Genomic DNA, 133,062 nt, shown 5'->3' on the forward strand with positions numbered 1-133,062 from the left:
GGCTTTCATTCCATAGGTATTTACTGATCACCTAGTAAGTGTCAAGCATGTTGCAGGCACCCGGATACACTCGGTGGAGACCCCAGCTTAGTGTGGGGGGTGGGCCCCGATTAAATAAACCCAAACCACTGTAAAATGGGTAGGTATGTGCCACTCTCCTTGTATAGGGAGTTTATCACATCTCGGCAACTTCATATAATCTGTTCTCCTACAAAAAAGAGTCCCCAATTCCCTCCGTGTTCTCGAAAGACTTTCCAGGACAGCGCCAGCACGTCAGGGTAAGGGTCTGGGGCCTCTGGGGATTATTTAAGACTCTCAGCTCCAGTGCAGAGATCCAGGAGACAGCAGAGAAAACTGACAAGTGGAAAGAGGAATTAAGAGTCCCTGCCTCTTTTCCAAGCAGGAAGCCGCCGATGGGCGGGTTGGGAGTGGTGCTGGTGGTCTCCCTCTTCTTGGGTTTGGTAGCCTGCAGCAGGCAGGATTATAGGGGAAACCGCCCCGGCAATGGCGGACTTTGTTTCAAGATACTGAAAGGGCTATGCAGCTCCTGGGTGGCTCAGTCGGTAGAGCTTGTGACTGCTGGTTGCAGCTCAGGTCAGGATCTCAGGGCTTGCAGATCTAAGCCCCAAGTGAGGATGCTGCTCATGGTGGAGTCTTAAGATTCTCTTCCTCTCCCTCTGCCTCTCCCCTAGCTCGTGATTTTGGGCTCTCTCTCTCTCTCAAATAAATAAGTAAGAATTGTTTAAAGCTTATTTATTTATTTGAGAGAGAGAGAGAGGAAGACAGCCCCAGAGAAAGAACAAACGGGAGGGGAGGGACAGAGGGAGAGCAGACTCTCCACTGAGCAGGAAGTGCCATGCGGGTCTCGATCCCAGGAGCTTGGGATCATGACCTGAGCCGAAGGCAGACGCTTAACAGGCTGAGCCACCCAAGCGTCCCAATAAATATAATCTTAAAAAATAAAGACACACACAAGCCACCAAAAGGACTCTTCAGTAGGCAGGACTGCAACGGGAAAGGCTTCCGGCCGGCATTTCTGGGCGGGGCTTTAAAAGGGCCCCCCTCCTGGTTGGCAGGCTTGGGCTACGGCAGGCGGGGCTTCGGGGCTTTGAGGGGAAAGAGTCTCCACCAAAACAGGAGCTCTGCTTTAGGTGGTCTGATTAGAAGAAGGGGGCGGGACCTGAGGTAGACACCCCTTCTGGTTGGCTGAGGTGGGAGGCGGGCGAGGCTTTAGGGCGGGGCTCTGGGCAGAGTTAAAGCCTCCTGGTAGAGTGGGTTCTGCGCCTGCGCGGAAGGTGGTCTGTTAGCTTCTACGCTGTTCCCCGGTGTGGGGGCTTAACTGGGCGGAGAGGCGCGATGCGGAGGCTGCAGGTGGTGCTGGGCCACCTGACCGGCCACCCCCAGTGTCGGGGGGAGCCGGCACCGGAGGCCGCGCCGTGCTTGAGCGGCGCTTCGCAGGTGTCGGCCGAGGACGTGGTGGTGGTGCACGGGCGGCGCACGGCCATTGGCCGAGGGGGCCGCGGCGGCTTCAAGGTGAGGCCCCGGGGTCCGGGCGCCCAGTGGAAGACGGGGGGCCTGAGGGGCTGGGGTCTGGCCCCTCGGCGCCGGAGGGGGCTCCGCTCCCGAGCTGTGACCGCTTTGTGTCTCTCGGGTGGGGTGGAGGAGCGGGGGTCCCGGGAACCCCGTGCACTGGTGGCGGGGGATCACCGCGGCGGTGCCTCTCGCTGCAGGACACCACCCCCGATGAGCTTCTCTCGGCCGTCATGACCGCGGTTCTCCGGGACATGAAGCTGAGCCCGGCGCAGCTGGGGGATATCTGCGTGGGTGAGTACATTCTCCGAGCACTGTGGGTGAGTACACCTCCTCGCCCTCCATCCAGCCAAAGCCCTCCTCAAACACCTCTTCATCCTCCAGGCATCTTCTAGGTGCTTTCACTGAGGGGAATGTCAGGGGACCCCATGCAGTGAATTTAATCGTTTCTTCAGAGCCTACCCTACCCTCCCACCTCCAGGCACTCTCTGCCTCTCCACCCCTACCCAAGCACGTTCTGCCTGTTAAGTATGATGGAGAACAGCGATCTTCATGCCATTCTAACACCCAAACTGTTGGCACAGGAGTTTGCAGACACCGTAGGAGACAGGGTTCTCTAACCTATCCTGCCTGTGCCACCACAGAACAGAAGGACCATCAAAACCGTGTAGTTCAGCCCCTCACAGATGGAGACACTCAGTCCTGGGAAATTAGCAGCAGAAATTGGACCTGAAATCCAGAGCCTCTTGACATTCTCCAACCTTTTACCTCCAACCCTACTCCTCTGGCCTGGAAACTATAGAACATGGCTAGACTCCTATCAATGGGTGCCATCCTTGGGTGGTGCATCACTGTTCTGCCTCTGAAATGCCAGCAGGTTTGGCTGAGGACACTTCAGAGAGGTGTGCATTTTCAGAAATTAATTTTCCTGACAAGACCAGTTTGTTTGCGAGCTTTGCGTTGCAGTCTCCCTTCCATGTTTCCTTTAAAGGCAGGCACCCAGCCCTCCCACTGTGCATTGATTTGGAAAAGCACAGTCCAGGTCAAGGGAGTCTGTGACTCCTGCAGACTGGGTTTAATTGTATGACCAGGGCGAGCTGCTGTATGACCAGCTCCTTGAAATTCCAGAGCCCCAGTGGAGCCTGCTGGGGGCTTGTGTTGTGGAAGAAAGATCTGGAATGTCCTCTCTCTAGTATTCACAACTGTACCTGAGTGTCTGAACACTATCTGGCACTGAATAAAGGTTTGTTGTCCACAGGAAATGTGCTTCAGCCGGGGGCCGGAGCAATCATGGCCCGAATTGCTCAGTTTCTGAGGTAAACTTCTCTAGTTCTAGCTGTGGGTTGGCCATTTTGATTCTTGAGTAGGCTCAGTGAGGCCCCAGGGACCTCAGCCTATGAGTGGTTGGGTACCAGATCCAGATGCAGCCAGGGTCCTTGACACCCTGCTTTTGTGGACACTACCTTTCCCCTACTTTGGCATATCCTTGTGGTTTTTTTTTTGTTTTTTTTTTTTTTTGTAGTTTTTGTTTGTTTGTTTGTTTTGTTCTGTGTTTTTTTAAAGTAACCTCTGTGCCTAGTGTGGGGCTTGAACTCCTGACCTCGAAATTAAGAGTGTGGGCTCTACTGAATGAGCCAGCTGGGTGCCCCTCCTCTACTTTGAAGGAAGTTTGCATTATCGGTGCTGAGCCAAGACAAACAGGGCCTTTGGGACTAGAGCAAAAGACTCTGGGGCCTGATGATTTAGCCAAAGTCAGCTTGTTGCTTGCCTAATCGTGGACTCTGTCCTCTTTTGCCAGGCAACTAACCAGGAAGACACACTGAAGGGTGACTTTGAGCTTTTATTTTTTTAAGATTTTATTTATTTATTTAACAGAGAAAACAGAGATCACAATTACGCAGAAAGGCAGGCAGACAGAGAGGGGGAAGCAAGCTCCCCGCTGGGCAGACAGCCTGAATCCAGGACCCTGAGATCATGACCTGAGCCGAAGGCAAAGGCTTAACCCACTAAGCCACCCAGGTGCCCTGACTTTGAGCTTTTAAAACCTAGTTGAGCAAGCCGAGACCTTCAAGACATAGTTCATCAGCAGAGACCTGGGGATGCGGCAGAACCCTGGGGTGAGGGGTAGCCCTGGAGTGGCCCTGGGAAACTTGCCCTTCACCACTTGCTGTCCCAAGACAAGGGAGTAGTGCTTAAATTATCGTCATGTGTAGATTTTTTTTTTTAAAGATTTTATTTATTTATTAGAGAGAGAGAGGGAGAGAGAGCAAGCACAGGCAGACAGAATGGCAGGCAAAGGGAGAAGGAGAAGCAGGCTCCCTGCCAAGCAAGGAGCCCGATGTGGGACTCGATCCCAGGATGCTGGGATCATGACCTGAGCCGAAGGCAGCTGCTTAACCAACTGAGCCACCCAGGCGTCCCGTCATGTGTAGATTTAAGAACCACTTTGCACTTCTACTACCTGGAGAAGAAATAATAGGAACGTTAGCTAGTGAAGGAACAGGAAAACTGACAAACCTTTAGGGACTAGGATAGGTTCGGACTGCTTAGCATGGAGTTCAGGGATTCCCTTGATCTGGCATCCAGCCTTATCTCCCAGCTGTTTATTTGCCTTGACTTTTACTCTTTCAGCCCACCTGTCTGCCCACTGTCTTCCCTGTGCTGGTCACTCTGTCCCCTTGGAGTGCTGTCCCTCCCTCCTCTCTCTGCGCTGTTATTGCAGTCTCTGCCAGCTGATCCATTGTCTCTGTGCTGGTCAGCCTGCCTCTAGGGATGTCAGCATCTCTCACATGGTGCTTTGTATAGAGCAGGTTTTTGGTGAACTGCTGGTGGATTGGGTGAAGAAGTGGTAACTAAGTAGTAACTAGCTAGTAAGGAGTTAGGAGACCTGGGAGGGATTATACAGGCTGCATGAGCCTAGGAGGCTACCCACCTGAGAGGCTTTCAGCAGGGCCTGGCCTGGGCACTAGCTCACAGGTTGCCGACCCTGGCTACACACCAGATCATCTTCACCCCCTGAAGTTCTGAATCCAAGGGTCTGAGGAAGAGCTTGGGATTTTCCCAGGGGTTCATACCCTTGGACAGGGAGGGTTACATCAGGAGGGACAGCCCTACCAGCTTCTTGGACTGGTACCAGTGTGGAAACCCAGGGGAACACACCCAAACAAGGGATGTTAGAATACTTGGTACCCATCAAGGGTTTTTTGTCCAGCTGGGAACAGACCTTCCAGAGAGTGGGAACATAAAGGGTTAGCTAAAGGGGCGCCTGGGTGGCTCAGTGGGTTAAGCCTCTGCCTTCAGCTCAGGTCATGATCTCAGGGTCCTGGGATCAAGCCCCACATTGGGCTCTTTGCTCAGCAGGGAGTCTGCTTCCCCCCTTCTCTTTCTCTCTGCCTCTCTGCCTACTTGTGATCTCTATCAAATAAATAAAATCTTTAAAAAAAAAAAAAAAAAGGTTAGCTAAATAGTGGTAAGGCTGGTGGTTTCTGGCCTCATGCTTGAGACATTCATTCATTCATCCATTCATTCATTCATTCATTCATTTTTTTATTTTACTGTGATTTTTGCCCTGGTTTTCTGCCCCAGCAACAGATCCCGTTCTCTTATTATTATTATTATTTTTTTTTTTGAGGAAATGGGTGTATAGTTTTCCTTTTTTTAATCTTCAAAGGGAGAGAAAGAAGGATCCTTGTGATCCAACCAGTTTTCCTTGCCTTTGGGCTGTTCTTGACCTTGGTTAAGGAGACTCACAGGAGGAAAGAGCATGTGTTGTGGGGCCCTGGGGTACAGGTCCCTGCAGAGATGGGGTCTGCCCAGAAAGGATCTGGCCTAGAGTGGCGACAGGGCTGTTGGTTTGTTCCCTTGGTTTCTGTATCCCTTGCTGGGGCAGTCTTACTGACCAGGAGCATAGGCCTGCTTTCCATGAGAGCCTGGCAGAGGAGAGGGGGCTGACTGTGGTTTCGCTTTCTGTTTCAGTGACATCCCAGAGACCGTGCCTTTATCCACTGTCAATAGACAATGTTCATCTGGGCTCCAGGCAGTGGTCAACATAGCTGGTAAGTTATGACGGGGTGGGTACCCACTGCTCCAGCCTGGCCTTGGTCCTGGCTCCATGGGTTTAGGTCTTACCTAAGGTCTGCCTTACCTGGGTCTTACATCTCTGAGGCTGGGGCCGAGTCCCATTTAGAGACCAGGTGGGGAAGAGGCTCCTCTGTTTTAGAGCAGATGGACTCTGATAAAGAATGTTTATGAAATGCTTTTGTTGCAGGTGGCATCAGAAATGGGTCTTATGACATTGGCATGGCTTGTGGGTAAGAATTTCTTTCTGCCAGAGCTTACTAATCAACGTCTAACAATAACACTAATTTTCATGTCCTGAGTTCTCAGGGGCTGTAATGACAGGATTCTCCCTTAGCCCTTTTAGGCAGATGGCTGGGAATAGGTTCTTAGAAATTCAGCTTAGAAGTAGCCCCCAGCTCTGCATGCTCAGGAACTGCTCACACCTCTCAGCACTAGTGGGGAAAGGGAATTGGCTTTTAAAAGCTTGCTTTCTTGGGAATTTGTCAGGCTGGAAAACGCAAGTATTTTGAGAAAATACAGCCCTTGGATTTCCTTCTGTGGCCCTATGATGCTATTGAGACATTGCAGTTTGGGTTGCCTGAAGCCAGGGACAGTTGTCTGCTATGTAACTAGTCTGTTAATTTTATGAGGCTTTGGGTCCCCTTCACCCCTTCCTTGGTACCATGGTGGAAACTTGCGGTTGTCTGCTGGGCTCTGAGGGGCATGGTCAGATCTGGGGTGGTTTGGTCACTGTCAGCTGTGGCTCTGTCTTCAGCTGAAGCACCTGGAGTCATAGAAGGCATACAGGGCAGTGCCTCCAGGGAGGGGAAGGGCCCTGGGACCCCATCTGGGGTGGGCATCTGGTATCAGAAGGCAGGCAAAGCCAGGACTCTGGCAGGCTCTGGGAGGCAAGCAGCCCCAGGATTTTGACACGTTCTCTCTGCCTTTCATTTCCACTTTGGAGCATTTCTTGGAGTATTGTTGGGCTCCCTCAGGGCTGTGCTGCCTGGCACTGGTTGTCTGGGCTTGTAAACAAAGCCAGAGACCACACTGCAGAGCCTTGGGCCAGGCAAGGGCCACTGCCAGTCTGCCCTTGGATTTCTCTCATGGTCCTCTATCTTCCTAGGGGTGGGACAGGTATGGATAACTTGAAAAGGGTGGAGTCTTCATGAGTTCTTGAGAGGGCATCTGAGTCCCCAGGCAGATTAAAGACTATGTTTCTAGAGTATTGAAGGTCTGGGCCAAGACTGTCCCCCATAGGCTTTGATCATGAAGAGAAGCCCCAGGGCATCCTGGTTGGGAACGGGCTCTGGGGCCAGACATCTAAGTCTGGATCCCTGCTGAGTGATTATGGACAAGTTACTCAGCTCTTTGGGCCTCAGTGTCCTCATGTATAAAATGGGGGGGAAAGACCTCAGTCCTGTTGAAGTTGATAATGTTAAAGGGAGTAGTAACCGCAGCTACCACTCTGGGATGTATGGCATGTGACTGATGTTGAAAGCTTTCTAATATCTGAACAGTTCTCAAATAGCACAGGGCATGTGAAAAGCATTCAGAGTTACATGTTATTCCTCGAGGCCCTATGTTCCTTGAGGGCCTTGAGGGCCTTTTTTTTAACCTTTTTTTGAGAGAAAGCACATGCGCCTAAGCCAGGGGGAAGGGTGGGCAGAGGGAGGGAGAGAGAAAACAAAGCTGACTCTGCACTGAGCATGGTGCGGGACTTGGGGCTCAATCTCATGACCCTGAGATCAGACCTGAGCCAAATCCCAGAGTTGGACGCTTAACTGACTCTGTCCCCCAGGTGTCCGCTCACCCCCACCACAGCCCCTTGAAGGCCTGTTTGACAGCTCCAAACTGAGATCTTGCCTTCCAGGGCTCCTAGCACCTTGTGGTCGGTGCAGATCAGATGCCCTTTGATCTATGGCTTTTAAAATAATTTTCTTTTACCCTCTGAACCTTTGCTGCCTGAGGGCAGGGTCTAGGCTTCCTGGATGTGGCCCGCACTAGGCGGCTTTGCCAGGGAACCATGGACTGGCCAGCTGCAGGAGCATTTGCGCTAGAGAAGCACAGCCCTGCCTGGGAGTGTGGACTGTGCAACACTCCGTCCTTGCGTGGAGATGGAGGGGACCCAGCAGTCCTGCATGGCCAGCTCTGCCTTCCTGGCCAGTGCCCTGCCCAGGGTTCCGAGACAGCCTGCTCGATTTCCCAGGGCCTGCAGTCTTTTTCCTAGCACTCGCCAGAGGCATAGCTGTCCCTGGGGGAGTCCTGGGAGTGACCGCCCTCCTCCGCTGCCTCTTCAGGGTGGAGTCCATGTCCCTGGCTGACAGAGGAAACCCTGGAAATATTACTTCGCGCTTGGTGGAGAAAGAGAAGGCCAGAGACTGCCTGATTCCTATGGGGTGAGTTTGCCCCCTCAGCTCCCTTCCTGGCCTGGAGCAGGCACACAGAGTCTTGGGTCATCTTGTGACCTCCCGGGCTTGTTCTGCTTTGCTGGGACATGGGGATGGGACTTGCGGCCCCTGACTTCCCTTTCTTGAGGCCTCCAGGTCGTCTGTGCCTCTAGGTTTCTAGTCATGGCCCAGCCTGTCATTCCCATCCTGAGGGGCCAGTAGCACAAGGAACGATGGCAGCTGCATGCCAGAGGTTTGGAGGCCTACGAACTTGATGTGGAAGGGCTTTGATTTGGAACATGCTGGCGCGGAGGCTTGGGCCCTGTCAGAGGCAACATCACAGTGCCTTGCATTTCCTCAGCACCTAAGCTATGCAGCCAGCATCACTGAGCCTCTGGGCCATCCCCCAGGTTCATAAGCAGGGCATCATAGCTCCCCTGAATGTGAGATTTGAGGCTAAGAGAGGGGCAGTACCCTGGCTGCCCCCACATCCAGTGACCCTATCTCCCAGGGAAGCGTCTAAAGCCAGAAGGCCAGGTTGGAAGGCCTGGCTGTGGCTCTGGGCTTTGAGAGTGAGAGCTGGGTCTGGTCACAGTGAGCAGAAAGCCTGGGGGTGGCCTTCCCAGAGAGCCATGAGGGCCTTCCTCTCCCCACCTGAGAGCAGCTTTTCTCAAGGCATAGGGGAAGCTGGCTAAGAGTAACTGGTTAGTATTCCCACCCATTCCTCATCTGCCCCTCTACTGGGCTGGTCTTTCCAGTGTACAAGCTTCTCGGGGTCCGGCCAGCACTGCTGCCTCCCTCCACGTCTCCATGGCGTGGACCGGCCCTCCTGTCCTCCTCTGCCTACAGCCGCAGGGACTCCGAGTTGCAAGCAGAGCTCTGCAGCCTGGCCCAGGCCCCCAGGCTGCTGGACATGTCCCCACAGTGCGCGCTGCTTTTATTTCAGGATAACTTCAGAGAATGTAGCTGAGCGGTTTGGCATTTCACGGGAGAAGCAGGATACCTTTGCCCTGGCTTCTCAGCAAAAGTGAGTGCCTTTTGGGATGGGGTGTGTAAGGGGAGAGAGAGAGAGAGAGAGAGAGGTTTTGAGGCTGGAATAAGTGGCCTCAGGTGGAGCTGCCCTTAGGCTACAGCTGGTCAGTGAGTGCTTTCCAAGCCTAGTGCCTGTCAGGAGGGAGAGGTGGGCAGGGACCAGGGATGTGCTGGAAGTACACTGACAGCTCTTCCATGTCCTTTTACTGTCTGTTCACCCCGAGTCTCTCCCTAGCTGGGCTTCAGTTTCCCTGTCTATTCATCAATGTGATGAGGACCAGGACTCTTGATTGTCTGTGGTTTGGTGATTCGACATGGCAGCCACAGGCTTCTCTAGATAGCCTGGTTGTGGGGCCTGCACTGCTGGGGACCCTGGCATCCCAACTCCTGGACCACCCCTGTGTCTGGGGAGCATTAGAAGACCCCTGGGGTCTCAGGCCTCTGGTCAGGGGCAGGCTGAGGTTGACAAGCCCCAGATGCCCAGAGAGAACAGCAAAAGAAGGGAGGGGGCTTCTCTGAGGAAGTGGTTCTTAGGCACCTGGGGTCAAGGAAGCATTTGAAAACTAGAATCTTCTCCAGGGGAAACCCCGGGCACTGACATCTTGCCTATGATTGCAAGGATCACCCTAAAAACACTTTGTGCTTTTGTACTCTTTAAATAATAAGATTCGTTAAGTAATTTAGTGTATGTCATTTTAAATGTTTGGAAACTGGGGAATAGATGAAACTGAGCCATTGGGATGGAGCAGACAAGTTGGTAGAACCCAGCACAGATATTCCTGGGGCTCCGTCTTCAATTTGGCTCAGTCCCTCGTGGGTGAAGGGCTAAAAGGGGGAGGTATCACATCTAAACTCCCCCTTGCCCTTCAAGGTTGGGATTGGCCAAGATCTGAAGATGGGCGGCTGGAGGCCAAGAAGGCCCCATGAGGCTTCAGGTCTCCCACTCCCAGGCTGGGAAAGAGGGGCCCTCGGAGTCGCTTAGAACTCTCCTGAGGCAAGCGTGTCCCCATGTTTAGGAGTCTGAATTAGTGTGTCCGCCCCAGTGGGCAGGGGTGGTAGAGGCAGTGGGAGGGACCCCTGGAAGGAAGGGACCCCTGAGAGGAAGGCACCCCAAGGGAGCCTGAGCCTGGCTGTCCACGGTGCTGGCAGGGCAGCCAGAGCCCAGAGCAAGGGCTGTTTCCAAGCTGAGATTGTGCCTGTGACCACCACGGTCCATGATGACAAGGGTACCGAGAGGAGCATCACCGTGGCCCAGGATGAGGGTATCCGCCCCAACACCACCATGGAGGGCCTGGCCAAACTGAAGCCTGCCTTCAAGAAGGGCGGCTCTACCACGGCTGGTGAGACTGGGCTGGGGGAGGGCCAGGAGGGGCCGTGTCCCTGCGGGGTGTTCTCTGGGAGCCTGGAACCTCCAGGCAAGGGGTGCAGGTGGAGCTCTTCCGCCTGCCCTGACGTGTCCTAACCCCTATGATTTGCCTCTAGGAAACTCCAGTCAGGTGAGTGATGGGGCAGCTGCCCTCCTGCTGGCTCGGAGGTCCAAGGCAGAAGAGTTGGGCCTTCCCATCCTTGGGGTCCTAAGGTCCTATGCGGTGGTTGGGGTCCCGCCTGACATCATGGGCATTGGACCTGCCTATGCCATCCCCGTAGCTTTGCAGAAAGCAGGTAAGGCAGTTTCTTCGAGATCTCTATCTGTTTCCCGCTCCTATCTCTCATGCTGTTGCCGATGTGGGGGGAGGTCATGTGAGTGCTGCGGAGTGAAGGTGGGCCAGGCTAGCCTCCTGACCCCCAGCCCTTCCTGACCTCACAGCTGGGACCCACCTGCCCACGTGGATTAGGCACAGCAAGCAGTCTTTAGGCCATGGCTGAGATGGGGCCCTGGGGGACAGAGTCCTGCCACGGGGACGCTGGGTCAGCTCAGGTCTTCTCCCTGTGCCCGCAGGGCTGACGGTGGATGACGTGGACATCTTTGAGATCAATGAGGCCTTTGCAAGCCAGGTGAGCTTTCCTTTCTCCATGTTGCCTGGGCCCGGGATGGCCAAGGAGGAGCCCATGGGCATGGGATGCAGGGGTTGAGGAGGGAACTCTAACTGATGCTCTGCCCCCTCCCAGGCTGTCTACTGTGTGGAGAAGCTAGGACTCCCCCCTGAGAAGGTGAACCCTCTCGGGGGTGCAGTGGCTCTGGGCCACCCGCTGGGCTGCACTGGAGCTCGACAGGTCATCACGCTCCTTAATGAGCTGAAGCGTCGTGGGAAGAGGTAAGCTGGGGTCGCTGAGCGGGAGGCACATATGCATGTGTGCTCTGAACGGAGGACACAGGGCCGTGACCCCTGTTCTCCCTGGGGGCCAGCGAGTACTTGCCATCCTGGGTGTGGCCTTCAGCCGGCAGTCTAGGAGCCCCACAGGCCCAGAGGTCTGTTGAGAGCTCAGTGGGGAGGACCTTGCCCTTGGTGCCTTCACCCAGCCAACATAGTCTTGCTTCCCTAGGGCCTACGGGGTGGTGTCCATGTGCATCGGGACCGGGATGGGAGCCGCTGCTGTCTTTGAGTACCCCGGAAACTGAGCAGGGCCCCACTGAGTTCCGCTCCAGTGGTGGTGGCAGCACTGGGACGAACATGAGCACTGGTGACACAATACAGGTGTGGCTGAGGTTCAGGGCTGCCTTCTGCCAGGCCACCCAGGTCACCATGTGGGTCCTGGGGATGAGGAGTGCAGCGGACAATAAATACGTATTCTTATCTTGGTGGCTGTGATTTTTCCCAAAGGCCAGTTCTGGCTGTCTCAGGCCTTGCCTCTGGCCCAGCTGCATGCTGAGAGCAGATAAGGCAGGGCCTGGGCTGGGAGCATTGCCCTCCAAGGGAGTCCCTCCCCTCCCCAGAGCCTCGTGGAGGTCCTCCCGTGTGTACTCCAGCCCAGCAGACCTGTTCCTTAGCTCAAGGTCATGTTTTATTTCCGAAGCTGGGGGGCTGAGGACAGAACCTCAGAGCTGGTGGGGTGACATGTATTTCTCGTCGTAAGAGCCTTGGCCACGGAGCCGCAGAGTGCAGGCCTTCTCACCAAGCATGCCTTCCACCACCAGCGTGGATTCATACAGCATGCTGCTCCTGTGCGGGTGAGGGTCACTCGCTGAGGTTAGGAAGGGGGCCCTGGCCTGTGGGAAGGCTGGGAGAGGCTGGTACCTGGCAGTGAAGAAAACTTGGAGGGTGACGGTATTTGGGGGCCCGTTGACCAGTCGTGCCTCCAGTAGCCCGCTGTTTGGAGATACCCTGAATGCCGCAGCATCCTTGTCTGGCTCCTGCTGACCTGCCCCAAGGGAAGGGAGCACACAAGAACATAGGCAGCTCCATGTGCTGCCCCAGAGAAACCCCCCCCCCCCGCCCCGCAGCTCAGGTGTGCCCTTCTGGTCCAGCTCAGTGCCATGGGGTAAGGTTACCCTGGGATCACTTGGGATCTGGGAACCGGCCATGGCCATGGGGCACCCTGGGTGGTGCCAGCCTGCAGGGGACATGGAGGGCAGGTACAGCCTACCCATCAGCACAGCCCAGTAGCTCCGACAGCCACTCAGGTTCATGAGGTAGACCTCCCGGACCCGTCCCTGGTTCACAAAGCAGGTCCCGAAGTCCACCCAGCTGGTGGAAAGCTGCAGCTCAGGCACGGCCACTGTGGCCCTCAGGGGCACCACCTGGGGGACAGAGCCTGGAATGTAGGGCCCTCGTCCCCTCCGTCTGGGCTCCAGGCCAGGAACTCAGGGATGCCGGGCCCTGCTGACCCCAAGTCTTGAAGCTTTGGAGGAGCACATGGGCAGCGCCACAGCAAGTGGAAGGGGGCTGGCACTGGCATCTAAAACCAGGGCTGATGGGGGTCTGTGCCAATAAGGGGTCCCGAAGACACTATCTGCTCTCCCTCCACCTCCCGTCCCCTGCCTTGATCAAACCCTGTGGTTTCTGCTCCCTAGTTAGGCCGCCCTCCTCCTCTGCCCCCATCCCCTGGGGCCCAAGACCCAGCCCTCTGCTCCTCCTGGGCTCTGGGCCATCTAACCTCTTCCCTTGGCCTTGGGCCCCACCTGTGCACTCACCTGCCCAAGCTGCCGGGGGACCCCCCCACATCTGCCTCAGGCACTGCCATACACACCCCATCACCTCAGCCTTCCCCACTCCCAACCCCCGAGCCCCAGCAGCCACCCAAGGATCAGGCTGGAGGGCCTCCCTGGTCACAAACGGATTCTTCCTCCGCTCCGGATTCTTCCTCCGCTCTGTCCTCCCTAGAATCCACCCCTTAGGCTATTCCTTTCTGTTTCTCGCCTGGACCTTCCCGCTGGGAGGCTTCATAGGCCACATACCTCCTCCAGGAAGCCTTCCTTATTTCCCACCCTCCAGCACCTCACCTGGTTCTGTGCTGAGACAGGTAAGGAAGGATGACCCGCCTCTCTCCAGGGAAAGGCCTCTTCTGGGGCAGGCCCTCGAGGCGAGGGATGGGGCTCTTCCAGAGCAGACCAGGCCTTCGGGGCAAGGGCTGGGGCTCCTCACTTCTGAAGACCTGGAGGGGTCTGTCCCCCTCTGATCCAGGAGAGTGGAGTCGGGCTCATTTCTGTCCTCTCGGACATGAGGCGCCCGGGACTGACCTGAGTGGTCTGGTTGGCGTACTCCAGGAGCAGGTTCTGAGTGAACACCATCTCCTTCTCCCCGCTGGCGCGCTGCTGAATGTCCACCCCAGGCAGCATCTGGTCAGCCGGCAGCTTCTGATAGGAGAGCAGCTCCAGGGACAGCAAGAAGGACACGTTCACCTGAGCCACGTGAGCCAGCCGGTCACCCGAGGCTGCCGGAGGCAGGCGGCAGCTTCCCCTCCCCTGGGAGCTCCAGCCTCCTTCCCTCCATGGCCCCCACTGCAAGGCCCCAGTTCGGCACCTGCCCACACCCAGCCCACAGGGTCGGCCCAGACTGAGCCAGCCGTGCCCGGCCGGCAGCCCAGTGCCGCTGTCTGGGGCATTCCGTCCACAGACATGGTGCCTCACTCTGTGCCCAGCACCCGGTAGTCCTGGGAACAGGGCCCTGCCTGCCCTCAGGAGCAGGACATTTACCCCTTGGCAAAATACCCTTTACCTCTTGGCATGACCAGGGCTGTGGGTGTGGGATGAAGAGTGGGGAGAAATGGAAACTGAGGAGGGGCAGTAACAGGGTGTGGGGGGCTGGCTGGTCAGGGAGGGGCTGTGGAGCAGAATGCCAGGGCTCTGCTTGGGCACAGGGTCGGGCGCAGTGGTATTTGCTGAGATCAAATGCTCCTGCCAAGAGTAGTGGCTCAGGCATGGGCAGGACTGGGTGAGGAGGACAGTGGAGAAATGAATTTGGGCTAGAACTCTGATCAGGACCAGATGCCTGGGTCAGCACATGGAGGGTGAGAAGTCCTACCGTTACAAAATGTCCTCTCTCTGAGAGACAAGGGGCTCCCAGAGGCATTTTAGAGGGATCTTTACTAGGTGACAGCCTGTGGTTTCATGGGTGCCCTGTTGGGATAGGACCTCTGGCTGTGATTCGGGGCTGCCTCAGTTTACCTTTGAAGGAGGGAGCCAAGGTTAAGTGAGCCGAGGGTGCCCTTCCTCCTCTCTTCTGTAGCAGCTGCCACCTCTGTGATGAGGTCTGGGGCGGAGGGTTGGGGGGGTCTGTCACCTAGCACAGCACCTGGCACATGGCAGGCACTCAGCACACATGCACGGAAGTACATGGTTTGGAAGAGCGGATATGACTGCTCATGAAAGCTCTGGAGGCGGATGCCATGAGAATGTGCAGTGTCTGGACACTGATGTGGACAAGTGCGGGATGGCGGTGTGCACACGTTCGTCTACACATGTGCATGTGTGTGTGAGGAAGGTGACCTCCGGCCCAGGCCTGCAGAGCCCCCACTGACCAGCATGTTCTCCTGCGGGTAGAGCACCAGCTGCTTGCTGGCTGCGGCTTGCTCTTCCTCACCGCCCCTCGCCTGGCCAGGAGCTCTGCGGCTGTGGCTGGCCCCTTCCTGAGAAACGGAGAAGGGCCTGGAGACCAGGAGCCGGAAGTACTGCGGGATTTCAGTGGTATTACTCAGCTTCACATGGTGGGTGGTCACCAGCTCACTCAGCACCTGGGGAGCCACAGAGGTGGGGAGGCCAGGCTTCACTTCTACCCTCCAAGAGCCTGCAGCTCTGGGGTGGAAGCACTCCTGGGGGAGGAGGACCCGGACTGTCAGAGGGCTCACAGGGACCTCTGAGGCCCAAGTGGACTGGCAGGGCCAGGGAGGACAGCACACTCACCCCAGTACAGGGCTGCTCCGGGATGAGGTCACTGGCCTGGTGCCAGAACTCCACACCGCCCCCGTAGTCCAGCTCCATGCTTAGCCTGCCAACAAAGAGCACGTCTGGGCCCTGGGGGCCTCCTGGCTGTCCCACTGTGCTCACTGGGTCCCAGCCAGCCTTTGCCTGGGCTCTCCCACTAGCTTCTCCCTTCCATGCCTGTCCTCTTGTTCCCAGAGTGCAGGTGCTCCCCACAAGGGGACCACGGGAGGCCGTGGCCACTCACTGTGCGGGCCTCACGTAGCTACACAGGTCCAGCTTCAGTGGTCCTGCCGCAAAGTCCTGCAGGCGACACCTCCTCCCCGGAAGCTCTCTTTCCACCTGTGAGGCCAAGACTGATTATGGGCTGTCCCTGAGCTGAGGGGCAGCATGCCAGCTGGAAGAGGGGGTGGCCGTGGCCCCATCCTGGGCATGGAGGGCTCACCTCATCGTCCAAGCTCATGAAGCCCAGGGCGTAGCCAACACATTCCACCTTGTGCAGGACATCAGGGCCCAGGACCATGGGTGTGAAGGAGATGGAGATGGTGCTGCTGCCCCCTGCAGGGACCACCTGACATGGACAGTAGCCTCAGCGCTGCTCCTGCCCACTTTGCTGGTGCTGCTGCCCCCAGTGTGGCAGCCCGCCCCCCTCCCCGACTCACCACCTGCTTGGGGCTGATGCAGTACAGGTGGTCAGCGGGCACCCCATCATGCTCCCGCAGAATGACTGAGATGAGCTTCTGTGAGACCCTGTTGCTGACACAGGAGCTGTCCTCGGCCTGTCATCAGGGAGTTGTTGGGGCTCACACAGGCTAGAGGCTCACTGGTCCCAGCTCAGCTGCCATCCCATCCCACCCCTCCACCCCTGCTCACAGTGTGGACGGCTTCGTGGCTGGAGTCCGAAGTGTTGGAGGGGCTTGGGGACAAGAAGGAGCTGCTGCTCTCAGGGGTCTCTGGGCACAAGAGGTCATTCCCAGCTTGGTCCCGCAGTGGAAAAGGGGGCCCATAAAACACCAGCAGCTCCACCAGCCGGTCCTCCCTGTCTTCCGGCATGTAGGTCTCCCAGTCTAGGCGGATGTCTGCAGGAGGGAGGGGGAGGGCTGAGGAAGGGGCAGGCGAATCTTCCCTGGACCCCTGCCCCGCTACCCCTACTGGTGCCTATTCTCCCATACGCAGGGTGGAGAGGGGCCTCGCCTTCTCCCTAATGCCACTTCAGGCAATTCTTGTTTTGCGAATAGACCACAGGCTGCATCAGCTGGCTCTGTCGGCCCTACCCTAAGGATCGCAGTAAGCAGGCCCTCGCATCCAAATGTGCTGCTCCAGGTCCTTGGGGCTCTCCCCACAGCCTCCCCAGGCGCTCCAGCCCTTCTCCCTGCTTTCTCGCCTCCATCAGCTCCCACTGCACTCACTTCCTTCCCCAGCTGGGCTCGTCTAGACGCCACCATGTCAACCTCCATCTTGCCAGGATTCTTACCCCTCCCTACCCCCAGCCTTCTACCCACCTGGCAAAGCCTAACCCTGGAGAACTGAACTGACCCTTGGCCCCACTGTCACGCCTTCCCTGTTCTCTGACACCTGAGCTGCCTCCTGGGCACAGGGCTTCTGGGCACTGGGCTGCTGCCTGCAGCTCCCCTCCCCAAAGCCCCCACATCAAGAAGGCCCCGAAGTCCCATCGCAACACCCCCATTGCTCGGCAGGTATCTCAGCTATCCCCCTTTCCCTCCCACCTCCGTCCGCCTCCACCCCCTCGGGCCAGGCATGCCCAGTCTCCCCACCTTGAACAGTTTCCCTCCGCCAGACGACCTTTCCAAACCACCTCTGTCCCTCCACAGCACGCTTGTAGGACCCTGTCCACCATCGCCTCCCCCACTCTGCTCTCAGCCACTCCCCAGCTAACATCTGAATCATGGCTAGCCCTGCGGGAGACCTGGCAAACAGGCTTACGCTCCTGAGCTCGTATTTCTTCAAGTTATTACCTTGGCACCTGCCTCTTATGCCCACCAAATCCCCCTCACCAAGGCCACCAGTGACCTCCACCCTCCCACCGAAGTTCAGTAAAGACAGAGAAATGGAGTGTGATGATGAGTCCCACGGACAAGAAGGGAACCACCAAAACAAAGGAAAGTAGAAGAGAAATTCCAAATTAGACAAAAGGAAAATGGCACAAAGTCACAACAAACAAAAGAAAGTAGAAAATGTAAAATCATAAAATAAGTATGTAGACTATTCCTATTAAAAGCTAATGTCAGGTTGGGCTTTTTAAAAGCTCAGCTCTCCATTGTTTACAAAGAAACATATCAAAATGATAAAGGGTAAAAATGGCAAAAGCAAAGATGTGATTCAGTTCTCAAATGCATCTAACAGCCAAGAAGTAAAACTGCTGCAAACACCAGATGTTTCTTTTTAAGCAACTTCTACACCCAGTATGGGCCTCGAACTTACAACCCCAAGATCAAGAGGCACAGGCTCTACCGACTGAGCCAACCAGGTACCCCTGGAAATGCCAGGGGATCTTGAAAAAGCCAATTTGAGCAGCGAATTCAGTGCCCCTTTCCTAACTGGCCAGACCCCATGGACAGACGAAGCAGGGACACCATGGACAGACAGAGCAGGAGGGCTGGCATTGCCCTGCTGCACATTCTTTACAGGCACCAAGGAGCTTAAAGTCAGAGCTGCTCGGGCCCTGTCCCTGAAGACTGGCTCAGCCCCTCGTGGCCCAGCCTCGGGATGCCTGGAACCCTGGTCCACCTCCAGATGGCCAAAGCTTTTCCTGCAGCCCGGATACCCTCCATTCCCATACGCTTCCCCAGGCCCAGCTGGTTCGTCCTGCCTCCTGGACGCAGCCTGGACGCCCTCGTGCGATCCTCCAGCAGTCCCCCTCAATGCACTCAACCTGACTACGGCACCCAACCAGCACAGTGCTGTCCTGTTCCCTCTGGGTCCCTAGCAACTTGTACAGCACCTGGCTATGGCTCAGGTAGTGCGGGCTGAAGGGATGAGAAAGGTGTCCCCCACCAGTGTCTGTCCTTGTGCAAAGCGAACCTGATGACAGCAGGGCACCTGCGCCCCACAGACACTGGGTGGGGGGGGCCAGGGGTGAGCAAGGGCACGTCCTGTCCTAGCGCATGGAAGCGGCTATCTCTGACAACCCCTAACCAGCAGGTCACTCCCCACCTTGGCCCTCAGGGGCCTCCCTCAGTAACCACAGGCCACCTGGACTCCTGGGTTAGAGGGTCATCAGCCTCCCCCCAGTGCCATTGTCCTCCAGCCTGACCCACCACATGGCATGACATGTCACGAGAGCCCCAGTTTTCTCCCGAAAGCCTCTCACCACAGGGGCTAGAGTTATTCAAGCGAAGGATCCGGGTGACTGTGTCCCCTCCAGAGACCTGGGTGCCGAACCTGGAGGCAAGAGACCAGGCTCAGCGCCACCAGAGCAGGCACACACAGCGCAGGCAGGGCTGGAACTGGGGCCCAGGCACAGAGGAGGCCAGCAGCGGTGGTGGATCCTGAAGTCATGGAGACCTAGGGCTGGAGGCCTTCCCGTGCAGCACCCAGCGAGCGCGACCCAGGGCTGCTCAGTTCCTTGGTAGCACCCCCTCCATGCCCCACACCTCCCGACAGATCCCCACTCGTGGTGTGTGGGGCCCAGGGTCTGGCACGGCCCTCAGGCCACCCTGACTACTGGCTACTCCTCTCCTCAACTCCCCCAAGCCCTGTGCAGACAGAAGCCTTGGCCTCAGAGGCCTCTCCCTTCCCAGGCAGCCCTGTCCTGGGGCTTTCTTGCTGGGTGGTGCCACAAAGCCTTGGGCCCCTTGGAGAGCAACAAGGTCAGCATGTGCAGCCAGGGTGATGGCCAGAGGGTCTCAAGGGTTGGGGGGATGAGGCCGGTGGGGTCACCTGATGACTGGTTCCTTCTGCAGCTGGTCAGTGGTATAGTAGGTGGTCCTCTGGGAGCTGATGGGGCAGCCCACCACTGCCATGTGCACTGGGATGACTGCTGGTGGCAAGTCCCCCACCTGCAAACGCACACCAGTTCTGGGTCCCTCTTGTCCCCTTGCCCTGGCAGTCCATAGCTCCCCATTCCCCCCAGTTCAAAGCCATCCCTCCAACTGAACAACAGACAGAGTTTGCCCCTCCGCACTGAGCTAGGAACTCCTTGTTGGATCATCTGTTCTTATTTGTCCTTGTCCAGAAGGACCCCACAGGAACCCATGCACAGCAGGCGCCCCCTTCAGGCTGAATGAGTGAGAGACGGGCCAATGGGAGAATGAGTGACTGCACCAAGGGCTAGGTGACATGTGGCTCTGGGAGGCTGTTACTGCTTCGCCACACTCACGCTCCTTCAGGTCTCGAGTCCTGGCCCAAGTAGGCAGCCTATCAGATTCCTCTGCCCTCCTCAGTGTGCCCAGCCTCAGGGGACCCCGTGGGAAAAGTTATGAAATGGTCTGCTCCCGAGAACCATTCCTTCCTGAATCCCTGTGGTTGCTAGGGATGCGAATGCCCATCCCAAGCTCATGGGCATTGTCCTCCAACCAGGAGAGATCCAAGAGGCTAAGGGGCTGGAGCTGGGGGAGGGAGAGGCTGAAGGTGAGGCCGGGCTCAGGCTTACCGTGCAGATGAGGTTGTCCCAGTACTCGCCCCACATGTTCGCATAGCCTGCAATGTCGATGCTTAGCTGCTGGTGGGCCCCCAGCATGCCCTGAGAAATGTGGGGAAAGAAGGCAGCTCCTTTCCCATGAGACAACATGCTTTCCATAAAATCTGGGTGATAACCAGGAATGGGATTCAGGACTCCAGGGCAAGAAGGAGGTCCAAACCCTCAGGAGTTAGCAAAGCACTATACCAGATAAGCCAGTCTATAGCCCAGACCCTCCTCCTGAGAGGCCAGAATGCAGCAGGCAGCCTCCTTCACCTCTCAGGGGCCAGGCCCCCATGGGAGCCCACCCTTCTGAGTCAACACCCATCCCAAATCCAAACCAGACCCTGTCCATGGGCTGTATGTCCTAGCCAGGAGATGGCCCCATTCAAAAAGGGTAAACTGTCAGGCAGGGGGCCATGGCCATCTTAGAGATCTTGCTAGAAAAGACACTGACATCGGGTCTGTGACCAGGGTCCCCTCCCTGCAGCAGGTGGCCCAGCCCCTGAAAAATCCCCAGGAAACACTGCTCTGGCCCACCATGGGGCTCTTACTCAGCTGCTCTCGCTTGGCCAAGTGTTCTCGAATCCGAGACGTCTTCAGCAGGGCAGGGGGCATGTCGGGGCTTCACCAGACAGGACACAGAAAGAGCAGTGAGTCATCAGGGCTGTTCCCCAGAGCTGAGGCATGCTCCTGGCAACTAGCATCCTACCAGGAGCCCAGTGGAGGAAGGCAGCTCGGCCTGCTCCTCCCAGGGAAGAGGTCAGATCTGTTCACCTCCCTCTCTGGTCTTGGCACCTGCTACACCCCCACCACCCAAAGCCCTAGGCCACCTGCCAGCCCAGGGACTGCCTTCCAAGAAACACAGAAGGGCGCTAGGGTAGAGACATCTTACCCCCAGGATCTGGCCTGCCAACCCTGGATACCAACCCAGCGCAGACTCATCTCTTGCCCAGCCTTCTATAAAAGGCCCTGTTTCCAGTCTTTCCTGCTGACATCTGTCCAGCATTGAGTATCCACTAGCTTTACTGGACTGGGAAAGTTAATGGCTTATAAACCATGAGTGGCTCCCCACCACCCGTGGCAGTGGTTTTGAAGTTGGGCTCTCCTGCCTTAGGGGATGGAGCGGTGAGGGGTTTGCTCAGGTGTGCTGGTAAATTGCCAATTTCTGTGGCTTAAAACCTTCCCCAGGCTGACGTCCAGCTACAGATTTGCAGAATGCCTCACTGTGATATCTCTGACTTCACAGCTCTGTCGGCTGCCAGGAACTTCTCCCTCACCTACTGGCCTGAACCGCCTCATCTACCAGGAGTCCCCTCCAGTCCCCCAGCACAACCCCAGCATCCCGAAGGTCCCCTCAGAGTCTGGGAGATGGATGCTGGGAGATGTTTCTCTACATTTCTCCACATATCCTTGTGAAAACACACATTTCTCACTCCTCACACCACACAGCCTCGGGCCTCCTGAGCTACACAGATGCTTAACGGCAACCCCGCCAGGCCCCATGCTCCCTGGGGTCTGTCCCTGAGAGAAACCAGACTTACACGCTGGCCTTCTGGGTCAGGCTGTTCTGGGGACTCCCGAAGTACTCAAACTGGAGGGTGAAAGGTGTCTGGATCGGGGAGTGGTTGGTCAGGATGAGCCGGCAGCTCACGCGGGTCCTCAGAGGCACCGTCGAGCCGAAGTCAAGGCGGAGCTCCTCCAGGCGGTCTGGACACAGCTCCGTGCTGGGCACACTGCCCCAGGCCCAGGGCACTGGTTACATGCTACCCTCAGGCCTGCCCAGAGAGCCCGCTGGGGTGGGAGTGTGAGAGCCACCTACACACTAGGCTTCGCCCTTGGACTGCCTCCCGTGAAGCTGCTGGCCCACAGACACATCCTTCTTGTCAGCTCGTGCGACCAGGAGGGGCCTCAACCACAAACCCTCTCTGACCAGGGGTGACTGGCCTTGTGTGGGAGAGCCCAAGCTGCCTACAGCCCTGTCCCCTGCACCTCCCACCAACCTGGACGCTATGTCTCCAGGTGTGTGGGGAAAGACCGCACGGAGGGCAGGGTTTGGGTAGAGAGACCTGCTCCAGAGAGGTGTGGGTGGGGGTGGGTGGCACAATAATACTGTGGCCCTTTCCTGACCACAGGAGTCAGCTGGGAGTAGGTGCTGGTCCTCTGTGTGGTCACTTTAACCCTCAGGCCCTGGCCCCAGCCCTGGGTTCACCTGCTGCCAGAGTCCTCCATAGAGATGGCAATAGCCACTTGCAGTCCCTGGGGCTTCCCAGAAATGCCCAGAACCAGTGGCTCCTTCATGCCTGACACGGTACAAGGGAAGGCCAGTTCAGTCAGCTCTTCCTATAAGAAAGCGCACCAAGGGCACATCACTACCCATAAGTGCCTGGACTGGGCCCCAGATGATCTTGCCTAGAAGAGGTGGTTGCTGTGGGGCCCTCAGCACAAAGGCCTTGACCTCTGTTTAGTCTCCATTCTGTGAAAGGTCTCTCCAGTCCCTCCAGTGAGCCACCATTCACAGGTCCAGCCTGACATTCCACACCTTCCTCAGGGCTCCTGGCTGAGTCTGCTCCAAATATCTGTGCATAGCCCCATGAAGGGAGACCCTCCAGACGGGCCTCTGGAGAAGCCACACACTTATTCTGATGAAGCTGTTCCCACAGAAATCAAGCCCATCCCAAGTGAGGTCTGTTCCATGTCTGTGTCCATCTGCCTATCACCCTAGTACTCAGATTCAGCTGAGAAAGAAAGTCCACCATCTCGGGGTTTGCCAGGGAGAAATGGGACTGGGTCTGCAAGCCTCCGCAAGGAAGAAGTCTCTCTTCTCTCCAGAACCACAAACAGCCAGCAACCCCCAACCAAGTCCCGAGCACATTCCACCCTGAGGGCCTTCCTGTGGGCCATGCCAGGGAGCAGCTGTGCCTTTCTTCTGGGAAGGCGGGCACCGGCTAACCTCTCCCAGTAGCACCCAGCACAGGGCCTGCTGTGAGCAGCAGCTCTGCTCTGCATCTCTGGGCAAATTGGAAGGCGGGCCCACCTACGGCTGCAGAAGAAGGGAAGGGTAAAGCTGGTACCAAAGGCTGGACGTGGCCAGTGGGTTTGAGGGCACGATCAGGCCTGCTCTAGGCTTCGGGACTTTGTATCCCTAGAGAGCAGGCCTAACAGGAATGGGGACCCCAGGTGCAAAGGCAAGAAATCTCTTGCCCTCTTAGAGGAGTGTGGTTTGAGGCGGACCTCCCTGCCGGCACATAGTTCTGGGGAACCTTCGTAGTACCTCAGGCCTCCTCCCCACCTTACTCACCTGGGTATGCGCAGTCAACTCCAGGTTGAGCTGGCGCTCCTCACTGGGACCCAGCGTGCCCCGTCTAGGGGAGATCTTTGCCGTGCAGACGCTTGCTTGGCGCCCTAGCAGCTGGCAGACATAGGGCCTCTTGTCACATGCTAGATTCCCAGCATTGACCTGGTATCCAGACAGTGCTTAGTCCTGGGGCACACTCTGGTGGAGGCTGGCAGTCTGGGGCCCACGGCAGGGCCAGAAAGGGCTGTGCGCTCACTGGTGGGGATAACCCACTCTTCCCTTCGCCTCCCCTCCCCAACCCTGGGCAGACTTCCCACCTGTCAGGAGTTGCCTGGACTAAGCTAGCTGCCCTGGGAGGCCTAGAGTGATGGTGAGCAGAAGGCAGCTGCCTTGGAGGCACAGGACACAGCCCCACCTCCCACAGCATGCAAAGGAAGCTCCACAGTGAGCCCCACGTGAGGTGCCTAGTGGGGCTCACAACAGCGTGGGGACCAGTCATGGGCTATGCTGGCCGGGAGCCCTGGCTGTGTGCTCCAGAGACTCCTTCTTAGGTAGGGAACTGGAATTCCCCGGAGGCAGGGCAAGGAAAAACCAGACCAGATGTGCTGCTCCTTCAAGGAACCCAGCATGTCAGATCACCATGGGGCAAGGGGCAGGCTGCGGGAGAGAAGTGAGACTCTGTTCTGGGGAGCACCTGGGGGGCAACTGCAGGCTCCACATGGGCCTCTGGTGCTGAGGACTGCAGATCTGGTGCTCAACAGCGCAAGTTCACTCACCTTGCCCCAGTGGAACTGCGTAGGCAGGAGGGTGCCATTGATGAGTGTGATGGTTGTCTTGGTAGGCACGCCCAGATAGAGGTTCGTGACTTCCATGTGGCTGCTTTGCAGGTACACGTGGGGTTCCTGTACTTCAGCATACACAGGAAGGTAACTGGAACACAAGGAAGAAACAAGTATACTGATTAGAGAAGAAGAAACAAAACCATCCCTATTTGCAGATGACATGATGGTCCATGTGGAAAATCCCAAGATAATTGTATTTTTAAAACTTCTTAAAAAACAAAAACAACAACAGCTATAACAACCTCCCACAATTATTGAGTCAGGAAAGTTATGAGGTTCAAATTCACATTTTTTATATGCTAACCATGAACATGTGGACATAGGAATTAAAAATACAATGTTATTTATGATTGCTCAGAAAAACTGAAATACTTAGATGTAAATCTAATAAAACCTATACAAGATTTATATGCTGACAATTACAAAATGCAGATGAAATTAATCAAAGATTTAATAAAAGGAGAGATGAACTATATTCATGGATTAGAAGACTCAACATAGTAGAGATGTCAATTCTTCACAAATTAATCTATAAGTTTAACATAATTCTTAGGAAAAATCCCAGAAAGGATTTTTGTAAATATAGACAAGCTCATTATAAAATTTATATGGGAAGACAAAGGACATAGAATAACTAAAGCAATTTTTAAAAAGAAGAATAAAATAAGAAAGTGATGTATTAGGTGTTAAGACTTTATGGCTACAGTAATCAAGTTACTGAACCGTTGGTGATGAGAGACACACAGACCAACGGAACAATATAGAAAATCTAGACATACATCCACTCCAATCCTTCGCAAACTCTTAAATGACAGAGAAGGGGAGTGAATACTTCCAGACTCATTCCAAAATGTATTACTCTTGTAACAAAACCAGACAAAGACATCACAGAATACCACCGACCAATATCTCTTATGGCTACAGATACAAAAATCCTCAATAAAATACCAGGAACCCCAATCCAGCAACATATAAAAAGGATCATACACTGACCAAACGGGATTTTTTTTTAAAGATTTTATTTATTTATTTGACAGACAGAGATCACAAGTAGGCAGAGAGGCAGGCAGAGAGAGAGGAGGAAACAGGCTCCCCACAGAGCAGAGAGCCCGATGCGGGGCTCGATCCCAGGACCCTGGGATCATGACCTGAGCTGAAGGCAGAGGCTTAACCCACTGAGCCACCCAGGCGCCCCCCAAACAGGATTTTTTAAAAGAATGCAAGGTTGGTTTTAACGTCCAAAAGTCGATGTAAAACACCATGCCCAATGCACATCAAGGACGAAAAGGACAAAAAGGACATGAACATTTCAATAGGTGCTGAAAAAAACCTTCAAGGAAATCTAACATTCTTTCAATGAGAAAAATAATCAACAAACTAGGCATAGGAGGGAACTTCCTCAACTTGATAAAGGACATCTACAAAAAGCCAAGAGCTAACATCATACATAATAGTGAAAGATTGAGTGCTTTCTTTTTAAGATGGGGAACAAGACAAGAATGTCTACTTCTGCATCTTTTATTCAACACTGTACTGGAGTATTAGGTAGCAGGAAAAAGAAATAAAAACATCCAAATTGGACAAGAAGAAGTAAAATTATCTCTATACATGGATGACACAATCTTCTATTTAGAGAACTATTAGAAATAATAATGAATTCAGCAAGGTTGCGTGATACAAGATCAATGAACAAAAATATTTTTATTTCTATAAAGTAGCAATGAATATTCATAAAATAAAATTAAGAAAACCAGTCTATTTCCAAAAGCACCAAAAATGATAAATAAGAATAACCTTAACAAAAGAAGTAGAAGATTTATACACTGAAAATGCCAAAACATCATAAAAGAAAAAAGATCTAAATAAATGGAAAGACATTTCATGTTCACAGATAAGAAGACTTAATATGGTTAAGCTGAACACACTCCCCAAACTGACCAAAAGATCCAGTACACTCCCTATTAAAATTCCAGCTGGCTATTTGCCGTAAGTGATAAGCTGATCCTAGAACTCCTAGAAAATTCTGAGGACCCGAAATAGCAAAAACAATCTTGAAAAAAGTTGGAGAATTCACATTTCCTGATTCCAAAACTTACTACAAAGCCACCATAATCAAGAAAATGTGTTAACTACCATAAGAATAATTATATAGATCAATGGAACAGAGTTGACAAGCCATAAATAAATCTTCACGTGTATAGTCAATTGATTTTTAAGATTTTATTTTTTTTAAGCAATCTCTATACCCAGTGTGGGGCTCAAATTTACAACCCTGAGATCAAGAGTCATGTGATCCACTGAATGAGCCAGCCAGGGGCCCCTAGTCAACTGATTTTGACAAGAGTGCCAAGATAAGTCAATGGGTAAAGAATAGTGTTCTTAAAAAATGGTGCTAAGGGGCACCTGGGTGGTTCAGTCGAGCGTCTGACTCCTGATTTCGGTTCAGGTCATGATGTAAGGGTCCTGGGATCAAGCCCAACCGCTGGGATCCCTGCTCAGTGGGGAGTCTGCTTCTCCCTCTGCCTGCTGCCCCTCCCCCTGCTCTCACACTCACTCTCTCCCAAATACATAAATCTTTTTTTCTTTTTTTTTAAATGGTGCTGGCACAACTGGTTATCTGCATAGAAAAGAATGAAGCTGGATCCCTTCCTCATACCATACACAAAAATTAACTCAAAACAGATTAGAGACCTAACTGCAGGAGTCCAAACTACAAAACTCCTAGAAGAAAATCTTAGTGACATGAGATCAGGCAATGATTTATTTTTTTTAAAGATTTTAAAATTTTTATTTTTAAAGATTTTATTTCTTTATTTGACAAACAGAAAGAGCACAAGCAGGGGAAGCAGCAGGCAGTGGGAGTATGAGAAGCAGACTCCCCAGTGAGCAGGAAGCCCAATGCAGGGCTCAATCCTAGGAATCCCGGGTTCATGACCTGAGCTGAAGGCAGACACTTAACAGACTGAGCCACCCAGGCGCCCAAAGGCAATGGTTTTTTAGATATGACCTCAAAAGCACAAGCTACAAAAGAGAAAAATGAAGTGGACTTCATGGAAATTAAGAATTTTTAGGCTTTGCAGTATATCATCAAGAAAGTGAAAGGATATTCCTCAGAATGGGAGAAAATATTTGAAAATCATATACCTAGTAAGAGGTTCATATCTAGAATATATGAAGAACACTTACAACTCCATAATAAAAAAAGAAAACCCTATTTTTTTTAAAGTGGGCAAAAATCCCCAGAGACAGTTCTCCAAAATAGACATACAAAGGGCCAATAAGCACATGAAAGATGCATCAGGAAAAAAAAAATCAACCAAATCCTCAATGAAATGTCACTTCACACACACACTGGGACAGCTACCATGAACAGATCACGAGGATGTGGATAGACAGGCCAGCAGGGTAGGGAAGGCGGGAGGCTGGGCCGGGACTGGCCACGGTTACACCTGCACCATTATATAATACCGGGGGCCATTTGTGGAAAACTGTAAATAAAGAATAAAGAAGTACATACGATGCTGTTCTAATGAGAAAGAAAAAGAAGGGCAGCTGTGATCAGATTAGCTAATGACACAGAGAACAGACTATTCAAACTCCCTGGAGAGCTCCCCTAACAGCAGAATGGGGCACCTCCCCGGCAGGAGGAATCCGTGGGGAAAGGGCCGAGGACTTAACTCAAGGCTGCCCGGAAGTGAGCATGGCCAGTTCAGGGCCTATCCTGCAGGATAGAGCTCCACTTCATTCCTATTTACGGATAAAGGAACGCAAAGATTTGGGTCACTGGCCAGCATGGGTTGCCTCTACTGCTGTCTTGGCTGCCTTCCCCAATGGTGGTCCATCCTCCTCCCGGGTTCAGGTCGCTGGGTACTGACGGCGCTCACGCCCCACTCGGCTCCCTAGAAGAGGAGTGCTCTCCACACCTAGACCCACTTCCTCAGAAACCGAGACCACCAGCTGCTCGTGTAAGTCTCCTTCCTCTCACACTCCAGACCCCAACTGGGCAGCCTAGGATTACTTACTGTACAAGAAAACCCACCAAGTGAAGGTGAAGGATCCCAACAGCGACATGAGGAAACAAAGATGAGTTTCCTTGGGGGGATCTGAGACGCTATTGCATCCATAAGACAATAACATATGGCTCTAAAAAGGAACAATCTGAGAACAAAAAAGCTTGGAAATTTAAAAATATGACTGCCACAAGGAGGACATCCACCCAACACTGAATGAGCACCCGGCAAGGCCAAGGACATCTCCCTGAACAAGGAGCACAAACACTGAGAGATATGAGAAAAATGGTTCAGTTCCTGCCGTACAGATCCAGCAGGCCTGTGGTAGGCTATAGCCTTTATTGTCTGGTGAACTTTCCCACCAGGCCGACCCTCCCCCTCTGGCACAGGCATGGGGGGAGGGGAGGCATGTGACCCAAAGAGGCCCAGTCAGAGCCAGAGAAAGCCGGTATCATTCTTCTCGAAGGTTGTTAAGCTGGAAGGAAGTGTGTGAGTCTGAGCCCTAAGTGGCCCCCGCCCCCAGGGCAGAGTGGCCAAGGGCCTTTGCCCTCAGGGGAGAGAAAGGGAAACAGAGAAACAGAATTAGAGGCAGGGGCAGGGGTGAGGGAAGTGGGTAGAGAACCAGAGAGAAGCAGAAGAACGGACCCAGGAAAAGACTGGAGCCCATGGATTCAGCAGGGCAGGAACGCCCAGTTACAGGAGCCAACAGCTTTCCAGTTTTGCTCAAGTTGGTTACATCTGTGTTTCCATTACCTACACCCGGAAACATTCTGATTCAGGCGGGGTCCTTGAAGAACAGGAGAGATGGGAAAGGAAACCAGGCAGACTTAATAAAAGGCATTCTCCCAGAGGAGAAAGACTTAACCTTGGTATTTAAGGCCCACAAGATGCCACCTGGGATCAGTGAGACAGAGTCACACTGAAACCCATGCTGGGTAGAAATACATTCAAACCGAACGGACACAGGTGGTACTACCCCACCCCCAGCCATCAGGTGGTCACATTTTAAAGTCAGATTCTGTCTGTGGCTGGGAGAGGGTGGGGTAATGGGCAGTCAGTCTCCTGCACTGGAGGTGGAAGTATAAAATGACAGTCTTTTGGGAGGTAATTCAAGAGGATCCATGAAGATTTAAAATAAGCACGTCAGTGTTTTTCTAGTGAAATACCAAATATATGCAGAAATGACTATTATTAACAGCGTAAATATATATACAGTTTAAAGAATTATAAAAAGAGCGCCTGGATACCACCCTCGCCCAGCTGAAGAATGAATATGATGCTTCAGAATAATTTAGGAGGGGATGAAGGATAGGAATGAAACAGTATTGGTAGTGATATGATAATTACTGAAGGTAGGTGATAGGTACGTGGGGGCGCATTATACTGCTCTGTTTTTATGTATGTAAGAAATTGTCCACAAGAAACAAAAGAAGGCAGGCAGGAAGGGAGGGAGGGAGGAAGAAAGAAAGGGAACAGCACCAAAAACCTTGGAGGTTTCCAGGGTGGGCCTCCCAGAAGACAGTGGTATTTGCTCATTTAAACACGTCACAATTTTTGGTGTCCGTTCTCCTGCTGGCGAACGCTGGTCGTTTCCAGTTTTTCACGACTATGAACAATGGCGACAAGCATCTGCTGTGAGTGCTCGGCTCCCAGGGCATACGTGTGTGTTTCTCGGGGAGCACCTCTCTGAGGGCTGATGCTGGGTCACAGGGAAAGCACAGTTTTCCCTTTACTGAGTGACACAAAGTGCTGCTGTGATTATACTTATTTCTAATCTTTCATCACACAAACTGGAAAGATACTCCCTATAATATGACCAGTGGGTTTTCTCTGGGTCATGGAATTCCTTTTCTGTAATTTCCAAATCTGATAGAATAAACAAGTTTCACCAGCTTTAAATTCTTTAATGACTCCAAATCCTTCATGGCATACAATATCCATACACTGTGAAGAGGCCTGGAGTGGGTTGTCCTGGCTGTGCCCCACCGCCCCCTTACCTCCAGACTCCGTTCACCACCTCCAGCTCCAGGACGGTCTGCAGCCGCCGACACTGCTTGGCCTCCAAGGTGATGGTCACTCTGCACTCCCCCAGAGGGTGAATCTGGCCACTTGAGGGCTCAATGTCGAAGGGAGACACCTGATGTGGAGGTCAATCAGAAGAATGAGGAGAGAGGACACTTGGAATTGCAGAACTGGCAGCTGGGTTGCCCCCAACCAGGGTCGCCCCCAAGCTGCTCTGGCTCTTCAAAGAGGTGCTAGGAGGCAGGACAAAGCAAACAGGGAGAGCAGGGCCCTCGGGATGAAGAGGATGAAGACCAACTCTCTAAGTAAAGGAGAGGGTCCCTATGTCTTGGCCCAGATCTGAGAGGTAGAGGACAGAGGGTGTGCCCCAAGGGGAAAGGGGAGACACACTAGGGCAGGCTCAGTGGCTCTGTGAGGTCTGCCCAGCCCCAGGGATCACACATGGGTCAGGACCCTGAGGGCTCTAAGGAAGGCAAACCACCAAGTCACCAGATTGGGGGAAGGGCGATGCTTCCATGACTACCCCCCACCCACAGTTGCCCACTGCAGGCTTGAACCCCTTAGCCTCCATACCAGCCATAGGAAGGGAGAAGAGAAGGGCAAAAGCTTAGGAAGAAGAATGTACCTGGGAGGGGGGCTCTCTATCTCCCTCTTCTGGTCCCAAACCTGCACTGGTCTGACGGAAGGGCCCTGTGGTCACACTTCCCTAGTGAGGGTGTCACTGAACATGGAAAGGTCACACCGAGGAGGGATGCTCTCTCCTCTGTGGTCTCTTCGTTCCAGGAGACTGAGACAGTGAGTGCCAGGCCCTGCCTGGAGGGCAGCCTGCCCACACCACAGAGGCCTGCCATCTTCCATCCTCTTCCTCCCACACAGTCTGCCATGCTAGCCAAGGTCAGGTGCAGGCTGCCTGTCTTGGGCTCTGTGCTCTCTTGTTTCCTCCCTGGCACTGGTGGGAGGGAGGAGCTGGCCTAATTCAGTAAAAGCAGCTCATGAGCTCAAGTCTGGGCCCCAAGCTCTAGTAGTAAAGAAGAGCCCCTTTGCTTTTATTGGTCTTTGTTCCTCACATGCATCTCCTTGGGAGTCCTGGGGGGATTCTGTAGGCCAGGACTACATCTCTGTGCCCCTGACCTGAGCACATCTAACAGACCCCAAATCCCAACATTATTTTTGAGAGCTCAGAAGAACAGAGTACAGAGAACTGCAGAGACAGGATTCGGACCAGCCTCGATTAAGACATAAATCTTAACATACTATGAAATTGACGGTTACTTCAATTATAAAAAAATTGTCATTCTTCACAGTGGGAAAAAAAACGCAGAGGACCTGATGATTCCACCACCCACTAGCTGTGTGATCCTGGGGAAGTCACTATCCCTCTCTATCTCTATCCAGTAAGGAGCACGGCTGTGCTCTGTGCTCTGGGAAGTCCCAGAGTACTTAAGGAAGGGGACTAGGGTGGGGGAAAAAGGCAGGGCTGGGGCAGCAGGCACCTAACAAGGGCATCTCTGGGTGGCCAGAGCAGTCGCACTTTATTCTCCATCTTGAGCTTCTGCCTAAGGTTTCATTTGAAGAAAAGCTTCTTGCCTAAAGATATTGATACCACCCTGTCCCTGTCCCCATCTTCCATGCTTCCCAAATCCAAGCAGGGAGACCAATGAGCCTGGACGGAAAGTGCAAAACTCCAACCCTGTGTAACAGGGCACTTGCCAGCGTTTCTTGGCAATGGTGCTGGTAATTTGAGACAAATGGTCCCAACTGCTAAGTTTCAGAGCGCCCAGAGGGAGAAATGAAGCCATTGCCTAAGGAACAAGGCTGGTCAAGTGTAAAGGAGAAGTCTGGGAGAAAGGGAACGCCCACAGGCAGACCTGCAGCCGCACCTGTCTTTCCTCAGCTTCTGAATGCGGAAGGAGGGAAGGGCAATGTTCTGTCCCTAGACGGTGTGTGGGCAAGCAAGAGGGGGACCTTGGCAGGGAGTCGGAGGGAGGGTGCTTTCATCACACAGACCTGGTCAGAGCCTCACAAGGGCAACAATGACCTAAGGCAGCTTCCAAGAAGCCACAGTTGTCCTGTGTATGAAGAGTGGGGGTGACCAGTGGTGACACACAGCTAGCCAGAGGCAGCTAGGGAGTAACTGACATTTTGTGCCATTTGCTCTGGTTTTGTTCTGGATCGCACATCGTATTTAGTGATGATAATGATGATTATATTTAATCACTTTTAGTATTCTCTAAGTTTACAGCTAAAAGGAAAGAGCTACTTCATTGGAAATACCTCTTGGATTCTCTTGTTTGGGGCCGCAAGCCCAGGAGCAAGTGCCCCCTGGTGGCAGGTACTGGAACTGCGAGTACTGTCCCTGGGAGCCTTGGGGGTGAGCCCTGAGGGCCTGGCACTCCGGAGACTGGGGAGCTTCCTGCCCAGCTCAGCTGCCCATCTTCCTCCCAACTCAGGTTGCTCTGACAGAGGGAGAAACCCATGTCTTATTTCCACGTCAGAAAGACGGTGGAAAAAGGAACAGGAACATCCAGTTCAGACTTAAGTTCTGCTGTCAAGGGTACCCCGACTGTGTCAGAGATGGGGAGAACCGGTGACACTGCCAGGCGGGGTGACCAGGCAGGCTCCTCCTCTCCAGCCTCAATGCTCTGAATGTGCCAGGACATTCAGCTGCCAGCAGCAGGGGGGCGGCGGGGGGTAGGCAGCCCTGGAGCTGGTGGGCACCCGACTTACATCTTCGCCCCTCTCTTGGAGGCAGACCAGGCTCTCCTTCATGCACCACGTGGCCAGGAGCTGGCTGACATTCTGGATCTGGATGGAGTCCGTGGCTTTCTGTCCCAGGCGCAGCAAACCGAACTGAAGGGCTGAGACGCTGATGACAAGGGCGGGCCCCTGAGACACCCAGAGGGGTTTGTCACCAGTCCACCCTGGAAACAGCCTCTGCACCCTACCCCTGCCACCCTGCAGGCCCTCCCAGCCGCACAGCAACCACCCCCCCACCCCCGCCCAGCACCACCTTAAAGGCTGCCTCAACGTGTAACACCACTGGTAAGGGTGAGTTTTGGATTTCACACAGCAGGTCCTGGCTTGTTGGGCCAGGGACACCCCCGGTAAAGCTCAACTCAAAATCTTCCACCTCGCTGGGCTCTGGAAGAGAGGGGGAAGTGAGCTGGAGAAAGGGAGGGGGACAGTTCCCCGCTGTGGCTGGGCCCAGATGTGTGGCCTCTGCTGGCTTCTCATCCACTCCACGTGCCAGGCTGCAGTGGGAGCTGATCCCAGAACCCCCTGAGCCCCTGCACAGGCCGCCGTCCTCTCTTAGGTCTCCCCCACAGCCGGCCCCAGGACGTCTCGCCTACACCCCCACCCCGCCCCCACCACAGTCCCTGCAGTACCTATGGTCCCCATGCAGGGCTCTACTTCAATGATGTGGCAGTCACTGATCTTTCCCCACAGGTATCTGATGGGGGACTTGCTGTTGTTCCACATCTGCAAGATACACCCCAATCCAGACTCCACAGGCACCGCCCCTGCACAAATCTGCACCCACCAAAGGACTGCAGGGCTGTGGGCCCACAGTGGGTCCTCCCTACACCCTCCCAGCTAATTCTTGGCCATCCAACAGCACCCCCACCACACAGCAGGGTTTGTGGGTACCGTATCCCATCAAAGACCCACGACCATAGGAATGGCCCCACAGCCCTATCATTCAGAGGATGCTGGGGAGCTGGTAAAATGACAGACATGCCCGGCCCATCACCTGTGCACACCAAATCAGGTTCATGAGCCCCGGGGACAGTCTCACCCTCTCTGTGCGGAGGCTGCCACCCGCTCCTCCAGCCATACCCTCCCCATACTCACGCCAAGTTCCTCACACTCTTGGCTAGCCTAGGCTGGGGGGAGACCATAGCCTACCTTAAAATTCTTCTTCACATTTATGCCAATGTAGTTCTCCCCGGGGATGATGAGGGCATATGGTTCTAAGAGAACCTGGAAAGGTTCCACTGAGCCTTTCACCTCGATTTCCAGGACAATCACATCATCCATAGAGCAGGAGGAATCCTTCCAGTTTTCCAGGTCCAAACTGAACACAAACCCACCATGAGCTATGTGCCAACACAGCCCGGGAGCACAGCCCTTCCCTCTGTCCCTTATCTGTGGTCTTGTAAAAAGAAAGCACTCCCCTATCCGCAGCTCCTAAGTGCCCTCAAATCAGAGGCATGAGCCAACCAACCAGTGACAGTCCTGGGACAGGATGCCTTGCCTGCTGCCTCCTGGAACTCAGCTGTGGTGTCACCCAGCCTGGGGTCTACTCACGAGGCTGCCTGGGCCACACCCTGACAGTCTGCCTGGGGAAGAGCTGGTGGAGATGCCCACAATGGGGCAGAGCCTCCCCTCCTCATTGGCCACCACCCAGGGCCCAGGCGTATGGCTGCCCTGGGCTAGGGCTAAGTGGAGCCCAGTGAGTCATTCCCTGCAGCTGAGCCCCCCGGGCCTAGGTGCCAGGGCAAGGCAGAAGTGCTCCCCCGTGTCAAAGCCTGCTGAGGTCAGGGGGCTCATTCACTCCTTGCCCTTGCCTTCCCCAGTATCCCTAAGGGGGAAGGCAGGCCCTGCGGCCCACCCCTCATGGGCTCTGTCCCCACTCACTTCATGGGCTCTGGGACTTCCTCTAGCACCATCTGGAGCACACTGTGAAAATCCCTGGGCTGCAAGGCAAACACGGCACCTTGAAAACAAACTGCATTCTAATCAGGCTGCCCTAGAGAAGCCGGGAGCCATGGCAGGAATTCCTTCTCCCCCTTGGCCTAGCTGCCAGAGAGGCCTTCCAAAGAACATAGTGGTGCTCCCCTTCTGCCACGCCCCCCATCCTAGGGAAAGAGGGGTGGCCTGCCAGGATGGGAGGCAGGACTCGAGTGTGGGGGGCTGCTGCAGTCCCAAGACTGGTGTTCCTACCTCAGCTGGGCCAGAGCAGACAAGAAGGACAGGCTCTTCAGACCCTGACATGGCCCATGGGCAGTGCCCTCAACTGTAGGAAACACCAGGGCCTCCAAGAACAATAGGGCCGGGATGCCGACTGGACCAGGGAGCTCTTGGGGGGCCCCAGAGCACCCCCTTCACTCTCAGCTCTTGTTCCCCTCTTGAGTTACACACAGGGCCTCACACAGGAGCCCACCATGTGAACCCAGCCCTCGGCTCCTGCACCTCACTCTTCAGGAGAGGCAGGGGCCTGGGCAGAGACGGTACTGTCACCAACACAGTGGAAACACGGAAGACAACAGAGCAGAGGAAACGAGCCCAGGGTCCCGGGGCAGATGAGGTGTGCACACCGTCAGGACCAGGTAGAATACGCCGCTTTGTCCTCCAGCCCCACTCTCCGCTAAGTCCTGGCCTTGGAGGATGCCAGGATCTTGTCAGGCTCAGCGGCGGCTTCAGCGTCACTAAAGAAGGATGGCGATGGGGCAGGGGGTGGACGGGGGCAGGGGATGGAAAGTACCATGGCCCCATCATGTGTGACTACCAGGATGGCATCATTCTTACCTCATGAGGAGAAAAGCTCAGGATGAACTCGTGGTCCGCGTGGGGGCTGAGAAGCCCCCTGTCGGGCAGGATGGAGAAGGCTGTCTCCCTGTCTGGGTGGTACTTGAGGCTTTCCAGGCTGTAGCTTTCCCCAGGCATCAGGGGCTGCAGGTTGGGCTTCATGATCTGCCAGTGGAAGGCCAGCTCCACGTGCCTGTGGGGGCCAGTGGAGCCATCTTGCCAGGACCAGTCTCCTGACCCCCTGCCTGGCTGGGCCCCGCTCCAGGATTGAGTAGAGAAAACCCAGGATCAGGAAGTGGGGGAGCACAGGGATCAGGGGGTCCATGCTGGAGACCTCTCTCAGGGAGCTTCCCTCTCTCCACTGCAGTGGCCACGGTGACGCAGGGAGAATGGTAAACACAAGAAATCCGGCTCTGTTTAACTGTAGATATCTGGAGACTTTTCTGCCATGACTCCTACCACACGAGAGTTCCAAAGGTTTGCTGCCTGGTGTCCCCATTCTACCACCCTCTGCCCATCCAGCTGTGGCCTCCCAGGACAGCTCTGTCCAGAAGGGTGTGTGCCCACCGGCTCCCAGCAGGGCAGTGACAATCCATGGCGATGGGGAGGTGGGACTCCGGCGTGCTGCTGATGGAGGGTGGGGGACAGCCGATGGGTATAGCTCATCACCTCAGGGGACAGACCCTCGTAAGGCCTGGGGTCGCCAGGGAAGGTCTGTACTGGCTTAATGGCTGGGCTCACAGAATGGTCAGGACCTGAACCCACTGCCTGATCCTGGAACTTGGCTGGCCTCCCTTCACAGGCAGGGCAAGACCTTTCTGCAAAACTGCTCTGGGCTAAGGATACTCCAGAATGATCTAGAACAACACTGTCCAATATAACAGACTGCAGCAGTGGCAGTCTTATGTATCTGCTCTGTCCAAAAGGACAGCCATGAGCTATACCTGTGGCTGGTACTTAAAATGTGACTGGTGCCATCAAAAAAGTGAGCTTTATTTTCTAATAAACTTCTAATTGATTTCAATTGCAATAGCTACATGCAGCTACCGTGATGGGCAGTGCAGACCTGAGTTCTCCCATCCTGTACCCAGATTCCTTCCTGGCCCTTGGAAGGAAGCTCCAGCCTCAGTGGGAACTCTGGGCCAGGTGCAGAAGGAGGAACGGTGCATGTTGGAGGGCCCGGCACAAGGGTCACTCACGTAACATTTCTAATAATCAGCTGCTTTTTAGCTGTGGACTGAAGATTCTCAGGCTCAAAGCGTATGAAGTGCTGGGCTGTTAAGTCTGTGAGCTCTCCAGGCTCCAGGTGACTTTCTTCACCAGAAATATAGATCAGATCCAAAGCAACCAGCTGCCCAATTCCTGACACCGTAAGATGGTAAAATTTCACCAGGGCTGAAATCAGAGCTCTATGGCCAAAGGCTGTCCCAGGATCCATGCCACCATCCACATGCAGCTGGCCTTGACCATGAACCCCAGAAGTGTGCAAAGAGGGGAATGGGGGCCATTAGCACACACATCCCATACCCATATTTTCCCAGACTACAAGGAGGTGATTTTGATAACTTGGCACATAACAGACACTCAGTTAATGTTTTCTGGGTGAAACTGGATGGAAGGACAGAAGGACGAAAGGATGGAAGGAAGGACGGAAGGGAGGGAGGGAGGGAGGGAGGAAGGAAGGAGTACATCTTGGGGGAAATCCAGCAGAATGCCCCTTCTAGCTCAGAACAGAACAGGATATGGAGTGCCTCTGGTCATTTATATTTAAGTTTCTGGCAATACTCCGAAGGAGATCAAGGGGAGTTTTAAAATGAAGAAATCAAAGACTTCACCCAGGTTTCCATCTGTCTATCACCAGAAGTTTCCCTGGGATTGTACCAGAGGCCACACTGGCTTGGGTCTCCAATGTCTGACCAGAGCAAACCCCAGAGCACAACTAAACCAGACCCCAGAGCCTGGGGGCTGCAACATCCCTTCAGGGCACCCCCCTGAGGTAGGGTGGGCACAGCTGAGCCATGGACAAGGCTAATGTGGCAGTTTCTGGAGTCATGGCACCTGTCCACCCCAGCCCAGGCCTGGGAGCACACACAAGCCTACCTACGGTCACCAGCTCCTTTATCTGGCAGTTGTCACACACAATGATGAAGGTCTGCTCTGCCTTTTCTAGGTTCGTTGGGAGGAATAAGACCTGGAGAAGAAAAGGGCTGCCCTATGACCTCCTGCCTCCTTGCAGACACACACCCCCTCCCCTTGTTCCACTTCTCACTTCCCACCCTGCCCCCCCTACTCTCCTCCCACCCCCAGCCTTCTCCCTAAGGCTAGGGGGTTCTGCCAAGGCCCCAGCCCAGACTAATGCAGGAAGCATGTTGAAAGGCATGAAGAAGAAGTTCACAGAGACTGAGATACAAACGGCTCTTCATCACGGGAACACACGTTTAACCTCATTCGTGATACAAGAAATGCCAATGGAAACCACCCAGGAAAAATTTTCACCCTTCATATTGGCAAGGAGCAGAAAGCCAGCAATCAGGAAAGCAATGACAAGATAGCTGGAATTCTCTTCATAATTATCCAGAGGGGAAGTGTGGGGTTTGGCTGGAAGAGGCGGAGAGGCGCAGATGCCATGAGCTTGGCCAAGAGTTGAGGAACATTGACTGGGCGCCAGAGAGCCTACTCCATATTTGCATGTGCTTTAAAATACACACGACGACAGGCTTTTCTTGCTTTCTTTCTTAACAGCTTTTCTTTTACATTTGATAACACACTGTACTGGCAAGGGTGTGAGGGATCAGACACTCTGACGCACCCACGTGGTGGGGATTCAGTGCGGTCACAGTTCTGACCAGCAGAGACCCCGGAGCCGGCAAAGCCCCTTCAAGGACTGGAAGCTGCCGGGAGATTCATGGTTGGACAGGGTGATGTATGGAGTCGCCGAAATGGCTAGAGATCAGAAAGAATCTTCGTGGCCAGCAGTAGGGGACAAGTGACCTGGGTTAAGGTTCATTTGTTCAGTGGGATACTATGCAGCTGGGACAAATACGAGAAGACTCTTTAAGACAGAACAGAACAGTGAGTGGGCAGAACAGAGTGTGGTCAGTGATTTGTGGGAAGAAAGGGAGAAGCAAAGGAAAGAAAGCACGCACGCAGTTGCTCGTTGGGCATGGTGTTATCTGGCAGGCGGTGAGAGACTGTGGCGCTGCCTGATGCGGGGCTCGATCCTGGGACCCTGAGATCATGACCTGAGCCAAAAGCAGATGCTTAACCCACGGAGCCATCCAGGCAGCCTGGAAATATGAACACATTTTAAAACAAACCCCAAATAATCGATAAATAAAATACACAAGGGGGATGCCTGAGGGGCTCTGTCAGTTAAACGTCTGCCTTCGGATCAGGTTATGATCCCAGGGTACTGGGGTGGAGTCCTACATCAGCCTCCCTGCTTAACAGGGAGTCTTCTTCTCTCTTTCTCTCTCTGCTGCTCTCTCTGCTTATGTGTGCTCTCTGTCTCTTTTTCACTCTTTGGCAAATAAATAAATAAAATCTAAAAAAAAAAAAAACCACACAAGGAATGCCAAGGTGGGGGGAACCTCCCTTTGATTCCTCATGACTCCCCAGAGTCCTGCTGCTCCTCTCTTCCTTTCCCTGAGGATCACAGGAGGTGAGGGTAAGTCCTGGCCGGGGCAGGGGTGGTCAGCCCCAATTCCTTAAAGCCATACCACAAGGTACTAACAAGGCCTGGACCAGGCAACAGGACCCAAGCCACACTCCATCAGCAGGTGAGGTCTGACAAAGCCCTATAACACCCTGAACTGGCTTCATCCCAACCCCAAAAGTGAGGTCCTTATCAGGGACCAGACTGGCACAGACATGAACAAGAAGGCATCACTCCAGGACTCCCAAACGAGATCCTATCAGACATTTGATACCGGAAAGCAGCTTCTAAAGGAAGCCTTCCTCTTCACTGTGCCTCAGACAAACCCCAGACCCATTAACTCAAAACCTCAGGACTGGGGTCAAGATACCAGTGCATTTGCAAGATTCTTAGAAGAGTGCAATAGGTAGTATGAAAATGCTATGGCTCTTGGCTCTCACTACCTGATGACACGGTGCAGTCCAAATGCCCTTCCCTAGAAACCAGACCGCTTTCACTCTAGAATGTCAGTGGCCCCCCGACAGGCCAGCGAGGAAGGCCACATAAGCTTGCAGCTCAGAGTCTGAACCCTGGACCGTGGAGTTGGGGAGGGCGAGGTGTGGAGCAAGAGGTGTACAGAGAGGGGTGTCTGGTGGCTCAGTCGGTAAGCATCTGCCTTTGGCTCAGGTCATGACCCTAGGGTCCTGGGATCGAGCCCTGCATCATTCTCCATGGTCAGTAGGGAGTCTGCTTCTCCCTTTCCCTCCTGCTCTCTCTCTCTCTCAAATAAATAAATAAAATCTTTTTTTTTTTTTTTAAAGGGGAAGGGAGACATCATTGTTTCTCATAGACAGTGCTGGGGATCAATGAGCAGGTGTGATGGGCCAAAGGGGCCACTGAAAGAAGCTGGTTAGGAAAGGACAAGCCACACAGCCAGCAGATCCAAGTCTGGGAGCTTCTGCAGAGGTCCAGGATAAGGGGGGAGGAAGGAAGACTTTGCCAGCCAAGTAACTGAGAATGAAAGAGGAAAGAAAGGACAACGTCACTATCGTCCCCAGGCACCAGACCCGGTAGGGGTTGAGGGGAGGTGTCTAAGAGAGACCAAAGAACCAAAAGAAGATTCTGGAGGCAGCTAAGATGGGAGGGACTCCCAGGCTAACAGTGCGGACAAACAGCACTGGGGGATCATGGTGGAATGCTAGGGCTATCCGCACTTGCTCTGTAAGAGGGGTCATGAGACAGTCAGATGACATCACCCCACAGAATAACACCCTCCTACACAGAAACCATCCTGTAATGAGAGTGGATATTCAAGTCACGAAAACAGAGGCGAATGAAATCACGTAAGCAGTTGAAGGAACATCCATGACTGATTGTAATGAGGAGAAACTCTACGTGCTGTCCAACTACCGACCTCCATACATATGGCCTGTCCTGGAGCCAGCTCAAACACCGAAGGCAGGATTCCAAAGGGAGGTTGCTCAACGAAGCCAATGGTTGCAACAGCCTTAAAGAAAAGCGGAAGATTACACAAGAGCTTGGAAGAGATTGTAAAATCCAGCCCTTTAATGACACACTTCTCTCCTCCATCTATTTTGCAATCTGAAGGATCTTAAGGATCATCCAGGACACAGCCAATGAAGAAACTGAGGCTCGCCCATTCTGCAAGCACTCTCTCCACCTTCCTTGGGCTGAAGGCTCACAGAACCCCCATGAGGAGCAGAAGGAACTCACCACTGACGAGTGAGTGCTTCAGACGTGAAGCAGAAGCGTGAGATGAAGCCTCAACCTGGAGGCAGGCTCTCAAAGCATAGTCCTGCCCCCACCCCAGCACCCTGTGTGGCTGCCTCAGTCCCAGATCCACCCCTGGTTCTAAGTCCCAGAGTCAAGGGGAGCTGCCATCTCGCTGGCAAAGGAGGCCATCTCAGTGTGCCGGGGACCCAAACCCACACCTAGAGGACCCTGGCAGGTAACAGAAGTGAGGGAAATGGTCTTGGAACATGCAGTCCTCCAGATCTATCACCTGTTTCCCAGAGACACAGATCTGAAAAATAACAGCGTGAGCACACAGTCCATGCTGCCAAGGTGCCACGGGGAATCCTGGCCTGGCGCTGCACATCTTCCAATTTTTCTTTTCTCTTTTTCAAAAAAGATTTTTTAAAAGTAATTTCTATGCCATAAGTGGGGCTCAAACCCACAACCCCTACATCAAAAGTCATGTGCTCTACCAACGGAGCCACCCAGGCACCCCTCCAATTTTTCAGAGACTGGAAATGCAGATTTTTAGGTAAAATCTCCCTAGTTTTAAATGTTGGCCCAGGGGCGCCTGGGTGGCTCAGTGGGCTAAAGCCTCTGCCTTTGGCTCAGGTCATGATCCCAGGGTCCTGGGATTGAGCCCCACATCGGGCTCTGCTCAGCAGTGAGCCTGCTTCTCCCTCTCTCTCTGCCTGCCTCTCTGCCTGCTTGTGATCTCTTGCCTGTCAAATAAATAAATTTAAAAAAAAATGTTGGCCCCAAAAACGTTTTTGAGCACTGCGCCAAATAAATACGACACAGAACACAGCCAAGGGGCTGCCAACGTAGGGCCTTGGCTCTGTGAAAACGTTTGCCACAGGGATGCCTGAAGGAAGGAGTAGATGCGTTGACACTTGAGCCTGGCTTGGAAGGATGAGGGAGGTGACACAAGCTGCCCAGGTGACACAGGTCTCCACGCAGGACAACAACCAACCACAGTGCTGGTCTCTGTGGTGTTGATGACAGCAGGTGGGCGAGATACGCCACACTGTTCTTTTGTGTGTGTGTCTCCAATCACAGGTCACTCTAGCAAGTTCCTCACGGGGTGGGGGTGTGCGGGATTTCCGTGGATGGATTTGCTCTCGCTCCAGGCAGCAGCCTGCGATCACTCACCCGGAAACTTGGTGGCGGCCAGCTCTTCTTAGGCATCACGCAGAACTTGCCGACGCTGAAGCCCACGTTTTTGCAGACGAATCTGGTTATCTTCATTCCCCCGATGAGGCAGTAACCGCAGTCCAGCACTGGTGACACTGGAATCACAGGAGAAGGGGCACAGCAGAAATAACATGTTGCTCTGAACAGGCCCTGTGGCCCCTTGTGCCCCTGAGGTCATGCCAGAGCTCACAGCAGCCATGGAAGGATGCAGGGGCTCCAGCCCAGCACCTGGAGCAGAGAGGCTGGATGGGCACCCGCCCTGAGCCCTGCACCCACATGGTAGTCTCTGGTCTCCATGTGCTGCTGGCTAGATCAGCAGGGGTCTGTGCTCACTGTTGACTCGGGCCTCAGCCAGGGCCACGCAGCATGGGTCAGAGTCCTGGGTCCAGCCGAAGAGGCTTGCTACTAATGAGGGAGCCCAGCCCAAGCCAGCTTTCCCAAAGCCACCCACACGGCCGCAGAGGTGACATCTGCTGAGGGCCCCAGGCACCCCTGGCTTGGCTCAGTGTGACACAGACCCACTTGGGGATCCAGGAGCCAGCAAAGCTTGTGATGGGGCTAGCTAGGCTGCTGGCCTCCTCTCCTGCTGTGTACAATTCTGAGTCAGCCTCCACCGGGAAGCAGGACAACGGGGGCCCAACACAGCGGAAGGCTGTATGGAAGCTACTAGCAGGTGCCTCCTTAGGACCCAGAAGCCCCTGCCTGGGAGGACCAAGTCATGAGCTGCCACAAAGGGCCCCTGCTAGCAGACGGGTCTTCCAGGGACTTGTCAACCTGAACTGCATCCCAGGGAGGGCAGAGCACACACTCACACGTCAGCACTGGGGGGGCCCGCCGGGCCTGCAAGGGGATCAGGAGGGTGTGGGCTGACTGGGTCTCAACCAAGATGAAGTCATCAAAATCCCCAAGACAGTCGGGAAAAAACTGGACGATGAACTGGCAGGTCATTCCAGGAGCCACCATTCCACCTTTGCCTGGGAACATCCCTGTGCATGACAGAAGGAAAAGATGAGGACCTGGGGACCAGTCAGCCCCCGGGGGTTGGGCTCACGTATTGCGTGCAGGTGGCAACCAGGGGACAGAGGTAGACCCCATCACAGCTGGGCTGCTCCAAGAGTAGATGCCTTCTGTGCCAAAGCCACGCTGATGGCAGAACGACCAGGCTGTGCAAGGGGGACAGGCTGTTAGGGCTGGGAGTCCTAGGGAGACCACCAGGGCCCGGGCAGGTGGGTGGCAGAGTGATTAGGGTCCATCTGGAATAGTTAGGGGAGAGATGCCTGGCCTGGTGGCTTAGAATTTATTTTGTGGACAGCAGAGAGCCATTTGAGCTTCTGAGCGTGGTTGGGAGGGGAATGACATGACCAGAGCTATTCTTGGATAAAACACTGTGTTGTGGAAGCTGGAAGGCTGGCTGGGAAGCCCCCACACTGGTTTAAGTGGGGAATGAGGACAGCATGACTCGGGCTGTGGAAGCATGGAGAGTGAGCAGAGGGCAGGTCCAGGGCCCAGAGGGGGTGCCCGGAGAAAGGGGCTGGCGGGACTCAGAGACATCACTAGGAGGATGGGTGTGAGGTGGACAGGCTATCTGCAGAGCAGAAGAGCCCCAGGGACTGCGACAGGAAAGGAGGGCCCAGGCTCATGTGAGGGTCTGGCGGGCCGGTGGTGGGAGTGAGCCCACATACAATTTCGAGGTGGTCCGGATTACGGCTAGGCTAACTCACCCAGTCCCAGAGCGAAATATGGCGTAGAAGGTGGGAGGACTCGCAGGTAGCGACTGGTCGCGGTGGTGTTCTGCAGGGAGATCACCATCTGCCCGGAAGTCAAGGGGAGCTCTTTTAGACAACGCACATGGCCAAGTGACGTGAGGCACATGCTGTACGTAATATGGAAAGGGGGTAGAGGTGTAGATGCAGTGAGTCTGGGCTGGGGGATGGGCGCATGGGGATTCAATATGCCCCTCTATCTACCCTAGATTGTATTTGGAAAAAATAAAATACAAAGTGAACATGAAGACAGGAATAGATCTGACCTATGCTTTGCCCTCTTTAAAACAAGACCTACTATTTGCCAAGCATCTGCCGTGTGCCCCTCAACCTTACACGAGCCAGGAAAAGGTGGGAGCTATCTCTGTTTTACCCTGACAAAGTTGAAGTTCAAAGAGGCCCCTTTACCAGTAAGTAATGGTCTTGAGATTTGAGCCCAGGACATCTGGCTCCCAAGTCCTGCCCACCTGGCTTCTTATGTTGCTGACTTCTTCCCCACATATCCCTTTGGGTCACTTCTTCCCATGGGCCCAGTCAAGAGGTGTTTGTGGGCACCTATATGACTGGTTTGTAATTGGGCCTCCCACTACCACTCAACCCATCCAACCCCTATTAAACCCTGCCTTCTATTCTCCCTCCCTCTGACTGGGAGACCCCCAGGGCAAGGCCTGGGACTCAAACACTGCTAGCCCCCACCAGCACTCCACACAGGGCCTGGCAGAAAAGAGAAGCTCAGTACATGAGCATATCTCTTGCTTCTCTTTTGTGAAATATTATACTAGAAAAAAATTTATAAATTATAACATGACAAAAGGCATGTTTCCATTACCTAGATTAAGATAAAAACATTAAAAATACAGATGAAGCCCTACCCCAGCCCCCTTGCCATCCACCATATAACAGCTACATAAATGTCAAGTGTGTGTCTTCATACTTTTATTCATAGGTATGTATTACTAAGTCAACACTTGTCCATTTTTGGCCAAGACAACATTTGCACCAGTCCATCTGTAAACCACACCCAAGTGTGGAGAGACCCATATTACTATTTTAACCTTCATTACTCTGCTATTAATGATGATGAGCATTGTTTCACAGGTTTATTTCCTATTTGGGGTTCCTTTTGTGTGAGTTGTCTGTCCATATCCTTTTTTTTTTTTAAAGATTTTATTTATTTATTTGACAGAGAGAGATTACATGTAGGCAGAGAGGCAGGCAGAGAGAAAGAGGAGGAAGCAGGCTCCCTGCTGAGCAGAGAGCCCAATGTGGGACTTGATCCCAGGACCCTGGGATCATGACCTGAGCTGAAGGCTGCAGCTTAACCCACAGAGCCACCCAGGCGCCCCTGTCCATATCCTTTTACCATTTTGCCATTGTATATTTTGTCTTTCTCTTATTGATTTGTAGCAGTTCTTGATATATTCTGGGTACTAATTCTTTATAAGGTATATGTTGTAAACATCTCCAAGTTTATAACTCATATTATCTTTTGATATACAGTTTCTAAGATTTTAATATAAAATTCATCAACTTTTTGTGGTTTGTGCTTCTGTTTCTAGAAATCATTTAATACCTATATTTTCTTCTTTAAATGTTGTTTGAGGGGTGCCTGGGTGGTTCGGTTAGGTAAGCATCCAACTCTTGGTTTAGGCTCAGGTCATGATCTCAGGGTTGTGAGATCAAGCCCCACATTGAGCTCTGTGCTGGGTGTGGAGCCTGCTTAAGATTCTCTCTTTCCCTCTCCCTCTGCCTCTCCTCTTTCTGAAACAATATAAAACAAGTAATGATAATACAATTAAATTCCACCTGAAAATAAATAAATAAATTTTGTTTGAGATCTTTGCTGAAAAGTACTTTGCTTAGGGTATGGAGTGAGGTAGGGATTAAATTATTTTCCATATGCAAGGATGCCATTTCGGTTTTGTTTCCTCAGGAGTGCACATGTGCATGAAACAGCCCGAGCAACAGCATGTGTGGTTCCCTCCATCAGGCTGCTGTTCCCTCACACATGGAGCCCCCTGTACCCACTGCTGAGATTCATGGTCAAGGTGTTCATGGTGGCAGCTGTTCCTCACATCCACTGGGCCATCAACAGAGCCTTGCTCCAGCCACGCAAGGCAGACCTCTGACCAGTAACGGGCAGGAGCCAGCAGTTTATGTGGCTTCTGAGGGGATGTGCCACAAGATGAAAGAGTCAACTGGGCTCTATGGCGGACAGCTCAGTAACACTTTCTTGGATTGGCTCTTCCTGCTTCCACCCCCTTTCCTCAGTCTTCTCCAGAGATGTGATTGACAGCGCAGACTCTCACTGCCTCAGACCCTGCTTTATGAGGCACCCAGGCTATGACAGCTGGCATCAGAAGGGTCCTAAGGCAGCAGACCCTCAGGAGGCAGGTCTGGTGTTAGCTTTTCTGCCAGTCTGGTGGTAATCAGAACTCCAGCTGGTGTGAAGTCGGGTGTGAGGACCCCAGTAGACAGTGGCATCACAATCACCATGGCGTTCACCCACGGTCAGCTGGAAGGAGGTGCAGAGGGACGTCAGGCTCTGGAACAGGGGGCAGCTTTGGTGCCTGCAAGTTCTGGGGCAGTGATAATAATAAGCGGGCTGGCTTTCCTTAACAGCACTGGAAGCTCCAGAGGGAAAAATGAGAGGCTTAGGGCAGGGAACTGCCAACTCAAGGCCTATGGTGAAGACATTCCTTGCATTCCTGGGTTATACACAATTTGCTCCTAGTATGCGTATGTGCGTATGCAGGTGCACACGTGGGCCCAAATGCATTTCTTACTTGATTTGGCTTGCCATTTTTCACCTTGTATTTCTGTACCTGGTTTTTTTTTTTTTCTTTCAAATGTCTTTTTTAAGTTACCAAAATATTGACAGGAAACAAAATAGCCCCCTGGCTTACAAGGTACAGGACTTTCTTCCCACCACAACCCTTTAGCCTTCACACTCACAGCCTGGGTCCATCTGCCTCCACCTCGGACAGAGCAGCTTTCTCATAACTTCCAGAGGCCCGGGACTGGGAGTATACCTGTGTTCTTAAGCAAGCCTGGAGCATGTTTTTCATTGTTATACCTCTTCATCTGGCTTTGGGGTTAAGGTAAGATCAGGCTCTGTCTTAGTCCATTTGGGATCCTCTACAAAATACTATAAATTGGTTTTCTTACAAACATCAGAAAATCATTTCTCACAGCTCTGGAGGCCGACAAGTCCAAGATCAAGGTGCCAGCATGGTCACATTTCGGTGAGGGCCCTCTTCCTGATTATAGCTGGTACCTTCTCACTGTGTTCTCAAAGTGGTGGAAGGGGCAAGGGATCTCTCTAGAGCCTTTTTTACAAAAGCACTAATCCCACTCATGAAGCCCCACCCTCATGACCTAAGCACTTCCCGAAGGCTCTACCTTCTAATACTGTAGGATTTCAACATAGAACTTTTGGGGGACATGAATATTCAGACCATAGTAGGCTCATCACCTAATAATGTGGGTATGTTCCTTCCTTTTCTAGTCTCTGAAACTGTTTATATATAATAGGAATTAGCTTAAATGGTTGTGGTGTGTACCTGTAAGATGATCTAGGCCTAGCATTTCTTTTGCTAAAAGTTTGTTTGTTTGTTATTTTCATCAAAGTTGGACCACCACACAGGTTAAAGAATCAAAGGTTTTGAAAAACAGAAATCCTGTTTTCTTCCCCTGAGCCAGTCTCCTGTCATTTCCTATAATATTTTTTCCTCCCTTTGATTATTTCAGAATATGCCTCCAAATGACATAATATTTTTCTTAATCTGTATGCATTAAATATGGATGCACGCTGTGGACATTCTCTCTTTCCTTTCCCATATCCAACTCACCATATGATATGCACTTCCTATCCCCCATCTTCCCAATATAAGTTATATCATACTACTTGGTTGGTATAGTAACTGATATTTACACTGTTGTCACTGTATAAATGATACAGCTGTGCATGAAACTGTCCCTTATATAATTATTGTCCATCCAGAGTTAATCAATTGATTATTTTGTTTAATATGTACTTATTAATAACTCAATCTCCTTGCACTACTCTAAAAATCTCTTCCCAAATGTGTAGATGTATCAGGGACTCTGAATGATGTCACCCCCATATTATAATACACTGTAGCAGACAGTATCTCTCTTTTTGGGAGGCCAGTTCTGGGGAAACCAGCCACCGGGCTGGGAGGGGAGAAGAGGGAAGGAGAGGAAAGGAACTAACTGATATGGGCAAGCCTCCATAGGAGGCCCACGGGGAGAGGAACTGAGATCTAAGCTGAAAGCCAGCATCAACCACCAGACACGTGAGTGACTGACACTTCAGAAAATTTCTGCCTCCAGTCTTCTGGCTAAGACTCCAAACATCACAGTAGACAAACTGTTCTCACTGTGTCCTACCTGATCAGCAAGCAAATGGCTGTTTCACAAAGTCTTTGTGAGGCAAATGGTTACATGGCTATCATAACTGGAACACTAAATACATTCAAACAGACACCAATAAAAGTTGCCCTTGAAGTCGTGCCAGAAAAAAACATTTCAAGTACTTTTTTCCTATCAAGTACTTTTAGCCACAAATGTTGTTCTTAAGCTCCAGAACATAATACATCTGGGATATACGCCTTCCACTATATAAATACTTGGAATCCTGCCACCGCACATCCACTTATCATGGAGCTCTGACCCTGAGCCTCACTACAAAGCCACTAGAGGCAGAGACTTCCAAAAGTAGAATTTGATTCCAAGATTCTTCACATGATGGTAGGAGAAGCAGCCACAAGCATGGAAGAGGAGGAGATAGTGTGGAATTAGACTAGAACTAGAGGCATCAGTATAGTCAAGATTTTAAATACTATGCAACTGTGTGTGGACATATGCATGAACACATGTGTACACACATATGTCTATTTATGGTTGGATCTATGCAACTGCTCTTTTTCTCCAGCTCTGTCCGTTGAAAGGACCCACAAGCAATGACACCCCAGCAGCAAACAGCATCTCTAGTGCTTAGACCCTGGTTTCTAAATACCAAGTTTCTGTGTTCTCTACAAAAAGGAAGCAGGGCTTTTTAGAAACTTATTCCAGAACTGGGACAAAGTAAGAACAAGATGAAGCTGGAACATCTTTTAATGCCAGAATGCAAGGAAGTGCTTAAAAAAACAAAAACAAAGAAACAAAACCAAAAAACACCACAACCAAAAACCCCACAAAAGAACATGGGAGACTCTCATTGGAGAATACTTGTAAGATTCCCACTGGACAAATCTAGGATAATTACAGAAGCAAAATGAATGTTGACTTTAGATAAACTCATTTGAGGTTAGACTAACATAACTTCATTACTTAGAATGATTCTAAGTAGATGTGCCCTTGAATCAATATTCAAGGGCACATGAACACATAAATATTCAAGAAAATGAACTCTATGGAAATAGCTGTTAAATTTAACAGTACTGCTAGAATACATGTCTTGGAAAAAATGAAATAGTCAATTAATCAAAGGGGGAAAACCCAATTACTTCACTAAGACTGACCAAACTGATCTTTAAGATGATGTATGCTCTTGGGACGCCTGTGTGGCTCAGTTGGTTGAGCAGCTGCCTTCAGCTCAGGTCATGATCCCAGGGTCCTGGGATCGAGTCCCACATCGGCTCCTTGCTCGGCAGGGAGCCTGCTTCTCCCTCTGCCTGCCTCTTTGTCTGCCTGTGCTCGCTCGCTTTCTCTCCCTCTGTCTCTGACAAATAAATAAATAAAAAATCTTTAAAAAAAAAAAAGATGATGTATGCTCTTGATTAGATCCATGCTGACAAAAAAAACTGGGTGCAAAATAGGTTCTCAATATTTCTTATAATATTTATAATTGCCCTGGTATATTTTGCTCTCCACTGTCAGATGTTCAGGTATACAAATGTCGCTACTCTGCCAATATCAAACTGACATCCCCAAAAGATTCTGCATCAGAGAATAAAGCTCTTCAGGGTAAATTCTCTCCTTTAGGCACTACTGACCAAAATGGGAAGAGTTGAGGACATGGTTCAGACCTGGACTAAGACAGAGTTACTAACAGTGAACAGTGGATGATTCACTATTGCCAGACTACAAGTTTTTTCTCTCTCCTCTTGTTATAAATTTGTTTTTCCTTTTGTTCACTGACAACAGTATACTGACTACTATTCCTCACAGGAGTATGCAGATAACTAATTCCTCTGAATTATTCTTTGACAATATCCCTCTACTAATGAGTCTTTCAATCCATGAATACAGTATATTCAGTAGTATGCTGGTGAATGTTTAATGACAGGCTCTTGGGGGTGGAAGAGAGCCCTGATTTGATAGTATTTGTTTATTTCCATAGTGTAAATACTCCCACTGTGGTCAAATTCAAGAAACCATCACTGAACGTGGATTTGGGGAGAAGGTACGTGGTCAGCTCTCATGTGCTACTATGACTTGGCTCCAACGTACCACTGGGTATGTACCTATTCATCTATTTGGGTCTCCTCTCATTTCTTTCACTTATATTCTTAGTTTTCTGTCAATGTCTTGCACATATTTATTTAAATTTATTCCTGGGCTGCCTGAGTGGCTCAGTCATTAAGCATCTGCCTTTGACTCAGGTCAGGATCCCAGGGTTCTGAGATTGAGTCCCACACCAGGCTCCCTGCTGGACGGGAAGCCTTCTTCTCCCTCTCCCACTCCCCCTGCTTATGTTCCTGCTCTGGATGTCTCTCTCTTTTTCAAGTAAATAAATAAAATCTTAAGAAAAAAATAAAATAAATGTATTCCTAAATTTGATTTTTTAAATGCACTATAAATAGTATCTACTTTAAATTCATTTTATAATAGTTTGCTTTAGTACAGAGGAACAAATTTGGTTTTGGTATATTAACTTTGTGTCTAAAGATTTTCAATAAATTCACTTAATTTTATTTAATTCCAATAGGTTATCTGTAAATTTATTTGGATTTTCTAGGTACACAATCATGTCATCTGAATAATAGCAGTTTTATTTTTGTAAATACCTTTTGTCAAATTATGAAACTTTTACCCTATTCCTAGTTTGCAAAGAGTTTTTTTAAAAAATTATGACTAGATATTAAATTTTGTCTGCATCTAGTGAAAGATAACTTTATGAGTTCTCTACCTTATTGTGTTAGGGTGGGGAATTCTACCTGTTGCTTTTCAAATGTTAAACTAACTTGGCACTGCTGGATCAACCAACTTGGTTGTAATGTTGATCATTTTTAGATAAAGCTAAATTCAGTTTGCTAGGAAATGTTTTGCTAGGAAACTGCAGTTCTGTTCATGACAAAGTTTAGCCTTTCTTGTAATAATCCTTTTCAGATTTTGGTGTCAGGATTATGCTTGTCTTATAACACAAGTTGGGTTGTGTTCCCTTTTTTCTATTCTCTGTAAGGCTTTGTAAAATCAGATCTTCCTCATAGGTTAGAAAGAATTCCCTGGTGAAACCATCAGGGCCTGAAATTTTATTGGTAGGAAGGTTTGTCATTGTTGTTTTTACGTAAACTCCGCATCTAGCATGGAGCCCATGGAGCCATTGCAGGGCTTGAACTCATGACCCTGAGATCAAGACAAAAGCTGAAATCAAGAGTTGGATGCTTAACCAACCGAGCCACCCAGGCACCCTCTTGTTGTTGTTGTTTTAAACAGCTTTACTGAAATATAATTCCCACGCCACAACTCAACAACTTAAAGTGTATAAGACAATGGTGTTTAGTATATTCATAGAGTTGTGCGATCATCACAATTTTAGAACATTGTGAGGTTTTAAACAGAGATTCAGTGTCTGAACATTGTTCAGATGTTTTATTTCTACTTGTATCTGTTTTGTAAATTGTATTTTCCTGAAAATTTCTCTATTTCATCTATATTTTCAAATTTCCATGTTTAACATTGCTCATAAACCTCTTTTTCTTCTATGTCTATTGGATCTATAATGATGCCCTCTTTTTCCTTGATATTGGTGAATTTGTACTTTCTTTTCTCTTTGATCAGTTTTGCTAGGGATTAATTTCATTAATCTTTCCAAAGAACTAATTTTTGGCTTTGCTGATGCTACCGCATATTTGTTTTCTATTTTGTTTAAATTTCTCCTTGTTTTTGTGATTTCCTTACCATTTCTTTGGGTTTAATTTGCTATTCTTTTCTGATCTTTCAGATATACCTAGATAACGGATTTTCAGACTATTTCTCTTCTAACATGTAAATATAAGTTTACACATATTCTTTTAAGCTTGGCCTTACCTGCATTCTACAAGCTTTGATGTACCATTAAAAATGATCATTCATATAAATAAGCCATAGAGATGAAAAGTACAACATAGGGAATATAGTCAATAATATTGTGATAACATTGTATGGTGACAGATGTGACTTATCATGGTGAGCACTGAGTAATGTATTAAATTGTTGAATCACTGTGTTGTATACCTGAAACAAAAGTAACCCTATATGTCAAATATACTTCAATAACTCTTAAAAATGATCATTATTTTCTATTTTTTGATTTCCATTATGACTTCTTTGATTCATGAATTTACTAATGAATTACTTAATTTCCAAATATTTAGGTAGTTGCTAGTTATATTGTTATTTTTGATTTCTATATTAACTCTATATATGTTTTTAGTTCTTTGAAATTTTTTCATAATTGCTTTATGGTCCAGCACATAGACAATTTTGGTGTTTCATATGCACTTTTAAAAGAAAATACAGGGGTGCCTGAGTGGCTCAGTGGGTTAAACCTCTGCCTTCAGCTCAGGTCATGATCCCAGGGTTCTGGGATCGAGCCCCATGGCGGGCTCTCTGCTCAGCAGGGAGCCTGCTTCCCCCTCTCTCTCTGCCTGCTGCTCTTCCTACTTGTGATCTCTGTCTGTCAAATAAATAAATAAAATATTTTAAAAAAATACATATTGCAATTGCCAAGTGTAGTCAATATAAGTCAATTAGATGTAGTTTGTTAATTGCTTGATACTTCTATATCTTTTCTGGGTTTTTTTGTCTACCTAGTTTTTAAGTTTTTGAGGGAAAAAAATGTTAAAATCTCCTACGTGTTTGTTATTCTGTTTTTCTTCCAGTCTTGTAAAATTGTACTTACATATTTTGAGGCTAAGTCATTACTGTGTGTAATTTAGAGATTTTGTTTATTTATTTGTCAGAGAGAAGGAGAGTGCAAAGAGGGGGAGCGACAGGCAGAGGGAGAAGCAGACTCCCCGTTCAGCAGGGAGCCCAATGCAGGACTTGATCCCAGGACCCTGGGATCATGACCCAAGCTAAAGACAGCTGGTTAACTGACTGAGCCACCCAGGTACTAGATCCTTCTCTTTTTAACTGCAGTACCTGGTCCGTTTGCACGTCATGTAATTGTTGTTGCTGTTCATTCCTTCTTGCATTTCTCATGCATTTTCTTCTGACTAAAAATTCCTTTGGTGCAGATCTCCTGGTGATGAATTATTATTATCTCGTTGTAAATTATCAGTTTTTGTCTGAGAATGTCTTCCTTTTATCTTCATTTTTGAAGACGATTTTCACTGGGTTTAGAATTCTAGATTGAAAGGTACTTTCTTTCAACACTTTGAAGCTTCCATTCCAAGCCTTTTGTAGGTTCAATCATGTCCATTAGAAGATGGTAGGTCTTTTTTCTCTCGATGGTTTAAGTTACAGTCCCCCCTCCTTTTCTTTGGCTTAGAACAGAATTTTACTAAATATGCCTGGGTATGATTTTTTAAAAAATTTTATTCTGCTTAGCGTTGTTAGTGCTTTACTCTATGGCTTGATGTCTTTGTTACTTTTGGATCACTGTCATCCACTATGTCTTCCAACCCTGCTCCTGTCCCATTCTCCCTCTACCCTCTTTCTGGGACTTCAATTATACAACAGATATGTTCACTAGATCCCATATTTTAAAATGCTACTTTACGTATTTTTCCTTCTTTTTTTTTTCTCTGTGCTTTAGTCTGGATCATTTCTACTGACCACTCTGCAAATCTTCTCTTCATCTGTGTCTAGTTTGCTGGTAAGCCCTATTACTATTGAGTAATGTCAGTTCTAGAATTTTCATTTTTTGTAGATTCTTATTCTTCAGGCTATTTTTTTTAAAGATTTTATTTACCCATTTGACAGAGATCACAAGTAGGCAGAGAGGCAGGCAGAGAGAGGGGGGGAAGCAGGCTCCCCACTGAGCAGAGAGCCCAATGTGGGGCTCGATCCCAGGACCCCAGGATCATGACCTGAGCCAAAGGCAGAGGCTTTAACCCACTGAGCCACCCAGGCACCCCGCTTCAGGCTATCTAGTTACATAACTGGAGCTCTCCTTAATACATGTATATTTTTAATGCTTGATTTTGAAATTAGAGCTACAAGAGTTATAAAAATAATCCAGAGAGTTCCCATATGTTCTTCACTCAGCTTTCCCTTATGTTAACATCTTCATAACAAGAGAACTATGATCAAACCTAAGAAATTAAGTTTGCTATAATATATAAACTAAATCATAGGTTCTACATATACTTTTTTAATTTGTCCACTAACTTCCTTTTTCCACTGCTGAATCCAATCCAAAATCTGAAATTGCGTTATGTTCCCATGTCTTTCTAGTCTCCTCTGATCTGTGACATTTCCTTAGTTTTTCTCTATTGCCCATGATCTTGAGCCTTCCTTTTTTTTTTTTTTAAGATTTTATTTCTTTATTTGGTGGGGGGGCAGCGGGAGAGGGAGAAAGAATCTGAAGCAGACTCTGTGCTGTGCACAGAGGCCCACATGGGGCTCGATCCCACAACATGAGATCAAGACCTGAGCCAAAACCGAAAGTCAGATGCTTAACTGACTGAGCCACCCAGGCGCCCCAACCTTGAGCCTTTTAAAGAGCACTAGTCAGTTATTTTATGTAATATCTTTGTAGAATGGCATTCAGTTGGATTTGTCTAATGTTTACTCATGATTATATTGAGGTTATGCATTATTTGCAAGAATACCAGGTAAGTGATGTGCCCTTCTCAGTGTGTCATATTCGGGGCATATGATATCAAAGTGTCTTATTAGTGGTGATGTTAAAATTCATCACTTGGTCAAAGTGGTGTCTGCCAGGATTCTCTATTATAGGGAGTCTGCTTGAGGATTTCTCTCCCTCTCCCTCTGCTCTTCCCCTCATTTGCAGGCTCTCTCTCTCTTTCTCTAAAATAAATGAACAAATCTTTAAAAGAAGAATGATGGATCTGCAAGTTCTCTTAAACTGTAAAATACAATTTACATATATATGAAGGATCTGTCATGAGATCTGTCATGATTAAACCTGGTGAGCAGAGCTGGCAACTACTAAGCTTGGTCTTGGTCTGATTCTCTAGAATGGTGGAGTCTAGCATAAAAATGAAGGAAACTGGTGAAAAAGGAATCAGGACAGTCGCTGTAACTACTCCCAGAGGAATCACTGAATATGCTTTTAAGTGAAACTAGAAAGATGTTGAGGGCAGTAAGGAGAGGGAGTTCAAATATACCCATATATTTACTTATGATTCCAGAAAGAAACAATGGAAGAAGGAAGAACCCAAACTAATAAAAATAGTTACCAAAAGGGTTAAGGAGAGTGTAAGGAAGGCGGGAAAGGGATATGAAGTGAAGTTTCTTTTTAAATAGAAAAATCACAGCTAATAAACACAGAAGGAATAACAGAATTAGAAATCACCATTTTGTAACCCTTAACTTTGTTTAAAAAAAAAAAATGGATCTAGGTAACAATCATCTAAGGCTTCTAAAGCCAATAATATGAAAGGTTGACAAAAACTTTATATATGATGGATCAGGCTCATAACCTCCGACGCCATTCTTCACTGGTAATAGGAAAAGCAGATACATTCCTCCTGAGGGATGTAATAAAAAATACACAGCACCACCAAAGAATTACCCTCATCAAAAAACAAAAAACAAAAAACTGAACATGAATCTAATAAAACATCTACATCTAAACTATAATATTATAGAAAATATGAATAAAAGAATATGTTTAATGACATTACAAAAATGTAGGGGCATCTGGGTGGCTCAGTGGGTTGAGCCTCTGCCTTCAGCTCAGGTCATGATCTCAGGGTCCTGAGATTGAGCCCCACGTCAGGTTCTCAGCTCAGCAGGGAGTCTGCTTCCTCCTCTCTCTCTCTGCCTGCCTCTCTGCCTACTAGTGATCTCTGTCTGTCAAATCAATAAATAAAGTTTTTTTTTAATGCAATTAGTCAAACCTAGTATGTAAGAAACCACAGTTTCAATAAATATGGCATTTTTAAAAAGCAGGTACAGGGATTTCTGGTCCAAGATGGCAACGTAGGAAGACCCAGAACTCACCTCCTCTACAGGTGCCCTAAATCTGCACCTGAGGGCCACTGAACAGCTTCTATACAATATAAGATAGATACCACATAGATGGAACAGCAAGAGATGGGAAAGAGTGAGTCACAGTGGGAACCGCTACCCCTAATGCTGCAAGCTGCAGCAGGGAGGAACAGTACTGAAGGCATGGGCAACTAGAATATAAAAGGCCCAGTCCTAGAACTCTGCTGAGCAGTGAGAGCTGCTGAAACCCCTCAGCTAGAAAGCCCTACAGTTTGCATTCCCTTTTCACCTCAATAGCCCAGACAAGAGCAGGGTCTGGGCACCATAGCTGGCCTGCTGCCTCACTGGGTCCTTAGCACCTACCAGCCCAAGCCATCCCACCAATGTGGCCCCAACACATTACACACCATGACACCCCAGCCAGTGCTCACTATAGCTCCAGGATCTCGTCAAGGTGATACAAGTTCAAAGCACCCTGGAATGCTCCAGTCTGGCACTAACCTCTGCTCCAGACTTGCCAGGGGACTCCTGGTACGAAGTGCCCCAGGGAACCCTGGTCCATGCCCACCTCAGCACCAGCTGTCTCACCATGGTATCCCTATGCAAAGTACCCTAGGACACTCCAGCCCATGCCACCCTTGGCTCCAGCCACCTTGCAAGAGTGCCACTGTGTAGACCACCCAGGACATCCTGATCCATGCCCACTTCAACTCCAGCTGCATTCCCCTACCAGAGCACCCCTGTACAGAACATCCTGGGACAACCCAGCTTGTACCCACTTCAGCTTCAGCTGTCCTCCCAGGGCACTGTCTATACAGAGAGCCCTGGGATCCCCTGGGTTATACCCACTTCAGCTTCAGCAATCCTGCCAAGATGCCCTCTGCACAGAGAGTTCCAGGACCACCCCAGCCTGCACCCACTTCAGTTCTAGCCATCCCACCAGGACAGTTCCAGCATGGAGTGTACCAGGTCCTCCAACCCATGATAGCCACAGGTTCAGCCAGCCAGCCTATTAAAAGGTGAAGGAGGGATAGTAAAATATCTTCCAAACTGAGAAGGTACTTTGAGACTATAAAATGAAGCAGTTGACTCCATGTAGTTTACAAAGTTTTATTCAGGGTAACTTACTGACAGGGAGGAATCGGGGGAGCAACAATTCAGGCAGCTGTGTGGCTATTTTCCACAAAGTCTGGATCTTAATCCATAGATTTTATAAAGCAAAGGGACATACAGAAGGACTCTGTAGGGAGATCAAAGTGTTTTGCATGCATCTAATTGACAGCTAACTTTTATTAGATCTTGTGGTGCCACCTGTGCATCAGGAAGGGGAAAGACTATGGTATCTCTATCAGATTCATGGGAGGCCAAAGTAAGTACCATCCCAGCCCTGGTAGCCATTTCTAAGGTGTGTATATTAATCTCCAACGGGCTTGCAACACATAACCCCAAGAGAGGTCATCTGGTGAACATGAACATGAGAGCCAAAGATGAAGACAGTCTTGTCAGCATTTCTACACTCTACAATCACTAGGCACACACAGTCTACACAGGTAATGACCATACAAAGATTATCGCTTCAAATTTAGGAGAAGTAGTTATTCCACCTAGTTTGTAGAAACAAACACAGAAAGTCAAGCAAAATGAGGAAAAAAAGAATATGTTCTAATGAAAGAACAAGACAAAAACTCAGAAAAAGAACAAAATGAAATGAAGATAAACAATGTATCTGATAAAGAGTTCAAAGTGATGGTCATAAAGATGCTCATCAGACTGGAGATAAGGGTGGAGAAACTCAGTGAGAACTTCAACAAAGAGAAAGAAAATATGAAAAAGAATCTATCAGAATTGAAGACTATATAACTGAAGTGACAAAGACAGTAGAGGGGATCAATCACAGATTAGTGGCTACAGAATAATCAGGAATCTGGAAAACAGGGTAATGAAGAACAATGAAGCTGAATAATAAAAAGAAAAAAAAGAAGGCAGGTTAAGGGATCTCTCAGACAATTTCTAGTGAGCAAATATTGGCATTATAGGGGTACGAGAAAGAGAAGAGAAAAGGGGGCAGAAAACTTACTTGAAGATATAATAGCCGAAAACATCCCTGAACTGGGGAAAGAAACAAACATCCAAGTTCAGGATGCACAGAGAGCTCCAAATAAGATGAACCCAAGGAGTTCTACACAATGATATGTAATAGTTAAAATGTAAGATTAAAGATAAAGACAGAATTTTAAAAGCAGCAAGAGAGAAGCAAGTAGTTACTACAAGGGAAACCCCCATGAACCTATCAGTTGATTTTCAGCAGAAACTTCGTGGGTCAGAAGAGAGTTGCATGATATATTCAAAGTGTTGAAAGTTAAACACCTACAACCGAGAATATCCTACCCAGAAAGTTTATCATTCAGAATTGAAGGAAAGATAAAAGGTTTCCCAAAAAAATACAAATTAAAGGAGATCATCGCCACAAACAGGCCTTAGAAGAAATATTAAAGGGACTTCTTCCTTAAGTGGAAAAGAGAAAGTCATAATTAGAAATAAAATTATGAAAGGAAAACATTTTAGGAGTAAAAGGAAACACACAAAAAGGTAGGGTAGTCATCACTTTGAAAGCTAGTATGAAGTTGAAAAGACAAAATAAATCAAATAAATTATATTTTAAAAATCAGCTAAGGGGACTCACAAAATTTAAAAATGTAAAATACAATAACATATACATAAAATGTGGAGGGGAGAGTAACAATGAAGTTCTTTTACAATGTGTTCAAATTTAAGTGCCCATCAACTTAATATAGCCTGCTATATACTTAGAATGTTATATATGAACATCACAGTAACCACAAACCAAAAGCCTATGGTACATAAAAAAATGAAGAGGAAGAAAATCCAGCCTCACATTAAAGAAAGTGATCAATCACAAAGAAAGATAGCAAGAGAAGAAAGGAACAGAGAAGAACTACAAAAATAACCAGAAAACAACAAACAAAATGGCAGTAATACTTATCAGTACTTAACAATACAATACCTACTTACTTATAGTACTTATCAATAATTACTTTAAATGCAAATGGTCCAAATGCTCCATTCAAAAGACACTGGGTGACGCATAGATTAAAAAAACAGGAGCTCTCTATATGCTGCCTACAAAAGACCCACGTCAGAATGAAGACACGAACACACTGAAAGTTAAGGAATGGAAAAATAAATTCCATGCAAATGGAAGTGAAAAAAAAGAAAAAAGGCAGGAGAGCAATACTTATATCACAAAAGAGACAAAGAAGAGTATTACATAATAATAACGGGAGCAATATAATAAGAGGATATAACAATTATAAATGTCTATATGCCCAACATTGGAGTACCTAAATATATAGCGCAAATATTAACAGACATAAAGGAAGAAATTGACAATAATATGATAATAGCAGGGGACTTTAGCACCCCACTTACATCAAGGAACAATTCCAGGACAGATCCCATGTTAAGCCACAAAACAATTAATAAAAGATGATATCTAAATGGCTGATAGACACATGAAAATGTGCTTAGTGAGTGATCTCTGATACGTTTCATAATGGTCAGAATGAAAAAGACTGAGTCTTGGTGAAGATGTAGAACCAGAAATCTCGCCCACTGTGCACAGCAGCATAAACAGTCTCTTTGGAGGAAAAAACTAGCAGAGGGTAGAAGAGTTATTACCCACTAAAGGAGAAAAAAGAGGTATTTTACCCAAATGCAATGTTTGAATTCTGATTCAAATAAACCAAATGTAAACTGACTCTTTTTTAACAAATGAAGGAAAATCAAACATGGATTGCTATTAGTTAATACTAATCAATATTAATTAATGTTAATATTCCTGAATATGATCATGGTTTTTTAACGATTTTTATTTATTTATTTATCAGCAAGAGAGTGAGCACAAGCAGGGGGAGCGGCAGGCAGACGGAGAAGCTGATTCCCAGCCAAGCCAAGGGCCTGATGCAGGGCTCAATGCCAAGACCCTGGGATCATGACCTGAGCCAAAGGCAGATGCTTAACCAACTGAGCCACCCAGGCATCCTGATAATGGTTATTTTGTAAAAGTGCTTACCGGTTAGAAATATAGACTGAAGTACTAACTAAAGAACGACCCTACCTCTAGGCTTTTCCTTCAAACACTTCCAGTGTACGCACGTGTACACGGACACACACACACAAAGAAGTTGTGGGAGTGGTATGTGAAGCCAGATTTGCAGGAAGAAGATAATTACTGAAGGTGGGTAATGGGCACACAAGGGTTTATTACTGTCTTTTCTCTAATTTTGTATATGGCTTTAATTCCATGAATGACTTCAAAATGTAAGGAAGCTGGGGTGCCTGGGTGGCTCAGTGGGTTAAAGCCTCTGCCTTCGGCTTAGGTCATGATTCCAGGGACCTGGGATCGAGCCCCGCATTGGGCTCTCTGCTCGGCAGGGAGCCTGCTTCCTCCTCTCTCTCTGCCTGCCTCTCTGCCTACTTGTGATCTCTGTCAAATAAATAAATAAAATCTTAAAAAAAAAAAAAAAGTAAAGAAGATGATGAAATGGGAGCTGGAAAGAAATAAGACTTTTACCTCATAAACTGGCCCAATTTCATAATCTGTGAAAAATCCAACTGATGGCTTAGCTAGAAACACTGGAGTATCAGCACAACTGTGGGAGGGCACAAGAGGGAAGAAAGGCTGTTAGTTTTACCCATTGGATTTGTGTAAAATAAATACACCCAAACTGCCAAAGATAATCACAGTATGTCATTTACTGGGTTTTGTTCCTGTTGTTAAAGCAGATTATGGGATAATTTTACTGGATGATAGAATCTTCATGAAGATATGTGCAGCTACTGTGATTCATTTTTGACATGTGTGTAGGAAGCTATCCTAACTGAGTTTTTAATATAGGTGCTATGTTTCTCGGCATAGAAGAGTCCAATTTTTCTTAATAAAAATGATGTCATTTGACTAATAAATGTTAAGAGTTTGAAGTCCTGGGGTGCCTGGGTGGCTCAGCATGTTAAAGCCTCTGCCTTTGGCTCAGGTCATGATCCCAGGGTCCTGGGATCGAGCCCCTCGTCGGGCTCTCTCCTCAGCAGGGAGCCTGCTTCCTCCTCTCTCTCTGCCTGCCTCTTTGCCTACTTGTGATCTCTGTCTGTCAAATAAATAAATAAATAAATAATGTTTAAAACAAAAAAAAAGAGTTTGAAGTCCCCTGAAACTATGAATCCATGAAGCTATTCATTCCCTTCACAAGGACAATTAATGAAATAAGCCAAAGGCCCTCTCTGAAAGAAAATCACAATTTATATGTATTATTTGCAATTAAACAAATTTTAAATATTTTTATTTTTAGGGTCCTATTCCGAGACACATGACTGGGAAGAGTATGGTTACAGACCGAGACTGTTCACCTGAACGCAGGGGAGCGACACTAACCCCCAATCCCTCAACAACACTGGCAGGTCAGGAAAGCACAAACCCAGGTCTCTGGGGGCTGTCCAAAGGCCAGGTCTGTGGGGAGCCCTGAAGCCTTGCTCTGCTCAGATACTGACATCCCGTCCCCCAGCCCCCGCAAAAGTCCAGACCAGATCCAGGACCTTCTGGGTTTACTCGCACGGGTCCCACCTCCTGACAAATCCAAGTCCGGGAAAGACCCACCTCTGCTCCAAATCTCCCACCAGGAGTGGCTTCTTCGGAGGAAAGAGAAGAGACTTGCCTCCATAGGGAGTGTTAGGAGGGAAAAACCGAGGGTTTTTTAGGAAGTGGTTCCGACTCTCCATTCTGGCAAGCAGAAGTCGCTCCAGTTCTCTCTGGGGCACGTGTAAGTGGCTCATCCACTTTTTATTCTTGGGTGGACCTGCCTTCTTTGAAACACACAAAAAATAGAGTCCGTGACAGGCCGGGGGACTGACTGTGAGCACTGACACTGGGCCAACTCCGTGACCCAATGGTAATCCGTGCCAACTCTCCTCCCTATTTCTCTGTGGACCCACAGTGTCCTGTGTCACCGGGAACTCCTTCCACTCATCGCCTCCCTGTGCCCACTGCCCACACACACCACCTCGCATGGACTTCCACTCCAACCTTGATGGCCTTGCGATTGGCCTTTGAACACAAGTCCCCCGTCAGGCTGTCCACGGTGTAGTCTAACTCGTCTTCAGACTTAGTCAGTGTCTTGCAGGAAGCCTCAAGCTTCTTAATCAGGTTCTTCTTGGGGACAGAGCGCTTCTCACAACTGAATGTGAGTTTTGAACATCCGGGCATGGAGATGCCTATGGCACCAAGGAATCGAACTGAGCTACCACCGATGAAGGGGTCGTTTCTAAGAAGACTACATAAAACCACCAAAGTCACAGTTGATACCTTTTCCTCAACTTTCACATTTACTACACTAGATATAACTGCTCTGTAGCATATAACTTACTCCTGTAACTTATTCTGTGTACTTGAGTCTTAGGACTAGAGAGTTACGTATTTGTTTGATTGTCGAACGTGGTCAAAGAACATGAGTAAACTACTGTCTGTCTGTCTCTCACTCATGTACATATACCCCATATGAGAACTTGCTTTTTGAAAAGCTCACATGAGGAATCAAAGTTTGCATTAGCTTTTTACACCTCTAAGATCAACCCCAAAAGGTTAAAGGAGAACACACCCATTGCTAGCAAGAACTGGTACCAGCACCAATACTAGATCACTCATAGCTAACAATGAAACTAGTACCAGTACAAGTACAGTTACCTGGGAACTTCTCAATACATGTTAACTCTATCCTTACTTACCTGCATAGGACACTGAATTCCTAATTAACTTGGCAATATTAAGAGGTTTAATATCATGAAATGCTTACTTCTGCTCTTTCTCTCCGGCCACCTTCTCTACATGGCTCAGATTGTCAATGGAACTCGGTTCTCATGAGCATCCTCAATTCTCTGGCTCCCAGTCTTCCCACCCCAAATGCCTTCTCAGTTCCAAAGCCTCAGAGGTCATCAGAGTCCCACTGACTGGGGTGCCTGGAGAGCTCATCCTCCAAGCCTGGCATCACTGGGCCATCCGGATATGTGGCCACAGGATCCACAGAGCAATGTCTCCCTATCCATAACACTGACTCTCCCAAAAGTCTACCTCCCTGCTTAAACCCACAACCCGGCTCCCACCGTACTCACTCTCAAAATATCTTGCCTCCCGCATCACAGAGAACTGGCCCAACACCACACACAAATACACATCCTTCTCTGCCTCCCTACCCAGTCTTCCCACCAAACTCAAAGAAGGTAAAGCTGCTCTTTTCCTAGGTGCAGTATGGAAAAACCCCATGGTCCATGTTCTGACTCCAGCAGGAACTTGTTCCCTGATGTATCTGCCTTCAGTCCCTCCCTCTCTTGGCTTATTCAATTACTTTTTAAAACATTTTAATCTCTCTTGGTGTTGAGCAGCTGACAAGGGTGCAAATTCCACATGGAGGAGTTGAGACTTTTGCCTTGCAGGGGTTAGGAACCCAGAGAAGAAAGGGCATGCTTAGAGTGGACGCGCCCAAGAACGACTAACAAAAATTTTAAAAAGGGGAAACATCAAGGAGGAAATGGCAGCAGAGGTAGCCAGTGTGGTTGCGATCCTAACTTCCCCAGAAAGAGTGCATGTCCCAGCAGAGGACAGAAGCCTTACCTTTGGGTGCAGAGCAAAATGGCACTATGTCACTGTAGTAATCGTCCGGGCTGATCAAATGGTGTTTCTGTAGCAACTCGCTGTCCACACACCATTTGAACATAGTCTTTGCTACATAGAAGAGAAGAAGGAGAGAGGTGTGTGAAGCCAGACTGACACTGAAGAACCTGTACTCCAAACTTCTTCATCCTCCAAATCTAAACCATCTCACAAAGTTCTTTCTGAGAACGCTGTGGTCATTTTGAGATTTCTGAAATTAATCAGCAAAGCTGACCAGCCATTTCACAGAGGCCAACCATTAGGTAAGGCTGTGCTGTGGTATTATTTGAGCTAAAGTACTGTGTGACTCAAGGAGAGGTCTATTAATAAAATGTAATTAAGGGAAGTATGGTAGATTAAAGAAATGGCCCCAATCCTTTACCCTTCTCTGTATCCATGCCCCTTGCCATACGACTCTGCAGCTCCTTTTACTAGAGACAGAGAGCACTTCTTCACTCTTGACTCTGGCCATGTGATGTGTTTTGGCCAATGAGATGCTGGCAGAGGTTTGCATGGCTGAGCCTTCACTCTTTTTTTTTTTTTCCCAATTTATTTATTTTCAGAAAAACAGGATTCATTATTTTTTCACCACACCCAGTGCTCCATGCAAGCTGTGCCCTCTATAATACCCACCACCTGGTACCCCAACCTCCCACCCCCCCGCCACTTCAAACCCCTCAGACTGTTTTTCAGAGTCCATAGTCTCTCAAGGTTCACCTCCCCTCCAATTTACCCAAATTCCCTACTCCTCTCTAACGCCCCTTGTCCTCCATGCTATTGGTTATGCTCCACAAATGAGTGAAACCATATGATACTCTTGCACCTTTGCCGTCATGAGAGGAGCTTTCCTGCCCAAGAAGAGCTCCTGCTTCTTTATCTTGGATTCCAGCACAAATCCATGTGGAGCAGACTTGAGCCTGACTTGTGGCAAGGAGCCAAGTTCAGCTGGGCCCATGGCTTGAAGCTGGTCTAGCCAGCCAAGCCCAGGTAGATCAGCCAACCCCCAACAGACCCACTGACACATGAGACATAAAATCTCATTTAAAAGAGCCAGAAGTCAGTCATTAATATCCATGGCTGATGAGCCAAGAAAAAAACAATAGAGACATATTATTTAGAAGTATTCAGAAAATTTAAAATGGCCACCATTGGCAGATGGAATGAGACCGGGAGAGGGGACATGGAGGACTTTTTCCAATGGTCTTTAAAAAAAAAAAAAAAAAAGATTTTATTTATTTATTTGTCAGAAAGAGAGAGAGTGAGTGAGTACAGGTGGAGCAGCAAGCAGAGGGAGAAGCAGGCTCCCTGCTGGGCAGGGAGCCTCATGCGGAACTCAATCCCAGGACTCTGAGATCATGACCTGAGCTGAAGACAGACACTTAACTGAAGAACCCAGGCATCCCTAGACTTTGTTTTTTAAGGCACTTTTAGGTTCATAGAAAAATTGGGTGGACCAGAGACGTCTCATAGAGCTCCTGGCCCCACGCATGCACAGCTGCCCCCACCATCAACATGCCCCACCAGACTGGTACATCTGTTCAACCGATAAGCCCGCACTGACACCCTGTTCTCATACGCAGTCCATAGTTTACATCACAGTTCTCTCTTGGTGTTGCAGATCCATAGGTTTGGATAAATTTACAATGATGTGCATAGGTGGAGGCTTTTTATATGTCACTAGAAGCTTTTCTAAACTATTTGGTCTTTTTAAAACCATGTATATTAACACTTGGATACAAATTAAGGAATAAATAAGATGAATGGAAGACTCACAAGTTTCCAGACTTTGTTGCTTGCTCCATTAACCAACATGGCCTTGCCCTTTGGAGATTCCAGTAACCCAGGGTGAGACAAGCAAAGAATACTTGTTTTTCCCATGATATTTGTTAACTGAGGAATTTCAAGATTTGGCTTAGTTCCTGTTGTAGTCAGGGTTCAGCGAGGAAAACAGAAATCACTCTCTGCATGTCATATATAAAGAGGTTGGATACAGGGGTCTATGGAATGGGAGCTCGAAGGTCAGGGAAACTATCACTACTGACTTTGGCCAGCAGCACTGAGGGAGGGGCTTCTCAAGAAGCTTTCTGGAAGGGACCCCTGGGTGGCTCCGTCAGTTAAGCTGCTGCCTTCAGCTTAGGTCATGATCCCAGAGTCCTGGGATCGAGTCCCGCATCGGGCTCCTTGCTTGGCGGGGTGCCTGCTTCTCCCTCTGCCTCTGCCTGCCACTCTGCCTACTTGTGCTCTCTCTCTCTCTGACAAATAAATAAAATAAAATAAAATAAAAGAAGAAGAAGAAGCTTTCTGGAAGCTGCTCAGTCATCTGCCTGTTACTACTGCTGGAGAATAGTGACCTCTCCTTCCAAAACTCACCAAGAGCCTTTCATGAGTGACCTAACATAGAACCATCGGGAAAAGCTGAATTCTGAGAAATGCCCGGACTCTCCTTTGCAATACAGAGACCATGGCAGGGGATGGCAGGAATGCCAAGTTCTGTTCCAGCCCAGTTCCCAAGGACTCTGGTGATGGCCTATTTGAAATATCAAAAGATAAAACTTCTTGCCATGTAGGAAGATGTGGTCTCTGTCTTCTGATGCCATTCTCTCCACAGTCTTCCCCCAGGCTGTGGAGGGTTAGGTGTTATGTCTGCAGAAGCAGGGGGCAGTCTGTTTGTCAGCTCTTTGGAAAGTCTCTCTCCATGTCCGGCCTGGACTATGTGAGCCTTGGAACACCCCTCACTGGCCCCGTGAGCAGGCTCCTCCATCCGGGAAGAGTGGGCTTCCTGCAGCAACCCTATGCTACCACGCGTGGCTCTGTTCCACTCCCCAAGAGAAATGTGGACAATTTATCAGCAACAGAACGGAATGAAAGCACAAGATGTTCTGATCTTCCCCCTCTGTCTGAAGAATTTACATATGTTTTCGACTTTGTGACATTTGTATTAACAAACAGATAAAGGCTGCCTCTGTACCTCAAATAAGAAAAGTTTCAGGGGAATGTCATCACCATCAATCATCTAAGGAATAAAGGAGATCCTGGGGTCACCTTACCCTCCTCCCCAAACCAGAAGCAGGAACCAGAGGGATATCTGAGGAACTGGATCAAGATCTCTAATTCTGCTACTTTTGAAATAAAAGAGAGAAATATGGGGCGTCTGGGTGGCTCAGTGGGTTAAAGCCTCTGCCTGCGGCTCAGGTCATGATCCCAGGGTCATGGGATCGAGCCCCACATCGGGCTCCCTGCTCCACAGGGAGCCTGCTTTCTCCTCTCTCTCTCTCTCTCTGCCTGCCTTTCTGCCTACTTGTGATCTCTGTCAAATAAATAAATAAAATCTTAAAAAAAAAAAAAAAGAGAGAGAGAGCGAGAGAAACATTACCAGCAGAAGGCTGAGAAACCAGGGCAGATAATGTCTGATTATAACAATACTACCTTGGGCAAAAAAAAAAAAAAAAAAAAAAGTCATCGAAAAACTCCCCTGACTGGGGTTTCTCAGTTCTCAGTGTTTTAGCTCATTTCACTTAAGAACAACCAAACAATTATTTCACCCCCCTTGATCTCTAGCCAATAGAATCCTAGGAACAGCATTGGACTCTTAGGACTCAGAGGGCAGCAGGCAACCAATAATACCCCCCAAGTATCTGCTACCAACAATCTCTGCCAAATCCACAAGAGAGAAGCTATATGACTCTGCTCTGAAGGCCGGGGAACAGAAGGTACGGAACACACGATCACTCAGTGTCTGCTGGGCTGAGCCTCAGAGGGGCAGGCCTGACCGAGGTCATGGCCTCACACCCAGAGCCACACCCTGAGGGAAGTCATCAACACCTGTGTGACACCCCACCTGATCCGCTCCACGAGCCTTTCTCCTCCAGAAGGAAGGTCAGCTCTGACAGCAGACTCACTCAGGTCCAAATTCGGCTCCCACTGAGTTGTGTGAGTTTAGGGAAGTCATTTGATCCATTCCCTCATAGTTCCTGCAGCTATAAAATGAAGAAGAAACCTACCTCACAGAGTTGTTGGAAGGGTTCCGTGGGATAACCTATACAAAACATCTTACATAGCATCTGGTCCCTAGTAGGACCCCATAAGCATAACGCCTTTCGAAGCCACGACATCCTCCACTTCTCCCTCTCTCTGGTTCACAGATATGCTGTACCTTGAAAGTACAGCCCTCAGGGCACCTGGATGGCTCAGTGGGTTAAAGCCTCTGCCTTCGGCTCAGATCATGATCTCGGGGTCCTGGGATCAAGACCCATATCGGGCTCCCCACTCAGCAAAGATCTGTTTCTCCCTCTCCCTCTGACCCTCCCCACCGCTTGTGCTCTCTCTCTCTCTCTCTCTCAAAGAAATAAAATCTTAAAAAAAAAGAAAGAAAGAAAGAAAGAATTTGTTTCTGGGCATACAACGTATAAAGATGTAATTCTATGACATGTGATTTTGTGACATCAACAACCTAACAGGGTGGAGATGGGTCTATAAAGAAGCAGAGTTTGTATGTTACTGAAGTTAAGCTGCTATAAATTCAAATTAGAGTGTTATAACTTTAAGTTGTTAAATGTAATCCCTATGGTAATGACAAAGAAATGAGTTTATAAACACAAAAGAAATTTAAAAGGAATTTAAACACTTCACAGACACACACACACACACACACACACACACACACACACAAACTGACCCAACACAAAAGAAGACAGTAATGTAGGAAATAAAAGACAAGAGCTATAAGGTATATAGAAAAAAATAACAAAATGACAGAAGTCCCTCCTTATCAATAAGTACTTTAAATGTAAAACTCCCCAGTCAAGACAGGCTAAAAGAATGGCTAAAAAGACAATGATCTAACTAGATGCTGTTTATAATGAACTCACTTTAGATCCAAGATACAAATAGAATGTAAAGGAAAGCATGAAAAAAGATACTCCATGCAAATAGTAACCAAAAAGTAATGGATAGTATTCCATGCAAAAACACCAAAAGGGGTGGCTATTCTAACAGACAAAATAGTCTTTAAAAATCAAAAGGTTCCAAGACACAAAGAAGGACATTATATATTAATAAAAGGTTCAATGCAATAATAAGATATAACAATTCTAAACATTTAGACTCTTAATGACAGATCATCCAAATAATGAATCAAAAACTGACAGAATTGAAGGGACAAATAGTTCTACAGTACTAGTTGGGGCCTTCAGTACCCCTTTTACAGTAATGGATAGAAAAAACAGACAGAAGATAAGTAAGGAAACAGAGGACTTGAAGAACACAATAGACCAAGTAGATCCAACAGACCCAGAACACTGCCCAACAGCGGCGTAATGTTCTTCTCCAGTGCATATGGGACATTTCCCAGATCATAGGTAAGGCCACAAATCAAATCTCAGTAGATTTCAAAGAGTAGATATCATACAAAGTATCCTCTCTGACAACAATGGGACGATGGATGAGTTAGAAATCAGCACCAGAAGGAAACTGGAAAATTCACTAAATTGTGGAAATTAAACAATATACTTCTATTTTATTATTTTTTTAAGATTTTATTTATTTATCCGTGAGACAGAAAGGCAGAGGCAGAGGGAGAAGCAGTCTCCCTGTAGAGCAGGGAGCCCAATATAGGACTCGATCCCAGGATCCTGGGATCATGACCTGAGCCAAAGGCAGACACTTAACTGACTGAGCCACCAGAGCCCTTTTAAACAATAACAATACACTTTTAAACAACTCAATAGCTCAAAGAAGAAATCACAGTGGAATTAGAAAGTACTCGGAGACAAATAATGAAAGTGAAAACATAATATACCAGAGCTTATAGGACATGGTAAAAGTGGTACTAAGGGGGAAAGTTACAGCTATAAACACATTTAAAAACAAGAAGGATCTCAAATCAGCAGCCTAACTTGAGAACTTAAGAAACTAGAAAAACTAAATGCAAAGCTAGGTAAAGGAAATAACAAAAACTAGAGCACAGATAAATACAGAACAGAAAAACAACAGAGAAAATCAATGAACCTAAATGTTGGTTCTTCAGAAGAATCAACAAAATTGACAAAACTTTAACTAGATCAACTAAGAGAGAGAGAAGTACCAAATAACTAAAATCAGACATGAAAGTGGGGGGTATTACCACTGATTCCACAGAAATAAAAAGGATTATAAGAGAGTACTAGGAACAATTCTATAGCGACAAATTGGATAACTTAGATAAAAAGGACAAATTCCTAGAAACATGACACCTACAAAGACAAAATCCCCCAAAAAACAAAATCTGTATTGACCTATAACTAGTAAGGAGGTTGAATCAGTAATTAAAAGTCTCCCCCCAAAAAATGTCCTGGACTTGGTGGTTTCACTGGTGAATTCCACCGAACATTTAAAGAACTAATACCAAATCTTCTTAAGTTAAAAAAAATGGAGTTACTCATTCTGTAAGTTCAGCATTACCCCGACACAAAGACACTACATAAAAACTACAGACCAAAACCTCTTTTGAACCTCAATGCAGAAGTCCTCAGCAAAATACCAGCAAATCGAATCCAGTAGCTTATTGAATGGATTATATACCATGACCAAGTGAGATCTATTCCCAGAAAGTAAGGGTAGCTCAACATAGGAAAATTGGTCAATGTAATACATCACATTAGTGGAATAAAGGAAAAAAAAATCATATGATCATCTCAACTGATGCGGAAATAACATTAAACAAAATTCAATACCCTTTCATGATCAGAACACTAAAAAAGCTAGGACTCGGAGGAAACTACCTCAACATAATAAAAGCCACAGATAGAAAACCAGTAGCAAACATCCTAGTCCATGATAATAGACCGAAAGCTTTTCCTCTAAGATCAGGAACAAGGCAAGGACGCCTGCTTTCACTATTTCTAATCAGCATAATGCTAAACGTTCTAACTAGAGCAATTTGGCAAGAAAGAAAAAGGAATCCAAATTGGAAAGGAAGAAGTAAATTTATGTGTTTACAGGTGATATGATCTTAAATTTAGAAAACTAAGGTCCCACAAAAACAAAACAAAACAGAACAAAATAAAAACTGTCAGGATAAATGAATTCAGCAAAATAGCAGAACACAAAGTCAAAATGTAAAAATCAGTTGCATTTCTACCCATTAAGAATGAACAATCTGGAAAGGAAATTATGGAAACGATTCCATTTAAAATAGCATCAAAAAGAATAAAATACTTAAAAGTTAACTAAAGGGTTAAATACTTTTATAATGAAAAGTACAAAGAATATTAAAGATGACATAAATGGAAACACATTCCATGCTCATGGATTGGAAGAACTAGTACTAAAATGACAATACTATCCAAAGTGATCTACAGGTTCAATGCAATCCCTATCAAAATGATGTTCCCTGCAGAAATAGAAAAACCCATTCTAAAGTTCATATGGAATCTCAAGGGATCCCTGATAGCCAAAACACTCTTGAAAAAGAATGAACAAGGGGTGCCTGAGTGGCTCAGTGGGTTAAGCTCTGCCTTCGGCTCAGGTCATGATCTCAGGGTCCTGGGATCGAGCCCCACATCAGGCTCTCTGCTCAGCAGGGAGCCTGCTTCCCTCTCTCTCTCTCTGCCTGCCTCTCCATCTACTTGTGATTTCTCTCTGTCAAATAAATAAATAAATAAATAAAATCTTTTAAAAAATGAACAAAACTAGAGGATTCACAATTTCTAATTTAAAAACTTAGAAAAGCTATGATATTATTATCAAAATAATATGGTACTGGCATAAAGATAGACATAGAAACAAATGGAATAGAATAAAAAGCCCAGAAATAAACCCTTACATATGTGGTCAAATGATTTTTTAAGGATTTTTTTCTTAAGATTTTACTTATTTATTTGACAGACAGAGATCACAAGTAGGCAGGGAGGCAGGCAGAGAGAGAGAGGGAGAAGCAGGCTCCCTGCTGAGCACAGAGTCCTATGTGGGGTTCAATCCCAGGACTCTTGAGATCATGACCTGAGCCAAAGGCAGAGGCTTAACCCATTGAGCCACCCAGGTGCCCCTGGTCAAATGATTTTTGACAAGGATTCCAAGACCATTCAATGAGGACAGAACAGTCTTTTCAGCAAATGATGCTGAGGAAAGTAGATCTCCTCATGCAAAAGAAGGAAGTTGGACCTTCTAACACCATTTAAAACACATCAAAGTTAGTAAAAAACCTTTGTCTTTCTGACTTATTGCACTTAGCATTATACCCTCTAGGTCTATCCATGTTGTTGCAAATGGCAAGATCCATGTTTTTTTATGGTTGAGTAAGATTCCATCGTATATATGTACCACATCTTCTTTATCCACTCATCTATTGATGGACACTTGGGCGCTTCTGTATCTTGGCTGTTGTAAACAACGCTACAATAAACATTTGATTTCACTCATATGTGGAAATTCAGAAACAAAACAAATGAACAAAGAAGAAAAGACAAATAAAAAAACAGACTCTTAAATACAGAGAAGAAACTGCTGGTTGCCCAAAGGGAGGTGGGTGGGGGTGGTGAGTGAAATGAAGGGGATTAAGGGTAGGTGAATCACTGCCTCTTAGTCTGACTTCATACCAAAGGGAGTTAAAGTAATTTCATCACTTCTAACTCCTGAGCTTAGTGAGGCACCTATGGTGTTACTCAACAGGAAGCCATTCGCATCTTGGGATAGATATTTTGCCGTGCGGAACCGTCTTAAGTACTGCAGTGTTTCTTAGCTTCCCTGACCCATGGAGTACTAAAAGCCAAGAACACAACCCACTGGCTATTAGGTTGCATAGCAACTGGCATAGCAAAGATACTTCCAAACATTTCTACTTGCCCCCCAGGAGGACAGCACTGCCCCAAGGTTAGAACTGCTGAAGGTGCTCTCATGTTAAGTATGTCCTTCCCAAAAAACTCAAACCCCTATCTTTCCTGATTTGGATGGTGTGACAGCCACTGCAAGAGTATATATATATTCCACTTTGACTAAAAGACCTCTTACTTACTAGCTGGGTGACCTTGAACAAGGCAGTGAAACTTGTGGAGTCTCAGTTTCATCTGTAAGATAGGGAGGACGCTTCCTTAGCTCAGAGCAGTAAAGCTCTGGTGCAGAAGCAAGTGTTCCTTCCTGAGCTTCCCTCGGCTCCTCTTCCGGCTCCTCTTCCTTTCCTTGTGGCTCGGAGGATATGGGGAGATCACTGCCTAATTTACCTGCCACAAGGTTAAGGAACAAGGATGTGTAAAGAAATGAAGTCAGTGGGGAGAGGCTGAGTCCAGCTTTAGCATAATTATCTTGGCTGACGCAAATGGCAATGCAGGTGCTAGTCCACAGGCAGGATACGTAGGCGGCTTTTCAATTTTGTAATGGAGAATTCTCTTCACACTGGTGCTTAACACCATTTGCTTTTACTAAACACAAAATATAGGTCTTGGCTATTTTGGAATATCTTTTTTTTTTTAAGACTTTATTTATTTATTTGACAGACAGAGATCACAAGTAGGCAGAGAGGCAGGCAGAGAGAAGGAGGGGAAGCAGGCTCCCTGAGGATCAGAGAACCCGATGTGGGGTTCGATGCCAGGACCCTGGGAATCATGACCTGAGCCGAAGGCAGAGGCTTTAACCCACTGAGCCACCCAGACGCCCCTATTTTGGGATATCTTGTACATTAGGATCCCTTCAGAATTTGTAGAAGCTTGTTTCATTAAGCACAAAATTTTATTTAGAGCCAATAAAACAGACTCAATTTCAAAAGAAAAGGGGGGGCACACTTATCATCATGAGCACTAAGTAATTATATAGAATTGTTGAATTATTACATTGTACACCCGAAGCAAATATAACACTGTATGTTAATTATACTCCAATTAAACAATTTCAGCAGAGACCTAAATGTAAGACCTAAAACAATAAAACTCTTAGAAGAAAAATATAGGGCAAAAGTTGTCCAGCATTGGATTTGACAATGATTTCTGATATGCCTTGATATGACACCAAGGCACAGACAACCTTTTAAAAAATGATTAAAAATGGGTTTGAAAGGATATTTCTCCAAAGAAGATATACAAATGGCCATAAGTCCATGAAAAGGTGCTCAATGTCACGAATTAGGAGGGAAATGCCAATCAAAGTACAGTAAGATACCAACTCACAGTAAGATATCACCTCACACTCGTTTGAAGAGCTACTATCAAAAAAACAGAAACTAACAGGTGTTGGCAAGGATGTGAAAAAATGGAAATCTTGGTGTGCTCTCAGTGGGAATGTGAAAACGATTCAGTAGCTCTGGGAAACAGTATGGTGGGTCCTCAAAAAAAATTAGAAATAGAACTGCCATGTGAAACAGCAATCCTCCCCTGGGGTATGCCCCCAGAAGAATCGAAAGCAGGGTCTCAAAGAGATATCTGTACACCCCTGTTCAGAGCAGCATTATTCATGAGAGCCAAAATGTGGAAGCAACCCAAGTGACCATTAGTGGATGAACGGATTAGCAAAATGTGTATAGATATACAACAGAATACTGTTCTGTCTTTACAAGGAAGGAAATTCTGACACAGGCTACGACACGGGTGAACTTTGAAGACACCAAGCTAAGCGAAATAAGCCAGTCACAAAAGACAAATACTGTATGACTCTACTTATATGAGGTACTTAGAGCAGTCTAAATTGTAAAGGCAGGGGCACCTGGGTGGCTTAGTTGGCTAAGCATCTGCCTTTGGCTAACGTCATGATCTTCAGGGGCCTGGGATCAAGCCCCGCATCAGGCTCTCTGCTCATTAGGAGTCTGCTTCTACCTCTGCTTCTCCATCTGCTCTTGCCTGTGCTCTCTCTCAAGTGAATAAATAAAATCTTAAAAAAATAAATTGTAAAGACAGAAAGCAGAATGGTGGTTGCCAGGGGCTGGGATAAGGGGAATAGGAAGGTATTGTTTAATGGGTACAGGGTTTTAGTTTTGCAAAATGAAAAGAGTTCTGGGGATGGAGAATGATGATGTTCATACAACATTATGCATGTGCTTAGTACCACTGAACTGTCCACTTAAAAATAGGTAAGACGGTAAATCTTATGCATATTTAGGCACAATAAAAATTCCTGGGAGAGAAATACAACCGTCAAAACATAAAAGACAATCAGACAATTATGCAATGAAAAGTCACCAGAATAAAAGCCACAGCATAAGGAATGAGGTCACTCTGAGAAACAAACTGGGGGTTTTGGAGGGGTGGGGATGGGAGGTTGGGTGAGCCTGGTGGTGGGTATTAAGGAGGGCACGTATTGCATGGAGCACTGGCTGTGGTGCGTAAACACTGAAAAAATAAAATGAAATTAAAAAAAAAAAGGAACGCAGTCAATGACATTGCGATAGTGAGGTCTGGGGCAGATGGTGCCCACACATGTGGTGAGATGGCATAATGTCTAAACTTGTCAAATCACTGGATTTTGCACATGAAACTAACAAAACACTGTGTATCAACTGTGCTCAAATAAAAAAGAAATATTTTGAGAGGTTGAGAGAGCAAGAGGAGGGGCAGAGGGGGAGAAAGAGAAAGAGATGGAGAGAGAATTTCAAGCACGGAACCCTACACAGGACTCAATCCCACAACTCTGAGATCATGACCTGAGCCAAAATCAAGAGTCAGACCCTTAACTGACTGAGCCACCCTGGTGCCTCAGAAAAGAAATTTTTAAAAAAGAACATGAAAGACAAGAGAAGACCGAAAAATTCTTCCAAACTAAAGACTCTAAATATGGGTCTTGACAATCACATGCAACATGAATTCCTAGACACAGTCCTGGACCAGAGAAGAGAAAGAGCCACTGTGGGACAGCTGGTGAAAATCGGAATGCGATCTGCAAATTGGAGGTCAGTGTTTCACAAACGCTGAGTTCTAGGCTGGAATGGCTGTATGCCGGTTACATAGGAGAGTCCCCGTTTTGAAGACATGCATATTCGAGTGCTTTGTGGTAATGAAACATCACACCTACAATTTGATCTCCAAACGATCAGAAGACTAAAGAGCAGACCACGGAGCAAACACTAATATAGTACCAGCTGGGGAACCAGGTGAAGGGCATTTGGGAGTTCATTCTACACACCTGGGGGCATCTTGACGAAGGTATCAAGAACTTGCACTTCAGTCATTTGCGAGATCCGTTCGTTCTCTGCAAGAGCTCGTGCACGGGCCTGAATGATATGTCTCTCCAACATTTCAACTTCATCCAGTCGCTGCTTATAGACCTCCCGAATCTGGAAGGTAGACCAAAATATGCACAGAAATATGCGGAGACCGCAGAGCTTTACTCATCCTCCGCATCCCCCCTCCATTCCCCGAACATCCGGGCTTCCTGCAGAGCGCAGAAGAGCTGTTACAGAACTATGAAGGCCATCTGGTCCAACATAACAGATGTGAAAACTGGGACGCACAGAGGAAAATGGCTTAAAACTTTCATAGTAAAGTCGGGTACAGAACCGAGCCTGAAACTCCCCCTCCTGCCTTCACAGCTGCCTCCCAAACTCTGAAGGAGCAAACACAAGTTACACCAACTCTGGTAGACGGGGCGTGCCACGCAGATGCCTACCTCACCTGAGACTCCCTTTCAAGGACTCCTCAGCAGTGTGGGTAGCAAGCAGTCAGACGCAGCAGAGAGGATCCAAGTCAGCTGCTTTGCTCCTCGTACAGATGAGGAGGCAGCTGCCTTCCAGAGACAAAGCAGGCTTTCTCAAATCTGGCATGAATGCCTAGGCACGATTGTGGTTTGGGATACAAAGACAGGCACCCCAAAAGGAGTGACTTTTGGCCTTATCATCTCCAGGGAACAACTGTTTGGCCCCAGTCCTTTTATTTATATATGCAATATTTCGTGTGTGTTTGCATGTAGAGAAATGAAGATGGAGGGGTGCCATAGACATATAACTTATGTGGGTATTTATGGAAACGTGCGGTTAGAGTGCCCTTCCACTAGGCTGTCGAACACGATCCCCTGTGCCTGGCGCCCCGCAGGTGCTGGCACTTTTTCAGCGGCTGAGTCCTGCGGGGCCCTGCATTTCTAGGGGTGTGCCCTGGGTCCCCCGCACTGTCCGCGGACGCGACGCCACTGGTGAACACGGGCAGGGGGGGCGCGGGGCTCGGGCCGCCTTACCCGCTGCAGCTCGTCCACGAACTCCTCGTGGCGCGCATCCTCGCTGCCGCGGGCCTTGATCAAGCGCGCGCACAGGTCCTCGCCGATCACCTCGTTAGAGTACAAGTTGCGGAAAACGCTGGTGAGCAAGTGCGAGATGTCTTGGGTGCGCAGCGAAGTGGGGCGCAGACTCAGCAGCTGCGGCTCAGAGAGCGGCTGGAGCGTGAAGGGCCCCACGGGGCGGGCCTGGTCCCCGACGCCGTAGTGAGAAGCCTCGGAGTGGGTTAGGGAGGACAGCCGGGTCGACTCGCTGAGGCCGCGGAACCCGGCCGCTGGCGAGGTTGGCGTCCACTTGGCGCCCTGGAATGCATAGGACCCCGACTCTGCAGACAGCCGGCCTCCGTCTCTTCCCGTCTCCATGGCAACTGAGACGCCGCTAACTCCTTGCAGCCTTCCGCTTCCGGCTGCGCGCCTTCCGTTTTGCCTCCCTCTGCGAGGGTGGGGGGGGGGTGTCTTGGGTGTCATGGTCGTGGTGGTAAATATTCACATCTTTTGCATCGACCTTGTTAAAGGGAGCTTAGTGTGGGGCACCAGTGGAGAATGGTTCATTGGCACAGCCAGGCTGGTTGCAAACCTGGCTCCTAACCACCACTCTCCATCCTCTGTTCTCTAATTTGTTAAGCAATTATACACTCATTTAACATTTATTGTATAAAGATTCTGTTTCAGGTTTGTGCTGGGAGCTGAAGGTAGCAAAGGAAGTAAGATGTTGCTTCTGCCCTCAGTCGTGTGTGTGTGTGTGTGTGTGTGTGTGTATGAGAGAGAGAGACAGACAGACAGATAGACAGCTAGACCAGGAAACCAGGGTGGTGAACAGGGAGGGAACTGGAAAACAATGGTAGTTTGATAGTTTAGTGGGTTAAGCCCAAGGTGGCAATAAAGGTTGGTTGTCAGGGAACCACAAAGCACAGGAACTTAATCAGAGGGAGCATGAACAGTGGCTTTTTGGACAAAGTGAAGACCAGACAGAGATTTTTTTTTTTTAATGTCCATCATAAGTCATCAAGGAAATTAAAGTGGAAATTAAAACCACAGTGCGATAACACTACACACTTAGTAGAACGTTAAAAAGTTAACTAAATAAATAAATGTACCAGAGGAGTGCGGGTCATGATGTGGAGAAACTCCAGTTGTCTCATTGCCATGGGAATACAAACTGGTACAGCAGCTCTGGAAAAGGGTTTGGCAGTTTCTTAGGAATGTTTCACATATAGCAGGCCCCCTTCTAGGTATTTTCCCAAGGGAAATGAAAACTTATGTGCACACAAAACTCTGTGCCCAAATGTTTATTATGGCTTTATTAATCATCACCAAAATCTGGAAAAAAACCAAATGTCCTATCCACTGGCAAACAGAAAAATTGTGGTACATCTATACCACAAATGCTCTCAGCAATTAAGAGGAAACAGGAATGTTGATACAACAGCAGAGATGAATATCAAATGCATTATGCTGGTAGAAGAAACCATTCTCAAAAGGCTAGATACATAATGGTTCCATTTTTAGGACATTCTGGAAAATGTAAGACAGAAAACAGATTGGGGTGGGGGGGTCCTGGGTGTCTGGATCCGGTAAGCTTTGGACTCTTGGTCTTAGGTCAGGGTCATGAGTTCAAGGCCCATGTAGGGCTCCACGCCCAGACCAACAAAAACAAAACAGAAAACAGATCAGTGGTTGTCAGGAGCTGGTCATGGAAGCTAGTATTGGCTCCAAAGGAGCCTGAGGAAATTTCCTGGGGTGAGAGAATTGTTCTTTATTGTGGTGGTGGTTGCACAACTGTATGAATTTGTCAAACCCCACAGAACCATGAAGGATGAATTTTGCTGCATACAAATCATACACCCGTTTTTTAAAACCGTGGGAAGAAAAAAGAAAAAAAAAGAAAAGAATGAGTAGGAATAAGTCAGGAGAGGAGAAAAAAGGGCATTCCAGGCAGAGGGAAACCATTGTATCAAAGTGGGACGAGAGCAGGTGCATATAGAAAGAAATGAAGGAAGTTCAGGAAATGAACTTCAGAGTTTGAGCTGGAGGAATGAAGCTGGGATGTGAGTGCCAGGTCATAAGCAGGTCTGTAGGCTACAGTGGGGATTTATTTATTTATTTATTTTTAAAGAATTTTTTTTTAAAGATTTTATTTATTTGACAGACAGAGATCACAAGTAGGCAGAGAGAGAGGAAGGGAAGCAGGCTCCCCGCTGAGCAGAGAGCCTGCTTCCCTTCCTCTCTCTCTGCCTGCTTCTCTACCTACTTGTGATCTCTGTCTGTCAAATAAATGAATAAGTAAAATCTAAAAAAGTATTAAAATAAAAAAAAAACTACTCTGAGTACAATTAGAAGGGCCATCAAGGGTCTTCACCTGGACATATCAGGGTCAGCTCTGTGTTTTACTAAAATCACTCTGGTTGCCATGAAAGAACATACTGGAGGGAAGCAAGAGGTGTCTGGGTGACAAATTAGGAAACTAGGGATGAATTAGGAAAGTACATCCATGCAGAAGTTAGGAAATAGATGGATTAGGATCTTGGGTTAGGGGGAGGAATTGATCAGAGACCTGTAAGACAGAGAAGTCACAAGACCTACTGATGGATAACAGAAGTAAGAGGAGCTCAGAATGGGGGCGCCTGCGTGGCACAGTGGGTTAAAGTCTTTGCCTTCGGCTCAGGTCATGGTCCCAAGGTCCTGGGATCGAGCCCCACATCGGGCTCTCTGCTCAGTAGGGAACCTGCTTCCTCCTCTCTCTCTCTCTCTCTCTCTTTCTCTCTCTCTCTCTCTGCCTACCTGTGATCTCTGTCAAACAAATAAATTTTAAAAATCTTTAAAAAAAAAAAAAAAGAGGAGCTCAGAATGACTCCGAGATAGCCTGTGTGGGCAACCAGGGGAGGGATTACCTCCACTGAAATGGGAGAAAGGACCAGGCTTGTCCAGGCCAGCCACTTGACATCATGTGGGCTGGCATCACTGGCATACCACGGCTTCTGCTCACTGCTGACACAACTAGCCACTTTTTCCTCTTGGGGTGAGTCGGCTTGCCCTACAGATGAAACCCACTTCCTGAGATGAGCGCCAGGATGTTTGCCCACTGACCTGGGCCACTACTGCTTCCCTTGGGTAGGCTTGGCTCCCTCATCTGTCCTTTCTGGTACTTTTCCATTCCTCAGAGAGGACCCTGCTCTGGCTTTCCCCGAGCTGCACCCTTCTCTACAGAGTGAGAAGACCAAAGAGTCATGCCCCACCCCCGCCCTTCTGGTACCTGGGACCCCAGAAAGATCTGCCCCAAAATCCTGAGTCCATTAACAGGTCCTGTGCAGGCCTCTGTTTTAAAGCCTTTCCCCCATTGCTGACCAGTGTGTGCGCTAGGGAACTGCTGTGGTAGGAGGTGGAGGTGGACAGAACTAGGGCAAGCAGGCTGGTCTGTCCAGTCATCCACACACATGCAAGGCCCCCAGTGGTGCAGGAAGGAACTGTGGCTGGAAAGGGAAGCGGAATAGTCTGGGGGGACCTCCGGTGCTCTAGTATCAGGAGTGGGCCAGCCCAGACTGAGTGGTCTTGTTGGTTAGGAGCAGTTCCTGTGGAGGCTCCCTGGCACCCTTCCCTGTCTCAGGGACAGACAGGACAGTGGATTCTTACCCTCACTTTTGGCCTCTCCAACCTGCCTCCAGACAGCCTTGAGAAGATCACAGGGAATCTGCCCCAGCCTGGGAGACGGATCCCCTTTTTCTGTGACTTCTCCCACCTTCTGGCTTCAGACCCCTCTGGTCTGTCCAGGCTGAGGTCTCCAGCAGCCATCCAGTGCCTTCAGTGGCAACAGCTGCTCCTTGGTCCTGGTCATCTTAGGTTGCTGCCTCTTCCTCTTTTGCCTTGCTTTTCCGTCTCCTCTGTGCTTCGCACCCCACCAAACCGATCTCCCTCTGCCACTGGTCTCCCTCTGCCTGACCAGTTGGATCCATCCCCCATTCTGCCTCCAGCATTTGATTTCTGTTTGCCCGCTGACTAATAGACCAAAGGCATGGTTCAAACTCTGCACCATGAGACAGAGGGTTCAAGCCACCTTTCGAACCACTCTCCAGCTTTTTCCTCCAGGCAGATCTCTTAGCATAGAGGGAATCCCTGGAGCTGCCTTCTTCATTTGATGACCTGTTTTGCTGACCAGAACTTTTGTTTGTGTGTTTGTTTTTATTTATTTTTATTTTTAAGATTTTATTTATTTATTTTACAGAGATCACAAGTAGGCAGAGAAGCAGGCGTGGGGTGGGGGCAGGATCCCCGCTGAGCAGAGAGCCCGATGCGAGGCTGGTTTCCCAGGATCCTGAGATCATGACCTGAACCGAAGGCAGAGGCCCAACCCACTGAGCCACCCAGGCCCCCTGTGTGTTTATTTTTAAAACAGATGCAAGACAACCCACCATATGGAAATAAGGTTATTTAACCAGGAGCCCACTAATGAACTTCACCTTGTATAATATTTTTATATACAACATACAGATAAGATCACAGAATTAGATAATAGAATAATATCATGGAATTAGAATTGCTTAGCCAAAGGGTATGTATTTATTAATATTTGAGATAGTGCCAAATTGCCCTCCAGAAAGATTATGCCAGATTCCCAACTGCATTCTGTGAGAGCATGATGGACGTTTTTTGTTTTTTAAGATTTTATTTATTTGAGAGAGAGAGAGAGGGCACAAGCAGGAGTGGGGCGGGGGTGGGGAGGAAGAGGGAGAAGCAGACTCCCCACTGAGCAGGGAGTCAGACATGGACCTTGATTCCAGGATTCCAGGATTATAACCAGGTGCCACCCAGGTGTCCTATGATGGGCGTTTTTTTTTTTTTTTAAAGATTTTATTTATTTATTTGAGAGAGAGAGACAGTGAGAGAGAGCACGAGCGAGGAGAAGGTCAGAGAGCGAAGCAGACTCCCCATGGAGCTGGGAGCCTGATGTGGGACTCGATCCCGGGACTCCAGGATCACGCCCTGAGCCGAAGGCAGTCGTCCAACCAACTGAGCTACCCAGGCGTCCCTATGATGGGCGTTTTTAACATGATTTCCGTTGTACCCCAAATTTTATTCCCAGCTCTCGTCTCCCTCCAAAACCCCAGATTTGGATATCCATCATATACTGGACATCTTGCCTCTGTTATCTGAAGGCATCTCGAACTTCTATGCCACCATCTGCCTCACCCGAGTTACTACTGCAAGAGCCTCCTCACTGAGCTCCCTGGTTCAGCCCTTGCCCCTCCCTGATGCTCCTTCTTCCTGCAGCCAGAGTGATTCTTTTTTTTCTAAGTGGGGAGGTTGTGGAGGGAGGTGCAGAGGGAGACAGAGAATCTTAAACAGACTCCACATCCAGTACAGAACCTGATGCAGGGTGTCAGCATGTCTTGTCCCCTCTGCCTGGCATCCTCTTCACCAGGTATCTCCGAATGGTCCACTCTCTTGCCTCCTACAAGTCTTTGCTCAAGTCTTTACTACAAGTCTTTGTCACTTTCCCTGTGAAATCCAACCTATCTAAAATTGAACCCTCTCTGATTGCCGAATGCCTTTATCCTACACACCTTCTAATCTACCACACAATTCACTTCTCATGTTCATTATGGTGTCTCTTTCCTTCCCATTAGAAGTTAAGCTCCAGGGGCGCCTGGGTGGCTGGCTCAGTGGGCTAATGCCTCTGCCTTCAGCTCAGGTCATGATCCCAAGGTCCTGGGATCGAGCCCACGTCGGGCTCTCCACTCCGTGGGGAGCCTGCTTCCCTCTCTCTCTGCCTGCCTCTCTGCCTACTTGTGATCTGTCAAATAAATAAATAAATAAAATCTTAAAAAAAAATGTTAAGCTGCAGAAGGGCAGGGGTTGGAGGTATATTTTGTTCACTGGTGATTCCCAAGTCTTCAGAACAGTGCCTAGCACGTAGTAGGTGCCCAATAAATATTTGTTGAACAAAGAAATAGCAGAGCAGTGTCTTCTTGGCTTCACAGACTTAACTGTGCCTCCTCCCTCAGAGGAGGGTCTGAGGGCCAGTCTCCTGACTATTCCCCCACCAAGCCCTAGACTCTGCCTCTGGGGTTCGATAGGGTGGAGGTGAGCACTGGAACTTAGTCTGTGTTCAAATAAACGTCACAGTTACATTCACAAGCAAATACACAATAAAATCCCACAAATGTCATTATGGAAAAGTAACCCCACGTAGTTCCATATCATCCTGGGATAACCAGCGGGCCCAGACACCCTGCGGTCCATCCCAGCATCCCAGATCCCGGCACCGTCAGGACTGGCATCCTGGCATGATCTGAGCATGCACACTTGCCACAGCTGCTTTCTTGGGAGAGGCTGCCTCCGCTTTCCCTACTGGTGCGTCTGGCTTTGGGTCCAGGACCCTCTGGGAGGGGATTCAGATGGGGTTTTCCAGCCCTGGTAAGCATCAGGGGCAGACCCTTAGACGGAGAGCCTGAGGCTGGGCTCTGTGACCACCAGGTACAGCAGAGGAGATCGGGGAGGGGACCGCTGTGGAGACATCAGATGCCAGCATAAGTCTGTCCAGCAGTACTTGGTAGCCAGCGTCTGTGGTTTCAGCGGATTCCCAAGGCAGCTACAGCTCCTGACTATGGGAATCACAGAAATGAAAGGATTTTCTCAAAGTGTCACAGCAGGAAAGGGCACCACAGATTTAAACAGCCCCTCATCCCCATCCCCGTGCCCTGGGACAGGGGCTCCAAAGACCAGGAGGGACAGAAGAAACCTCCTCCACCTTACCTACTCAGGCTTGCTTGGGTTTGCATTTCTGGGGGAAAGGTTGGGCTGGGTGATCCCTGAAGCACACCGGGAGCCTGACTGTCCTGAAAGTTGACATTCCCCGCTTTGATCCTCCCTCTCCCGGGCCTCTGGGGGTGGGGGGAGTGCCAGAGGGGCCAAGGGAAGAGCCTGGACCTAGGCACAACCCTAACACTGGGTCTCACTAGGTCTTCCCTGTCCCCAGTCATCCCAGAAGTCCCCTTCGCCTGCACCCAGCCTCACACACACACTGAAGACAGGAGGGCCAGCTGAGATGACAGGATGTCTGAAACTCCACCATAGGACAACACAGCTTTGGGCATGCGCGGCCCTTCTCTCCACATTGACTGAGCCTGTGAGTCACCAGGATCTCAGGGCACTTTGCAGAGGATACCGGGAGCTGGGTTTTAGGGAGAGGAATTAAGGCGCCTGGCCAGGACCAGGGCTGGGCCCACAGAGGGTCCTGCTTGTTTAGGGCCGAGGGAGCAGAAGCCAGCAACTCTGCCGTTGGAGGTACAAAGCCTTTTGCTCGGCCCTCCAGCCCCTCCCCGAAAAGGTGCCTAGTCACTCATTACCGGCAGAGGCTGGCTCCCAGCAGAAGCAGGCGAGTGCCTTGCAGCAGCCTGTAAGAGAGGGGGAGCAGACAGAGGAGGTAAGGGGCGGACAGAGGAGGCAAGGACCATCCCAGAGTGCAGGAGTGCTGGACGGAGCAGCAGGACAGGACGGCAGCCTGTCTTCTCTGAGCAGGGCACTGTCCCGCCCTCTTTTCCGGCAGAACCTGGTGGCTTGTGCCAGCTCTGAGTCAGCCACGCCTAACCATCTCAGGGGAGGGAGGAGGCTTCAGCTTGGGCCCTGTGCCAGAAGAGGACCTGAGGGGTAGGGTTCGGGCTATTAGAGGAATGGCCTGGCAGCAGCCCCCACCCCACAGACATCCGGGGCAGAGGGAGAGGCCACGGTGCCAAATAATGCCCTAGTTTGGAGGCTGGGGCTCGGAGCTGGGAGGTGACGTGGATCAATAGGAATGATGCTTGAGATGAAGCCAAGGCAACTGCTGGTGTCAGAATTTCATCGCGTCTCGGCCTCAGAAAAGGGGCAGGGCGTGAGGAGACCCAACATGCTGAGTAGAGAGGCTTGAAGGCCCCCAGGAAAGTCAGAGGCCTCCAGAGGGCAGGCCTTTTGTCATATACCCTACCCTAGGATGGAGAGAGAGAGAGAGAAAGAGGGAGACAGTGAGGGCAGAGTAAGAATCCCCTCATTCACCCTCCCCACATCACCCGTGTCCCCTGCCCCCCCCACCCCCCAGGACTCCAAAGTCAGGCCTGCCAGTGTGGATTTGCTTATCCCTCACTGGAAGGGTAACCAAGGAGGGCTCTGACAGGTCTGCCAGGACCAGGGGCACTCTTACTGAGGGACAGGCCCACCAGAATGAATGCTAGACCCTCTATGTGGAGGAGAGGCATAGGGAGGGAGTGGGCTCTCCGATGTCCCAAAGTCCTGACCCAGTCTCGACCCTCAGAATAGGAAGACCATCCTGTGGCTTACATCCCCTGAGGTATTCAAGGCCTGGTTGTACCGGAAAGAGGAGGGGTTAAGGTGAGCGAGGGGTCCAACTGACTTCTACCAGACTCTCTCAATAGCTTTATCAGCCCTCAGGAAGTCTGGGTAATTCACTGGTGGGCCCAGCACCTTTCATCCTGGGAGGTCTTCTGGGGGCTCTCCAATGGACTTTCCCAAAGGGTGGTGGGCAGCAGGATTCCTGGACTTTCCTTGGGGGTATATGAGTACCCTATAAAGGGGGTATCTGGGTTGCAAAAGTTGAGGGGGAGCAAGGAGGGGGCGTTCCATGGAGGGGCCTAGGGGCCCCTCATTCCGACAGCCCCTTGGAAGGCCACCCAAAGAAGAAACCCTAGAAATGTAACCCATCCTTAGGTCCTGTCCCACGACTCTGCTGTACAGATCACCAGGGGTTTGGGGTTAGTCTAAAAGGTGAGTTCCCTGCACCCAATCGCTGTAAGCTTTCCCTGCCTGCGCCCCAGCCCTCACCAAAGGCACTACTGGTATTGGAAACTTCCCATCGAGAGAGGAGAGGACCATCCTCCGGACAAGATTTAGGCATACCTCTCTAAGGACCTCCTAACCCATGCCCGTGCACCCATTTTGCAGAAAAAGCAGAGATCCAGGGAGCCGCGGGTGGACGCCAGGACGCCCAGGCTCCCTTTCACAGCACCCCGGCTGGGCGTCGGAAGTTACGCTGTCCCTTCCCCGAATGACGCCATTCGGGGAAGATTCTTTCCAGCGGCACCCCAAACCCGGAGAGGCGCCCACAAGTAGGGCGTGGGGCCGGGCCTCCCGCTGTAATGACAGGGCCCACGGCCTGTGGGTGGCGGCGGCGGAGGAAGCGGGAGGAATCCGGCTATTTCTGGCCGAGGCGCGCCCACTAGCCCGGGCAGGGGTTGGCGGGGCTGCTGGCCCCCCTTCTGCCCTCCCCGATCCCCAAGAGGGGGCGGGGAGAGGCGCGGGTTGGCGGGCCCGGGGGGCGGGGCGGTTTCCCCGGCCCACCTCCGGTCTCCTCCCACCGGAGTCCCTTCGGGTCCCTCCACCACACTCCGCTCGGACCCGAGGCCGCCGGCGCAGTCGCCGCGCACGTGTGTCCCGCGGCGCCCCCTCCCGCTGCGCCGCCCGTCGGGCATGGACTCGGGCCGGGACTTCCTGACCCTGCACGGTGAGTTCCCGGCTGGCGTGCGGGCGGACCCTGCATGGGCCGACCCCGCGGGAAGCCATTCGCTGCCCTGGGCCGGGGACCCCCAGTTCCTTCGGCCGCCCTCCGCCCCGCCCCGGGCCCGCCTCTCAGCTCCTTTGTTGCACTAGGGGAAATCTCGGCACAGGACTCTCGGGGTGGGACTGCCAGGCAAGACCTTGGGCGTCTCCAGGCTTGTCCCCCAGATCTGGCCCGAGGTGGTGGTTGGGGTGGGAGTGCGGCTCTGAAGACTTCTCGAAAGGCGACCCCCGACCCCCAGACCCCGCCTCAAGGATTCTGCCTTCTTCTGGTCTTAGAAGCCTGGGCTCCATGGTCCACCGTGCACGGAAGGGCCGAGGAGGGACGGAACCAGCATCCACGAATAACCAAGTTCTCCCCCACACCGTCCCGGCCCGGCTGGAGAGGCTCCCCAAAGTCCAGGCGTGCCTGGACCGCGTCAGCCCGCGTGGGTGTGGCGGGAGGGGGTGAGGGGTGGGTAGGAGGTGAGGTGCGCAAGGTTGGCTGAGGTCGGGCTGGGCAGCTTCAACTGCTCGGCGCAGAACTCCGAGTCAGCGATGCCCAAGCTGCAAGCAGCAGCCGGATCCTCCCGTCTGCGCACTCTCCTGGCAGGACGGGCTGAGTATCACCTCAAACTGCCTGCAGCTCCACCCTTTGTCCAGCCGAGTTCTGTCCCTCTGACCCACCGGGGAACAGTCTTTGCCGCATTGCTGTCCCTCCAGGAGAAAGAGCAGCTTCCCACTGCAGAGCCTGGAGGTCTTCTGGCAGGTCAGGCCCCCCAACCTGGTCTGGCATCTCTCTGCTCCAGCCTGGGGATTCACTCACTTTTAAGGGTGCCTTGTCCTCCTGATTTCTGAGATCATCTGCCAGTTCAGCAAACCCTACCCCTTAGGCCATACACTCACTGCCTAACCCTATCTCCCTGTTTTCTAGGATCCCTGGGGTTGGAGACTTAGTGCCCACCCCTTATCCATCCAAGCCATACATGAAGCTAATAGGAAAGAGAAAGGCAGACACCTCCAGCTGCCCACTAGAGACCCCCTGGAATTCAGGGGGATAGGAGATGTTTCTTTCAGCCAGCCCCGGGTCTGTCTTATATTTCCTAGTGTCCATGGCCCAGAGAGATCTTGTTCAGGGCCCAGAGCTGTGACCCTCCCACCACTGGCCTGGGCTCCTCAAGGTAACCTTATCCACGTGGGTCATGGGACTCCTGCCCCTTCCAGTGCTTCCTCTTCTCAGACCAGAGGTGTCCTTAGTGCTCTTGCCAAACTGGCAGGAAGGGAGTCTGGATGGCTCAGAGGACCACAGTGGAGACCTTTGCTTTCTCTCTCATCGTCCCTTAGTCAGTGCTGTCTGTCCTGCACAGTGCCACCTCTTCTGGGTCTGTCTCACCCTCAGATCTCCTAAAAGCCCTTTCTGGTCGCCTCTGACACAGCTCATGTTGGAATGGGCTCCATCCTCAGGCGTCTGTGCCTTTGTCTGGTCTTTCTCCCCTGGTGTCTTCCCTGGAGAGGAAGCTACGTGGAGGCACTGTAGCGTGGGTTTGGCCCATTCTCTTTGAGATATGCCTCCCACATGCCTCACTCTGTCCAGCCCCTCCTGAGGGACCATCAGGGACACTGCAATCTGCAGACCCTGCCACTTCAAGGTCATCACCCATAATCACCTCCCTTAATTGCCTCGGTCCCTCCTGCAAACCAGATCAGGAAGCAAGAGCCTGGCAAGGGGAGTTGATGGCAGGAAGAGGTGGTCACTGTACCCTGCCCTGTGCCATTCCAGGGTGTCCACACTGCACATTGGAGTCTGTACCCCTTTCAGATTTGGGGCCCTATGGCACCGAACATGAGGCTTGGGCGGTTGGCAGTCTGCCACAGAGCCTTCCTGGATATGAGCGGTCCTTTACATCCTCACCCCAGATGCAGTGTAGTCTACAGGCATGGGTTCTAGAGGCGGATTGAGTTCAAGCCTTGACTTTTTCTTTTCTTTTTTTTTTTTTTTAAAGATTTTATTTATTTATTTGACAGAGACAGGGAGATCACAAGTAAGCAGAGAGGCAGGCACAGAGAGAGGGGGGAAGCAGGCTCCCTAGGGAGCCCGATGAGGGGCTCGATCCTAGGACCCTGAGATCATGACCTGAGCCGAAGGCAGAGGCTTAACCCATTGAGTCACCCAGGTGCTCCTAAGCCTTGACTTTTTCATCTCGAACAAATCCCTTGATTTCTTGGTGCCTCAGTTTCCTCAGTGAAATAAGGGACAAGAACACTACTGATGTCATAGGCTTGCTGTGAGGACTGAATGCTGTCACACATACAAGGCAATGGGAACAGTGCCTAGCGCTTGGTAGTGGCTGTGTTGCTGCAGGAGGCCCACCCCCAAAGGATCATGCCCTGTTCGTTCTTGGGAGATGAGGGGGGCACTGTAAGGGAGTCCCTTGCTAGGAAAAATGTGCCCAGAACAGGGCTCAAGAACCAAGGGGGCTCCTTCTGGTGTCTCTGGGAGGCCCTCAGACTGATGCTCCAGTCTCCTGGCTTCCTTCCCCTACTCCACTACCTTAGCTGTCTCTGTTCTAGCCAGACCAGCACTGGCCTCACCAGCAGGTCTCCACATATACCCCAAAGGATACTACATCACAGGCCCTCCCCTTGCAGAACACGTCCACCTTCACTAACTCTACCTGCCCCGAATCCACCCTGCCCCACTGTCAAAACTAGCATTTGTAAAAGTGGAAGGCAGGCTGTGGGAGGGGCTCATCTTGGCCCCAGGAGGCCCGGGCTCCAGTCCTCATTTGGCCTCTATTTATAAATGTTTTGACCCAGAGCACATCTGTTTGCCTCTCTGGGCCCTTTTTGTCCCCCCATGGCATAGCAACACGCAGTTTACAGGAGACGTCGTGAAGAGAAAGCACGGATTGGCATAGGAACTCTGGGTTGGCAAAAGAGCCAGTATCCCTAAGAGATAATGGTTCCAGAGCCATCATAGCAAGCTGGGGAGGCCAGCCCCTTATCACCTCAATTATGTTTTCAAACTGTGCCTGAGGTTCCAGGCCCATACCCCACAGACACACACTGATCTACACTGATCTTAACATTTTGTGCCATAGGTCACTTTGGCAGTCAGATGAAGCCTGTGGGCCCCTCCTTGGGGTCATGTTTTTATTTTATTTTGTTTTTTTTAGATTTTATTTTTATTTTGAGAGAGAGCACGAGAGAGAGTGTGTGCACAGAAGCAGGGGGAGGGGCAGAGGGAGAGGGAGAAGCAGGCTTCCTGCTGAGCAGGAAGCCAGATGATTCCAGGTGGGATCACGGGACCCTGAGATTGTGACCTGAGCCAAAAGCAGACACTTAAAAGACTAAGCCATCCAGGCACCCCAGGGTCGTGTTTTTAAATACATTGAATAAAATACATGAGAACTCAAAGGAAGCAAATTATATTGAGATGTGATTCTATCCATAGGTCTTTGGTGTGGGGCTGTGGTGAGGGGCGGTCCTTGATCTTCTGGATCAGAACCCTTGTGTGATTTCTCTAGAACAGGTTCGCCTTACCCTCTGCCTCCTCCCCCTCCACATGAGGAACAACTTGCTTGTGCCCGTATTTCAGCTCATCTACACTAACACACGTTCTCTTGATTTATTCTCTGCTGCACAACCCAAGTCACTCCAGTTTATTGTTAGTGTTGCTTTGCTTGTCCGTGCTAATGGCTGGCTTTGCCGGTGACTCACTGCCAGTGCTGGTGACTGGGGCAGCAATGAAGCGAATGGAGGAACTATTCAGAGGCAGAGAGTAAGAGAGGGGTGAGTCAGGCCTCTGGGTGGTGTCCTGACCTTGGCACACAGTAGGGGCTGGGTGCATGAAAGAGAAGTTGTAACTTACATGAAAGGTCCCACTGTTCCCGAGCACACTGGCAGCACAGTTTTGTATAAAGTTGCAGTAGTTCTCATCTATTCATCAAAGCAAGCCTGCGTTAATGGACTCATTTTAAGATCAGCCTTTTTTTCAAGAATTCCATTCGCATTTGGAACCTTGGAGATTACCCCACTCGGGTGGAGAAACTGTGAGAAGGAAACAAGTCTGCCTGTGAGGCAACAGCCTGCTGAATTACAATGAATTCGTTGAGTAATTGAAGTAAAATATTTGACGGGCTTGGTGGTCTGCCCCAGGCTTCATCCCCGGCTCCGTCTGACCCCGCCCTATCCCGTCCTTACAGACTTGACCACCCAGGCTGCCGCTACCCGATCTCCCCTCCTCTGCTCAATCTCACTCAAGCTTCGTCCTCCGCCCGGCCCCCGGCAGGTGTCTCGAATTCGCGACTCGGGCCCCGTCCCCGGTGGACACCGCCCCCTGGTGGGACACCAACTCCAAAGCTGAGGTTCCGCCCCTCCCTGCCCGAACCCAGAGTTTTCAGTGCGGGGCTCTTCCTCGGGTCGCCCTCTGGGCCTTAGCTCCGCCCCGGGTCGGCTTCCTGAGTGAGGCTTTGCCTGCACTTCGCCTCCCAGACCGTGCGTCTTTCCCCCGCCACCCACCCCAACCTCTGTGGCTGTGGCTCCGCCCCCTATCCGCTTTCTGGGTTCTGGCTTTCGCCACTGATTAGCTTCCTGGGTTACAGATTTGTCCCACTCCGCCTCTTGGGTTTTGGCTCCTCCTCTCCTATCCTGGAGTCCGCCCTTGCCGCACCCCTCAGGAACAAAAGTCCTCCCCGTCCCGGACTGGCCACGTCTCCTGGGGTCTGCCTCCGCCCCTTTTAGCCCTGATTTCTCTCACGCCCCGCCTCTAGGGCCTAGGCTCCGCCCCCCGGGCTGGCCCCTCCTTCTGGGCTCTGACTCCGCCCCTCCACGCCCGGTCTCTGCTGTGCTCCACTCCAGGGCAGTAGTTCCGCCCCCACTGCCAGGGCTTTCTAGAGGCTGCGCTGTCCCGAGTCAGGCTCGGTGTCCGAGAGGCAGTGGGGAGCGTCATGCAATGCCTAGGATTCCCGAGCCGGAGCCGCTCCAGAGAGCTCTACCTGCAGGAGCAGAGCCTCAAGGTGGCAGCGCTCAATGGGCAGAGGCTGGGTAAGGACCGCAGGGAGCACGGAGCTCTGCTGAGAAGGCAGCTAGGGCAGGATGTAGACTATGTTCCTTTGATCCTTTGGCTGGACCTGTTTAGTACTTCTGTGAGTGTAAGACCCACTGTGGGTCTGTATTTGCAGGGGTGGCATGTGGAGTGTTTTCGGGGGGGGGCGCGGGGGATTGGTTACTTCTCATCTACCTGAGCCACTCCAAAGCCCCCCACCCCTTACCACCCCTCACCCCTCCTGTTTATGTGGCTCAGTGTGTAACTGGTATGACTGTGTAACCCAATGAGATGATTTTCTGAGACTGTGATCCAATGTGATGCTGTGTAAGTGTGATAACCTAGTGGTGATTCTGTCCCTCGTGTGGTACGTGGGGCCACTGTGCAGCAATGATGATGGGTAACACTGTGTGACCAAGTGTGTGACATTGTGGCACTGGTGTGACCTTGTGTGGTCCAGTGTGATGCTCAGTGCCATGACTGACTGAGGGCGACAGATCAACAGTGGGTGTCCCGGGTGACTGGTTCTGTGTTACAGTATGTGTTATGTGGATTTTTTGACATTACTCAATGTGCCTGAGCGGGGACTTGCATAAGGTAATGTTTCCTAGCACTAACCCTTGGGCAGGCTTTGGAGTCCTGACTCCACAGTGTAACTTCCTTGAGCCTCAGTTTCCTCATCTGTAAAATGGGAGTAATGATAGTGCTTTCCTCCTCGGGTTGTTGGGGGGATTAAATACATGTGCTAAGAACGGTATCTTATTCAAGTATTGGCCATGAATGTGATGGTGGCTGCTATGATTATCATAGTGATGATGTTTTGGCACTGTGTGTTGAGTGTGGCAGTGTGTAACTGTGTAGCTTTGTGTGGCTGTGGGGTACAGACCCAATTTGTCTCCATTATGCATCAGTACAGGGACAGGACTCCACAGGAGGAGAAGGTACTGGAGCTGAGTGAGTGGGGCTGGGCAACAAGTGCCCATAGACTTTCTGGGTGCTAAGGGAGCAAGGGTGGCAGGGTGGGCAGCCCAGAAGCCTCAGAAATAAAAGGGCCAGCTGTCAATGAGACTCAGAGGTGAGGGTGCCTGCCCAGGTCCTCTAATGGCCCAGAAGGCAGTGGCTATTATCAAGGCCCACCTTGGGGCTGAGGTCGGTGTTCCGGAAACCATGTCGGCAAACAGGGGACTTATCTCTGCCTGACCGTAGACAAGGCCACAGCCTGGCTCCAGGACAGGATGAACATGTCATCTCCCCACGGTGTTTTCCAGAACCGGAGGGTGGGGCTCACCTTCCACTTTCCAACCTCCTCCCCCATTACCATCTGTGTTTTTGGCCATGGCTTGTCCTAATGAGTGCCCAGCTTTGGGGGCAAAGGGCAGGCCAGGGTGAGGAGATGCCCTGCCGATTATACTTCAGCCTCAGAAAGGACAATGGAATGCCCCAGCAGAGGCTGAGGGACTCCCTTCTGGTATCTAGGAACTCCCTTCCTTTTGTTCCAAGTGTCCCAGACACAGCCAGCAGTACAGGACATCCTACAGCCCTTCTCAGCTATACTGAACCTCCCGTGGGGTTGAAGGGAAGCTGCTCATACTAAGACAGAGGGGTCTCCCAGAAGTGTGCAGAAACTTGGAACAAAAAAAGAAGAAGGCACATCACACTGTCACCTCTGAGGAGACCCACAGATGCCTCTTCTGATGCTGTTCTCACCCAGGGCTGATGGGGGAACAAAGGCAGGGGGAGGAGAGCTGCCTAAAGCCATGAGGGGGGGTGTGTGGGTTTAGCACTGGGCTCTGTCCCTAATGGTGGCAGGAGACTGGGGAGGGATATGGGTGGCTGAGGCCTGGGGGAAGCAGTCCAGAAGGTTCCCTTTGTCTTGTGGGTGTGTGGGCCAGGCTGGTGGGGTTGGGGAGTGGGGAGATCCTGTGGGGCTGTGGATCTGGGCTCAGAAAAGAAAAGCTTATAGACCTCGTCACAGGCCCCTCCAACTGGACCCACATGGTCCCCGATGCCACCACTCTGCTGGAGCAGAAGGATAAGGATTGCTGAAGGGCCACATAGTTTTAGTTCTGGGGATAGAGTGAGGTGAGAGGGCCAACCAGCTCTGAGCAGAGATGGCTGCTAGACTGATCTGGCTCCGTGGATAGATATGGATCTACATGCATCTATCTCAGTATTATATTGATGAATCATTGAGATCGGGAGTTGTCTCTCCTTGATCACAGTTCATACAGACTCTGTTTGGGAATGAGGGGATGAGGGTGCCTGGGGCGCCAGGCCTAGTGCCCCTTTGGTACCTCTTGCTTGGACCTGTTAGGGCAAAGGGCATTGTATCTTTGGGAGCCCATGCTGCAGAGGCCAGCCCGGGCCTCTGAAGATAGCCGAGCAGGAGAGGCCTTGCAGCTAGGGTCTGATCCTTGCTTAGGGCCCTGGGCCGCTAGGAAGGCTGCACTATGCTTTGGGGCTATTATTCCCTGAGGGTCCCAGATCCAGGACACTCAGAGATGGGGTGGGCGGGGAGAGCCAGGGGCATCCCAGAGGCCAAACTTGGGCCACAGTGGGCTTATCTGTCTCTTCTGGGGGCAAGGATCAGAGACCTACTCAAGTAGGTGGAGGTCAGGATGAGGGAGCAGCAGGGGTGAGGGTGACAGGGATGGGCACAAGGGTCCTACAGCAACCATAACCTTGACTCCAAGAACTACAACTCTAGAACCTTTTTGTTCCTGCTTGGCCTGTTACTTTGGTCCCAGCTTCCTTCAGATCACTCTGACCCCTAAGTATGACGAGGAGGGGCACGTTTTATTTTCCAAAGTCAGGCCATTTCTCAGGCATTTCTCAGGTGTTCTTGAATTAGCTGCTTCGCCTTGTCCATTCAGCTGTGGATGACAGGTCACAAGTGAGTGGGTGGGGTGTCCTAAGGTTTGCATGGCCTTGGCTGGCAGTCAGAGATGACTTCTTGGAGGAGTCAGGGCTCCAGGATCAGGTTGGGGCATGGGTGAAGGTGGGAGAAGGAGCCATGAGCGGAGGATGGTGAGAAATGGGACCCTTCTCCGAGAGGGCCCAGAGGTGGGAGTAGTTAGCATTGGGCCTGAGACAGCAGGGACGCCAGAGGAAGTGGCAACTCACCAGCTGTAACCCTCTAGGCCTACAGGATGATGAGGACCTACAGGCACTGCTAAAGGGCAGCCAGCTCCTGAAGGTAAAGTCCAACTCATGGCGGCGAGAACGTTTCTACAAGTTGCAGGAAGACTGCAAGACCATCTGGCAGGAGTCGCGCAAGGTCATGCGGACCCCGGAGTCCCAGCTGTGTGAGTGTCTCAGGGCTGCAGGTGGAGGGGTGGGCAGAGTGTGGACCCTGTGCTTGTGTGGGGAATTGGATGCTGGTTGGGGCAGGGGATGGGGGTGGGGAGGTCAATCCTGGACCAGGACCACAAATAGGGACACCCAGGTCTGGCCTGTTGGTGCCCAGGTCGGTCACACAACCAGGACCAAATACAGGGAAACTAAAGCTGGCAAGCTGGCAAGGATGGGGGAGAAGAGTTCTTTAAATCACCAAAGTGACTACTGAGGCCTAGTCTGGGCCGGAGAGGGCAGTCATGGAGGACCAGAGATGGAGAGGCTAAAGCCTTTTGAGGGTAGGGATACATAACTGTGACCACAGGTGGGAAAGGCAGGCTCAGGAGTAGGGAGGTTGCTGGACCATGTTGTCTGAACACACAGGGTATCCATCCAGGCCCATGTGAAAAGGAGGGAAGTTGGGTGGATTAGGACTCTAGGTGTTGTGAGGCCAAAAGCCAAGCCCAAAGTCCGGGGCAGATAAGGCCCTTCCGGGTATCAGTGGCCAGGATGTGAGGTGGGGCCGCAGAAGGCAGTGCCTTCCTGGGACTGGGGCCATAGCAAAGAGGTAGGGTAGAGTGGAGAGAGGCCTTAGCTGGGCAGCTCCCTGGAGGGTGTTGGGTCTGAGGATTTTCTGGAAGCTTTGGAAAAGGCCCTGCAAATGGAGAGCACCTCCAGAGTCCTCCCAGAGAAAGAAGCTGTGCTGGTTAGCTGCCTTTAACACAGAATGCCCTAAAGATTCTGTAAAATGAGGGGTGCCTGGGTGGCTCAGTGGGTTAAAGCCTCTGCCTTCGGCTCAGGTCGTGATCCCAGGGTTGTGGGATCGAGCCCCAAATTGGGCTCTCTGCTCAGCAGGGAGCCTGCTCCCCTTGCTCTCTCTCTGCCTGCCTCTCTGCCTACCTGTGATCTCTGTCTGTCAAATAAATAAATAAAATCTTAAAAAAAAAAAAATTCTGTAAAATGAGAAGTGCCCACTGCATCTTTACTGAGAATATTTTATTTATTTTTTTTTAAAGTTTTCATTTATTTATTTGACAGAGAGAGATCATAAGTAGGCAGAGAGGCTGGCAGAGGGGGAGGGGGAAGCAGGCTCCCCACTGAGCAGAGAGCCCGATATGGGACTCGATCCCAGGACCCTGAGATCATGACCTGAGCCAAAGGCAGAGGCTTAATCTACTGAGCTACCCGGGTGCCCTAGTGAGAACATTTTAGACCAATGCTACCCAAAAGAACTTTCTTTGATAATAGAAATGTTCTATATCAGGGCGCCTGGGTAGCTCAGTGGGTTATAGCCTCTGCCTTCGGCTCAGGTCATGAACCCAGGGTCCTGGGATCGAGTCCCGCATCCGGCTCTCTGCTCAGCAGGGAGCCTGCTTCCTCCTCTCTCTCTGCCTGCTTGTGATCTCTGTCAAATAAATAAATAAAATATTAAAAAAAAGAAAGAAAGAAAGAAATGTTCTATATCTATGCTGTCCAGTATGGGTGCCTCTAGCTACCTGTAGCCATTAAGCCCTTGAGATGTGCCTAGTGTGACTAAGGAACTGAATTCTTAATTGTACTGAATTGTAGCTGCTTTGTATTTTAATAGCCATGTGTGGCTGGCGGCTATTGTATTGGACAATGTGGAGAGATCTGGTACCTGAATTTCACCCAACCCAGACCCCCGCCCTCAGCCGTGGTGGGGAGAGGGGGAGAAGGGGCAGGGGCGGGGCAGCCCACTGGGGAGGGCAACCAGACCCAGGTGACAAGCTCCAGATGGAAGAGGGGACAGGAGGATGGGAGGTGCCCAGGAAGGGTTCACTGGGCCTCAGGACACTGGGCAGAAACCTGAGAAAGTATTGTCTACTGGCTGTGTGGCCTGTGGCAGGGTCAGAGGTGAGGCAGGACAGGATCAGGGTTTGATAGGGAGAGCTGGGCTAGGGCTTTGGGGCTGTGGGAAGGTTTCTGAGCCAGGCAGGGTAGGGTTAAAGCGGACAGAGTCTGAAGTTCTCTCCAAAAGCCACCCGATGCGTGTCAGTCACACAGCCTGGGAGTGACCCTGACCTCTCCTCTGTCTGTTGGTGGCCCCAGCCAGGCTCCTTCATGAGTCTCTGCCCTGATATGGGGCTTCCTGTTAGACACTGGTGGGGGTGCGGCACGGTGGGAAAGGGAATCTCACTCTCTGAGCTCTGGGGATTCCTGAGAGGCACCCCCTCCACCAGCCACTACATATGCCTGGTTCCCCGTTGTGTGCCTTGCACTGGGTGGCGGCTGGCATGGGGACAGAGACAAGAGTAGGGGACCTGGGCTGGAGAGATGAGTCCCTCATACTAGGAGGACTGTGGGCACAAGGGCAGGAGGGGCCTTCCAGGATGGAGACTCACGTGAGCCAAGGTGCAGGGGCAAGAACGAGGAAGGGGCATGAGTGAGCAGCCTGACCTCACCAGAGGGGCTGCTGAGGGGACGGGTGCGGCGGGATGTGCTCGGAGTGACACGGAGCTGGCTTTCGGGCTGAGCATACCTGTTGGCTGATGCCCTTCTCTGGTGGAGCAGTGAGACCGTTGTCCCCAAATACTCTCTCCCCTCGGGGAGCCTGAGGCCAGGTGAGGGAGGAGGGGAACAGCGCCCCAGTTCTCTCTGCTCCCTCCTCCCTAAGTTTTCCCTGATCCTGCTGCTGCTCCTGTCCCTCCGTTCTGGCTTCCAGGCATTATCAGCAGTGCGGGTGTCTGGACTCTCTCTCTGGTGCGGGTGGGGGTGCTGGCAGCCTGGGAGCTGCCTGGCTCCGGTTTCCTGTTTCCACTCCCAGCCCAGGGCTGCAGCAGCTAGTCTGGGCCTAGCAGGCATTAAGCAGGGACATCCCCTGCACCCCAGATTGCCTGGGGCTCACGTGCCCCACTCTCGGAGCCTGCTGCCCAGGCTGGGCACATCCCTTCACCTGGGGCTTGCAGGTACATAGGAGGCTTCTGGGCACTCGGGGTGCAGACAGGCAAAGGAGAGCTTGGCACCTGGACCTGGGCTAGGACCCAGGACAAATAGATGGCTCAGGACATAGGTGGGGCAGGGGCGGAGCCTGGACCTTGATGCTGAGCAGCTTAGCATGAGCCCAGCTGGGGGGACTGGCTCCCAGCCAGGCCAGGAAGGGCACCCTGAGGTCGGGGGGTTGGTGGTGGGCAGGCGGCAGTCTTGCTGCTCCCTGAAGCTTGGAAGGCTTGGATGTGAGAGGAGGGCTCTCCCCCTAGTTCCTAAGGGCAGAATGATGGACTCTCTCAGATCCTTAAGGGCCACCACTTGGAGTCCTAGAGGGCAAGAGCCTTCTCTCACTCTTCCTACCAAGGGGTTCCCTGATCAGGACACACACAGACACACACAGGCCAAGGTCGGGCCTGTGCTGCAGCAGAAACACTTCTCCCTGTGGCCCCACTCCCTGCAGCCAGGGCTGCCTGAGTGTGGCTCCAGGCTCCTGCAGAGTCAGGGGAGGGGCCTGCAGGGAAGACGCCCCAAAAGCCCAAAGTCAAGTACGATCTGGAGGGTATGTATCCTATCTGTCACAGGCTCCAAGCTCCAGAATGGTCTCTCCCCATCTCTAAAAGCCCTGCCCTGCCTGAGTACTCTCTCAGGGGCCCTCCTCCCTCCATCTGGAAACAGTAGGGGCTGGGGTCCCAGGTGCCCTTCTCTAGCGTCAGTCTTTCCCACTGTTCCCCACCCCCCTCCCCGTATTTCTCCTACCCATCACAGCTGTGTCTCACATTCCTCCTCCACCTCAGTCTCTGTCCTCCTTCCTCCCTTGTGTTCCCCTTGTCTGTCCTGCCACCCCACTCCTTGTCTCTGGATCCAGGCCTGAGCTCCAGCCCTGGCTCTGGGTACCCATGCTGTGCTTTGGCCACACCAGGGGCGGGGCCAGGCCTCGCAACTCTCTTTGCCAACTATCCCCTTCTTGCAGTCTCCATTGAGGACATTCAGGAGGTGCGGAAGGGGCACCGCACAGAGGGCATGGAGAAGTTCGCCCGGGATGTGCCCGAGGACCGTTGCTTCTCCGTGGTCTTCAAGGACCAGCGCAACACACTAGACCTCATTGCACCATCGCCGGCGGAGGCCCAGCACTGGGTACAGGGTCTGCGCAAGATCATCCATCACTCGGGCTCCATGGATCAGAGGCAGAAGCTGCAGCAGTATCCTTCTGGTGGTGGTGGGTCCTGGCCTAGCCTGTGGATCCTGGCCGTGGTCATGGCCAGGGCAGCCTGGTTATGGAAGATATTGAGCCTGGGCCATCATACTGACATAACAGAGGCTGGGTGGGTGGCTTACACGACAGACATGAATCTTCTTACAGTTCTGGAGGCTGGAGAGCTGAGGTCTGGGTGCCAGTGTGGTTGGGTTCTGGCGAGAGCTCTCATCCTGGCTCGTGAGTGGTTGCCAGCTCACTGCGTCCTCCCATGGCAGAGAGAGTGACAGGCAAGCTCTTTGGTGTCTCCTCTTATAAGGGCAGTAATTCTATTATGAATTACATGACCTTATATAAGCCCCTGATGACTCATTCCCAGATGCCATCATACTGGGGGGCAGCACTGCCACATATTAATTTGGGGGGAGCACAGTTCAGTCCTTACATAAAGGGAAGCAGAGGAGGTACCTCTGGTCTACTCAGTGCAGCCCCTGCTGTCCCTTCTTCTCCCCCCTTAACCAGCACAGAGTCCTGCTAATGGCAGCAGCTTCCATGTGAGACCGAGTCTTGAGTATTTGACTGTTTCTTAGAGTTACCACATATTTCTGTCTGGGAATTTGGAAGGCCAAGGTACCCCCTGTGCCATTCTTTGGGGAATGGTCAAATTTTCCTGGGCCTCATGTGCAGGCCAGCCTATAGGCTTAAAACAAATTCACTTCCACATCTGGATGCACAACAGCACACTAGCCTGTGGTTCAAAGTGGTCAGACTTCTGGTACAGAGGATTAGGGTGGAACCAGCTTCAGTTCCTTTATTTTAATGACAGTTTTATTGGCATATAATGCACATACCATGTGATTCACCTGCTTAAAGTGTACACGTCAATGCTGTTTAGTATGTTCACAGGGTTGTAAGTAATTTTACAACACTTTCATCACCTTAAAAGGAACCCTGTACCCATGAGCAGTCAGGCCTCATTTCCCCATAATCCTCCAGCCCTAGACAATCACTAATCTTCTTTCTGGCTCTTTATGTTTGCCTTTTTCTGGACATCTCATATAAATGGAATCATAGTCTTTTGTGACTGGCTTCTTTCATGGAGCTTGTTTTTCAGTTGAATCCATGTTGTAGTGTCAACCAGTACTTCATTCCTTCTTATGGCTGAATAATATTCCATGGTGTGGTTGTTCCACATTTTATTTACGCAGCCAGTGGTTGATGGATGGTGGGGTTTTCCCTCTGGAGCTTTTAAGAATTAATGCTGCTATGAACACTGGTGCAGAAGTTTTGTGTAGTACATACCTAGAATTTACAAGCCTTATGGTAACTGCATGTATGTTTAACCTTTTGAGTGACTTCTAGTTTTCCAACAAGGTAATTGACATTCCCACCAGGAGTATATGAGGGTCCAGTTTGTCACATCTTTGCTAAGGCTAGTTACTATCATTACTACTTTTCTATCCTAACCACCCTTGTAGGTGTGAAGTTGTATCTCATTGTGGTCTCAACTTGCATTTCTTTGACAGCTAATGGTGTCAGCAGTCTTTACATGTGTTTTTTGTTTTGTTTTGGTCTTTTTTTTTAAGATTTTATTTATTTATTTGAGAGAGGGAACACAAGCAGGGGGAGTGTGAGAGGGAGAGCAGGGAGCTAGGTGTGCGGCAAAATCCCAGGACCCTGAGATCATGACCTGAATTGAAGGCAAACATTTAATGACTGAGCCACCCAGGCATTCATCTTTACATGTGTTTATCGGTCATTTGTAGAAATACCTATCAGATCCTTTGCCCACTTTTTATTTTTATTTTTTTTTAAGATTTTGTTTTTAAGTAATCTCTACAACCAACATGGGGCTTGAACTTACAACCCTATGATCAAGAGTTGAATGCTTGGGGGCACCTGGGTGCTCAGTCAGTTAAGTGTCTCACTCTTGGTTTTGGCTCAGGTCGTGATCTCAGGGTCGTGAGATTAAGCCTCACATCAGGCTCCATGCTTAGTGCAGAATCTGCTGGAGATTTCCTCTCTCTACCTTTCCCTCTGCCCCTCCCCCTGCTCTCACATGCTCTTTCTCTCTCTCTAAAATAAATTAAAACTCTTAAAAAAAAAAAAAGTTGCACTCTCTACCCACTCAACCAGCCAGGTACCCCTGTTAAGCTCTTTTTAAAATGGATTTATTTTTAAAAAATCTTTTCTTGTAAAATCTACATAACATAAGATTTACCATCTTTAACCATTTTAATTGTGTTGAGTACATTCACATTGTTAGTGTAAGATGCAACCCTTCTCATCTTGTAAAACTGAAATTCTCTCCCCATTAAACAACTTCTCATTCTCTCACCTCCAGTCCCCACTCCCCAGCCCTGACCCCCCACAGCCACAATTCCGCCTACTGTCTCTCTGAATTTGACCACCCTAGGGACTTCAGACAAGTAGAATCATACAGTATTTGTCTTTTTGCAACTGGCTTATTTCACTTAGCATAAATGTCCTCAAGTTTCATCTGTGTGGTAGCCCATGTCTGAATTCCTTCTAAGGTGAAATAATAATATTCCACTGTCCACATACACCATATATTGTTTTTTCATTCATCCACTGGTGGGCATGCTTCCACCTTTTTTCTGTTGCTTCCACCTTTTTCTGTTGTGAATAATGCTGTTGTGAACATGGCTACACAAACATCTGTCTGAGACCCTGCTTTCAATTCTTTTGGGGTCTATAGCCAGAAGTAGAGTTGCTGGATCACAGGGTAATTCTACTTTAAGTTTTTGGAGGCACGCCATATTGTTTTCTGCAGCATCCGACCTACTTTCTACTCCCACAATGCTCTAGGCTTCCAATTTCTTCAAGTCCTCAACACACTTGTTCTGTTTTTTGGGGGGTTTTTTTTGGTTTGGTTTGGTTTGGGCTTTGATTGGTACCTTATCATGGTTTTGATTTGCATTTCCCTAATGATTAATGATATTGGCCTTGGTTTTTTAATGCTTTTCCTGTATCTTCTCTGGAGAAATGTCTATTCACATCCGTGGTGCAGTTTTTACCCGGGTTATTTGTCTTTTTATTATTGAGTTGTAAGAGTTGTTTATGTATACTAGGTACAAGGCCTGTCATAATTATGCTTTGTAAATAATTTCTCCTATTGTGTGGGTTTTCTTCTCTTGACGGTATTTGAAGCACGAATTTTTAGTTTCGGTGAAGTCTAATTCATCTGATTTTTGCTTTTGTGGCTTGTGATTTTTGGTGTTATATCTAAGAAGGCTTTGCTTAACCCCAGATCACTAATGTTTACTCTTACTATTTTCTTCTAAAGGTTCTATAATTTTAGCTATTACATTTAGATCTTTGCTTCATTTTTAATTCATTTGTGTGTGTGGTGGGATGTGGGGGATTCAACTTCAGTTTTTTTTCTGTTAGTTGTCCCAGCACCACATGTTGAACTTGTCTTTACACCCTCATCGAAAATCAATTGACCATAAATATGAGGATTTCTTTTCTTTTTTAAATATTTTATTTATTTATTTGAGAGAGAATAAGAGTGAGAGAGAAGTCAGAGGAAAGGGAGAAGCAGACTCCCCACTGAGCAGAGAGCCCAACAAGGGGCTTGATCCCAGGACACCCTGGGATCGTGACCTGAGCTGAAGGCAGACGCCTAACTGACTGAGCCACCCAGGCACCTCAAGAGGGTTTATTTTCATGGCTGTCAGTTTTATTCCATTTATCTATGTCTGTCCTTGCACCAGCACACAACAGTTTGGTTACTGTAACTTTGTAAATTTAGAAATCAGGAAGTGTGAGTTCTCCAATTTTTTTTTTTAATGTATTTATTTGAGAGAGATTGAGTAAGCAGGAGTGGGAGGGGCAGAGGGACGGCAAGAGAGAATTTCAAGCAGACTCCAAGGGCTTGATCTCATGACCCTGAGATCAACAGTTGGATCCTTAACGGACTGCTCCACCCAGGTGCCCCTGTTCTTTTTTTGCAAGATTGTTTTGGCTCTTCTGGGTCCCTTGACGTCCCATGTGAATTTTAGAATCAATTTCTGCAGATAAGCCAGCATTTTTATGATAGGGATTGCATTGAAACTGTAGATCAATCTGGAGAGTATTCCTTATATTTAACAATATCAAATCTTGTGATCCTTAAATATGGGTATCTTTCCATTTATTTAGGTTTTCCTTAATTTCTTACAACATTGTTTTGTAGTTTTCAGAGTATAAGCTATACATTTAAAAAAATTATTCCTAAGTATTTTAATTCATTTTGAGGCTACTTGATGGGATTACTTTAATTTCATTTTTTGATTATTCATTGGTAGTGTATGTCCAACTGCTTTAAGGGATATCCTTTGAGCTCTTTTCGTTTCCTTACTCTGTACTTTTCAGCGTTTCGTAGATTTTTAAGTATTTTTTTCTCAGTGCTACCTCTGCCTAATTTTGAGCTTTCTTAAAAATCCAATTCTGTAGCATCTGCTTATCCTTGGACAGTCTCGTGCCTCTAGAGGGTTCTGTTGCCCAGCCCTTGAGATCATAAAGCCATCCCAGCCTGCTAAATAATCATTGGCATGAGGACCTCATGTTTGGCTGGACTACTCTGAAGTTGATTTTTTTTTTTAACCTGGAATTCTGCCATAATTATTTTTTCATGTAAATATATACATAAAGTATGGCTATGTTAGAATGAAGTCTTAATTTTTAAAAAATATTTATTGATTTATTTTAGAGAGAGTGTGTGTGTGTGTGTGTGTGTGTGTGCATGTGTGCAGAGAGGGGCAAAAGAGAGAGGGAATCTCCAAGCAGACTCTCCACTGAGAGTGCGGAGCCCAAGGCAGGGTCCAATATTGTGATGCTGTGATCATGACCTGAGCCAAAACCAACAGTAGGACACCTAACTAAACACCTGAGCCACCCAGGTGCCCCAGACTGAAGTTTTAAAGGCTGACAAAATGAAACTACTAATATTTGGGTTCTACCCCCAATCTTCTTTTCTGCATTGCAATTTGCCTAATGATGCACTTGCCAAAAATATTGGAGATCTTACATTTGTATCCATTTTCTGTGTACCATTATGTCATAATTTTTTCCCTGTGTTAGTAGTCTCCTCTACTGTAAAAGCTGTAGTGACTGTGTAATATGCAGTTGATGCCCTCTAAGTTAGTGATCTGTTCTTTTAGTGTTGAACATTTATTTTCAGTCTTTCACTACTATAAGTAACATTGCAAAGAACTATGTTCCTAAATGCTTTCGGTGTTCAGTATTTCCTTACCAGTAGATTCCTAGAAGTGGAATTGGTGAGGCCAATGATGTAATGGTTTCGAGCTTTAGCTCTGTCTTTGCATTACGTTCCCAAGGGTTGAACAATTTCCTTTAACCAAGTGGTAGATGGGAGTGTCCATGTCACCTCACCGCTACCTGCACTGGATAATAGACTTTTCAAGTGCTGATCTTAGAGTTTAAGGAACTGCATCTCATTTGCAAATTGTTAATGTCTTTGATAACCGAGAATGTTTGCAAAAGGTCAGTCTGTGGCCTTTTCTCATTTAGTTATTAGGGTCATCATTGTGTTTTCTGGATGGCTTTATTTTTTCTTTATTTGACTCTCAGAATTATTTAAAGTTTACATGGCATCAACTATGTTGTTTCCTTTGTGACTTCTTCTAAAAACCTGCTGTCATTTTTAAAAAACTATTTTCATTGTTCTTTAATTTCTCTGGAATGTACTGTGGAGGTCCTTTTTCTTGACTTCTCCAGGTCAAGTCTGAGGGGGGAGAGGCCAGAGATAATGGAGAAGAGGGGCTAAGAGCCCCCATTGTGAGGATGTGATGCAGGCTTTGTTTTTGCTTGTGAGACTCCCCTTCTGATCTGTGGCTTCAAGTTTGCTGTTTTTTGTAAAAATAAGCCTCAGGCGCTTAGTCAGGTTGGCTAACTTATGTGTTGAAAACCAGAAGGACATATCTTGAACGGTTGACCGGACCATGGGGGATTTGTTTGTTTACTTTTCTGCATTTTGTAAGCTATCTATAGTGAACGCTTTCCCAGTGAGAAAATAATTTTTTTTTTTTATGTGAAAGGGTTTGAAGCGAGTAAATAGGAAAAAGCCCCCTTAATAGGATATAACATTTCCTCCGAAGAGGCCATTGGGTCTTGTCTCTGGAATGCTGGTGTGCAGTATGGCAGGCCCGAAGGGAGCTTTGTCTGTAGGTGATCTCAGTCCATCTGCTCCCAGGAGTAGACCCTGGGCTTGAAACCCAGCTACAGCTGGGACCTTGGGCATATCAGGGCTCCTGGGTTCTTTCCTTAATTCTTGCCCAGCTGGATTCACTCCTGCTTGCGAAAAGCTGACAAAAACAAGGACAACAAGATGAGCTTCAAGGAGCTGCAGAACTTCCTGAAGGAGCTCAACATCCAGGTGGATGACAGCTATGCCCGGAAGATCTTCAGGGTGAGGCAGGGAGTGAGGGCTGGGTCTGTGTGGCCATGGGTCCCGGGACCCTAGTGGGTAACACACTTTGAGCCCTGCCCACCCGACCTGGCAGGAATGTGACCACTCCCAGACGGACTCCCTGGAGGATGATGAGATTGAGGCCTTCTACAAGATGCTGACCCAGCGGGAGGAGATTGACCGCACCTTCGCGGAGGCGGCAGGCTCCAGGGAAACGCTGTCGGTGGATCAGCTGGTGACATTCCTGCAGCACCAGCAGCGGGAGGAGGCGGCAGGGCCTGCACTGGCCCTCTCACTCATTGAGCGCTATGAGCCCAGTGAGACTGGTGAGAGCCTGGCTACAGCCTGTGGACTGCAGTCCCGGGGGCCACACCGGGCTGGGAGACCCCTGGAGAGACTACAGCCCGAGGGTAGGGAGCTCAAGGGAACAGAGGGACACCCTGGTCAGTATCTGCTTGCCCCATGAAAGTAAGCAGATGGGAGACGGGGCTCCAGCATCACTACCCCTCTCTTGGTTGCTTCTCAGAGGGTTTTGCAGACTCCTCCAGAAATAGAGAGGAGGCTGGGAAAGCAAACCCTTTTCCTGCTTCCGCCCTGGGCGGGGCTTTGAAATGGACGGACGCGGCCCTGTCTTGGAGGGGCTTCTGTCTGGAGGCCCAGAGGAGGAGATGAGGCCCCAGCTTCAGGGGGCCTCACAGTGTGGGGGATCGAGGAGGAGAAGACAGGGCCCCACCCTGGGGTAGTCACAGGCTGATGGTTGACTCACACTCACCGCCTCCGAGAGATAACAGCTCAGGACAGGGAGACACGGACAGCAGGGGGCTCCCCTCCCAGAGCGGTGGCGCCCTGAAGGTCTCCTGAAGGTGGCTGGCCTGGCCCGAAGGGCTCTCACGGGCACTGGCGTCCTCCTTCGCAGCCAAGGCGCAGCGGCAGATGACCAAGGACGGCTTCCTCATGTACCTGCTGTCTGCTGACGGCAGCGCCTTCAGCCTGGCGCACCGGCGGGTCTACCAGGACATGGGCCAGCCGCTCAGCCACTACCTGATGTCCTCCTCGCACAACACCTACCTGCTGGAAGACCAGCTCACAGGGCCCAGCAGCACTGAAGCCTACATCCGGTGGGGCCCGGGGAGGGGGCAGGGGCGGGGTCCGGGTGGCCTGGGGGCGGGGCCTGGAGCCTGGGGGCGGGGTCGGAGGGCCTAGCCGCCACGCCTACCCGCAGGGCGCTGTGCAAAGGCTGCCGCTGCCTGGAGCTCGACTGCTGGGACGGCCCCAACCAGGAGCCGGTCATCTACCACGGCTACACATTCACCTCCAAGATCCTCCTCTGCGACGTGCTCAGGGCCATCCGGGACTACGCCTTCAAGGTTGCGCGCGCCCCTGGCGGGTGAGGAGGGACGTGGTAGCGGCGGCCCTTCCACTCCTAACCTGCCCTCGGGCCTCCAGGCGTCCCCCTACCCCGTCATCCTGTCCCTGGAGAATCACTGCAGCCTGGAGCAGCAGCGTGTGATGGCGCGACACCTGCGCACCATCCTGGGCCCCATGCTGTTGGACCGGCCGCTGGACGGAGTCACCACCAGTCTGCCTTCCCCTGAGGTTCAGTGGGCATGGGGCTACCCCCACAAGAGAGCAGGGGGACTGGCTGGGAGGCCCTTGGGTCTTAACGAGCGGCTCCTCCCTTAGCAACTGAAGGGGAAGATCTTGCTGAAGGGGAAGAAGCTTGGGGGGCTCCTGCCCCCTGGCGGGGAGGGTGGCCCTGAAGCCACTGTCGTGTCTGATGAGGACGAGGCTGCTGAGATGGAGGACGAAGCCGTGAGGAGCCGTGTGCAGCGCAAGCCCAGGGTTCGAGGGGGAGCTATGGGGGAGGGGGCAGCCCTGGGGCCTTCCCCCATCATGGGATGTTTGCCTTGTCTCAGTTCTCTGTGGCTGCCACTCAGACCCTCTGCCCCCCTCTCTCTGTCTGTCTCCCTCTCTGTCTCTCTGCGTCTGGGTTTCTGGCTCTCTCAGTGCTCACCTGCCCCATCCTCTGAATCTAACCTGGGCCTCCCCATGGCCCCCAGGAGGACAAGCTCAGGCTAGTGAAGGAGCTCTCCGATATGGTCATTTACTGCAAGAGTGTCCACTTTGGGGGCTTCTCCAGCCCTGGCACCCCAGGGCAGGCTTTCTATGAGATGGTGTCCTTCTCCGAGAACCGCGCCCTCCGGCTGCTCCAAGAGTCAGGTGAGCCCCAGCCTGGCACCCTCAGGGTGCTGGCTGGCTGTCTCAGTGTTCGGACTGGCGGGGGCCAGGCCTGGCTCCATGACTCTGAAGGGGCACTCCCTGCTGTTACCAGATGGGGGCAGGGCAGGGGTGGGGGTGGGCTCCCTAGGAGGCCTGCGCTTCTGACCACCCCCAACCTTTTCAGGAAACAGCTTAGTGCGCCACAATGTCAATCACCTGAGCAGAATCTACCCTGCTGGGTGGAGAACGGACTCCTCCAACTACAGCCCTGTGGAGATGTGGAATGGGGGCTGCCAGATCGGTATGGGCTGGCAGGGGCTGAGGAGGCCAGGGTGAGGGTTTCAGTCCAGAGGGCCAGGGGTCAGGTGCCTCTGGGGACCCCGCAGGGGCCAGACACAGGGACTTGTGGGCTTAGGAGCTGGTAGTCTTGGTTTGGACATATTACCCCGCCAGTAAGTCAGGGTCTGACATCACCTGGTTAGCCCATTAGCCCTTTGAATTCCGACACTGGAAGTGGAATGTGAGGCTGGTGTGGGTCAGTGATGGGGGTGGGAGGGCAGGAGGCACTGAAGGGATGCCAGACCCCGCTTCTGCCTCACTGTGTGGCCCTAAGGCCTCCGTGTACCCTGAATAGGCCAGGCTCTAGGACCCCCAAGGCCAGCCCACAGCCCGTGACTGCTCTGTCTGCCTACAGTGGCCCTGAATTTCCAAACACCTGGCCCAGAGATGGATGTATACCAGGGCCGCTTCCAGGACAACGGGGCCTGCGGGTACGTGCTGAAGCCCGCCTTCCTGCGAGACCCGAACTCTACCTTTAACTCACGTGCCCTGACTCAGGGGCCCTGGTGGACCCGGAAGCGGCTCACTGTCAGGGTATGGCCAGCCACTCTAAGGACGGGAGCCCAGGGGCCTCCCTCCTCCCCACTGCTACTCCTGAGCCCTCCTCTGTCCCTTGCCTCTGCTCAGGTAATCTCGGGGCAGCAGTTGCCAAAAGTCAACAAGAATAAGAATTCAATTGTGGACCCCAAGGTGACGGTGGAGATCCACGGCGTGGGCCGGGACATGGCCAGCCGCCAGACGGCCGTAGTCACCAATAACGGTACTCACCGGGCCTGGGTGGGGCCTGACCCCCAGAGCTGGCGTCCCCCCTCTTGACGTGCTGCCTGCACTCCTAGGTTTCAACCCGTGGTGGGACACAGAGTTTGAGTTTGAGGTGGTCGTGCCTGAGCTTGCCCTCGTGCGCTTTGTGGTGGAGGATTATGACGCATCCTCCAAGAATGACTTCATTGGCCAGAGCACCATCCCCTTGGGCAGTCTCAAGCAAGGTGAGTGTTTGTTGAGGAGAGGGGACAGCAAGGTGGAGGAGGCAGGTCCTGTTACCTTGGGCTGGGGCCGTGGAAGCCTCTCGACGACGCCTCACTGAGTCACCGGAACTCTCTGTGTGCTCTTTCCTGCCCATCCCCCTGCCAGGATACCGCCATGTCCATCTCTTGTCTAAGAACGGAGACCAGCACCCGTCTGCCACCCTCTTTGTGAAGGTGTCTCTCCAGGACTAGGTTTGGGGGTTCTGATGGGGGCTGCCCCAAGCAGGCCGGGCCCTCTGTCCCCATCCAGGAACAGGGCTGCTGTGGCTGCTCCCAACCTCTCACTTGGAGCTAGAGGCCCCGCCCTGCCTTCAGCTCTAACATCCCGTCTGTGCTGCTGCTTCTCTGGGGTCCCAGGAGCTGGCCCTATCCCTGGAGCTCTCCTCAGTTCCGTTAGGAAAAACACTGCAGCCCTCCGCCCTCTGGCCTGGCCCTGGGCTGAGGGTTTTTATAAAAGTGAAAGGACTAATTCCTATGGTCTCTTTACCGGAATGTCAGAAAATCCCTATAAAGGGCATATGTGTGTGTGTGTGTGTACGTGCGTGCGTGTGCAAATGCATGTGCGTGTGTGTGTTTGGGGGGAACTAGAGCCCCAGCACCTCTCTTTCCATGTCCCTCACACTTACACTGAGTATGAGGGTTGTCTGTCCCCTTGGGCAGGAAGGACCAGCAAGAAACAAACCCCTCCATGGAAGACAGTGGTGAGAGCTCGGTCCCTGGAATGTCACAGACCACCCCCTCCAGTCCCAGAGGCCCCTTCATCCAGAGATGGACCAACTGAGTGATTCAGACTTGAAAGCCCACACATCACACCTTGTGAGCGCCACCAGCTTTTATTGATGGGGGGGTAGGGGGTGACCTGGGAACCTCCAGCTAGACCGTGCCAGCAGGGTCTCCCTGGGGGCTCAGGTATGTGTTGGGAAGGTACCTGTGGAGGTTCTGTCCATGTGGGTGGCCCAGGCGGGGGCAGGTTCCTGGGGTCAGAAAAGGCCAAGCCGCTTTTTTCTCCTGGTGCTGCCTTCACTTGGCCATGCTATAGCTTTCTTCCTTGGATTTCCCAAAGATATCTTGGAAGTCAGATTCAGAGAGGTAGAACTGGACCAGGGGAGAGGGTACAGGGGCAGGGTGTAAGCTGATCCTGGAATCCCCTCTCATCCACCCAGTGGTATCGTCCCAGGGCTCAAGGCTCTTCCCAGGGCTCAAGGCTCTCCTCCCCCATATTGCTCTGCCCATTACTCCGTCTGGAAAACATATCCCCCGGGCAGGCTGCCCATTTACCACAATCAGTTGGTCATGCCCTGGGGACCTCCAGCTCAGTTTCAGATGCTCCAGGCCCTGGGCAGTGAGTGGCAGGGGACCTGTGGGGCCCACATCCTCTGGCAAGTCCTCAGCAGCCTGGTGCATTAGCTGTTCGGGGGCAGACTCTCACTGATGGTGGGTCTGGGGCTGGTGTGGTAGCTGCTGGTGCCACTGGCCTTGGGGCCTAGCTGCAGCTCATTCCCTGTGCTCTCCTCCTAGCCCTTGGGGGTCCGCGGGGTCAAGAGGCCTGCCTTGCCATTGCTTGGTCCTCCAGATAGCTGGAAGTTGTTGAGTTCCTGCCCTGAGAGAGGACTCAAGCTGGGGAGTCCTGGGGAGACACTCACACAGGGAGGCCACACTGAGCTGGTGGCCTTCTTGCCCCCATTGCAAACTCCACCACCCACTAGGGCCTGGCTCCCTTCGTGCCCATTCTACCCATCCAGACCATGCTGACCTAGCCTAGTCCCCAGCAGGAGGCTGGGGGACCCGGTACTCACTGCTGTTATCTCAACTGTGGCAGGTTTTGCTCCCAGGCTGCCGTCCACCACCTCCTCATAGAACTGGTTGTTCTGGGGGCAAGAATCAGGGTAGAACAGTATGGAGGGCACCACTGGGACCTGGGGGTGGGAGAGGGGGGGCGGGCGCTGAGGACAAGACCAGGTCTTCTCTACCACACTGGAGGTCTCCCCCAGACAGGGCAGTGCCTCCTCCTAGCCTGCTCAGGGCAGGTCCTTCTCCCTGGAGTAGGTGGGGCTGGGAGTCCAGGCCTCACAGTCCACTCGTAGGCATCCCAGGTGACAACCATCCCGTGAAGGTGGAGGCTCATAGCCTGGCTTGATCACCAAGATGGGCGTGTTGGGGCTCCTCCCTGCTGGGTGTGTCTTCAGGTAGTCCCACCCCAGGCCACCGCCTCCTTCATCCACTCAGTGGCAGCTTCCCAGAGCCACAGAAGATCTGGGACACAGAGGCCACCTGGCCTTGGGTGAGTGCAGGGGCTACCCAGAGCTGAGCACTTCTTTCCCACTCCCATCCATTAAATGGTCTCACAATCACGCACACATCCCAGCCAGCCAAGCAGGAAGACACAAAGTGTGGTAGGTGTGTATATGGGGGGGCTTGGCTTTTGCTCTGAGACAGGAACTCATAAGCCTCATGGCCACATTCGGTGTCATAGACACACATGATGACAGCTACAGACACAATCCCCCACTGCCACAGAGCCACTCACTGTCACCCGTGGTCACACACGGTTGCACGTAAGCAAGATCGCACTCCATCACAGTCGTGCACACTCCTGAAAAACACAGCCCCCAAAGCCACTGCATAGAGCCTCTCAGATGCACAAGTGACCCTGCCCCCCAAGAAGTCACTCAGTCACTTCTGCAGCAGCCAGTCTTATCGTTTCTTGGTTCCCCAGTTACAGCGGTGCGTGACCCCACGGCTGCTCCACAGAGGCAGCCCCGTCACACAAAAGAAGCATGCACACTCGCGTGGTCATTCAATTTGCGGCTGCTCGCACTGCCACTTAAGCCACGGGCACCCGGTCGCTTGGAATTGCATGCTGTTGTGAGGCACACGGACACAGAACTGCTCCCAGCTGCACACGAGCTCCAGACACAGCCCGAATCCCCTGCAGCTTCGCAGTGACATGGAGTTGTCCGTGGCCACGCGGGGCACAGTCACTCATGGCGTTACTGTGTCACCCAGAGTCACGTAGACTCACCCACAGCCCAACACATTTGGGAACGCACTTACACACGCTCAGCCCCAGCTGCATGGACACAGAACCCCCCCCCCCATTCACAATCCAGCCAGCCGGGGCAGCCGTCCGACCTCCTGCCAGGTGTCCAGTAACATGATGTTATACGTGTTTCCAGGTTCTTTTGACTAAACAACACCACCTCCGTGAGGACAGGTGGCCCTTTGGGCTGGAGCACTCAAACAGCCGTGGCTGGAAGCTGGAGACATCCTTGGGAAGCCCAGCCATTGCAGACAGCCAGGCTGAGAGGGGCCTGGAGAGAGAGCTGTGTCTCCCAGCAGACTGGGCCGAGCTAGCCCCCAGCATAGGGACAGCTTCTCCTGCAGCGGGAGGCACGGGCCCTCCTCTGGGCTCCCCCAAGCCCATAATTCCCTCTGGAGATGCCCTGCTGCTCTCTGGGCCCCAGGTTCCCCATCTGTCAGTGGGAAAGCCCATTATATGACCTGTCTAGCCACAGCCAGCGGTGACACATGCTGCCCCAGGAATTTTCCCCTGAGTGGGCCCTGGGAGGGGGATGGCTGACTCAGTGGGGCTGGAGGGAAGGGTGGAGGGGAGGGGCATTAAGCTGGGGCCCTGCCCACCCCAGGAGGGAGGAGCCTCTGGTCCAGCTGGATGCTCAGGGGCATACAGCACATAAACCCAGCCCCACAGACACTCACAGCGGCCCTGACTCGGTAACCTCCTCCCTGAAGGCCTCACCTGCCTTACCTTCTGATACACACCCTTGTCCTTTTACACACTCCACACATACTGTTTATCAACACGTCACATTAACTGCCCCACACACATAAATGTACACACACACACTTAGCACCATGACTCCTAGAGACTGTGGGCTGAGAATAAGGCTTTGCCCTCTTGCCCTCTGCCATTGGGAAGGTCCTGGACTGCGCATGCAGGGAGCAAGTTTGGCCAGAAGAGGGCGCTACTACCCTGCTCTCCCTGGCATCTTCCTGCTCCCAGGGCTGGGGAGTGAAGGGTAGGCTGTGCTCCTGGGAATCTTGGAATGGGAAGCCAAGAGACCTCAGTTCTAGGGTGGCCTCTCCAGCTCTCTGTGTGACCCTTAAGTTGTCACCCACCCTCTGTGGGTCTTAGTTTCTTCCTCTGTGTGAGGAGAACACCCTCCTCCCAGCCCTGTCACCTCTTGTTGCTGGGGTAGGGAGCCAGGCCTCCCAGGGCCTCCTGACCCTCCAGCACTGTTTCCTTGTTCTCCCTGGAGATGGCAGTGACCACCATCTGCCATCTCACGCTGGTCACCGCAGCAGGCCTGACCAACAGAGTGCTGGGTCAGGCCCCGAAGTGGGAGGGGTCTTTGCCTCCAGCCCCACCTCCCCCACTCACAGGAGACTCTGGGGGGCTGGGCTTGAGTCAGGGAAGGCCTATGCTGATGGCAGGACACACATGAGCTTCCCCACTATGAGGACTGGGGCCCTCTCCTGGTCCAGAGAATGGGATGGGGACCCCAGACTTGGGGACCATTTATGGTTTATGTTAAAGATCAGAGAAAACTGGCAAACTGGACTAGGCCTCCTCTTTTTCCCAAAGATCATGCTCCTGGCAGGAAGCAGGGGAGGCAGCCTGGACCTGGCCTGCCTCTGACCAGTGGACTCCCAGATCTACCTGTCACGTTCAGCTCCCCACTGTGGCCTTTCCCCTGCATAGGGCCTGGGCCTGAGGCTGGATGTAAACTCTGCCTCCCCTGCGGAGTAGAGCCATCCCTGGCCCTGCACACTGCCCTAGGCATGAGCTGAGGGGCCAGTGTTAGAGGTAACTTTCCAAACCAGAGGTAGCAGGTGCTAGGTGTGAACTGCAAGAAGATGTCATTGGAGCTGAGAGCTGAGGCACAGGCCGGCACTTCCATGGTCCTGGTGTTGTAGCTGACTATGCCTTGCACATGGAAGAGCCTCGTGGTGGGTGCTGGCTGCCTCTTCCCATCATGCCCCCTGAACCCCTACAAGAGGGCTGGGCCCTAAGATGAGGCAAGGGCTCCTGGGAGCTGCCTCCCTGTCCCAGTGATGGACAAACTACCCCGGGGCCGAGCAGACTCTTGCCTGAAGCCACCACTAACTCCTAGACCCCTTGAGTATGGAGGGTGAGGACCCAATCAACCTAGGATAGGGAACCAGGCCCTTTCTCAATGGATCCCTCCCCAATCTCCAGGGAGTTGAGTCATAGATCCCCCAGGCCTTGAGGATAGAAAATGGTGACCCCAGGCAAGGCCCTACTCCCTTCCAATTCAGCTTCTTCACCTGTGCTTCTGCTTTGTGGCTGGGTCTGGGGACCAGGTGAAAAGACTCAGGCAGGGGTCAGCCCTGGAGCTCCTGGGTGTCTGACAGCATGGGGTTACCAGGGGTAGTAAGCAGGGAGGGCCCCCGGGGCTGAAGAGAAGCCTCACCCTTACATAAGGGCTGTGGGCACATGGAGGAGTCGGTTAGCTTGCAGGGACAGCGGCAAGGTGGTCCGTATCTGGAAGACCACTGCGTGGCCCTGGAGGATGGCGAGGAAGTGAAGGGGCTTGCTGCCCATGGTCGCGTGCTCCTGCACCAGGGCTCCACGGCACATGAGGTCCAGCTCCTCGGCGTTGCGGTTTAGAGCACTGACCTCGCGTGTGGTGGTCTGGTGGTCTGCAGGTGGCGGTGGTAAGGGCCTGGGGCAGTTCTTCAATCCCATTCTCAGATCCTCAGCTCTGGGGCTTGAAGGTGCCCCCTCCCACCCCCAGGCCGCACACCTGCCACAGGTACAGGATGTACCAGACATGGCCCATCTTCCGGTAGGTGTAGAGGACCAGGTAGCATATGTCCACATACAGCTGTCCATGGTGCTTGGGGTCCACGGGCTGTCTGCCTAAGTCCTGGATGCACCACACCTGTGGAACAGAAGACTGGTGGACCCAGGTGGCTCCTTCCCTTGAACCAGCCCGCCCAGCCCGTGCCCAGCCAATGAGCTCTCCTCAGCCTCAGGGCAGCCCTTCTCAGTGCAGGCAAGGGCTCTCCTGGGCTGGCACAAGGCTCTGCAGGTGACCATTCTCCCCATGGGCCCTTGGGCCCTGCCACACATGTCCTGGCCTGCTGTCAAACAGAACAGAATTGGCCTGTGGTGCATGGGACAAGCAAGCTGGGAGGACTCCAGAGGCTGCCCAGACACCCTGCTCCCCTCCAGCCACAGGTGCATTAGGGGCAGGCAGGTCTTGGCCCAGCTGCTTGCTGCCCAGGCCAGGGCTGCAGAAGCTGGGTGGATGCAAGGCCTCGGGGCTCTTGGGAAAATTCTCTTTTCTCAAGTGTCACTTAAAAAGACAAAGCCCATTCAAACACTGAAAGGAAAATACTTCCTTACACTTAATAGCGTGATTTCCTGTTCCTAGTGAGTATTGAGCACGGGCTTTGGAGCCAGGCAGACCTGGATCAAATCCCAGGCAAGCCCGGTGTGGGTGGTGAGACCCTTCTGAGTGTCAGCTTTTTCCATCTGTAAAGTGGGCATACCAATGCCCACCTTGATAATGGCAGGAAACAGTGCCTGGGCATCCTGTGGGCACACGGAGCCTAACTGCTCTCCCTGGGGAAGATGTCCTCTCTGGGTAAGAATGCTGCCTGGGTAAGAAGAGACTGTTCCCGACCACATCACCCTTGTTACTCAGGAGCAGCCTTTATCTGGCAGCCAGGCCTCCTGGTTCAGTCAGGAGCCACCCCCTGACTGCAGGCATGCTGGGAGGGTTCCCCTCCCTTCCTCTGCGCTTGGAGCCTGAGTGGCAAGACCTTTGCCCTCCTCTGTTTTCCTATCCCCCTCTGTCTCTCCCTGTGTACCCCATCTCTTCTGCTTTTCATCCCATTCCCTCCCTCCACTCTGTTTCCTTCCTCCTCTTTCTCAGTCTCTTCTGTCTCTGTTCCCATTCCCTGTCTTCCTTTCTGCCTGCTCCCCCAACCCCTGCTGTGTCTCCTCCTCTCTTGGTCCCTTCTAACAGTCTCTGTCCATCCATATTAGGGGAAATATAGGAAGAAACCTTGGACAGTTGGCATTTTCTCTGACCTCCACCTACCTCAAGAACTAGAAGGCCACAAGTCCTATTCCCAGAATCTTACAGCATCCCCACACCAGCCAAGGCCAGATGTTTTTGCCCCCACTTTAATAGATAAAAACTGAGGCCCAAAGGAATTAAGGGTTCTACCAGGGATTAGATAACATGTCATGATGCAGTCCCTACATCTCCCAGAACTCTGGTCTGAGGCCAGACAGGTGGCTGACTGTGTGACCGCATGGGGCTGTGACTGATGACATGTAATTGTGTGCTATGTTGGTGTGTTCCTGGGGTTGAGTGTTGTGTGTGACTGTGATCATGTGTAATGTAGAATTTGTGCAATTACGCGTTTGCCACTGATGAACTTGGCTGGTTGGGGGCAATTAAAAGGTGTGCGTATATGCATCTGTATTCTATATATGGCTGTGTCATATATTTAACAAAGGGGCGGACTTAAGTATCTTGAAGTGTTACTGTGCTGTGTGCCAAGTGTTACGTGAACGCAGCTGCATAGATTGATTAGGCGTGATGTGTGTGAGCCAGCTGTAGGCAGGGTGTGTGTTCATGTACGGATGCCTCTGGGTGTCACTGTGTGATGTGCAACTGCGTGGACTTGGGGGCACTTCAGCAACCGTACGGATCACCTGAAGACACAACCTCCCCTGTGTGCCTATCTTCCTCCAGCCAAGCTAATGCCCCTTACCTCCACCTTCCCGGAGGCATCCACCATCCTGAGCTGGGCCGCTAGTTCAGGCTGAATGTGCAGCTTGCCCACATCAGCCTTACCTGAATCAGGGAGGGCATAGGTGTCACTGGCGTCCTCGCCCCAGCTAACCCCCGTCCGTCCCATCATTCAAGAAGCCCCCCAAACCCGGTCGCACCCTCCCATCCAGTGGCGCCTTCTGGGTGCCACCCTTTGGCGGTCCCACTCCATCCCTCCGAAGACCGCGCTGCGCGTCCGCAGCACCTGGCTCCCGCAATCCGCCTGGCCCGGTCCCGCCCACTCCTCCATCCCACACAAGTTCTGGGTGCCGCCCCGCGCCGGCCCCGCCTCATCCCGCAGGCCCAGTCCCACGCCGACCACGTCCCGCCCCCGCAGGTCACGCCACGCCCCCGCCCCCCGACCAAGGTTCTGAGTGCCACCCCATGCCGGCCCCGGCCCGCCTCCTCCAAGCCTCCGGCCTCGTCCCGCCCGCTCTCCCATCCCGCCGAAGTTCTGGGGGCCACCCCGCGCCGGTGCCGCCTCCCACCCCAGAACCCGCCCCGCGCCGACCACGTTTCGGCCCAGTAGGCCAAGCCACGACCACATTCCCATCCCACTGAGGAGCAGGGTGCCGCCCCGCTCCAGCCCCGCCCCGCTCCAGCCCCGCCCCTCCAGACCCCGCCCCTCCCTCTCACTAGTCCTGTCGACATTCTTGTGCCTTCGCTGGTTGGTAGACCAAGTCTGGAAGAGCTGTTTGAACGCGGCCAACTGGGCGCCGTCGTTCACCACCTCCACATTAGTGGAGGCTTTGGCATGGATGAAGGTCTGGGGCGGGGTCTCTGTCAGGGGCGCCCAGGCCGGGGCTTCAGGGGCGCGGCCGGGGGGTCTACTTCTCTGCTCCACCCGCACGGGGCACGTGCGGCTCAGCCAAGCCCTGAGCAGCACAAACCGAGCTCATGACGCGCTTAAGAAGGGGCGTTAGAGAGGAGAAGGGAATTTGGGTAAATTGGAAGGGGAGGTGAACCATGAGAGACTATGGACTCTGAAAAACAATCTGAGGGGTTTGAAGTGGCGGGGGGGTGGTGGTGGTGGGAGGTTGGGATACCAGGTGGTGGGTATTATAGAGGGCACGGCTTGCATGGAGCACTGGGTGTGGTGAAAAAATAATGAATAATGTTTTTCTGAAAACAAATAAATTGGAAAAAAAAAAAAAAAGAAGCTGGCCCCTTCACCACCAACTTCTCTGAGATCCCTGAGGACGGGCAAGTTCCCCTTAGTCTGAGCCTTGGGAAGGATGGGCGTGACAACACCCCCAGACCCCAGGAGAGCCCTGTCTCCCCTCCTCAAAAAGGAGGAGGCGCCCAATGCGGTATGCTTCTCAAACCGCAAGGCAGGGCCACGTTCCCCTTTTACACGTGGTTTCTTGGGTGCTATCTGGTCCCCCGTGCCCTAACCCTGTCAGGGCTCCCCAGGGTAGGCTGCATGCCCCTGGCACCTCGAGAGGGGCCCTGTGTTCTCTCTCAGACGCCTGACAAAACTGTGTCTCCATCCTCAGATGAGGCACTTTGTCTCCAAGCTGAGACCCCAGGGCAAAGTCGTGTCCTCTATCAGACAGCCTCCTAGGGCAGGATGTATCCACCTCCTGGCCCAAGGGCAGGACTACCGCCCCTTAAAACTCCAGGAACGTGGATGTCTCCTAGCTTAGATTTCAGGGTACTGCCATTTCTTCCCTCACACCCCAGGGCAGGGCTCCCCCCACTTCAAACCTCAGGGCAGCTCCCTTTGAGACAGGGCCCAACAGCTTCACCAGAGCCCAGCTGAAGGCAGCCTTTTTTTTTTGGAGGCCGGACAACTGTCCCTGCCACATGTAGATCTTGAAACCACCCTGGTCCAGGATGCAGTAGTCCTGGGAGCAAGAGGGGGAATGATCAGGAGGTGGTCTGTCTCAGGTTGGGGTTGTGGGTGGGTGGGAATGGTTGAAGTTAGCTGGGCCTGCCTCACCTCTTTTTGCAGTAGGTCTTGGGTTAGTGGGCAGGATCACTGCCTGGATCACCAGGATCACCTGGATCACCAAGTTCTCATCCTTCTCACAAACACTAGGGGATAGGCAACCAATGTAGGCAGCTCAGCCCCTCTCTGGCCTGGCTCCACTCCAGCCTCCTCTAGTCCCCCCGAAGGCAGAGGGCATGGAAGTTGCATTCCTGACATCACTGCAGCCTTGCTGTAGAGCTTTAGGCAACTTCCTGGCCCTCTGGTGCCTCAGTTGCCCTATCTGTACAATAGGTTTCTCAGAAACACAGCCATGCAAGAGGACAGGCTGGGCCCAAAGCTCTACATGGCTTGCTCCAGAAACCCAGGGGCCTTTCCTAGAGAGCTTTCTAGGGACACTGGGTTACTGTAGTAATGACAGACATGCAGACCCAGGCTACTCCCTCCACCCTGTCTACTCCCCAGGTCTGCTCCCTGGTAGAGGGGACACTGGCCTTCTGCAGCCTGTCAATACTCTTGTTGGGCACAGTGGCGTGCAGATTGCCCACTCTGCAGCCCAGCACAGCTTCCGTAACCTGCATGGGGTCAGTGGCTTCGACCTCGTCATCCACCACACCAGTCCGTGCACGGCCACCACGCTCCCTGTCCTGGAGGCTGCAGGTCAGGGCCAGGCCCTGTGAGAGGACGTGGCAGTCAGGGCTTCCCCAACATGTCCCCCAACTTTCCTGCTCAGATAATCTGCACCCGATCCTTTCTGTCACAGCTCAGCTCCCAGAGGCCAGAGTCATGGGGAGATGTCACGGCATCCTAGACTCCAAGGATACCAGTGCAGGCTCTGGACTCAGCTTGCACATAGTAGGTGCTTCTCAGCTTACAGCAGAGAACCAGGCCCACTTCTTGGGGTGGCTGGAGGATGGGCACCCTTCCCCCCAAACCCTGCATCCCTTAGTTCCCAGGGTAGACACTGACCCACGCCTTCTCAGCAATGCTGCTCTCGGGCCCATTCCACTGGATCATCACCTTGCCCAGGTCCAGCAAGAAGATGTCACCCCTATTAAAGCTGTTCCAAGAGAGCTCCACCTGCCAGAGTCAGGAGCGGCAGGACAGGAAACAGGGTGTTATACCACCAGCACCCGGGGGGAGGGGCACTGCAACCTACATTGTCTGCGTGAGTGCATCAAGCTGTGGCCAACTGCTTATCTGTGGGACCAGTACTGTGGCACACAGACACGCGTCTGTGTGACCATATGAGACTTTGAAGGTCACCCTAGGGGGATGGCTGTGTGCATCCATAGGCATGTGTGACTTTGGGTAATGCTGCATTTCACAGGGTGTTCACGATTAGGACACTGTCTGCTCAAGGCATGTTGATAGCTGCACGTGTGTACGTGTACATGTGTATGCAAGTGGAGTGTGTGTACCTATCTACTCACATGTGTACGTGTGTGTGTACACATATGGGGGTACATCCGGTGTGAACAAGTGTGAGAGTGCATGGGTGAGAGCTGATGTGTCTGAGTGGGGGGCAGGGTGTTATCTACGGAGAAGGACAGTTACCATCTAAAGAGAGACACTTCAGGGAGGAGAAGGAGGGATTCTAAACAATTATGCCAATATGGCAGGCCAAACCTGGGGCTGCGTGTTGTCCCTGTGTGACCAGGGACGTAGGTCACTGCCTCTGTGGGGTCAGCAGGTGAGCCTCTGTGGGATTGTTACAGACCACTCTATGTCATATAGAGAGTAATGTGCACAACTCAGGTGTCACCATTCACATCGCAGACATCAAACACCTGGATGTTTGTGATACCAAATTCCTGCCGCATGGCAGCAACGTGCCGTGTTCTAACAAGACTGGTATTCCCAATTGCTTTCCCAACAGATGGAAGTAGGGGGCAATCTACAGACTTGGGTGAGCCTGGGGGGACTGAGGGGAGACAGTGGGTGTGCCTACGGGTGATGGGGACAATGTGTGTGAAGAGTGTGGGGCTGTGCACCCCCTATCCCACATCAGGCCACTTCCCACTGTGCTGCCTAGGAGGACCCTCTGGGTGCGCCATCTTGTCTGCCTCACCGCACCAAGTTCTTCATAGGCCGTTGGGGTGGATAAGAAAATAGAGTCAGAGGAGCCGTGGTGGTGTGGGGCTAGAAGCCTGGCTCCATCTCTTCTCTGCTCATTCAAGATAGGCCACCTGGGAGAGGTGACAGCCCTTGCCACACACCTGCCTCTGGCCCCCTCCACCCTCCACACTTCCCCATAGGGGAGTCCCCACAGTCTGACCTGAGCCCAGAGGCAGAGCACCATCCCCTGCAGCCCTCACCTCGGTGTCTGACATGTGCTTCCTCCCTCGAATGTGCAGCAGTCGCTGGAAGCTGTACATGTTGGTCTCCATGTGTCTGAGGGCAGAGGCCAGGCCTCCTTTCCGGTAGCTGAGGAGGGAATGGGCTCTCCTGGAAGACGACACATTGCCATCCATGCTCAGGAGCGAATGCAGAGGTAAGCACACATGTATCCGTGGACAAGTGGGGACACACGGGGATCCGTCCATGGAGGTACAGACGGGAGTGCATGGAATCTGGGCCACAGCACACATGTGTGCACACAGACACGCGTCTATGTACGTGTGCCTGCCTATTGGCCCATCCTATAGAAGTGGTGTGTTTTGTGCTTGTGTGTGTATAAATATGCTCCCGTCTATCCTATATGCGTGTGCGAGGTTTAACTTCTTTGAGGAACACTGCTACATGAATGAAACAGCCATGATCAAATATGGACATTTTCCTGCAGTTTAACCTAATATATTGCAATCATTCATTTAATCCATATTTGAAGCAATCTCTAGCCAAAGACATATTTCTACTGGGCACAGTATCACAAAGGCAAACTCCAAACGACATTGACCTCTACTTCTGGGTATGTACCCAAGAGAAGGGAAAAACACTACAACACTTCCGCACAAAAGCTTGTAGACAAGGGGATGTTAACTAAACTTAGTGTGGTGATCAGGTCTCAGGGCTTGTAAGTCAAACCCTCATGCTGTGCTCCTCAAACTCTACCATGATGTATGTCAATTACCCCAACAAAATCGGGGAAAAAAACCCCAAAAAACTCACCGCAAAACTTGGATAAAAATGTTCATAGCAACATTATCTGCAGCAGCCCCAAAGTGGAAGCAATTCAAATATCCCGTGAGGGATAAATGCATAGATGTGTTCTATCCCCCATCATGCGCTGTAGAATTCTATTTATAAAAATGTGCCGAATGAGCAAATCTATATAGACGGAGGGAAGAAAATGTTGAGGGTAAACGGGGAGTGTTGGCAAAGGGTATGCGGCTTCTTTTGGGGTCACGGAGGTGACGGTGCTTCTAGCAACAGACTAGAAGTCACTGAATTTATGCTCTAAATCGGTCGTTGTCAGGTATGAGACTTGTAACTCAGGAGAGACGTCTCCCCCCAGCCCAACACCCCCACGCGAGGGTGAAGAGAGTCACCCCAGGCCTCCCAGCCGGCCTTCTAGCACTCACAGTACCTGGCCGAAGTAGCTGCGGAAGGTGTCGGCCTCTTGGCTCCCAGTGCTGCACGGTGGCGCCCCGGCGCTCCCTGCAGGTGCTGCTCAAAAGCGACCGCCCTCTGCCTCTCCGCCCTCCTTCCTGACCCAGCAGTGCAGGTGCTGGGCACCCCCTGCGGGGCCTTCAGGCTCTGGGGAACCTAGGGCCCAGGTGTGGGGTGGGGGTGGGGGTGGGGGGTCGGGGCTCGCAGAGGATCCAGGGATGGGATGGACACAGGTCCAGGGTGCACCAAGGGCCTTGGAGGGACTGGGCAGGCGCCTCCCTCGACAGGAGGTCCAGAATGGGGGAAGGAAGGATGAAGAGGCCTCAGAGGTGGCGGCCCTCTCCTGGGGTTGATTCCTGGGCTGCCAGCCTGCCTCTTCCCGGGGCGGGGCTTAGTCTGCATCATCACACTCCCCAGCTGGGCCAAGCCACCTCTCAGACAGACTCCCCGCATGCTCACGTGGAGGACGATGTAGCAGTGTTCCTCCAAGAAGTTCCCAGAAGCCCTCTCAGGAACTGGCACCATCCTCAGGTTCTGGGAGAGGAAGGTGCCCATGGAAAACTCCGCAGGACCACCTGCCTACCCATGACCTTCTGGGGTTGGAGGAAGGAGGGAGTTCTGAGATGGGGGGAGGGAGAAGCCTAGTCTCAGAGACTGCATAGGCTTTGTCACGGTTGTCCGGTTGTGCCCCTCTCCTCGATGATGCATACGTGGAGGTCCCTGTGACTCTCAATGGCTGGGCGGTCCTTGCCGATGTCCATCCTGGGCCAGGACAGAATGAGGGAGGAAACAACAAGGGCTGGAGTTCTCAGGCCCTGACCACCTGTGCTCTGGGCTCCAAGCAAGAACACTCCCCGCCTGCAGCTTTCCAAAGCACTGTCATCACAGAACATGCCTTTCACTAGGAGGGCTCTATACATACCCAAAGGCCAGCAAAGCAGGACAGGTACTGCAGACATTGGCACAGAGGCTTTGCAAGCAGGGACCTGATTTTCTATCTGTGGTTGTGGTCTTGAAACAGGGTCCAGCTCTGTGGGTCGGGATGGGTTTTGAACATGGGGACCTCTACAAGCAGGGAGTTAGAAACAGGCTATGAAGACAGAAAGCTCTGCAGCCAGGAATGGCCACTGGAGACAGTGATGGGCTCTGCAGACAGGCAAAAGTTCTGCTGGTAAAAAAACCAGATTCAGGGGCACCTGGGTGGCTCAGTGGGTTAAGCCTCTGCCTTCGGCTCAGGTCATGATCTCAGGGTCCTGGGATCAAGCACCGCATCGGGCTCTCTGCTTGGCAGGGAGCCTGCTCCCCCACCCCCCGCCCGCCTGCCTCTCTGCCTACTTGTGATCTCTCTGTCAAAACAACAACAACAACAACAACAACAAAAACCAACCAGATTCAGCAGCCAAGGAAAGGCTCTGCAAACAGGTTTTTGAAATGAGACTGAATCCTGTAAACAAAGACGGACTCTGTCTACAGGATTCAGAGCTGCGAATAGGCCTAGGTCTTCCAGATGGTTAGGGACAGGCTATGCAAAGAGAGATTGCACTGGCAGAGAGTGATAGTTTCTGTGGACATAAAAAGGCTCTACATATAAACAGAGGCTCTGCAAACAGGGACGGCTTCCTGAGACTGAAGAAAGGGATGCAATAGGCACAGGCTGTCCTGATAAAATGAGTTCTGTGGTCAGGTACCATGTGTATGTATAAACACAGCCTGCACAAAGAGACAGACTCCACCCAGGGAAATTCAGACAGGGCAGGCAAACAAGCAAAGGATGTGAATACCAAAAAGGCTCTACAAACAGCCACAGACTCAGCAGATATGGAGGAGCTTTGCAGACTGGGAAAGGCTTTGTAAATGCGGATGGGGACAAACCCTTAAAATAGGGACTCTTTGCATAAGAGACAGACTGCAGACATAGACAGGTACATAGAAAGCAAGGCTCTGCAAACAGGCACAGCGTCTTTCCAGAGACAGGATCTTGAAACAAGCAGAAACTCTCTAGGCATGGTCAGACCCCTGCATGCAAGAACAGCCTTGGAAAACAGACTCAAATCCTGCATACAGGGAGATGGGAACAGCTTGGGCAAATACTCATGAACTCTGCAAAGAGATCCAGACTCTGAAAAAAGACACAGGCTCTGCAAACTGAGACTTTGCAGATAGGGAGAGGTTTTGTAAGCCCATACAGGCTCTATAAATAGATAGGTTCTGTTAACAATGGGAGCCTATTCAGAGCAGGCAGGGTTTGCTGAAATGAGCTGGCAGGGTAATTAGCTTTGTGTTCAAGCACAGAATTCCGGGATCTTGAAACAGGACTGAGTTCTATAGAAAGCCCACGTTCTGCAAACAGGGATAGACTTTATTAAAAAAAAAAAATGAATTCTGGAAGCAGATAAAGGCTCTGTAAATATGGCCAGGTTCTGCTAACAGTTACACACAGAATTAGGAACAGAGTATGCAGATTGGCAGAGGCTCTACAAACAGGGATATGCTATGCAGAGAGACACAGGTGCTCCCAGATAGACACAGTGACTTCTGACAGTGATGAGTCTTCACAGAAACAGGTCCTGCAAGCAGGAGCAGTTTCTACCCAGGGAAATTCAAATAGGGTGTGCAAACAGTTAAAGGCCCTAAAAAGATGTCATAGATTGTACAAATACGTCCTAGGTTCTGCAGACTGAGCGAGACTCTGGAATAGAAAAAGACTCTGCAAACAGGATCATAGTCTAGAGACAGAGACACTGCAGAGGAAACAGGGTCTGCTGATAGGGACAGGTACTGGAAACAAAGCTTTGCAAACAGGAACAGCGTCTTTAGGCTGAAAGAGGTATCCTAGACAAGGACCCAGACAAACTCTGTAGATAGGGATAGGTTGTACACACAGTGCAGTCTCTGCCATAAAAGCAAAACTAATGCACAAGGAAATAGGGACAGACTGTTTAAAAAGACAGCTTCTGGGGGGCGCCTTCGTGGCTCAGTTAAGTGTCTGCCTTTGGCTCAGGCTGCCATCTCAGGGTCCTGGGATCAAGCCCTGCTTCCTGGTCCCCCAGTCAGCAGGGAGTCAGCTTGTCCCTCTCCCCACCCTGCTCCTTCTCTCTCTCTTCCTCTCAAATAAATAAAATCTCAGGAATGAAGGAAGGAAGGAAGGAAGGAGAAAGGGAGTGAAGGGAAGGGAAGGGGGAAAGAGGGGGAGAGAGGGAGGGAGGAAGAAAAGAAGGAAGACACATTTTGAAAAAAAGACCCTTAAAAGAGCCTCTAGACACAGGCTCAGAGAGAAACAGACAAGAGGAAGTTTCTGCAAACTCAGACTTTGCCCACAAGGATCATCTCTGAAGACTGTGATCGAGTCAGGAGCAAGCAGCAGGCTTCACTAACCTGAGAGGGCTGGGTGAATCAAACACAGGCACTCTTAAATTCTTGAAACAGAGCTGACCTCTTAATACAAGCAGACCCTGTGAACAGCCACAGGCTCTGCAAACAGTGACTTAGCTCCCTTAGCTCCCACAGTGCCCTGTGATTCTGAGTGTGCACAGGAGAGCAGCATGGAATGAGAGGTATCTGGGAAGGAGGGGCCTCTCCATATCTTGTTACATTGTAGCCGATGACTCTCAGTTCCCCCAGGCTTCCCTGTAACATGTCCTGGGTGTGAGGTTTGGTCATTTCTTCATCCACTGAAGTTCTTTCTCCATCTAAACTAGTCCTGCCAGCTGCAACTTTTGCTTTTTTTTTTTTTTTAATTTTATTTGTTTATTTGACAGAGAGAGAGAGAGGGAGGGAGGAAGTGAGTACAAAGCGGTGGGGGGGAGCAGCAGAGGGAGAAGTGGGCTTCTGATGAGCAGGGAGCCTGATGTGGGGCTCCACCCCAGGGCCCCAGGATCACGACCTGAGCCGAAGGGAGTTGCTTAACTGACTGAGCCACCCAGACACCCCACAACTTTTGCTTCTTGCCACTGCTTTGCCCGATTGACCCAGAAGTCACTTCTCTTTGAATTTCTCTTTCCTAGTGATCCTAGCATGGTGTTAGTTCCTCCCCTCTCCCCACTTGGCTCCAGTGGTAGCAACTCCCATGGCTGGCTGACCCTGCCTGGGCTCGTGCAGGGTGGCCTGCATGCCTTACACCGTTGTCCGGGGCCCCCGAAGGCTGGGCTCAGGCCTTGGTGAGCTCACAGGTCATTGTGGGAAATTCCACACCCTTCCGAAGAGGTGCAAGGTGGCTTCTGGAAGCAGGGAGCGAATGTGGGAGGGAGCTGCCCAGAGCAGGATTGGCAGAGGGGCGGTCGTGTGGGGGTTAGAGCCGCACCAAGCATGTCTGCTGTAGGTAGGGTCTCCTGCACTAGAGCGGAGGGCTTGCAAGGCCAGGGGCTCGTCCTCCTGCTTGCTGCCAGCTCCCAGCTGCGCCACAGCCAGCAGGGACTCAGGGACAGCCACTGAATGAGTGAAACTTGCTTGCTACTGAGTAAGGGTGGATGGACAGGGGGCCACCATGCGCTCTCACTGCACCCAGAACAGCTGTTAGAGACTTGCCTGTTGACGTGCCAGGGACGTGGGTGACAGGCAGACACAGAGATCCTGTACAGCTGGTCCCAGGCAACAGAAAACATGTGATGACACCGAGTGACAGGCATAGTGACATTCAGAGGCAATGGACAGAAGCAGTGCCCAGTGACAACCATCACAACACAGGTGGGCAGTGGCCAGAGGTATAAACTATGGGCTGTAGGTCAGGTAACTGTGGGAGTCAGGGACAGAGTGATAGGAAGCCTGGCTGGCCACCACACTGTGGTCACCAGGGACCTGCTGGGGGACAGGACAGTCAATCTGGAGACCAGAAGTTTGGGACCGGGTGAGATTCACTGGGCCGGGTCAGCATCCCCTGCAGGGGGTGGGAAGGGCGCCCCATAGCCAGCCAAACTCAGAGGCTCCCAGGGTCTGGGGCCCTCATCTGTACATCACCTGGATTCTGGGGGGTGAGCAAGGGATTCTCACAGGGATCCTCTCTCCCCTAGCACCCCCTCCCCTCAGGTGGTCTCCTTCTCCCTCAGGGGGACCCTTCCCTTCCCAGAGTGCCAAGCCCTCCCACCGAGACGCCCTCTCTTCCCCTGGGGAACTCCCTCTATCCCACCCTGTATCCTCTTTCTCCTGAAAGCCGCTGGAAGCCCAGGGTCCCCTTTCCTCCTAGATGCCCAGTTCCTTCCCTGACAAACCCATCTCCCTCGCTCCCCCATCCCCCTTCCATTCCTGCCCCCCTCCTGTCCCCACTGGGCATCCCCTGCCCCCAGGCATCCTCCCTCCCCAGCCCCCTTCTCTCTGCCTTCCCTGCCCCCAGTGCTCCCTTCTCTCCCCCAGAGGCCACTCCTCCCCCCATCCCCCTGTTGCACTCCTTGCCTCCCCTAACAACCCCTTGCTCTCCTGGTCTCCCCTTCTCTACCCTGGGTTCTCCTCACTGTCAGGTGCTCCCTTCCTTCTCCAGATGCTCCCTCCTTTCCTGGGCTCCCCCTCTTACCCACCAACCAGCCCCCCCCCCCCCCCGGCCCCCCTACCTCTGGTGCCCCCATGGCCACTTCCTCCTGAGGTCACTTTGCCAGAATTGCAGTAAGAGGGGAGGGGCACTGCCCTCCAGAGAAGGTGGGAGTGGGAGGAGGGAGGGCTGGGCCTGGGTCCCCAGGTGTTCTGACTCTGGGCACGAGGGAGACACCACCTGTACAGAATCTGCCACTCTCCTCCCCTCAGTCGCCGCCTTCGGCCTCCCTGCCCCCACTGGTGTTCTCACTTGTTGGGTTTTCCCTGCCTCCCAAGTTCTGATAGTCCCTCGTGACCCTGAGCCTGGTGACCCTGTGCTAGACACCCCTGACTCAGAGCAACCCCTCCCCGCTGATTCCGGAGCCCCCTCCCTGCCAGGCCTACCTGCTGGAAGGTGCTCTCTTTCCTGGCCAGCGGGCAGTGCCGGGCCTGTCCCCTACCTGTTGCGGCACTGTAACTCAATCCCAGCTCCCACCCAGCTTGACACCCCACCACCTATGGGCTGGGTTCAAACACAGTCAGTGAGTCAGTCAGTCAACAAATATTGACCCATCTCCCTGAGAGCTACCCCATCCCCAGGGCCATGGCTGGTCTGCCAGGCCTCCCTTCCTGGCTACTGGAGGCCAAAGACAGCAGGGCTTGGTGGCCTGGGCTGGTCCACGATGTGGGGTGTGGAATATACCATGACTTTCCTTCTCTGATCCCTGACCCCCAGAAGGCCAGGCTACTTCTACACACTTTAGGAGGAAGGAGAACCAAAGCTGTTGGGGGAGGGGGTGGCAGTCTGGTTCTCTGAGACCCAGGTCACTTCAGGAGATGGGGTAGGGGACCAGGGCTCCCTCTAGCATCTCTTCTGTTCCCACTGCTCCCCATTTGGGTTTGCTGCCCAGCACAGCCCCTCCTGGGGAGCCCTGATACCCATCGTGGGAGAGGCCAGTCCAGTCCTTTCAGGGAAGACACCTTTCCCACACCTTGGGCTTCTCTCTCCTTTCCTTCCTGATTGTAGGGTGGGGGAGTTGCTGAAAATGAAGCATTCCAGAAACTCCAGGAACAGGGCCACCTCTTACTTTAAGCCACTGGCCTCGTCCTAGCCAAGGTCCAGCCATTGGGACTCCTCTGCCAGGACATACTGCTAAAACCTGCCCGTGGGCCCCAAGACCTTTTCCCCATGTCCAAGCCTCCCCCTCACTGCTCCCTGTCATAGAGAGGGGGTGACTCCAGGAAATCTGGGTCCACCTGTGCTTAGTTGGACCACTGACAGTATGTGACTGTGGTTAACAGAGTTAATGGGTCCCTGTGTGTGAAGGAACGCCTGCATCCCAGGACAGGTGGTTAGGCCCTGTGTGTGTCTGACCCTGTGTGTATGAGAGCGCCTGTTTAGTCCTCTGTTCCTTTATATGACGGGGTGTGTGTCTGTGTGTGTGTTTGTCTCTGCCTGCACATGTCTGTTTCCCTGACTCCTTTTGTCCCTGTGCTCAGCAAAATCCCGTGTCCTCATTTCTCACAAATTCTCTCCTCTGTACACTTTGCTTGGCCTTCGTTCCTGAACTCCCTGGAAATGGCCCTTTCCTGGTCCTCAAGGCCCACTCTTGCCACAGCAAGTGGATGGTTGTCTGTCTTCACCTTACCCTCCCTCTTACCACCCAGGGACCCCACTGACCACTCCTTCCTCTGGAAACTGCTCACAGCCCGAGTGTTCTCCCCACATCACTGGCCACTCTGCCCTCTCCGTTGGGGCCTTCAGATATCAATGGGCACAGGCCTTAGCTCCTGCCTCTTGTCTGTTTTCTTTCAAGTTCCAGTCCCAGAGGAACACTAGTGTCTCTTCCAACACAGACTCCCATTCCTTCTGAAACCCCCCCCCCCCCGACCCCTGCCCACCTTACATCCTTCATCTGTCTGGTCACGTCTCTTCTGGCGCATCTGACCTCACGGTTGACGTCTGGGTCAGGCCTCTCAGAGACCTCCTCCGAGGCCAAGATAGGGCATGAACCTCCAGCTGGTAGCTCAGGCCCCACACCTGGCTTCCTCTCCCTCCCTCACATGCACCGGCTGCCACTAGCTAGTCTGGTTCAACCTGGATCCTGAATGTGGCTGGGCCTCCCTCTGTGTCTCCTGGTCTCTTCGGCCCTGATGTCCATCCTCTCACAGTAACCAAAGGGATCTCTTAACCATAAGTAGATCACCCCATTCCCCTGCTTTAAGCCTGAAAATAAAGCCCCCAATCTCCTGTCCCGCTGGGTGCATTTTCATTCACTCTCCCTGTTCCTCATTGTGTTCTAGCTACATATTTCTCATTGTCTCTTAAGACACCGACTTCATTCTAGGCTCTGGACCTTTGTAGTTGCTGTTACCTCTGCCAGAAGCCTGTCCCCTAAATTTTCCCATGGCTCTTTTTCTGCATTCTGGCCTCAACCCAAGTGACACCTCCCCAGAGGGGCCTTCCCTGACCATGTTAGCTAAAGCAGTGCTCTCTCCACCCACCCATCACTTTCGTCCTCTTCCTCGTGCTTGCAGAAGCAGATAACCCTACTGATTTAGGTCCTGGCTCAGTGTCCGTGTCCCCACACAGAATGGTGCCTCCCCCAGAGCAAAAAAGGAGCTCTGCCACCCCCTCCTTCTGCTTAGCTCTCCCCCAACGCCGCGTCAATATTGACAACGGTGTAGGTGTGGCCCGGAGTGGGCGGGACAGACGCTTGACACCAGCTCCGCCCCTTCAAGCCCCGCCCACCCCTCCCAGTTCCCCAAGTTTGGGTTCTCTCGTCGCAGTCTTGCTCTCCTCAGGAGTCCCGCCCAGACTGGTGCAGTACGCTGCCCCTCATGGAGACCAGGTCTTGCAGGGGGGTGCGACCCTCCACAGAGCGGCCTTGGGATAGGTGGGAGGGGAGCTAAGGCCTGACAGGGGTCTTGGATCCCACAGCCTGAAAACGGCCCGTTCGGGAGAGCAGCCTTAGGCCCACTTGTACACCCGCCCCCTCCCATCTGGCTGCAGGCCGCGGAGGAGCAGTGACAGGGTCACCGGGCCGAAAGGGGCTCCTTGGAAGTCGCTGTGGTGGGAACTGCTAGGGCCTGAGGACAGCCTAGAAAAGAGCCCTGGGTCCCTGCAAACAAGGAGGTGTCCCCGCTTTGCGTCCCCGCGGCTGGGGATGTGTCGCCCTGCCCACTCGTGCCATCTACCCCCTGGAGACACCACTTGGGCCAGAATTGGGGGGGAGGTGGCAAGGCTCGGTTAGCTTGGTGGGCAGTGTGACGCAGCGCCCACATGTGAAGTGGGGGTATCCACTCTGCTCCCGCCTCAATGTTAAAGCAGAAACTGTCAGCTGAGTGTGGCTATTAGGCCCCTCTCCTCACCCCTGCCTTGGGAAAGGCTCCCAGTGACCCTGTGGGATTTGCTTTGTAATTTTCTGGGTTTCCTGACGTTTTAGCAATGAACTTGTATGGCTGGCCTTTCAGGTAAAGCAATACAAACTATTTCCCCTAAGTCTTGTCTGTGGCCCCTCTGCCATACCTGGGTGTCAAGCCTGAAACAATTTGGGGGACTTTATTTTCCTCCATTGCTGGCCAGAACAGGGGTTCTCAGCCCTTCCTGGAAGTTTGAGTAGAAATGTGATGCCCACTTTCAGAGTTTGGGGTTTAAATGGTCTGGAGTGGACTTAAGAGATCTATGTTTTTAGGAGCCGGCCAGTGATTCTAATCAGGTGACTCTAATGGGAGGCCACAGCTGAGAATCACTGAGCTAAGAGATGGAGCTGTAATGGAAGTTTGGGATGGAAAACTCCGGAACCCCCATATCCTCCTCCTGAGTGCTGGAAGGTCCAGTATATTCTCCTTGGAGACCAGGCTGCTGACCATGCCAACTGTGGCTCTGGCCTCGAGCAGCCTGCTGACCCACGGGCAGTACACGGGCAGTGTAGATCTGCCACATAAGCATTCCCAGTTACTCTGAGGAGTCCGCCACAAGCCCCGACACTCCCCCATCCATTAGCTCAACAGTCAGTCTTTCCCTGGCCACTCCTCCCCTCCCCTCCCTGGCTTCCTGTTCATTCTTTGGTCCTGGAACACGGATGATACGTGCTCAAACAAGAAAACATCCAGAAGTGAAATCCAAATATGCCCAAGTCCTAAATAAGTGGCTTCTTGATGATGTATGTTTCCTTCCCACCTGTTCAGAGGATCTATGGACATTCACTGGGACACCTCTGCTTCAGGGCCTGCCACAATTCTCAGCTGTCTGTCTGGTTGTATGCAGACGTGTGAAGCAGTTGTGGGTATGGTGGCAATGCCAGAGAAGGTGAAAGGAGGAAGAGGGCTGGGGAAGAGCAGCACCAAGGAGAGACAGAGAGGGACACAGCCTAGTCCAAAACCTGGGGCAAAGCTGGGGCGACTTCTCTGGCTGGACAGCTGCCCCATGGTGGAGAGGGCCATCTAGGGGCATGGCACAGACTAGCTGTGGGGAATTTGGGTTTTGTTTTTGGGTAAATAGTAGGTTTTCTGGGCTGACCCACATCCTGTGTCCTATGTTGTTCAGGACAAGTATACACGCCTGGTGGAAGCCTGTGATAGAGTAGAGATTGCCAAGAATTGTCTCACTGGCCTCAGGTTTCTCATCCACGAAATGGGGAGGCCTGTCTAATGAGACCATGGACACTGGTGTTATCTAAATTAGGGATCGGCATGAAGCAACAGTCATGAGTGGTGTGGCCAGGCTCAAGGCTCCGCCATGACTCTCCAGCAGAGGAGCACTTGCTGCCCCTCTCACTTTCACGTACAGAGGGGCTGGGCTGAAGGCAGTGCCTGGAGGATGTCCCAGAATGAGAAAGCTGTCTCCGTGATCCTTACTCTTTCTAGCCCTTGCCATGCTTCAGAGGGTGATCACAGCAGCTCAGCCAGTGCTGGGTTTAGGCACCATACCTCACACACAATGCCAGTGGCTCCCGTGGGCTGGGG

The 133,062-nt window shown here is 51.1% G+C and overlaps 3 protein-coding genes across 4 annotated transcripts; 2 read left to right on the plus strand and 1 right to left on the minus strand.

Moving 5' to 3' along the window:
* Window positions 1-1,278: 1,278 nt before the first annotated feature.
* Window positions 1,279-11,746, plus strand: ACAA1 (acetyl-CoA acyltransferase 1). Its single transcript, XM_044252688.1, has 12 exons — window positions 1,279-1,533; window positions 1,731-1,824; window positions 2,789-2,846; window positions 5,506-5,585; window positions 5,798-5,840; window positions 7,890-7,988; window positions 8,926-9,006; window positions 10,161-10,351; window positions 10,494-10,673; window positions 10,951-11,006; window positions 11,121-11,266; window positions 11,496-11,746. Exons 1-12 carry the CDS (start codon window positions 1,357-1,359, stop codon window positions 11,569-11,571), a joined length of 1,281 nt encoding a protein of 426 aa, XP_044108623.1. The 5' UTR covers window positions 1,279-1,356; the 3' UTR covers window positions 11,572-11,746.
* Window positions 11,747-11,969: 223 nt separating this feature from the next.
* Window positions 11,970-77,584, minus strand: DLEC1 (DLEC1 cilia and flagella associated protein). Its single transcript, XM_044252690.1, has 37 exons — window positions 77,186-77,584; window positions 76,142-76,292; window positions 64,025-64,135; window positions 62,444-62,631; window positions 62,018-62,223; window positions 60,941-61,019; window positions 43,954-44,041; window positions 43,045-43,218; window positions 42,191-42,327; window positions 40,698-40,790; window positions 37,750-37,840; window positions 36,849-37,011; window positions 35,650-35,842; window positions 34,759-34,817; window positions 34,027-34,195; window positions 33,507-33,600; window positions 33,131-33,261; window positions 32,848-33,006; window positions 30,096-30,235; window positions 24,023-24,176; window positions 23,250-23,360; window positions 22,161-22,291; window positions 21,493-21,684; window positions 20,503-20,573; window positions 19,922-20,073; window positions 19,210-19,328; window positions 18,641-18,711; window positions 16,183-16,388; window positions 15,972-16,088; window positions 15,755-15,880; window positions 15,557-15,651; window positions 15,292-15,376; window positions 14,910-15,122; window positions 13,630-13,791; window positions 12,537-12,690; window positions 12,188-12,311; window positions 11,970-12,112 (listed from the first exon to the last, which is right to left on the minus strand). The coding sequence occupies exons 1-37, from the start codon at window positions 77,582-77,584 to the stop codon at window positions 11,989-11,991; spliced, it is 5,232 nt and encodes a 1,743-aa protein (XP_044108625.1). The 3' UTR covers window positions 11,970-11,988.
* A 9,005-nt stretch (window positions 77,585-86,589) lies between these two features.
* Window positions 86,590-109,750, plus strand: PLCD1 (phospholipase C delta 1). 2 transcript variants are annotated; one of them, XM_044252691.1, is made up of 15 exons: window positions 86,590-86,711; window positions 94,931-95,095; window positions 99,043-99,271; window positions 105,568-105,697; window positions 105,792-106,023; window positions 106,614-106,815; window positions 106,920-107,064; window positions 107,144-107,293; window positions 107,381-107,539; window positions 107,758-107,917; window positions 108,102-108,218; window positions 108,612-108,790; window positions 108,884-109,016; window positions 109,093-109,242; window positions 109,388-109,750. In XM_044252691.1, exons 1-15 carry the CDS (start codon window positions 86,678-86,680, stop codon window positions 109,471-109,473), a joined length of 2,271 nt encoding a protein of 756 aa, XP_044108626.1. In that variant the 5' UTR covers window positions 86,590-86,677; the 3' UTR covers window positions 109,474-109,750. The 2 variants fall into 2 exon arrangements, with proteins under 2 accessions (XP_044108626.1, XP_044108627.1); XM_044252692.1 differs by lacking the exon at window positions 86,590-86,711 and adding an exon at window positions 91,620-91,789.
* Window positions 109,751-133,062: the final 23,312 nt, after the last annotated feature.

This window comes from Neovison vison, chromosome 6 (genome assembly GCF_020171115.1).
Source record: "Neovison vison isolate M4711 chromosome 6, ASM_NN_V1, whole genome shotgun sequence".
Lineage (NCBI taxonomy): Eukaryota > Metazoa > Chordata > Mammalia > Carnivora > Mustelidae > Neogale > Neogale vison.

Excerpts from the sequence above, each read along its gene's own strand:
- ACAA1 (XM_044252688.1), top strand. The coding sequence starts at position 1,357 with ATGCGGAGGCTGCAGGTGGTGCTGGGCCACCTGACCGGCCACCCCCAG. Across the intron at positions 7,989-8,925 it reads GACTGCCTGATTCCTATGGG|GATAACTTCAGAGAATGTAG; the intron begins GTGAGTTTGCCC and ends CTTTTATTTCAG. Across the intron at positions 11,267-11,495 it reads CTGAAGCGTCGTGGGAAGAG|GGCCTACGGGGTGGTGTCCA; the intron begins GTAAGCTGGGGT and ends TTGCTTCCCTAG.
- DLEC1 (XM_044252690.1), bottom strand. The coding sequence starts at position 77,584 with ATGGAGACGGGAAGAGACGGAGGCCGGCTGTCTGCAGAGTCGGGGTCC. Across the intron at positions 61,020-62,017 it reads GTGGGAGATTTGGAGCAGAG|TTGTGCTGATACTCCAGTGT; the intron begins GTGGGTCTTTCC and ends GCCCTCCCACAG. Across the intron at positions 40,791-42,190 it reads GGCCGCCACCAAGTTTCCGG|GCTGTTGCAACCATTGGCTT; the intron begins GTGAGTGATCGC and ends CTTTTCTTTAAG.
- PLCD1 (XM_044252692.1), top strand. The coding sequence starts at position 91,693 with ATGCAATGCCTAGGATTCCCGAGCCGGAGCCGCTCCAGAGAGCTCTAC. Across the intron at positions 99,272-105,567 it reads CAGAGGCAGAAGCTGCAGCA|CTGGATTCACTCCTGCTTGC; the intron begins GTATCCTTCTGG and ends ATTCTTGCCCAG. Across the intron at positions 107,065-107,143 it reads TCCGGGACTACGCCTTCAAG|GCGTCCCCCTACCCCGTCAT; the intron begins GTTGCGCGCGCC and ends TCGGGCCTCCAG.